Source organism: Atractosteus spatula, chromosome 6, assembly GCF_055471065.1.
Source record: "Atractosteus spatula isolate fAtrSpa1 chromosome 6, fAtrSpa1.hap1, whole genome shotgun sequence".
Lineage (NCBI taxonomy): Eukaryota > Metazoa > Chordata > Actinopteri > Semionotiformes > Lepisosteidae > Atractosteus > Atractosteus spatula.
Genome location: NC_142711.1, coordinates 61,142,849 through 61,270,403, shown reverse-complemented (window position 1 = coordinate 61,270,403; position 127,555 = coordinate 61,142,849). Strand labels below are relative to the sequence as shown.

General features: G+C 39.2%; 2 protein-coding genes across 3 annotated transcripts; one reads left to right on the top strand and one right to left on the bottom strand.

The window, feature by feature from the left end:
- Positions 1 to 7,523: 7,523 nt before the first annotated feature.
- tbc1d7 (TBC1 domain family, member 7) lies at positions 7,524 to 20,229 on the top strand. 2 transcript variants are annotated; one of them, XM_088918341.1, is made up of 8 exons: positions 7,524 to 7,838; positions 9,411 to 9,530; positions 11,326 to 11,406; positions 16,298 to 16,488; positions 16,720 to 16,857; positions 17,574 to 17,719; positions 18,378 to 18,507; positions 19,863 to 20,229. In XM_088918341.1, exons 2-8 carry the CDS (start codon positions 9,419 to 9,421, stop codon positions 19,947 to 19,949), a joined length of 885 nt encoding a protein of 294 aa, XP_088774467.1. In that variant the 5' UTR covers positions 7,524 to 7,838; positions 9,411 to 9,418; the 3' UTR covers positions 19,950 to 20,229. The 2 variants fall into 2 exon arrangements, with proteins under 2 accessions (XP_088774467.1, XP_088774468.1); XM_088918342.1 differs by having other exon boundaries at positions 7,543 to 7,883.
- A 972-nt stretch (positions 20,230 to 21,201) lies between these two features.
- LOC148833141 (phosphatase and actin regulator 1-like) lies at positions 21,202 to 93,600 on the bottom strand. Its single transcript, XM_088918339.1, has 13 exons — positions 93,351 to 93,600; positions 86,957 to 87,121; positions 68,765 to 68,845; positions 59,428 to 59,568; positions 55,538 to 55,741; positions 51,294 to 51,609; positions 43,594 to 43,778; positions 42,091 to 42,247; positions 35,712 to 35,767; positions 31,941 to 32,002; positions 28,794 to 28,934; positions 26,233 to 26,309; positions 21,202 to 25,875 (listed from the first exon to the last, which is right to left on the bottom strand). Exons 1-13 carry the CDS (start codon positions 93,598 to 93,600, stop codon positions 25,860 to 25,862), a joined length of 1,851 nt encoding a protein of 616 aa, XP_088774465.1. The 3' UTR covers positions 21,202 to 25,859.
- Between the last annotated feature and the right edge of the window lie 33,955 nt (positions 93,601 to 127,555).

Below are 127,555 nucleotides of genomic sequence, written 5' to 3'. Positions count from 1 at the left end.
CACAACCGGTTGTTTGAAAGGATCAGGTCGACCTGCTCTTTTGAGTCTGGAATGGGAAACACATTCGGTCTGTGCCCCAGAAGGGTGAGAAACTGGAGACCAGACCCTTTCAGACCTCTTCCCTATGTGAATACCCCTATTATTTTAAACAGTTCTTCAAAATGTAATTGCATCAAAGTGTGACTGCTGACATTGATATTCTTCATAGAAGAGTTGGGACTGCAATATATATGGAAACGATAAAAACTAATGGCATCCTTTATCTTAGTCAGATGATGGAGAAAAATCTTTTCTTTTAATATTTTTAATATTGAGGGGCAGTAAATGCTGTGTGCCTCATAGTTCTTCGGTCCTAGAGTTGATTTCGGCTCAGTGAGCTGCATGGGTCTTCTTCAGGCCTTCCTGTTTCCTCCCACAGTCTACAGACTTACTGACCTGCGTGTGTGTGCCGAGATGGGCTGGTATAGGTTCTGGCTCCCTACACCCTGTAAGAACATAAGAAGAACATGAGAAGAGGCCATGTGGCCCACTTCGCCCATTTGTTAAATGGACTGTATTGGAGTAAACAGGTACTGAAAATCGATGGATTGTAACTCTGAGAAACATCCTGGATGACTCAAAATTTGCTTCCCTTAAACTGCGACAAGACGGAGATCATGTGGGTGGTATCCTGCTCACTGGGGTGTGTACTGTAAATCCACACTGAAGAAACTGCAATATGTTCAGAATTCGGCTGCCAGAGCCCAGATCAGGCAGCTTGGAAGCAATCACACTACTCCTATCCTGGAGTCCCTGCACTGGCTGCCCTCCAGGTTTCAGGTCGACTTAAGGCCTGAGACATGGCTTGGCACCTCAGTATCTGTCTGACTTATCTACTCATTACCTCACAGCTTTCATTCCTCTGGCTCTGGTCTTCTATTGTATATGTGCCTGAACCTCTCTTCCTTTGTATGGGTAACAGGGCCTTCTCTTGCTGCACTCCAAAGCTATTCTATAGCTATTTCATATCCCTGGCTAATCTGGAATTCTATAATTGAGTTTCCAACAGTAAACACTTCTTTTCGGTAAGTTAATTATTTAAATGTTGCCTAGTTTCTAGTTTTTACACTGAATTTTATATATTCGATAACATTTTGTTCATTTTTAGTTTTCGCCTTAGCTTTGGATCGAGACAGGATTCAGACACACGGCATAGTCATTTCCGAGAATTTCTGGGCCATTCTCAACTGTTCATGAACGAATGATGCCTAATGCATTGATTGGCTTATTGAATGAAAAGGGGCTCCTGTGGGCCAGTCTCCTTCTTGCACATGAGGGACGAGGATAACAAAACAGGAATGGGCTTTTTCCCTGCTACTTGTAAGCACAACCTAATTCCTGTGCTGTAATCACCTGTAACTATGCAGCTGGTTGCTAAGCACAGGGCTTACACTAATGCTGAACTCTGACCACTGCCTTGGGAAGCCTATGCTGCATAATTATAATGAGGTGAGAAAGAAGGGCTCTTTCCTAAGTTCACCGCTCACAGATTTCTCTATACTGAGAGACATCAAAAGTGAAGCAAGTGCTATTGGGTCCAATAGGGGAGATCTGGCCTTCAGTATTTTGATGTTATGTTGCCTGCTGCATTTTTAGTGTTTTTATTAACTATGCCAAGCCCCGAGCTAGTGTAAAGTAGGAGTAGGAGAAAGAAAAGAGCTGATACTGGTTACTTTGCATAACCATCAAATCAACGGGCAAATGAACATGATGGCACTATTATCTATTATCTATTACTTTAAGTGTGCAATTCATAAAATGACATTTTATTGCACAACACCAGAGTTTATTTTATGATGACTTTTATAATAACTTAAGACGGCAAATTAGCAGAGTGTTTAACTTTTACTCTGTACATGCTCCTAGAAAAGTAATGTGCCGTTGCACAATAAGATGTTCAGAAATCAGTGCGCTGGCTGTGCTTGTCTTGACACATTATAGGATGATCCTGTCGGGAGCTCGATTGCTTCAAAAGGAAGGCTCCGATAGTACTCTGGCAGAGAACAGGAATAGAATATAGATCGAGCAGTTATGATTGTAGACAAGCAATATTGTTTTGACAAATATGACTTTAAATCATCGTTGGTCACTTTATCATTTTAGAAGTCTTATACCTTTTCATACAAATACTAAGTTACTGTTTTCTTCTTGATTGTATCAATACAATTGTCTTATCTTGGCTTCGTATTGCCTGTATTACCACAACTATACTATTGGTTTTCTTACTATATTAACACTACCTGCCTTCATTAAATGAATTGTTCAAAATACCCCTATTCTTCAAAAAAACTAATTTTCATTATCTTCATTTTCAGATAATTGTCAGATCTTCATTTCCCCTGTAGTAGAACATTTTAAAATGTAACAACGACTGGGCAGTTATAGTTGTTGGCTCATGTATTTGAATTTGTGTTTTCTATCTTTTGAGCGGATGTAAAAATTAGTTTTTCACAGGCACCACATGAAAACTACTTAAAACACGATGAAGGTTTAAACATGGATAATAAAACCACTGAACGTTTCAACGTTCTGTGATAGCGGTGTAAACTCTGAGCCCCCAGCAGTGTCATTTTGAGTTCAAATCATCAGGACACCAATCCAAAGGTCTCACTGATTAACACTGGGTGTTCAAGGGTTATCCCATCCACAGGAAAAGAAATGGTGGGGAAAAAGCTATTGCATTTTATGTGTCAGGTATGTCTCTAGCACAGCAAAACACAATCAGTGAAATATCTTTTCCCCAAAGAGATCTTGGGTTATAAGTAGGCTGTGATTAGTTTTGTTTCTAAACAGATAAATAATTATGCCATCATTCATTTATTTGCCATCCTGAAAAGCTTTGATTCTACTTAGATTTTAGATTTTTACTTTTTGGGATTTTCGATCCAAATTAATCTACAGTAAAAAATCACAGAATAATGTAAGTTACCCATTTTTTTCAATTGTTCATTTCTTAAAAATATCAGTAATACTAGTAGATAAGGCTAACATAAACAGTATCTGTAATAAAAGTATGATTCAAAAGATCCCTATGTATAGAATTAATTATGTTGATGTTAAGAACTGTATCTAATGCCACAAAAATTAAAATAGTAATTTTCTGCTGCTGTTATACTGTTTGGAATATTCAAACAACCCGATTTTGAATTACCTCTGTTAAATTTAATAGAAAAAAATGCAGAGCTTGTATCTGTTTAAGATGTCTTGATAATGCTGCATACTGTATATGAATGTCTAGTGTTTACTTCTTTGTTAACAGCCATTCATTTTCATTCTCTGACAGAATACTGTATACATTTTAATTAAATTAAGAATGTCAGTGAACTTGGCATTTCTTGAATGCTAATTTTTGATTTACTATGAAAATCAAACAAAACTTTCTGCTGTGTCTGATCAGTGTTAACAGTGTTATCTGGTTGATAAACAATCGAGTCAATAACAGAGTAATGACCTTTAACAGGAAACAGCTGATCATAGCCTGACTGCTAACAGCAAATAGGATGTCTATGGCAAAAGCAATCAATCCCAATAGAAATACAGGATCGGGCATCATTAACATAAAGATACGTTTCAGGAGAATCTGCAGAATTGGTAGCCCTCCCGGAGTTCAGCTCCTGGGTGCATCTGCTTCCCATTAAAGCTGTGGGTCTCTGTCTTATAATAATTAATTCCTTACATTTACAGTACATAGTGCTTTTCTCTCCACACAATGAGCTTTACAGGTAATGGTGACCAACGTGCAGCCCCACCTGGATGATGCGCCAGTACACTCCCCACACATCAGCTATCAGTGGGGAGGAGAACGGAGTGATGAAGCCAACTGATAGATGGGGATTATTAGGAGGGCATGATTGGTAAAGGCCATTGGGGAAATTTGGCCAGAATGCTGGGGTAACACCCCTACTGTTTTCAAGAAACACCCTGGGATTTTTAATGACCACAAAGAGTCAGGACCCTGGTTTTACATCTCATCCGAAGGACGGCGCCGTTTTACAGTACAGTGTCCTATCACACTATACTGGGGCATTAGGACCCACACAGACTGCAGGGTGAGCGCCCCCTGCTGGCCCCACTAACACCTCTTCCAACAGCAGCCTCAGTTTTTCCCAGGAGGTCTCCCATCCAGGTACTGACCAGGCTCACACCTGCTGAGCTTCAGGGGACTGTCAGTTCTGACTTGCAGGGTAATGATACTGCTGGCAGAATTATACAATTCCCATTTATAGGAATCCTGCAAAAGTCTTACAGGGAGCCTCTACAGCTTTAATCCAAATCCTTGTAAGAATCTAGGAATGCCCAGGAATTTATATAATTTATGCACACACTAACGTCTTCTCATAGGAATACTTGAAACCCATTTTAATATGTTTTTGTTATTGTTTTGATTAGAGTGATTTGTTGTTTATCTAAACATTCAAAAAACAGTTTTGGCAGCATAATCTTTTAGAAATGATTTGACCTATCCTTATTCCACAGTCTACAGAAATGTTCCGGAAACAATCTATGATACATAAAACTAATTACAACAGGCTGTGTGTAGAGGACTATGGTAAGTAGTTTGCACTCACTAGGCAAACTAGTACTCTCACAGTCATGCTGGGCATAATTCAGGAATCAATTTTAGAGTTAAAATGTTATAAGATAAAAAGAACAGATGTATCAAACATTCATAAACTGAAAACACTTTCAAATCCAGTTTTGCCATTTGTAGTGAACATAAAACTTTCTTGAATGAATAAAGGAAACAAAAAAAGTATTTAAAACGTTCTGGTATTGTACAACTATCCTTGCATCATGATAGGAAATGATTTTAATTCCAAATTAAATCTTCACAGTCAGGCATTGATTGTACTTAAAAAAAGAAACCGCAGTTTTTAAAACGGCATGGTGTATTTACACTCACTAGAGAAAGAGAAAAATCAAGACAAAATAAGAAAACACGGAGAAAGAACAACCTTTCTTGTTTGCTTGTTTGGTTTGTGAAGTCTTTCACCTGCTGAAAACCTATTCATACAAAATAAGCAATAGCTACACCCTGGTCCACTTCGTGCGTGTCGTAAATTCTTTACGCAGCTTTATAGAAAGGATCTACAGGATCCCAGTATTTAAAAAAAAAACTGAGGGAACATCATTAAGGATTTTGTGTATGTTTTCTGGGTGTTTCAGAATACAACCTGAATTGTGATACATTTAAAAGGGATATGTAGTGTTAAAACTCCCCTGCTGCGGTGATGGCGAAGTACTCTGACAGGGGCTCAGATCACCTGAGCTCTCTGAGACAGGGGGTGTGGCTGACAGACCGCAATAGAGCACATGCGCACAGCTGCAGACATGTTATAAGGAGACGTACTGTATAAAGGTTTTAGTGTTGGTGTTACGACGACTTGAAAAGATAATGTTACAGACATTATATTGCTACATTTCAGAAACCCAGGTTTATGTTTTATCGTACGTTTTAAAGAGAGAGAGAGAGAGAGCATGACCATGACCATGACCATGACCATGACCTCTTGCGGGAAACCCAATTCTCTTCCTTTGAAAATGAGGTAGCAGAAGCGTTTAGTTTTGAGGATCGAATAGTAAACTTGGAAGCTACAGGATTATGTAGTGCAACAAGGGCTCTGTTGCTGACCGTAGGTAGCATGCCAGAGATGGCGTTCATAGGAGGCTGAGCTTGGACGTCCTTCCACGGCGACGGCCAGGCTCTGAATCAGTGCGCTCTTTCTGAACGGATCGCCTCCTGCGGGCGCTCGGCTTCTGTCCGCTTTCTTCTTGCACCTGTCTGCTTGTCCTGGGTAGACAGCCTCGACGTGTAACTTCATGAGCATCGAAGCGCATTGCTTGCCTAGAATTATCTTTTAAAAAAATACCATCAGTAAAAATAAACGACTGTATATAATTATTTAAAAATATTAAACACACACACACACACACGCACTTCTTTCCGAGCTGCTTTAGATAGCAAAAAAATGAACAGGTTCAATGCTTAAACCAAATCAAACACTGAGCCTGTGTTACGGTGATATAACAATGCTTGGGTTTATATAATCCAGTCCGATTCTAAAGCCGATTACTTCATTCATGTGATACTCACAGGTTACAGTTTTCGCTCAGTACATGCAGTGTCAGAGAATGTATTCCGTTTTCGATTTTTGTCGTTTGCATAGCCTAGCAAACAGTACTGGTAACCAATTTAACATAATTACAGTTGCAGTCTTTTCTACTAAAATAATCCACTATGAATCACACACATTTATAATTCTATATCTTCCACTGACTCACAATGTCACATTATTTTTTATTTACTATTCCAAACTCCACTGCAAGGGGAATAGACCCTAAGCGAGTGCTTCCGGTAGTTTTAGAAGTAAAAGAAGATGGTAGCTGGTTTCTAACAAACTTAAATTAGATAGTGCCCACGTTGCCATATCATCTGTTTGTCAGGGGGTATTGCATTTTTGAGTCAAATCTCTCACATTTTGTTTCCAAATCAGAAATGTCCAGGCAAACAAAACCTCTATACCAGAACACCATCAATAATCCAGTGAAGTTAATGAATTGAATTAAAGAACTACAACAGTAAGACCTACTACAGAAGTGAGAGTTCAGTAAATATTTTGCCTAATTTATTTATTTTATTTTCTGAAACCCTGTTGTAATCATGCATGTACAGTACACACATACATACTTGTATTTCAGCACCTACTGCCATTTGACTAGCTCTGCATATTCCAAAGCTCAGTTTTGGATGTTTTTTTTAACTCTGTAAAATGTGGCGTTATGAAAGCCTGATAGATCATGAATTGACAATCAACTCCGGTTTGATACGAACAGGATAATACGCGAGAGTGCAATGTCTGCTTTTTGTGTGCAAGTCAAACTGACTCCGGAACCAACACTTATAACTTATAACTTATAACTTTTAACTTATAACTTATATAACTTCCAAGCTGCCGACAATCCTGCAAAAACAACCTATTAACCAACACGCTCCTTAGTCTTAGTAGTCGGGCACAATTATACACACTGGTAGATCAGCTCAATTATTATATCACAAATTGTGACCTTCGGCAGCAGGGACTGAAAGGTTATGCGGACCACTTATCTTTAATTATATAACAACTTCAATTTATCTTCCCATTGGCAGAGTTGGATTTAATAACCTTTAGTACAGTTGCGTGCAGAGTGACAGGCAAACGCTTCCTTTTGATCATGATTTTTATTGTTGTTAATGTTATCAAGAGACTTACAAATTAAACATGCCTTTGTCTTCCAAAAGAAAGAAAACTCAAATCGTGTCGTAGGCATTTAGCAAAGTGCTCTTAACGAATACAGCGTTCGCTGCAAATCCATGCTGACGCATAAAACAAGAAAAATAAGTAAGAAACCAAGGTATTTAACAGGGAGTACAAAAATAGACATTTTTTCCGAGTATTTCTCACCTTAGCAGCCACACGTCAGTATGTTGTCTGTGTTTGTTCGCCACCTTGCGGTGATGATAAGAGCCTCTTGGAAGTTTTGATGCTATTTAACGTGTGAAGCCTAATTTCTGATTTAAGAGAAAGGAAAATACGCTGAATGGATTATTATAATAAACCCCCTTAAAGATTCTTAAAGGGGACAGCAGCGGTCAGCTGCATATTTGTGACTGGATATTGCAACTAGAAAAAAAAAGTATTACGGTAGTTAATGTTTCCGAACACGACGAACAGAGCAACTGGTCGCCCGCCTGCAAAGCTTGTTGGAGGTCAGGAGTTTTCAGGAAAGTGCGGGGATTAAGCGAGGCCTTGTTTTTTAAGGTATATTTTGGGCGCCTGCTATATTTTTATTTTAAAACAAGCAAGGTAAAGTTCGATTGTGTAACATGACATTTATCGATTTACGGTCGTCATGCCTGAGTAAGGGAAATTAAAGGACTTTCTGGGTTAACGAGGCGAAGACGCCCGAAGAAAGGTTGCTCGAATGCTTTTACCGATTGTGGGGTTTAATACTGTAACAGCTCGGCGTTTATTCAGACACTGGTAGATATTTTCAGAAAACGATGCAATAATAATAATGCACTTTAGCCGAGGACTGTCAGTCTATGAAAAAGAACACTATTGATCAAATAAGGCCAAGCACAAAACGAAAGATGTAGTGCATGAGGTACTGTAGATGCTCATGCATGGATAGTTCCCTGCTTGGTGTGGGAGATTGCAGGACCAGATATGTATATACTGTATGTGCTGATTTAGGTATTTACAACAGGAGAGTTTCTAAAATCTGCAAAAATGCTTCATGCAATCTGTTTGTCTCCATATGTAGGCAATTGCAAATGTGACTGGGAAATGACAATAGATATAAACTGCTACAGCCCTGGCATTTAAAAAGGCATTGAGAAGCAAACTGTGTTTTGTGTGGTTGCACAAAGGATGACTTTAATTAAAAAATAATAAATTGTATGCCTAATAAAATGCCTAATGCTGGCAATGAAAGACATTTTATGCCAGCAACTACTGCTGCATGCTGTATTGTTGTGCATTTGATAAATAAACTTCGATTGATACCTGTATAAACTGTTAGCTTTTCCAAACAGCATATATCTGTGATAGAACAGAAGATGTATTTAAAGATTTAGGTGACAGGGAGCGTTAAAATTATGTCCATCATGTTTAGTGTTGCCTTATGCAGTAGGTTTTAAAGATATGAAGGATCATATTATTTATCTGGAAAAACCCGAGAGGAAACCTTCTCAGAAGTTCTCTGGGGTCATGATTTGTTTTTACACAATTATTAATAATGCAGGGTTGTACGTCGAGGCAGAGGTGAGCACAGCGCTGGGGCCCTGGGTTCAGTTCCTGGGGTGCTGTCTGTGTGGGCTTTGTATGTTCTCCTGCAGCTTCAGTTTCCTCCCACAGTCCAAAGACTTGCTGGTAGGTTGATTGTCTTCTGGGAAAATTGCCCCTGGTGTGAGTGTGTGTCCCGCAATAGACTGGTGTCCCATCCAGGGTGTATCCCGCCTTGAGCCTGTTCCTGGCTCCCCACTGACCTGCTTTGGATGTAGTGATTAGAAGATGGATGGAATGATTAATGTTGTATGATTCTAAAGAAATTAACCCCTTCTGCTGTCTGCCTACGTAGCCAGCTGTATTGAGAAAGACCCAGTGGTAAGCCTAAATTGTAGTCTTTAAAAGGATCTGACTGCTTGCGTAGTGAGAACACCTAGCATTTTTATTTTTCATCATATTTAAGAGTTTATTATATTTTGTGGCACAATGGCCCAGTCACCGTGAGGCCATCGTCTATACTGTTTGTGATGGTTTGATATGCTTCAGGTCAGAAAGACAATTGTTACAAAATCTGCTTTGTTCATAAAGACTGTTGTTTTGCAGTGAAAGTCATGTCAGAGGACCCACAGAGAAACTTCCGTTCTGCTTATTATGAAAAGGTGGGATTTCGTGGTGTGGAGGAAAAGAAGTCCCTGGAAATTCTGTTGAAAGATGACCGACTGGGTAATGTGCTGATCACGGATGTTTGTGTTTTTTTCCGCTATGCCTGGTCCACTTCAGAGATTCCCCACTTTTGTTATAGAAAACCAGATGAATTTCTGGGCGAATTTGAAAATGTTCGTATTTAAGAATGTTGTTATACAGTATGCAGACAGCCACCACATAGTACCTTCATTGTAAAGATTCCCATTTAGTTTAATGTACAGACTGTGAATCCGTGATACAGAGAATAAGTTTACTTTTTAGAAAGCTTTCATTCTCAATGTTAAAAATGGTTGAATGATGCATTAAATGAAGATAGGGTTGTTAATCTAGGCTAATCATTGATAGATGGATACACTAAAAAAAAACAAATTTCAGTCAGTTATGTATTTCCATTGAGCCCTATTTGTATCAGGATAAAATAATATAATAAATAAGTTTTGTCTTCTTATAGCATTAGGTAAATCCCTATCGGATTGTGTTTTTCACAAACTTAAAAATTGTAGGGCTGGTATTTCCAAGTTCAATAAAAGATTGTTTATACTGGGCTGTTTTTACTGTAAAAATCTGATTAAATCAAGAAGTTTCACTTATTGTGCAGCTGGTAAAAATACAAAATCACCAAATCAAATCCTTTGCAACATGTAATGTTAATGTAATTTTATTTCCTTATTTGACCATGTGGAAGGGTTTGTGTGAGTGAAACCATGTGCCACATAATGACTACATTAAGTGAACTTAAGTTCTGTTCCTCTACGATATACCTTCACCAGCTGCAAAGCATTTTGCGAGGATCAGGACGTTTGAACTTTTAAATCCATTGCTGTAGAAAAAAATGCGGCACAGTACTGTATGAGGGTGGTGGTTTAAAGAATAAGCTGCTTCAAAGAAAATCATATTGGATAATTTTAAGGCTTTCACCAGATGGGCTAAAGAAGGAATTGTATCTTACCTCTTTCTTTTTGCCATTTTGGTGATGGCAAACACATGCCAGTTGTAGTTTGGTTTGTGTAATTAGGCAAATTGTAGTCAATTTACCAAGTGGCTTGAAAGAGATAAGCTATTTTGACTATCTGTTCCCAATGTGTAGTATGCCTTTTTCTTGGATTTTAATCAACCATTTTACAGGCCTTTTGTAATAATTAATTTTACTCATGGATAAAAACTGTCTTTATGTAAGTATGCTTTTAGATAAGAGATAATTAATAAATTACTTTAATTCAATTTCGATTGATTCACTTAATCAGTTGTAATAATGTTCCTGTGTTAAGCAGGTTTTGCTATTTAAGTTGGGTAATGTCTGGTAATGTCTGATTGTAAATCACACTGACAGAGGCCAAAGGACCAAATCATGTTTCATTGTACTAGAATAACACTGAAAAAGTTATGCCTCTGTAGAAAGTTTACATACTGTAGATTAATCTAGATGGAGGACTTCTCTTGTTTTTGGGGGTCTGTGCACCAACATGCCTGAAGAGACTGAAACTCACCATGACACTGAATACTATAGAATAACAAGATATACAGGATTTTTCATGAAAACAGAATAGATGTGCTCTAGATGGGCGGTCTACTGTAATGGCAGTAATACCACTATATTGCATTTCTCTTTGGTCTGTTTCAGTGCAAATTCTGAAAATTCAGGCACATCTTGTAAATATTCAAATGTTTTTTTTTTTGCTACACTTGTCTCTCGATTTCTAGGGTTGGGGCGAAATTGAAATAGCCATATTATTATACGAGGCCCAAAAGCTTTAGAAATGTAGGATAAATGAGAGTGCGAGATCCTTGTCAATTCCTCGTTTGTTTCCAACAGATGTGGAAAAGCTTTGCACTTTCAGCCAGAGGTTTCCTCTTCCCTCCATGTACCGCATCTTTGTGTGGAAGGTCCTGCTCGGTAAGACAAGCGTTCTGCTCTGGGGGGTCGTGTTTGTGGGCTCTGAGGGGTCGTGTTTTTGTGGGCGCATGGCTCTGAGGGGTCGTTTTTTTGTGGGCGCATGGCTCTGAGGGGTCGTGTTTTTGTGGGCACACGGCTCTGAGGGGTCGTGTTTTTTGTGGGCACTCGGCTCTGAGGGGTCGTGTTTTTTGTGGGCACTCGGCTCTGAGGGGTCGTGTTTTTTGTGGGCACACGGCTCTGAGGGGTCGTGTTTTTTGTGGGCACTCGGCTCTGAGGGGTCGTGTTTTTTGTGGGCACTCGGCTCTGAGGGGTCGTGTTTTTGTGGGCACTCGGCTCTGAGGGGTCGTGTTTTTTGTGGGCACTCGGCTCTGAGGGGTCGTGTTTTTTGTGGGCACTCGGCTCTGAGGGGTCGTGTTTTTTGTGGGCACTCGGCTCTGAGGGGTCGTGTTTTTGTGGGCACACGGCTCTGAGGGGTCGTGTTTTTTGTGGGCACACGGCTCTGAGGGGTCGTGTTTTTTGTGGGCACTCGGCTCTGAGGGGTCGTGTTTTTTGTGGGCACTCGGCTCTGAGGGGTTGTGTTTTTGTGGGCACACGGCTCTGAGGGGTCGTGTTTTTTGTGGGCACTCGGCTCTGAGGGGTCGTGTTTTTTGTGGGCACTCGGCTCTGAGGGGTCGTGTTTTTTGTGGGCACTCGGCTCTGAGGGGTCGTGTTTTTGTGGGCACACGGCTCTGAGGGGTCGTGTTTTTGTGGGCACACGGCTCTGAGGGGTCGTGTTTTTTGTGGGCACTCGGCTCTGAGGGGTCGTGTTTTTTGTGGGCACTCGGCTCTGAGGGGTCGTGTTTTTTGTGGGCACACGGCTCTGAGGGGTCGTGTTTTTTGTGGGCACTCGGCTCTGAGGGGTCGTGTTTTTTGTGGGCACTCGGCTCTGAGGGGTCATGTTTGCATGGTTCCCCTGCTCAGAGAAAAGTCTCAGCCTTTGAGTGCCGAGTTTATTGAGTTTCTCCGAGATGTCTTTGTTCAGTTGAACAGTGTGTCAAGAAGGGCTTTCCTACCCTTTATGAATTTTAGTTTTTTCTGTGGTATGTTTGTCCATTAAATTATGATCTTTTCCCTTTAATTAGTCCTGTTATAAGGAAATGTCTGTGTTTTTAAAAGAGCACAATGTTAAATTTACTTCTTCAATGTTGTTTTATTACATTTAATTTACTAATGACCATTTTCATCACTGTGAAGAGGGCTTTTCTTTCTAGTTATGATGAAACGGAAACACCTTAAACAAATTTTGAATAAAAATTAGCTTTATTTAAGGTTGTTCTAGCTGAGTGAGACTACATAGGAATTGTTCTGATCTGTTATACTGTATATTGTATTAGCGAGTAACCCTGTGTCAGTAATTTCTCTAGACAGGTTTCCAAAGAAGCATGCCAATGTTTATGACTGACCCCACTGTGAAAAAGAGGCAAGAGTTATTAAAAAGCTAAAAAACAAAGGCAGTGTTTATTATTTGTGGACATTTCCAGGAATTTCTTCTGTCTTAAGACTCAAGAGTTACACTAATCCTTTTGTATTCACTCTGAAAAGATGGGCAGCTTTATCATGGTCAGTTATGACTTGTTTGCATCTCTCAGTATGATTATTATTGGTACAAAACAGAACAGCTAGGAAATTGCCCGAGCCTTATGTAAATGTGAGGCATGTGAGTTCTTAATATTCTCAGGCACGTCTCTGGCAATCAAGTAGTAAACGACTGGTAATCAGAGTCACATGTAGAAACACAAATAATTATAAAGAATAAACAAATCTTTACAACACACCACGCTACACTGTAACACATGTACACGTAGTAGTAAAAAGTAGAGTAGTAAAATCAGAGTGAAACTTAGAAACACAGATATTTATTAACAGAAAATAAGTTTATATAAAACTTCACGCTCCACAATAACACGTACAGGTCTTTGCATTTCAGAGGCCCTCATGCCAGTGAACTAGGAGAGAACGTTTTTAGTCTGAGGATTCCACAAGTGAAAATTCAGAATTTCCTAAAATAATTGACTTCAGGGTCTCCAGAATGTTTAGGTTACTTGTCCAGGATCTGGTATCCAAGACTGACAGAACATGCATGGCACAAGCATTGAGCAAAGGGTGATGGTGATGTCCCTTCTTCTCCTCTGTTTCTCTTGCTCCCCATCCTCCTCCTTATGGATTCCTGTCTTCTGTCTCTGTGTTTATGCTTTCCCCTATGACTGTCGAAAGCTCCTATGATTTACTGTACAGTTAATTAACCAGATTAAATACCCCTTTAATAATCTGTTTGCCGGCATCTTAACCCTGGAGTTAGGCAGACACCTCAGACTATACCTTTTATGGTCATACCTAAGGCCTTGAGTAGTGCTATCAAAGTGGGAACTGCAAATTCAGTGTTAGATTGTAACATTAATAATAATAGATTTTATGTATGTTTTCCAAAACTCAAAATACTACAGAATAGTACATGCTTAAAACACATAAATAAAACAAATGGACTATTTACACATAAGTAAAACAAGTATAAAAATAATAGTAAAATGTGCCATGAGGCATAGTTTTAGAGACCCAGTGAGCAATTGTACAAAAATTCCTCTTATTTTTTTCTAAGCATCGGTTTCAAAGATATCTTTTCATTCTGTAAAGATGAATTAACAAGTTTAAGTGGTGTGTAATGACTGCTCATGAAGGAAAAATGAAATATATGCATGACATACTGAGGGAATATCTTGACGGGGGCAAGTTATGCATATAATTGTAACAAAATACTATAATCTAAATTAAAAAGGAAAACAAACTATTGATTTATTTTAAATTGAGAAAAAAATGGCAAAATTAATGCAAAATGTCTGCATTTTTTAAAACTACACTAGGACTGTGAAATTACGATTTGTGCTTGGAAGTTATAACAACGGTTTCTTAGATTTCTTGCAAAATTTGTAGTATTTTTAAAAATGTCAAAGTAATTTTTAATAGTTGGAATATGGTTTCAATTTTAGAAATCTTCAAAGTGTGCGATTTGGGGAAAAAAACATTTAATAAAGGCAGTAATGGAAATATAAGCACAGCAAGTCAGCAGTGAATCTGCAGTGAATTTCACGCTTGTCTTTTCAGGCTAGTGTCAGCAATTATTTGCTTTAATTATTTCTTGCAGATAACTTTATCTTTCATTTTCTTTCTTAAAGCCCTGGTACTGTGCTGATTAACTGCATCCTGTAATCTGTAGTGTGCTCATCCCTTCAGTACTTCCACAGGGGAAGTAAACATTTTTGCAATAAAAATCTGCAGGATTGGATAAATTATAGATTAAGATCCGTTGTTGTATTATCTAAACATATGCATAGCAGTGCAAGTGATGTTCCTAATGATGAAGGAACTGTATGTATTGGGGACATACTGGCTTTTTAAATGTCTCCTGATGTCTTCTTTTTTCATTTTTTGGAGACTTTGAGAAAATGGCTGACCTTGTGATTGTTTGGACCTGATAAGTGTAGTTTTCCTGATCAGTTTATCTCTGTTCCCATGCAGTATTGGGGAAAAAGTTGTGATTTATTCAAAGGAATAAAGGCTTGTCCAAAAACTAGACACTCTAGGAAACTTTAATTTTTAGATACTATTAATTAAATACTAAAGTTTTTCTCATGATGTAAAGTGGCAGAAATCCTTTGACCTACCAAAGCCATAATATGTACAAGAGAGAACGGTTTGATTTTGTATTCTTTCATTAGCCTGATTGCTTCTTGCAGCATTGCTGGTATGAAAGCATGCAAAAGCTGTTTAGATAGATTCCTTTGATAGCCCCATGCATTACTTATATCTCATGCATTTATGGGTATTTCTTAGTATTTTAAACTATAATGTGCATTCTGGCTGAGAAATCTTTGATGGACTGCTCGTGTGCCTGCTATGTACTCATCCACTAGGTGGCGCAGATAAGCTAAGACACCACTGCCCTTTCTTTCCACATAGTCATGATTTTAATTTCTTCTCTAAGGGTCGTGCATTGTGTCTTAAGCTGAAACATAGATTTTCACAATGACCTCTCTTCTAAATTTACCGTGCATTCAATAATTCTGAAGTATTAATTCAAGAAGGATTTTCAGTTTCATGCAAATTGATTTTATATATTAATTTGCAGTATTGGAATACGTATTTTTGCAAATGTGTGCGTGTCTTAGTAAGAGAGGGAGAGATCAGATATTCAGATATTTTCTTGTGGGGTTTCTGCAGGTGCTCTGGTTATCTCCCGTCTTCTCCAGGCATGTTGGCTGGGTTCTTTGCCATCTCTGAATTGCCCCTGTGTGTCCTGTGCTGGGCTCATGTCCCCTCTGGGGTCAAAGCTTCCAGTCCCACCTAGTGCCCTATCCTTCTGGGACAAGCCCCTGATAATGGATGAATGGATCAGCTGTTGAAGAAAGCAAACACTTCCGAGACTCATGAAGATGTAGAGAAATAGGTGTGGTGACAAACACAGTCCACCTTGATGGGTTTCTAGTAGCTTCATGATCCACAAATTCCTTCAAACACCTTTCTTTTTAAAGGATCCCACAGGATGTGCTCCAGCAGTGTTGCTACAGCCGTGGTTGCAGAGTGTGTAATGCAGTTTCCTGCCCTTGTGTCTCTGGGCTCTGTACCTTTAATGATCTTGAGGGCATCCCCTGAATTGACTCCACCACTGCCCCTGATTAACAGAGGATTTATGAATCTCTAGAGGCTAAAAGGCAACCTTAACAAGGCTTTACGTTTCCCGGTAATTAAGGGGGTTTGTGAGGTGAGGAGGACTGGCGTCCTGCCTGGTCTCTGGCAGCGCTGTGCCTGCTGGTGCGGCGCTGCTGGTAACAGCGCCTTTCCCGCCGCCCGCCTGCAGGGATCCTGCCCCCCCACGGAGACTCGCACGCCCTGGTGATGAGTTACCGGAAGCAGCAGTACGAGGACGTGCTGCAGGCCCTGCAGGTCATGCGCTTTGTGCAGAGCTCCACGCCGCAGGTGGAGGTGTATCTCCACATGCGCCAGCTGGAGTCCCTGGCACTGCCACGCCGCACAGAGGTCACGCCACTGGTAAGCCACCCAGGCAAGACACTTCTGTACCGAAAACCAGTTTCTTGATTTCTTGTGCTAGAAACCTCTTCCCCCGTTTGTTGTGTGGAGAACTCTTAATACTGTGATCGTTTCTTTGGTCGATGCAGCTGTCCTAACTTTCAGGTTGAACCGTGGGCTTGGTGCATGGTTTTGAATCGTTCATGTATATGATAGGATGCGCCTCTCTGATGTGCCTGTGTTGGTTCACAGGAGCCAGAAGATGAAGACTTCCTTGCCATAGCCAGAGCCATGGAGAAGATTGTGGAGAGCAGTGTTGATTGTTACTGGCTCATCAAATGCTTTGTTAATCAATACAGCAACAAGTATGGAGATTCCGTACCTCATCTTGTGAGTTCAAAAGTTTTGACCGGATTGGATTTTTAATAGGCTTGACAGGGAGCATGCTACATTTCACTCTTGAGGACGTCACTCATAGTAGATTAACACTAAAATCTTAAGTGATATGTCTTTGCTCTTGTTATTTTTCATTGTAACTTCATCTGCTTATTCTCTTTATGAAGGATGTCTTAGTTGAAAGCTTCTATCTAAACAAAATTGTGATTTTTTTGAGATGTTGGTTGATGGGAGAGTGCTAGAGATTTACTGTGTGTGTGTGTACAGGACATTGGGTTTTGTTTGGTCTCGCTTGTATGTTCGAGCCATTTGTGATGTGAATTCCCGATAACCTAGGTTTGTGGAATTTGCTGTAGAAATATTTGCTGTAGGGAGAAAGTTTGCTTTTGAAAGGTTAGACATTACTGTAGTTAAGCAATCTCACTGCATTATGAAAATGTACAGAGGCTAATAGTTGACATAATCTGCCGATAATGTGATCCCTTTACAAAGAGTTTAGTGTGATTTGACCAATAAAATTTAAACATGAAAGTTTTTTTAGACTTTCTATTGCATTATTTCTGTAAAAGCCTCAGAATAACATTTTTCCTTAATCTCTTTTTATGTTACAACTTTGGATTAAAATAAGGCTATATTGGTTTAATTCAGCAGTTAAAGAACTGATGTAGACATATCTAAAATATCTAAAATAACATTTACATCTCCTCCAGCCAAAGAGCCTTGAGCACTTCTTAAGCCTTGAGGACAGCAGACTCCTGAATCACCTCCGGACCTGTAATGCGATGAGCAAACTTCCCTATAATCTCTGGTTCAGAAGATGTTTTGCAGGATGCCTGCCTGAGTCCAGCTTGCAAAGGTAAAAATAAATCCCCAGATTCTCCAAACCTCTCAAACAAAACTTTCTGATGGACAGTGCAGATATTTTTGTCCTTTAATATTGATTGAAATTTTTGGAGTGTAAAATTAATTCCTGTTGTTAACTTAAATTTAGAGATTTAAATTAAATTTAGAGCTCTGGTTCAGTTCTAGATTTGAAGTCTGAACTGGAGTGAAGACACTTTCTGTAAATCAAAGATATACTCATAATTCAGTCCTCTGTCAAATGTGTTTGTACCAGGCGAGAAATATCAGCATTGCCTGATAAAAGAAATATCATGCATTTTAAACGTCAAAACTCTTACCTCACTTTTGTTGCCAAGATTAGTTACAGTATATGGACCTCAGTGTTCCTTTGTTTGCAGCATTTAATAGGTTTCTCCTAATTGTATGCAACTGACCTGTTCTAATTTTAGTAATGTTTCCCTTAATTATTCTGCTTTCCCAGATAAAGGTGCCATCTGGGTTTTCTCACATCTCCTTTAGCACGATTTGCAGAGAGTTATATTCTCATTTCTTATAGCACACAAACAAAAAAAAAGACAATTTTATTGCATACCGTACACGAGTAATAGTTTGTGTTGTTTAAATAAAACGATACATATCATTATAATCTGATTTTTTAAATTCTCTTCTAGGGTCTGGGACAAAATAATAAGTGGTTCCTGCAAAATTCTTGTTTTTGTTGCTGTGGAGATATTACTGGGCTATAAAATCATGCTTATGGGAATGAATAAGCCTGAAGACATCACCCAGTTTTTGGAAAATGTAAGTCTTTTGCATAACATTCCCTGTAATAGTGCAATAATTTGTTTTTAAAGGTACTGTGAATGTTTTAATTAATACTCTTAATTAATGGTAAATGTGGATGTTAATAACAAGGAAGTCCAAAATCCAATAACGCTTCTTTAAATTAAGTCTTTAAATCACTTAGTCTCCAAAATTAACTCAAAAATTGTAGCTAAGCTAATTAAGTTTAATTTAATTTCAGGGGGCTTATGAATCAAGCTTAATGGCTTGCACCCCTACCATCTTCTGCACAAATCAGCTCAGTTTATTTCTGAGATAATCTCTTTATTCACTCTTCTGCTTCCTGGGATTTATGTTGACTCAATGGTGTCTTTAAAACGGTAGTCCACTTCTGGGTCTCGCAGTGTGCTGCACTGAGGTTCAAAATGACAAACTCAGTAGTCTTTACATTCTATGCCAGAGCTCACTGAGCACATGCAGCTATTTACAATTTGTATACTGAGAAGACATGCTGATGATTGAATAGTATCGCTCCCTGGGATGATAAGCACAGTAATTGAAGTTATATGATTCATAAGAAATCACCCTAGATAGTGAGTGATTGGTATTTGAGTTAGAGTCACCAAATTGAGTTAATGAAAAATCTGTATGAACAGCCATACATACAAAAAAGACATGATTTTAATTAATACAAGATCAACAGTAGACATAACTATGCTTGGCTTGAATAATGCAGAACACCTTTGTGGTCACCTTTCCTAATGAAAATCTTTTGGTTTGTGTTTTTGTTTAGATTTTCTGTGACTTTGCTTGAAGTCGGTTTTTAAATGTATTAAGTCCATCAGACCCAAGTCAGATCTTAAAATATTGTTCAGAATGAGTAACCTGGGTTTACGGCTTATCACTAATGATATTGCTCATCATTTGATCTGAAAGTGTTTTTGTACAATAAACCAAGTGGACAATATAGTCGGAGTGAATGAAGTAGTGAAAGCAAGGAACAATCTTCTGTCCTGTACGAAAAATCACATGAATTGTTCATAATAACGTGCACTTTTGGGGTATTTTTCTGTTGGTGGGGGTGGGGTAACTAAGACCTTGGAAACAATGAACATATTTTTGCGATATTACATTTGTGTAGTCAGGCGAGCTGTTCATGCTTGTCTGATTTGTCTGCTGGTTTCACAGTGTATTCCTAATGGAAACAACAACTGAATCTCGCAGTATCCTGATTCCTATAAAAAACCTCTGTAAATCCTGAACAAAGTAAAGCATGATGTCAATTAAATCTAGGCACTGTGTGATTTTTTTCTGTTTTATAAATAAGAAATTTCTGGATATGTGGCTTCTCACATTCTTATGTTCTCCTGCAGATGCCCCAAGAAAACACAGATGCCATCGTCACCAAGGCCATTGATCTGTGGCACAAACACTGTGGGACTCCTATGCACTCCGTGTAGCCCTCTGCACTGAAGGCAGGAGGATGTGGGACCCCAATGCTGTGTGCACAGACATCAATCGCAGACGGAAGAAGGGTTTGGTCAAGCAGCGCGTGTGGACCTACAGCAGCTATTTATGGTTCAAAACCATACTATCTAGATGCCTTATACCCGTAGGAATGAGCTTTTTCTTGCAGCAGGCCAGGAGCATGATGCTTGAAACGTTATGTATACCGTTTATCTTCGGGCTATGAGAGCAGAGGCTTGGTTTCAGCTGTAAATAAATGTAATGCGTCGTAAATTGTTTCCTCCCCCTTTTTTGGTCTTGCTTTCCCAGGGTTTTACATAAAGCGTCATGGAGGACAGTAACTTTGCAGATACAGTGAAGGGGTCTCTCATTAAATGTTCCTGGAAGCTCAAACAGAGCTTGGATATAACCCTTTCTTAAGAGGAAGACCCTTTCCTCAGTGTTACCTTCTCTCTGTGCGTGTTGGCAGTAAGAGTGTGTTATTGAGTCAGTCTCCGTAAAACCTAAGATATTCCTCCAGTCTCTTTTCGGGTTCTGGGTATTACCACTGTGTTAAAAGTCAGTGTCAGTCATATACTGCTTAATAATGTTTGTCGTTGGGAGTGGGTCACTTCTAGACATCATCTTGTGAAGCTCGGTGATGCTTCAAGCCGCTGTCTCTCTATAACCTGTGCTAGGTTCTCGGGTCATTCTAGCAGGTTTTCCTTTTGGATTTGCCTGTACTTTGCCATTTTTCCTCTGTCCTTACAAAAGAAGGGGACCCATAATGCGGCTCACTCCCTGCCTGAAGTGTGCTCTGTTGTGTTTGCGCCAAGAATAACACTTCGTGTCCAGACCAAAAAGCTCAAGCTCAGAACAATGACTCCAGTCTCAGACATGTACTCTGTACCGGCACTTATACATATACTAACAAACGTTTCAAAGTCACTCTTGGCTTCACAGTGGCAGCCCGAACCAGTTTCCTGCTGCTCAGTTTAGGAGAATAGCCTCATCTAGAAGGTGTCTATGTGGTAAGATGCACATTTCACTTTTTAATGTTTACAAAACTGAAAGGTTCATTTCCCTGTGCTTAAAGGGATAAATGACCTATTTTTGATCTGTGCCTTACTGCCAGTTCATCCTTTGTTTTGAAAGTACCTTGATCTCCATGCTTGATAAGTCAGCCATCTTGGTGACCCATAATGTTAGTCAGATAGGAAAGAATGTCAACGGTGGAAATTTAAAATTAAGAACAGAGAGCAATAGTTTTAAATAAGGTTTCTTTATAAGAAACTGCATACATCATTAAAGACAAACAATAAGTTAAACAATTACATGCAGTTTCAGTCTGTACAAAAAAAGTTATAACATATTTAGAGACCCAGTTAATTTGTTATTTACAGATTTCATACACCCATAGGTTTTCTTTTTTTGTCTTAAATTACAATACTGGAAGAATACAGGGAGACGGTCACAGCATTCACTCCTATACGAAGACAAACTGTACAAACAACATTTCAGAGATTGATTTTTCTCCTGTTGGACAAACAAATGAGAACATAGACTGGGTTTTGTTTTTGTAAACCTTAATCTGTATAAAGCATTCATGTGTGTTACTTCTAGTTTGTTATATTACTACAGAGCCGTTTATTATCGGAGTCTGAAAAGAATTTTGAATGGAGAAATAATGCCTTTTTTTGGCTGATTCCAGGGATTATAAAATAGCCATTTGTTTAAAGAATTGAAAACCATCCTGCAGTGCTCCAAGTTAAATTATGCATGGTAGTAAGAGTTCAAACTAGGGTCTTTGTGAATACCAAATGAAATGTTCTGTAAATTCCATGTCTTGGGTAATTCTTCACATTCTTCGGACGTGTGCAGTACCTGACATTCAGGCTTAGTCTTTTCTAACCCTGGTTAGTTCAATGTAACTAAATATCTTCTCACACTCTGACCTTGTTTTAACAAAAAAAAAAACAACTCATTTTTAAATGAGGTGTTCAAAATGCAGGAGTACACTATAATTGATTGCACAAATGTGGTAATTTTGCAAAACTTGCATGTCTGCAACTTGAGTTGAGTGGGTAGTTGTGCTGTTACACAAACTAAGTTAAATGTAATTATAGTTTCCCTTGCTTTCCCAGTATGCAAGACTCAATAAAAATGATTGCTAGAAGGGGATTATTAATACAGCAGAGAGCCTGATGTACAGTGTACAGTAACAGACAGTAATGAAGTGCTGAATGCCTGTCTACCAGTGTAGATCTGCAAAGGTACAGGGAAGGTTCAACTTTGACTAACCCCTCACTTTATAGGTTACTCAAATTTACTTTATAATAAAGTAAAGTCTTCAGTGTGAGGACGCACTTGGAAAATTTAAAGCTGGATCTGTCACTTGTCCTTAAAGCACTTCAGATTTTTAAATGTAATCTTTTAAAAACAGATTCTTCTGTAGAAAAGACGTACAGGGCCTTGTTTGCATAAAGGGAGGATTTTGAGTTCTAATTTGAATTGGCCACTTCTCTTTAGGAGTCAGTCGTAAACGTTTCTATTTCCCTTTGGGCAAATTGTGTGCTGTTTTATCCATTTTTATTTTGTTTTCTTTATATGAAAAAACAGTTTCCTGTTTGTTATTTTTGATCAGTTGTCAATTATTCCAATATTGACCCACTGTTCTGGCTTTCATGGAAATAACTAACAGACTGTTTAATACTAACCCTTTCTGCAACTGCACGTCATTAAAACTCCCTTTATGAAAACTCATTTCATTTCAGTCTCATTGATTCATACATGCTGGGAGAAAAGATCTTAAAATTAATTTGATCTTAATTCCTAAGTTTGATCCACAAGATCCTAAAATAAAGAACCTTAGATTTTGGTAACACCTTTAAAAAAACAGCTGATCATCTACTGGGTAAACATATAAACTGTTAACATTTGACAACATGGCAGCCTTAACCTTTTTTTTAGAAGGGTGGTACATAAGCGTCACTATGAGCACAGAAAGGAAAGTTGGGTAACAGTGTGGATACCCAAGTTACACCAAGAACAAATTGAAAAGAAGTTTAAAAAAAAGATGCCACAAGTGTGAACACATCATATGAAATATTATTAACGGAAAATTCCCATTCACACTGTTCAAGTCTTCAGTGAGTTTTCGATGTAACTGGGACCATATGAACAAAGCATTAAGGCAGCCAGTAATTCCCTCTAGCCTTGAAAGTGAACATCCGCACATGGGAACAATATTCTCCCTTAATTTAGAAATCCACTCTGAAGAACAAAAAAAAAAGTGATTAAACAAAGTGCCATAGCAAAATGGCCTTTTCTATGATTTCTGTTTTTGTCCTGTAAAAAAATCTCTCAACTTCACTGGCTGTTAGAGCCACGATAATACCTGAAATTAAAAGTGTAGGTTTTAGCACATCGCATTAAAGTGAGACAGTCACTGACTCCATGTACGAGGAAATCGTACAAGTTATTGCTCAATTTGCGTTTCTCAGTCCTGCAACAACATGTCAACACTTCTGGTCTTTCTTTAGAAATGTCACACTTCTACAGACTGTGCTTCTCGATCAAGCAGCAAAAAGCCTCCTCCCCTAAAACTAGTAACTGATTTCACAGATTATAAATGTTACGGCACAGTACAGCAAAAGTCCAAATGTTTAATGCTGAACACTTTGATTATTATTGTGTCTGCATTTCTCTTAGAATTTTAAGAAAGTGGCTACAGCTACTGGTTTCTTTGAACAGAAAGGACAGTTATTATTGGTTAAGCATTATTATTGGTTAATCCCAAAATAGTTACATATTTTAAAAGTCCAGTCGAGTGAAAACTGAATGATATATAAACTGAATGATACCAGGAAATGGGAATGCATGTTTATGAGTGTAAAAAAAAAATCACTCAGCAAGCTGAATGCCAGCTTGATTTGTTATTAGGTTGTATACACTGCAGATTTACCTCACCATATATCATTCATGAAAAGTCTGTACCATTGTTAAACGGTATAGGGACCAGCATGGTTTTGAAGCTGTTAAACCATATTACAGAAAGGAAACCTGCCACCCTTTTTGTATTATCTAATAAATCACTTGCCAATCATATTGTACAAACTTGTTTCGTAATGGAAACTTTTAGGATAATGCACTGTAAAACATTTTAAACATTATAAGTCCATTAGTCTGCTTCTCTCGGTCACAGGACGGAATTATGTTTAAACATTTATGGTGGGACAGGGTAAAGGTGTTTTAAAAAGCTGATGCTTTTTTGCTAGAATGAGATGCCCAAAACATAACTAATGCTACATACAAGGAAGAAAGAGATTCTTGTGGAAGAGAAAATTGCAGTAAAATCTTTTGTTGCAATTACATTTTTTTTCCAACATTAGTGACAGCTCTTGTTGATAGGCTTAACATCTATTGCTAACACTGTACACGTTTAATATTTGATTTTAACCTGTCCATGTTTTATGTATTGATGTTTGCATTTTTATGAAGTAGACTTGAAATATCCAGTGGCACATTTGTCATATTAGGTAAATAAAATGGCTTTTCTGCCATAATGAAGAGCCAAAGAAAGTGATGTATAATCCTGCTGGTAGCCTAACTCATAGTACCTCTCTTTATAGTCTCTTTCTTTCCACCCATTTCTCAATGGTTATTATTAATTTATTTGGCTAATGCTTTTATCCAAAGTGACTTACATTTGTATCTATTAATACAACCAGGAAGTTTACTGAAGCAATATAACTGAGGTGCCTTCATCAGGGGTGCGACCGCTGTGACCCCAAAATCTAAACCCACAGCCTTCCAGTTACAAGTCCAAAGCCCAAAACAGGTATGTGCCATAAAACATCAGGAAAAGGGACTAAACACATGTTTATAATTAGTCACACAACATGTCATGGAAGCTGAACGCTATAAAAAATTCAAATCAAAATGTATATTGTTTAGAAAACCTTACATAAAACTTTGGCTTGTGACCAGTATATTTTCATCAATATCCATGTCACCTTATCCTGTCCTTTCAATCTCTTATAGAATGACTGCGCCAAAGGAACATTTTAGATAGCTAAAATAACATCTCTGTACTGAAGTATAAACATGATATACATTAAAAAAGGCAAACAAATTGTCTGCACGCTTGTTTCACAGTTAGCAGTAAATATCATCAATAATATTATTACTGTTATAATAAGTAGTTCTACTAGTATTATTGAATTGTGTAATTCAAGCTGCTCACCATTCACCTGCAGTTTAAGAAAGAATCGTAAATGGTTGACATACAAGCAGGTGCATGAAAACCCTTCTAGCACAGTATGAGGAAGTTCGCAATATTGCACAGGAATCCAAAAGCCTTGAGCTGCTGCAGGTCGGTCACAAGCACAGTCTCAGGACTTTTAAACTGGAGACCTCAGCTCTCCTCTCCGGGGCGAGAGCAGTCTGTGACTTGGCAAAGCTGGCTTAAGCACATGACGCACGAAGGTCTACAGATGTCCTTAGCGGAGGAGATGGAGCCTGGACCTTACTGTTCATCCAGGACCAGGAAGGAAAGCTCTCCTCCCTGCTGTGGTTGACACTGTGCGGATGAGTCTTGCTGGACAATGGGTGAACACAGGCGCACGCTGGAGTAGCTTGAAATGGTAAGTCTGTGATCCAAAAAATGTCTACAAAGCCATTCAGTGATGGATGTGGTTCGTTATCTTTTGCAACCCCCTGCCAGGGAGCTCTGGGGGTTAGCAAGTCTGTTATTGTGGCAGTAACCATCTTTAAGTTTAGTTCTGAATGTTACTGGTACTATTTAGGGGTAGAAAGGCAATTCAGAAGACAGCTTCACTGTAGACATGGGCACCTGTTATGATCCAGCACTTAAGGTTCATAGTGGGAAAAAGCCCACACGGCAATCTTCGAACAGTAGAGTTCTATGGTCTGTGAAACCTATAATAAAAATAAGGATGCATAGTGTTAAGAGGGATAAAATGGTCTGCTTCATTCCCGATGGTACTACTGACAAACTCCTGCAGAAACAACTACCCATTCACATTAAACGTGTGTTCACTCTGGGAAGTCTTAGTTAGGATATCATATTCACTATGAAAGAACATGGCAATGTCTAGTAATATACTGTAATTATATTCTGGGACAAAATACGTGCTGCATTAAAACCACTGACAGTGTTTCTGATCAGTGCATGCAAATACGACTCAACTGACCAGCTAGTCATGTCATCCCAAGAGGTGAAATGGGGCACAGAGATATTCTCCAGCTTGCTGTAAGAAACATCTCCCTCTTTACCTGGTTAGATGGCGACTCGACTCGTGCACTTCCATTTCAGTGCTCTTGAATTCGTTAAGTTCCTTCCGAATAGCTGCCTGAAAGCAAAACGGATCATACAGTCAACACAGGAGAGGCACACAGATCAGGCTAAGAAAAGCCGTGCTTAGAAAAAAATCGTCTTAGACTCCTAGTTTCTGGATGGCAAATAGTGCTGTTATGCTGTCGGGTCACAATGCGAGACTGGCTTAATTTAACCAGTTAATTTAATTTAATAAATCAATAAATAAAATGTGTACTTTGTCTTGTGTTTCTATGGGTCTTTTCAGGTCTTGCCTTCTACAGTATAGTTAATCATTTCACTGAAGCTTAATTTAAAAGCCAACTAAACATAATGTACCTGTAATTTATATTAATGCAACTTTAATATTTTAATACTGTTTTAACATGCTTAAAATTTCCAACCCTCATTGAGTACGTTTTAGAAAACAATAACATAGAGGCAACTTAAACACATTTAATAACTGCAATAATAATTTAATATTACAACATAAATCAATACTGATCCATCACCATCATTTGTCTGGACACATATTTATTCCATAAACTTAAAATACTAATAATTCCCACTCTGTATGTAGTAGGATTACCTGAATCTTAAAAAAAATACTTGAAAGCTGTTAAAGAGTGCAATCCACCTGTTCATGGCATCTCGTAGAATATAGATTTAACATGTAAAGATATTCTAGAAATGACACAAGTGGAGCTGTGAAAGAACATCACTGTGCTGCAGGAAGTACTCTCGGTATGGACAACTCAGATGGCTGTAACTCTGAAAAGCGCTGTGCATTTCTTTTTCTGTAGCATGATGTAATGTGACATCTTGACCCAGTCCCATATACTGGATGACACAAATTAATTTGGCCCCACTGCCTAAGGCCTTGGAGTCTTGCGGTTTCATCTCTCATTTTATGCAACACAAAATCCGGCAGCAAGGCCCTTTCCATTAATTTTAAATTCCCGAGCACTATTTCTGTTGCTCCAATGATCATGGAAGGTAGGGCTCCTGCAAGCCCCCCATCACATGACTTTTAGATGCATTATTTAACTCACTCGTCGTCTTGGTCATTCCAGAAAGCAGACAAAGCCATGTCAATATCTATATGCTTGTATTTATAATGTGGTTATTGTAAATAGGTATCATTCATTTAAGCTATTGCTTTTTAAGTGGTGGATAGTAGGGTATTTAAACAGGCCCTCATGTTGTAGCAGACTAGTCTTGCCCTGGCCTTTGCGGTGTATCCTTGTCTGTGTGCTGTTGCAGAGCCCTGGCGATTGTAGGCCCACTCTTCAAGTATTTGAGACTGCTGGTGGGGAATTCTTGGGAGAAAACAAGCTTATTATTTCGCCGATTGTATTTTTCTTTTCGTAAATATTTTTCCTGCACCAGAGCACTAGCCAAAGGTCACTTTTTGCGCTGTGCTTTTGTCCGCAGAATGTTTGTGTGACTTCTGTGACCGCTACTGGACTTAATGCCAGGTGGCTTATTCACAATTCCGCTGTACAGTAAGTGATTACAAGTTTCATAAAATGGTTCTTTGTATGTTAGTACAATGGGCCTCATTAAATATTTCTGTGAAACATCCCGAGGCTTAAAAACAAAGAACCCATTTGTAATTGTCCCCATAGCTCTGCATCCAATGAGATACAGAAAATTGAAACATTTAAAATACTGGGTAAAACTTAAGTTTACAGGACTTTAATTACTTCTTTCTTGAGGAGACTGGAGGGATAAGGCAATAGTTCAATGCAGTATTTTGATCTGTGTGTGTAAAAGGTTTATTCTAAATCTGGTTAAATTTTGTGGCATTTGAAAACAAGACAGATATGTGTTGTGAGAAGTATTTACATAAAATGAATGTGACATTTAAGCTGTGTATAAACTTAAGGCATATAAACTGCTTGCAAACATTTCCATATAGACCAGAGATAATTGTATGTCTCTGCTCTCCGTCACTGAACTGCCCTGACGTCTTGCAACCCTACACCAAAATCTGTCCAAAAAAGCAAATATAAGTAAATGTAATATCTGTAATCAAATGTATGTTTGTAAATGTTTACAAAGTTATGATGCATATTTTTCTAATATTTTCTAGGCAGGGAGCAGAAATGTAGAATGTAAAAGTCACATTTCTGTTAAATTTATGACTCAGACAAAACCTCCTCCAAAACAAATTCTGGTTGAATCTTTCCTAAAGTTCACTATCTGACTGAGGTACCTTACAGAGACAGATGTGCCCATGTGAGCCCCTATTATTACTTACAGACAGGGGCCACTGAGATAACTCATTTACGACTGCCACAGGAAAGTGAAAGCAAGCATGACTTTTTCTTTCACATTAATGATCTATTTATGTCTTTCTTATTGGTTTTTGAATGTAACATGTGCACTAGGTTGTATACATAATGCTACTTAAAGTGTCTGGACTGCAAGCTTTAAAGCAATATAATCTGAAAGCTCTGCGAGGACCTACACACTTTTGCAAGGCACTGTGTGCATCGGCCCCAGTGGCCTTACTTACTTTGTCAGCTGCTGTGAGTCGAGTCCAGGGCTTGTCTGCTCTCCGATCGTAGTCCTGGGCATCAGCCACTTCCACGTAATCACTGAAGCGTATCAAGATCTTCTTTTCCCGGAGCTCCTCTACTGTAGGCCTCTGGCTGAGCTGAAGGAAAAAGGGTATACTACAAATGAGTCAATGATACTTTTTGCACATCTTAATTCCTCCATCACTCCAAGATGCTACAGTGTTCATACAATTATTTCAACCTAAATAAAAGCTGAAATGAACAAGAAGCACTAGTGCAAAAAAACAGCATAACCCGCATGTTGCTCAAGACCTGGTGTCAGTGTGAGTAAGACAGTTTAGCAATACTAGTATTAGCAACACTAGAAACCCATGAAGTTAATTTCTTCTTGAAATCGTGTCTCTGTAAACCTGACAATGAAAACTCAAGCTCTCAAGAGTGAACAATAATAAACTGTCCGATGAACACAACCTCGCATTTTGCCTTCAGTATCTGTATTTATCTGAATTGATCAATGCAGAGCTGTATCATTTTAGGCATTTGGGATTTTGGATGTCAAAGCTTTGATTGTTAAGATCCTTAATATTGCTGGAATAATTTGCTGTAGTGGGTTAATGCACCTGCATTTGACACAGGGTTAAAAACAGGACCGAGATGACAGATACGAAAGTGGTCTAGTGCTTTCTATTGAGTCTCTATTGAGATTAATTTAAATGATTCCAAATCGGTCATCTGTCCATTATCAGAAAGCCACTTATTTTTGTGTGGTCACAGCCACTGAACATCTGGGAAGGCGGGACTACATAGTGGACGAAACCCATGTGGACACCCTGAATCTAACCCAGGACCCAAGAGCTATGAGCCAGCAGAGCTAAGCAATGTGCCACCACAACTACAGCATATACAGCACCGTACAAGGAAAAAAAAAGTCTAAAACTAAAATATTTTTGAAGGCGCACAGAAACTATTGCTACTTCTAAAGCACAATGCTCAGAACAATGTGTACAGATTGTATCAGGGGATAGGAGCTTAAACGATAAAATAAGCTCTTCACATCAAAAAATGCCTGCTAATGTGACGCCAATTGAATTGACCCAGCTAAACATTTTTCTTATTCTACGAATAAAGGATTTAACAAAATTTCCAAAACGAATTTTCAGTTCACATGAAAAGCAGGTTCGGCCTTAATTACTTGTTTTCTTTGTCGACCTTTTTTTGCTATGTCCCTGTGGCTCTTTCTCAAGGAGGAGAAAGAAGTTCAATGTTACTAGATGTGAAAGCCATTTCAAGAAATCAGTCAATGTAGATTATACTGACAGCTGCCACGGACCTTTAGATAAATACAATCCTCTTGGCAATTACTTAGATTATTATGTCTTGCTTCCTGCAGGAGTCACAGGGTTGCAACCACAAAATTGTATTTTCTAAATATGACTTCATAACTGTAATCTGATAATAACCTGCTCTCTGGGGCTCTGGGTTTGCCGGGACATAATTCACGTTTTCTTGGTGAGAGTGCTTATTACAATCCAGATAGACACACGTGGATCCTGAACCTGGCAACCCCTTGGTCTGACAGATGAAGGTCTGACTCCATTGCTCTGTGCACAGCCCTATTCAAGGAGCTGAATGACAGAATAAAGGAGAAACAGAACCTGACAAAGTACAGGCCTGGCCTTAGACACGGGGTGACACAGACAGAGCTGCCCAGAGAGGACAGGCTCAGTGACCCCTTAAACACTGGGTTGTGATCCCACTGCCAACAGGGAGAAGCAGAGAGAGAGAGAGCTGTACTTTCTTACTGCAAGAAATACTCTGGGATTAGACAAACATCTGTTCCTAAATAACAAATCTAATCACCTAATTCCCACACCTCTCAGAATCTCCTGACACTGTAATAATAATAATAACAACAGAAAAGCACTGAGCATCCTAGAGGAGTTATTTTGCCCACTGCTTGCAGTTTTGCCACAACACTGTTCAAGACCAAGCGCAGACCAAGTGAAAACAAAGGACACAGGAGTTTGTGAGATATGCAGTATGAAATTGACTTAGTTCCATATAAGAGGTCTTGCTGGGACATGCAATAGCCCCTTCTCTCTTCTTTCCAGCATGTTGATTAGTGAGCAGTTTTGAACTTCTCTGAAGGTCTTTGCTTGACATTCACTTACAGTGAACAAGGAACTCAAAGACCATCAGCTGCTTCTGTAAGCCAGTGGGAAACTGCTGAATGGGATCATAAGCTGCTGTTGTGATTCATTTAGACTCCACTTGGAAATAATTCACCGCAGATGTTTCAAGAAACACGCATCTGTGCATTTATGCTAACTTTGTGATTGCAATAGAACGTCAAATGCGAAGAAGGAAACAGCCTGAATGAGGCACTTTCAGCTGCCCTCGCAATCTGAAAGTCCTGTTACACAAGGCAGGGCCCATTATTTCTCGAGAAAGCTCTGAATCTGTCATATACGAGAGAATAGGGTTCAGCTCTTTTCTCTAGCTTTGTTTTACACAGTAATTGAAGACTTGCTTATGTTAGTGTTAGAAGCTATGCATTTCTAATTTTACCACAGTAAAGTCACAGTCTTTCTGCCAAATAACCAGGCCAAATAATTATGGCCACGGCCAGCATCATGACTTTGTGATTAGCGCTTTTCGCTAAATAAATAGCAGTATGTACAGTAAAACAGACAATTAAAAAAGTACAATAGTTCAATAAACTCTTCAATAGTGTGGGATTTTTATTATTTACTATGTCCAGTAGTTTATTTCCAGAGAGGGATGGATCTGTCATTCACTATGAACCGGTATTTGTCTACTAATGAGTTTGGTGGGCTGTTACAATTGCCTATCAACAGTACTAACCACTACTGGACATTTTATTGTGAAAAGTTGCTATTTTTCTATATGTGACCAGACTTTTTTAGTAGAGTAAATCAGTAGCTGTGCAGTTTTTTAATAACAGCCTGCCATAGATTAGTCTGATAATTACATTAATTGTACATGTTTGATTATCCTGTATATACTGTACATATTACAGCTGTACAAGGTCTATTATAACACCCATCTCTATTATTACTCTAATAAGAACTCTTCCTTTAAAAACGAAATCATGATCTCTTGCACGGGCACCGATATCTTACCTTCCGTGTTAGTCGGCGTTTAATTTCTCGCTTTTCCTCCTGCTCCTCTTGTTCATTCCTTGCTGTGAGGGATAACAGAAAACAAAGGTTAAAACAAACCCGGAATCTCATGGGCCAGTCAACCTCATGCAATTCATAACGGGCTCAATTTGTCTGTTGTGAGCGTCATTAAAATGTGATAGTGAGCTATCTGACCTTTTGACCTCAGCATGAAGGTATCCCTGTTTTCCAAGTCAATTCCTACTTCTCTGACCAGTGCGTCAGGCCCCAGGTGATGGATTGTGAGCTGCCAGGTCAAGAGGCCACTGAGACGAAGGTGCCCTTAAATGCACACCAAGAGTGACCCCAGGTGTATATAAATCCCTTCGTTTTTGCGGTTATTTGGATCCTGCTTTTCACTAATCACACGATGCTTACCTGGCACCCAGCTGATAATAAGGTAATTGAGTAGTAAGGAGTTTTCATCCGTAGTACAGGCACTCCTGATTTACATTATGTTCACCTTATGTAAGCTGAAATCTCTGTGCGTTGGATGCTCTCTTATATGGTACATTCGCACTAACATTGTATGGTTGTCATTATTATTACAGTAGTGTAACAATACATTATGAACTAAACTTTAGACTTTCTAGGCGCAGTCAGATTTACGTAGGTCGGGGAGCACCGGTGTGAGTTGACTGCGCGTGCGCTTGCGCTGTACATTACAGGTGGGTTTAAGTCCACTTCCTGCCTGAATCTTTCTCCTGAAAAAAATGTCTTGCCTGGGAAAATTTGATATGCAAATTCTAGACTGAAAAATAGTCAGTGTGAAAGTTTTAAAGGAAAGAGCAGAGGTTAATTCCGCACTGAAAAAAGCTGTGGAAATATTGGCAGGTGGAGTCGTCTTCTTCCACAGCCACAGTCTTTGCGGAATGGAACTGGTCTCCACCTGTTCCATGTCAAGAGTATTCTGACCGCATAACCTTGCAGATTAAAACTGGGTATCAGCACAGCTTTAGCGTGTGATCTGAGTGGAATTTCTTGTTGATGGCTGTGTGACAAAATGTAGCAGTTACTGTAGGTGTAAACATCATAGGTAAATCCGATTCATCCCAGAGGGGTAATTTATATTGCAGATATTTAAATGGTATACAGCATTTTATACCATGAAAAGGATCCATGAACTTGGATAAGCAAAAATAATCGACACAAGGGAAGAGATAACTAGAACTTGCTATTGAGGACACTAGCACTAAACAGTCTCTCACCCTAGCCCCCGGGTGGACTCTGGACAGGATTCAATTTAATTATGAGAGGACAATGCCGGCAGTTCGAAGGAAAGGAATACTGGCTCAACACGCAGCATGGTCTCAATTAAACGGCTCCCTACCACGTCCATGAAGGAGCTGCGAGTCAGTGTTTAACATCAGGCATTACCTGCGGACTTCTGCTATTGGGCCGATGGCCTAGTACCCCAGTTACACAGAAGGTGCCTGTCCTGAAACACCTCAGAACTCAAAAATACATTTCTATCTCCCTATATCCCTACAGAACAGATTATGCTCTAACACTGGTTATAATTCACAGTGGTACAATTTTAGAATTGTCCGCATTTTGCGCTTATTTAGAGCATCGCATGCAGGAGGGATTATTTTTTATCCATCATGTCTTGTAACACAACACACCTTTTGAATGGCACACACCCCCTTACAGAACACTGGAACCCTCAGTCTTAAGGTGCGCCACAATACACTGGAAGTCCTTTAAGTGCTCTTGTCCAGAGAAAGGCTGTCTGCCCTGCTCTCATCTGAGACCATTCACATGTGGTTCTTCTTATTGGTCGCCCCTGAATACACTCCACATACTCCACTCTGCATAACCTCTTGACTCGCCCTCTTCTTCTCAACCACCTATCAGTTCTTTAAGGCCACACTCTCGTGCGAATTGTCGACATGACCCCTTAAAGTTGGGCTTTATTGATCGCCGATCACTGGTGCGCTTGCACAGGTTTTAACCATGCACTTAAAGTATTCAGCATCGACATGAGGCACAGCGGAGATTATTGACCGTTCTTCCTTTTAGTAAACTCTGGCTTGTCTGGTTTTCATTTGTTAAGACGACGCTGTGGCATACAACGAATTGAGTCAACGAAAATGAGCAGAGCCAGTAAAATGATATGATTAAACTGAACTCAAGAGGAAACTCCATGCTCTTAACGGCTTTTCATTTTCAGATTCTATTCACACGCTGAGTAAACAGATTGTGGCATCTGAATCAGTCTGATTTGGGTAAAAGGGATGATAATCTATTTCCTATCTAGACTGTCATTGTTTGTTATAAAAGCACTAAAAACACTGTTCTATGACTCATCAGTGGTACAAAGGGATTTTGTTTTGACTGAGCAACCTGACAGCATCTGTAGATTAAAACAAGTTAAGTACCACAACTCTCTGCATGTACAGTAATAGTTATCTAAATGCTGTTTATGAATTTACAGTGCTATGTGCAACAATTTTGGATTTTTAATGTATTAGATTGAGTGGAAAAGTATCAGACTATTTGCCACATTTCTTTCACTTGTGTAATGTTTGAATTCCTCACTCCCGAGAATCAACCAATTAGTCATCGTGTTCATAAAAATACCTGAATGCAAAACTACAGTGAATCAAAGTTTCCATATGGGATTGAAACAACCTCTGATTCGGGATGACTACTACTGTAAACATCTTCCTTCACATTACCGGTACAGTAATTTTCTTTGATTCTTGCTTCTTAGAAAAAGCAATGGAAGATACAAATTGTTTTATTTTATCTTAAAATAATAAATGATTTACTGCTGTCATTTTTGAACAGGTAATTTCAGTTAAACATTACTGAATATAAAAAATAAAAAAATCAAAGTCTGAAAACAATGTAAAAGAAAATCTCTTTGTACCAAAAAAAACACCCAAATAGAAATTTGCTTAAATAAATGTTTTCTTATTCAGGGTACACTGAATTGGACACAGCAATTTAATAAACTTTAAAGGAAGTAATCTGGATCAAGGCAGAGCAATCTCAAAACATGTAAATTCCAAGTTTTGATTTAATATATAATGAACATACTTCATGAGACACTAGTTTTCTCTGTGTGAATGCAAGTCATAAAGCGGTTTAAAGAACGCTACTACCCAGCTCATGCAATTTAATGTGATTGGTATTGTTTCTATGTCCTTAATCATTATGAAATTGCTTCATGAAAATAGATGTTGGAGCCATCATCCCACACTGCTTATAAGTATGGTGGCCTAATGTGGAAAAGAAAAAAAACTGGAGTCCCTCCTAGAGTTCAGTCCAACGGTGGAAGACAGCCAGTGACTGCTAATTACGTGCTTTAGGAATGCTGAAGGCAGACGTGCTCATATTCATCATTGCCACATGTAAGGAAGCATCTGGTGTCAATGACCATCTTGACATAGACAGTATACAGAATTTTTCTATTCATAAGAATATGAATGCCAAAGCCTATATGAAGAGTAAGTTACACTTCACAGGCAGCTACTATAAACGGCATCTTCTCCTTCACAATGAGATACATTACTCTAATACGATCAATCATTTCACAAGTAAGGATGCCCTTGTCTTTGCACATATTTTTTTTGTACAAATCCTAAGAGCCACTGACACAAACTTGATTTCTATGTTCTCGGGCGAGATGTTTTTATGACACATTTAGCTGGACACGGACAGTTAGGAAAAAGGGGGAACTGTCGATGTTGTTAGGAAAGCAAAGCGCAACTCGGTGAGACTTACGTTTAAGAATATTCCGCTGCTCTAGTTCCTCTGCCGTAGGACGTTGACTTAATCGCCTGTGAAACAGAACATGGATTAGTTTCTGGACCATCTCTCAGCCTGAAGAGCTCATTCCAGTCCTACAGCCAAAGAGTCTGAAGGGTTGCTGTCGTACTGCAGCCACGCATGACTGCTGCCTTCCTGTTTACTTATGACACCAAACGGAGAGCTGCTGGTCCCCTTCTCGGAAAAAAAAAAAACCCAAAACGAAACCCGCCTGAGAGTGTTGCGCAACTGCATCAGCAAAGGGGACAAAAGCGACACATGTGAGCAGGCGTTCCATACGGTCTCGGTCTCCTCGTCACTTCCTTCCTCCCACACCTACGTCCCAGTCTTCGCTGACAGCCATGTGATGTGCACGCACACACACCAGAAGAGTGAGCCAGTGAGACAGACACGGAGGGACACTGCGGAGCCCACGTCAGGCAGCTCGCACACTCTTTATTTACACTGCTGCCGTTGCTACAACCCCGCGGGAAGTGTTACTACAACCTTTCCACTTTCTTTTTTCTGCCCACCACCAAGGGAAGTACCAGAAATATCCCTTGATAGAGAACTTGGGAAAAAAATTAAGTTTCTCAAAGGACAGCTGAAAATGCCCCCCTTTTTCAGACGTGAAGCATCTGCAGCGAAGATATAACAGAGATATTTTTCTCTAGTGCTTTACGTAAATAGCAAAGCAGGTCATGATAATAGCAGATGTTCCTTTTAACCACCTTAACGTGAATGAACTCAGGATTTCATCACATTTTGGCAAACAAACTCCAAACTAATGTAACCACGTTGTACTGACAGTATTGTTTTTTGGCTGCTTTTCCTTCTAAAATTACATAATGTCATTTTGTTCTAGAAATTATTTTAATAGTATTGTGGAATCAATACTATTACACAATATTTTAATAGGTTTCCTACTATTTTTATTCTTCTTTCCTGATGGCTAAATTAATACACCTTTTTATTCCAACAATATACATTACCGAATAACAAACTCATTATTTTCAAACCATGACTTCTGCTTTACTTATACAGATATGTTTTATTAATATTTATATAGTGTTTTGTTTATTTACATTAAGTGATCAGTGAGTACAAGCAAAGCACATAAGGTCTGTTCGATACATGTGGCCTTTCAGTCCATCTTGCTTATGTAGTCACTAGAATCTGATTGAAAATGTTACTGCATTAATTATATTTATAATTAAAATAGACATGGTTCCTATCTACCTTTAGCTTTCAATGCTTTCAAGAGCATTGTTGCTCTTGAAAGAGAAGTTTATTTTTTCCTAAACTCGGTGTCTAATCATTCGTGTACTGAATATTTTCAATTCTTTCAAGTACAGTAGATCACTTATGAAAACAGGGGCTCAGATAAACCATAAGCAAAATCCTTACTGATGATCTTTTGTTAACAAACTGTGTTTGTGCCAATCAAATCAAGGTTTCAAACACAAGAAGAGTTTAATTAAGTGAATACCATACACACAGATTTATTTTGTAATTGTACATTATACATTATAGTAAAGGGATTTATCATGTGATGTAGAATTTTATGTTCAGTTTTCCTCTTTGATAATAGGAGCTGTTTGCCACAGTGATTCTATGTCCTGGATTTCTGTTACCAGAGTACTCTTGCATATGCCCAACAGAAAGCATTGAGTATCGAGTTGAGAGTTTGTGAACGTAGGATGTTTATTGAAATGCATTCTAGGAAAACAAAGTGGAGATCTAGTAATGACATATTTGTCTGATACGTTTACTCGAAGCAACTTACATTTGAAGCCATTTATACAGCTGGGTATTTTATTTGAACCGACTGAGATAAGCTACCTTGCTCAAGGACACAACAGCAATGTCTCATGCGGGATTTGACCCCACAGCCTTAACATGACCCCCTGAACCAGAAAGTCCAGCACTCGAACCACTGTTCAGTACTGCCATACTGATTCTAGCAGACTGGGTCCTAATTATCCATCCTAGCTTACAGTAAATGTGATGGCTAATGCCAGGATCTCCTTAATTACACAGTGCTTTTTTTTCATTCAGCCCAAGACTGCAGCACGCAAAACCAAGTGTTCATAAAAATGACAACAAAAGCACTAGATTGCCAACTCGAACTACCCTCAGAAGCAGAGCCTGTGAATCTTCAGCTAGCAGAAGCTCTTGAGGAACGTGCTGTGCTTCAAGCAGCCTCTCTAAATAAAATCTCCCCTTCTGCATCTTGACAACGGCACAGTGAGAAGAGGAAGGTAATGCCATTTCTTTTAATCCCAACATGCTGCTGTCCATATGGCTGCTGTCTGCATCTCAGCTGGGACTAAACTAGCATCGCCACTTGAGAGAAAATGCATTGCCCTGGCTGTTCTGAGCTGAGAAGCTGCCATGACGCTCTTGGTCTTAGGTATGTCAGCTCCTTGGTATAGCGAAGGAGCTGGGGAAAAGCCTACCTTTAACTTGGAATGCGTGAAACTACCATACCTTCCAGGAGTATTTAAAACTAGAAGCATATCATTATATATTATTGTTGTTACTATGGGACTTTGTTTTTCCATAATGTGACCGTGTGCAAACTGGATTTAAAGACAGACCGTGTAATCCAGCAAATCAATACTTCCTTTTGCAACAGGATTAAAAACAGCATGTGCCAACCTTGTGAGGTATGGCAAGGCAGATAAGTAAAAGTTTATTAGGTTATGTCCAAGTCATGTCTATTTAAGATGATATTCTGACCCTTTAAAAAGCAGTTCTTTTTTAAAAAAAGAGAATTTAGCTTTTTAGCAGATGATACATTATTCAAATACGCAACTGTGATGGAAAACAGTAATAGCTGTAGATAAGGATAACAGGGCATCATGGGGAAATACTGTGGGTTTACCTGACTGTCATAAAAAGTGTTTAGGTATTTTCGTACTCTACGACTTCAGAGTGAATCATAATGAGCATTTTATTTATTTATTGTTTGCTACAAACCTCGATGGAAAACCATGCTAAAGAGGAAGTGAGAATGAAGTTTAACTTCTGTATTTTAGTATCTATAATACTGTGATGTGGTCTTTGAGGGAAAGAAAGCCGTGGACAGCTGCAGCGTAATGTTTTGTTCTGCCTTTCAATTTGTGTGTGCATTCATGGAGTTTTAACTTGAGAGCTAACTTCCTTAGAGCTTGAATTAACCTGTCATTCCAAGACTGGAGATCACGAGAACCTGATCTGCACACCTTTAGAGAAAATAACCCCAAAGGATTAAAAATAAAACACTACAATTCCTGATTACACACTACCCACATGACAAAACTAGACTTTTCAGAGATGGCATATCAACCCTGCCCTCAGTTTGCCAAAAATATCTGCTGGCAAAGTTTTAGTAGTGGAAACACCCACATCCCCTGTACAGTTAGATCAGGAAAACGATGAAACTGTTTTGTTTTAACATTGTATTTGTAGTACAAAAAGTAGCCTTTTAGGAGGTGTAGGAAAAACAAAAAATGTTCATTATAAGGGACATTATAATGGAGGATCAATGCCAATTATGAACTAGCTACTATAACACTTAATTCTGGCTGTACATGTGCAGTTTACTTTTAAAATTAATATCATGATCATTTTTGAAGAATGTAAATTAAAAAAACTGCTAAAGGAAAAGCTTGGTTTCTTTTAAACCAAACTAAGTGATATTAATAAGTCAAAGTTGTTATAGTAGTAATAGTAGTCTCTAGCAGGCAACAGTATGAGGTGTTGGGTAAATTGTTGATTGTCATAATGCACATTAACTGTAACTCCTGACTAAGGACATAATGTACCTTTACTCTACTGTGTGTAATCCCAAATAATTGTATGTGATTCAATGTTTTCTTCTCAAAAACTTGCATTCTGAAGGGTAATTTTAAACAATTTATTTTGTTTAAAACCAAATTAAGCACTTTGGTCTTTTCAGGAAGCACAAATCATTTAAAATTGCCCTCTTGAATGCAACTGTTTGAACAACAATCAAATCATACTAAATCTTTTGAAGACAAGTAAAAGTACTTAATGTTATACTGATGGGTTATATATGAGCACTTTATGGGGGCACCTTTCATATTTTGCAAGCCCTGTTGCGCAGCTGAGAAATGGAAATGTTTACAATATAGAATAATTAACATTTTCCACCATGTATAATCAATGTTGACTAACGACTAGAGACGAATGTAATTGTACAACCCATAATGGTTTGAGTGGATTAACATCTGCAAACTATTTTAATATGAGCTCTGGTGGGAGGGTTGCTAGCTCATTGTCACTGTATGTGTGTTCATCACATTAAATTACAACAATTTACCACTCTTCTTTTTTATGATGACATTCTGAACAATGCAACAATTTACGAAATGATCAAAAACCTCTTCATTCACATTCTGGTAATTTAGTACACAAGAGAGACAGGGAACAGAGGAGTAAAGAGACAGGCAGAGAAAGCAGAAAATGCCATTTTCCTTTAAGATAACATTCATTATGTTCTTCCCCACTGAAGTCTGCTAGCTGGATGTATATTTCTGGGATATTTTTATGATGTGTCTCTTGAATTACGTCGGATCCATTTTGGATAACGTTCTTAACTAGATGATGAAAGAATTATTCTTGCATGACAAATGAAAATGATTTGTGGGAGGGGGAGAAAAACCCCCATAAATGTTGAAATGGCATCATTTTTATGTCTGAAAACATAAAGCAACTTGAATCTGTTTTGCTGCAATATTTCTCTACTGGCAGAAGTGATTAATTCCTTAAATTCTGTTGAGCTCTGTGCTTTATTAGTGGATGAATTTGGTCCTCTCCTATATATAAAATGGTTTGGGATCCTTTGTAATTAACATCACTATATAAATTCAATGAATTACTATTATCTATCTATCTATTTATTATTATTATTATATAAAAGAGACATGTTCTTTAGCCCCTCTCCCTAAAAACCACTTTGGTTGCATTAATGAATTAAAGAAGCACCATTGTTATAAAATGTCAAAAGCATTGCAACAGCATGCCTCCATCTCAAAAGCAAGAAAAACTACAAACTGGCTCCACGGTTCCAACTTCCAAGCAGGCTAGCTGGGCCCAATGGCCTCCTCTCATTTGTAACTTATGTTTTATGTTACAGGCAAAAAATGTAACGTAGAAGTGGAGGCAGCACTTATAATAGTAACTAGAAGAACATGATTTCTAAAATGAAATTCATCGTTCTTTTTTACATTTAGAAGAGGCAACATTTCCATATGTTTTCTCCGTGATAAATAATGCTTCTGTCAATCTAAAAAGAAGAAAAATATCTGCCACCGGCTGTCCTCAGTATTCATCATTGCCAAGTTCCTGAAAGCATTGAGGAATAGCGAAACGATGAATAGAAGGGAATTTGTGTAACAAACTTTGCAATGGTTGCAGTTTGTTTACTTTTCTTTTCTCGCTTTAACGTGTAATTACACCCATAAAGTTTCATCTGTTTGTTGTCTTTTCACTTAATACTCTTTTCACTTAATACAGTTTATGACAGAAACTTAAATACTCTTTTCACTTAATACAGTTTATGACAGAAACTTTGGAGAAAGGTTAGATTCAAATCTCACTTACTTATGCTCTCATGCATAGTGTATATAAATCTCTCTCCTATTGTACTTCCCTTTGCACATTTCTCCCACACCAATCCCGCTACCTCATCTTCACCTGTGCAGCAGCTCCCCAGCTCATTCCTAATGAAAGTGAGGAGGGGTTCGGTCAGCCTTGTCCTTACAGTCGGGCTGCCCTACTCTCAGACAGGTGAGTTATACGGAATAACATCTAATCCATTTGCCCCTCTACTGCATTTGTTATTTGTTTCAGTTTTCAAAAAGCAAAATTGGCACACAAAAGTTCTCAGCTGACAAGCACATGAACATTGCCGTGCATATCCAACAAATCTGATGATACAGCATAATGATACACTTCCTTTCAACGACCTCTTTACACGTAGTGACGAACAATGCAAAGCTTCCCAAAAAATACTGTTAGGTTTGCCTAGGAATAAGAAGTAATATAATGAGCATCATGAGTAAACTGTCCACCTTACATCCATACAGTACATCATCCTTGCAACAAATGGCAACAAATAATTTGAATTATTACACAAATCTGTCGTCAACAAATAAATTAAACACATATGACGAATAACAAAAAAATGGTTCCCTAATAAACTGACAACGAATAACCCAAACGATGAACACCAGGAGGTCTCCAAGTAGCGGAGATCCCTTTAATATTACTGTTTGTCTCAACTGTTTTAAAAAACGGCAAGACCCTTTTGCAAACAAAACCGTCACAGAGGGACCTCCGCTCTTACCGTGTTAATTTTGTGCCAATCTGTTGCCTCATCTCCAGCCTCTCTTCGTCTGTCTGCATGGGGATGATATTCTTCTCTTCCAGCTCTCGCTTGGAGGGCCGGTTGCTAAGCTTGATCGCTAACGAGTCTTTCCTGCAGACCTTCAAAGCCAAAGAACCTGCAAAGGAAAGAGAGACAAGGGCAACAGCAATTTTAGACAAACCAATAACATACGTTTTTTTTGTTAGTTGAATGGTATTATTGACCATTTTCACTGAATAGGTACTGATGGGCTACTCTGTGAAAACTCTTTGAAAACTGTTTCCACTATGTGTGTTCGTTTTTGGAAAAGTGTCCTGCAGTTCCCTAATAAAGCAATTAACTAATTGCTGTTAAACTTTACAAAACTCCACAAAATAATTTTGAAATCTTTTGTCAACAGAAGACAACAATGGAACTGTACATTCATATAATAGCAAAAGACGACAACAAATCTGAGTTGTTTTAGCTACTTGAGCAAACTGTTAGGAATCACAAAACCTGTTTTCTGTTTTGCCTTTAGTTGCCATTTTCCATAATGAGAAAAATAACACCTCTGATGGCACAGCAAGAGAGCACAACATTGATTTAAACAGAAAAGAAAGATTACACTTCCTTGAGATTCCCCAGACCTGACAAAATCACAGCTATACATGGATATAAACACAGAAAGGGGACAAAAGCCAGATGAAAATGATACAATTTTCACTGGGGAACCTTCATACAGAAAAGTCATTCAAAACCTGCCAATCCCTCTCCTGACCGTACCGAGCAGATTGAAGTATTCTCATGGGTAATGTTACGTGCGAAACAAGACCCACAGTATCACAGGAAGTGTGCATAGTAGATCATTAACACTAGGGTACAGAGCGGTGATTTTGTTTGCAAATGTAACATAAGTACGATATAAAGGAAAATTAGGGTCTCTGTTTAACTCAACGGGGATCACAAATGTCTAAATTATGGCAGTGACAATCCATACATCCATTTCCTAAACATTTCATTCAATGGAGGGTCACAGGGGAGGTAGGGCCTATCCCAGCAAGCATATTACATCCATCCTTGCTTAAATAATTGTATTCCTAATGAGCTTTTAATTTGAAAAGGCAGTCTTTTGAGCTGGTTTGTCTTCTCAGTTTGAGAATGCAGGTGACTACTAGTGTTTGATATGTAGGTAACATCTTTACAAATAAAGTATTCTGAATTAATCTTCCCTCATTCTTTTTGATGCAAATGTATACGTATTTTATTTGCTTTTTTCCTGTGATACTAAGGATTTCTGTTAGTATCTGGCGATGATGGGGGCTTACAGGGAGGAATATGTTGTTTTATTTTTCTTTGGTTTTTGAGGTATGTTCAAATAATAAAAATAATAAATACGGGCTCATGATAATTGACATTTGCTTTTCCGTTAATTCTGAAGTTGACCGATGGAAAAGTGCTTGAAGAGGGTTCGGACTCTCACAGAGTGATAAAGGTCTTTACTTGTAAAGAGCGTGTTGTCGTCGTCTTCGTCGTCGTCGTCGTCGTCGTCCTCATCGTCGTCGTCTTTGTACATGCTGGGGAGATCTTCGTAGTCTGACTCATTAGGCACATTTTCTTTGTCATCATCACACTCTATCACTACTGTTGGCACTTGTCTCCCTTCCAGCCCTGTATGCAAGGCAGAGCTAAAACAAAGGAAGTGTTTGAAACATCAGCGATCATGAAAACTGAACTCTGTCACTAACTGTGACAAGGATCACAAACACACTATACTGACATGAAAAACACTAGACAACACTACACAACTTATACTTGCCTTAATTTCTTGAGTAGTAAGTTATCAATTTAGGCACTCTTCATTTTTTTATTTTATATGGCTCAGCAATATATACTGTACCATTTCTTGATTTAGAATGCTTCTCAATCTTACATTAACACTGAGCGTCTGAGACAATATGCACTATGTCACTAAGTTGCATATAAATTGCATTGTGAAATGCCTATATAAAATAAATCTTAAAATGTATTGTCTTCCTCGTAATAAAAAAGTCTGAAATAAAATACATAAAACCATAAAACAAAGTCAGCTGGTGTGTCAACAAAATCTTAAAAATGAAATACAAAGCAAATCTGTAAATAAAATAAAAAATGATAAAAATAAAATAATACAAATAGCATAAAAGAAAATTAAATAAATAAAAGAGACTACAGTTAATAATATAATGTTGTGTCAGAGGCTTTATAATGGCCTTTAAAAGGCTCGTTGAAAGTATGGGCACAATATTCCTGCTTTTTCAACACCATTCATCACCCACACTGACAGTCTTCCATTCGCATTTTATTATACTGATAAACATCAACAGACATTTGAGTTAAAATAACCTTTAGTGACACATTCCCATGAATAAGTGTGTGTAATTGTGTTTATGTGGGAGCTCCACTCTCAGGCTGGTAGTGAACCTGAAACCATTCACATGTACATTTTTCAGGAATGCTTTCTCAATGGAAATTGAGTTTTTCCTGGATGTGGATTTGAAAAGTTCTGAAAGCCTCTTTCATTTATATAACAATGAATAAATATTACACTGACACACAACGTTCACCCTATCTTAAAACTGATAGCCTGATATTCTACAGAACCCTAACCTAAACACCAGTGCAGCATTAAGCCTCACTCAAAAACCTTACATACATAGAAGGAAACAAAGGTCTAGCCCTGATTACTGTACACCCTAACCCATACCATAAATTTAGTCCAATCCATGTACAATTAATAGATATCAAACATACTAACACCAGCTTAAATACTGTAGAGTCTAAAGTACTTCAGTGGGATTCTTGCATAGTCTCTGCAGAGTTTGCAGTGCGTGTACTGTTCTGTGCTGAGACTTGTGCAACTGGAGCAGTTCATCTGAGTTACACATCCATTATCACACAGCTGCTTATTCTTGGTAAAGATTGCAGCAACCAGAGGTCTATTCTGGACGCATCGTACCCACAACAGGACTGGACTTCAGAAAAACACATATGTTCTTTGTTATGGATAGACTGTGTGCCAGAAGACATTGTTACTGCAGTTAGAGCTTTCTAAACAACTAAAATACATCACAAAATTTAGAAATGGCAAACAGCGTTTGGAGTTGTACTCCTGTTGTACTTTACTTGTTGTAAATCACAAGTGCCATTTGCTGTTTCCATTCTGTTTTAAACTCCTTACTACAGTATATAACACATTTACTCTTGGTCTCAGTAGGCTAAGCAACGTTTACCTCTAAAATGCCTCAGCACCTGGTTAAAAGGATTTTACTTTTGCAGTTCATTTATTAACTAGAACAGTAATAGAACTGTGAGCTTAGATGGAACATATCCAGAAAAGAAAACCCAAGAAGAGAGCCTATTGTTGTGTCTGTGCTTGAACCCATGACAATAAAGCCAGGAGTCAATCCTGGACTTGAACGCTTCAAGGCTGAGGCTCAGTGTGTTTAGTGGAGTCATGGGCTAAGGTTTCCAACAGCCATTAATTAAAAGCACTGATCTTTCACAGTGTAAAGCTAACACTGGTTTGTGAAACCGGCCTTTACAGTATGGTAGGTTGCAATGCATGAGAGGCTGCAATCTATATCCACATGCGTCTGGTTGGTGTGTTTTTAATGTGACCTTCTCTTGCTCTTTGTGAGACCCTGCTGTGGGAGTTGAGATCAAAGAATTCAATTAATAATTAGGGCAGAACCTAACATCATTATCTGTAAAAGGAATGTCATGTTGAAAATGACCCTGCATATGTTTTGTTTTAATAAGGTCTGCAATTGTTAACTAGATTCTAATGAGCCACAAAAAATAACCTTAGGGACATAAAAGACATTTATTCTTGTTTTTTAAAACAAAACGTCAACTGATTTTCTAAATCAATCTCCTTTAAAATGTCCTAATGAGAACTCTTCAGAGATCCTTTAAAGTCTACAAATGTGGAACCGTATAATGATATTCTGTTGAGGAAACAGGATATAACTTGGTGAGATGAGAAGCTTATAAATGCACTGTTATCAGGGCCATGCTCAAAGGACTGTCCCAAATGACAGTAAAAGCATACAGAACACCTTAAAGAAGACCAGCTATTATCTTCTGAGCTTAAGAGGATGAGACTGCAATCCTGTACTTAAGAGGTGACATTGTGCGCAGAGCTGTAGAAGCCAGGTTCCTCTTGAGGATGAGGCAAGCACATGCCGACTGTAGACGGCTCCATTACACAGTGAACCCGTTCCCAATCACAGGGCAGGCAGGACTGCACCCTGGATTTAGTGCCAGTGTCGCACCAGGGTGCACGAGACATCAGTATAGCCAGCCAACATGTCTCAGGAAGGAGAGAGGAAACTAGAGCCTGTGGAGACATCTCACACGCTCATGGGGAAGACCTGTAAACTCCGCACAGACAGCTCCTCAGCTTGAAATCAAACCCAGGAGTCCGCGGAGCTCACTCCTCTGCCGCTCTGCCATGGTAGGAGGGAAAGGATTTATCATGCAGATTCACCGCTGAGCACTTCCAGGAGAAGCCATTGTTTGTTGGGGCCAAAGACAGTGAAAGCTGAGCCTCTTGAAGAAAAACTCACTCTGCTCCCCAGCTGTACTCACAACGTGTCACAGTGTGAAGTAAAGGACAGGCCGTTTTTAATTAAATTGGCTTTGTATTTAAAAAGAAAATCAAAACAAAAGATCTTAAAATAGAATGTTTATTCCTCAGTTCTAATATGTTATGGAGAACATTTCCACTGCGACAAACTGAAGTTTTGTTGTAATGTATGAACATGCCAACTAAATGTGGCAGAGAATTTCTCAAATTATTGGTGCCAGACTCACCAGCTGTTAAACCTTATGGGAGTGATTATATATGGAGACTGCATCTATGCGAACAAGTGAGATAAAAGTAAGAAAAGAAAATGATAGATACTGATTAATGTAGTTAATGAATAGAAATGCTGAAGGAAACGATGCTGAAAATCAAAGAAAAAATCCAGTTAGGTTTATGCTGTATTTACAAATAAAATTCAGATGTAGCTCAAGTACAAAGCAATAACAGAATTAACAGAAGCCACAGGCCTTTCTCCAGTAAGCCATACAAAAAAGTAACAGAAAATTTATTTTATATGTTCTCCCATCAATTGTGAAACCTGATTTTTGACTCATACACAAGTATATAATAACGTTTTCCTCCATCTATGAAACTGTTACTTGCGAGAGAAACACTGTATGTATTTTACATTCTGCCACTTGCTTTCTTTGCTGATATAATAATATAGCAAGAATGGACTCTGACAATATGTTTCTCTGTTCACCTTCTTCTGATGAATCCATACCTCTTGTGGTTACACAACCAACAGTACAGACCACACATTGCAGTACGACTGGTGTCAGGGGAGGGGGGTAGGGGGACTTTTTAACTCTCTGCAGACTCATCCTTTCCAAGGACAAAAGGTAAGGTTAAGGATTCGTTTGGAAATTAGTAATGGAATTATGTCACGTACTGTAACCCAAAGGGTGCACACGGGAAACAGTCTGCACGCCTGCAGAATATCACTTGTGCAAGCGTTTGATGGCTTGAAAAAAATATCAAGCAGTGTGACTGTCAGTTTACAGTAGCATGCATACATGTTTTTTCTTCCATCATTTCTATTAGTCTTTTTTTTTTTGCTGTCCTTATACTAGATATTTGTGCGATTATCCCAGGGTGATTTTTATAAAGTTCGCGCACATTTGCTGTGACATTTTTCCTTTTCTCTCTTCTTCACTGCTGTTTCTTTAGTAGTTATTTGTGAAAGGTTCACAGTTTATTGTTTTTTCGCCAATACAAGGGAACTGAGAAGTACTGTAATTACTGTCATTGTCTCTGCACGCACCACACTGTAAGAGTTAATACAACTAATTAAGCTCTATGGTGCACATTTGCCTAATGTCTTGCAGTTCACTGGTTGGCTCTGATGAGCTATTCTTGTCACCCAAGAGGCTCTGCATGACAGCGTGTTCATGATTTGCCCTTTCATTGCTCCCCTGATCCATTATTGTTAAAATGGGACACTGACTTGGCTGAATGAAAAATAACGCAAGGTTACCCTTTCTGCAAACTGACAACGGCCTGGCCTAATTAGCCCATCTGCCTTCTAACCAAAGGTTACACATTAGCTGCTAATTCTGAAAACTGTGATCTTTACATGACCTTTCCCTTTGCGAAAATGCAGACGTTTGCCCTGGTTCCTGTAAAATGGGCTTGGAAATGTTTTATTGCTGTAAAATGCCCTCATACACTGGTTTCTTTACTGTTTGTAACTCATGAATCCACATGAAGTGAAATCTCATTTAAACATTTCAGCATCTAAAACTGTAAGCTATCCTTGGAATAGATTTCACTATGTCCATGTATAAAAATGTACTTTGGGTGTGATTAACACAGCAGAATCAGATCTTCTCAAATAATGAAAAATAGTTGTAGTTCTTTATTTCATCTGCTCTCCATATTCATATTCAATAATAAAGTTTATAATAATTATTCCCTGCCCTGACTGATCTAAACTGATCAAAATTGCCAAAAAACATTCTTTGTTTTAACAGTCTTTTGGGGTTTTAATTTTATATTCGCAAGGCATTCTTAGGGATTCTATTGAGGAAATCCTGAATCAGGAGTTTTCTAACAACAAAGACGCCATGGTCTTTACACACAGTTTTGGAACGATGAGCCACGCCAGAGGATATTATAATTAGAACAATTTTATCGACCTCCTGCAGATCAGGGAGAGCAAATGAAAATGACATCAGTGCTGCTCATCCGGAATGAAATGTGTTTCTGTTTCAAGAATATTATTAACTTTGGATTACATATGCACAGAAACACAAAATCCAATGCAGTGTCAGATAAAAGTGCACAGTCAAGCAACAGGAAAATCTGCTACTCTTTACTATTGTTAGAGGTTATATAAACAGGGATAAGTAAATAGAACAGGCTGTTCAATGCACAGCAGTCTGTTGACTCACCAATATTAATAGACTTTAGTGCCTTTTGTTATCAGAATACATGGCACCTTCCACATCCCTAGTTTTCAAACTGGCACATTATGCTTAAAAATGAAATAAAAGGACAGAAAGTATTGACTATTTGAGTGGCTGGTATTTGAGAAGGTCCAGGCGATGGCGATGAGACAATTCTGTTTGAGCTAAAAAGCCGTGAGGACGAAGGAAATGTCTTCACAGCTTCTGCATTTCACTGTTGGATGATTTGGAAGGGCCCATAAATTATATCATCAGCACCCCATCAGACAACTATGGCAACAACAGGAACCTATTAGTCTAGAACGAGATTGATTGGCCATGCCGGCAACATCATTTCTCGTGTGTTAAACGATAAGAAGCTTCCAGAAAGCAAGACATGGCTGTCAAGGAGACCTGCGTTCTGGCTTCGCAGGAGGGTCCTTCTGGCACGCCGTCTCCACGCCAGCTGCAGAACGCACTGTCTCTGAACGGGAGAAGTAACTGAAACTCACAGGACCGTTATTACACCCACGCTGCCACATAATTCTTCATTCTTAAAATTTACTGACAGCACAAAACGCATAGATCATAATAAACTGACAAACCAGCGCCGGCGAGCCCCACATTTCCTTATTTAGCTTTCCATAGGCATAGCGTCAGCGGTTTAGAAGAGGCACAATTTTGATTGTATTTTATATTGGCAGATAAAAGCGACGTGCTGCATTTTAAAGAGCATCTTCTAAGATAATGCATGTGCACGTGAGAGGAAAGTTTAAAGCACAAGAAGAGGCCTCCAGTGACATTACAACCCGCGTCGACCCTGGGAGTACAGTGCATACAGCCTTTCTTCTCTGGAACTAAAGTAATTCATAAGGACTAAAATCTTAAAGGTAAAAATAAAAAAAAGTTGATGACCAAAAATGGGACATAAGAATGGTTACAAATGAGAGGAGGCCATTTGGCCTTTTTTGGCTCATTTGCGAGTTATTAGGTACAAAGTGCTCATATAGGTGTTCCTTGAAAGAAGCCAGGGTATCAACATGGCTGGGTAGCTTGTTCCACACTCCCACAACCCTTTGGGTAAAGAAGAGCTTCCTGTTCTCAGTTTTAGATGCATGTCATGTAGCTTCACTTGCGTCCTCTGGCTTTAAAGTCATTTAAGCTTTAAAGCTACATATTAATATTTTATGACCTATTAAAATTGCGAATGCCAAGAAAGAGTTAATTTTGTTCACTCTTTTACATAATCCATGAGAAGCACACACAGACTTGTGTGGGTCATGCTAATAATACCATCTACACAGGCTATATTTGTCAGAAACAGCTCCTTTTTGACACAAATTATTTATGGACTCTTTACGGGTCATCAATTTTTAGTGTCCCCATTAAGTTTTAATTTTCTGATCAGCAAAGTTTAATAATTTAATCATCATTCACTTCCTCTGCAAGTCTCTTTTATCTCACAGTATCAATACACTGTGTAGAATGGCATTTATCTTTACAGTGTTATAAAATTAGATACTAAGACTTCAAATGTTTCAGAAGGCTTGGAGGCTGCACACTCATTCCCTGAGATGTATGCTGATCAGGCTCAAAGGAATAAGAAATCTGCATAGTTTCTTTCATGGTATTTTTTTTTCCATCCAGTTTCCTGTGAATTCTAAACTGCTGAAGCAGAATAAGAAACGTTTGCCCTTTCTTGAGACATGAATTGACAACAGGTAAAAAAAAAAAACAGGATACAAATTGTGCAGAACAGAAGCTGTTTCATTAGACAAAATTCAACAAACACAAAAAAAGAGCATGCACTAAGAGTTCAGATACAACAAAAGCGCTGTATGTGAACAGGGTTTTAAGAAAAAAAAATCTGAACAGGATCGAGTGGGGAGCTGTGTCAGAATGCACTGGTTGCAAAGGAGCAAATAATGGTTAGTTTCCCACCGAAAAAGTAGAAGAAATACACACAGCGTTTCAGCGGTTAAACCTTCTTCAGCTGGGGGGTTTCTCCCTCATACCTGAAGAAGGCTCAGCAGCTCCCCGCGCAGTCCTTTATCTGGGGAATTGACCTACCCTTGTCCGTCATTGTCCGCCTGAACAGGTTGTCACGTCTCTGTTCGCCAGCCTAGTTACCTCATTCTGTAAGGAAAACACCCCCCCCCCCCCCCAGGGCCCTGTCTACCCCTCACCTCTCCAGCCTTTGCATGGTCAAGGCCAGGGTCTTGTTGAGCTCCTCGATGACTCTGCTGGAAGGCACCGGGTGGAGGGAGATCGGCACCGGCGTGGGGGACAGGTGGGCGCCGCCGTACTGCAGCGGGTGCTGCTGGGAGGGCAGCATGGCCGGGTGGTGCTGCGCTAGAGGCTGCGGAGAGCACTTCTGTGAGGAGTAGGAAGTGAGGGCGGGCTCCATGCCACCCGGGGGAACACAGATCATCACCTTCTTTGGAGGTAGTGGAGGAGACAGCTTGCCCGGCATACAGGGCAGTTTGATGGGCTGGCCTGAGTCTGTGGAGAAATAAACCCGAGCCCATCTGAGGAGGCGTAATAACGCTGCACAGCATTTACATGAAGGCACCAGACAAACAACTTTGCAACGGTTACAGCTGAGGGCAGGGATTGCTGATCCCAGTCCTGGAGGACCACATACCTGCTGGTGTCTGGTCCAGCCCAGCTCAATGTGACAACTGGACGCTTAACTGACCTCATCACAAGATTATTCTGATTAATCTTTAAGAGCTTTCAGCTCTTAAACATGTTGGGGGTCGCCCTGTAACTATTGTATACAATTGTATTCATTAATGTGAAATATAAATTTAAATATAAATATAATTAATGGAAATGGAAATGGAAAATCTCCTTACTGTCACTGTTTGAAAAATGAGCAGATCTCATCTAGTCATAATACACAACATAGCTTAAGGTAAAAAAAAAGCCTAAGAGGGTTGGTCTTCAGACATCGATCAGTCCTATTTTTTGATGTACAAGTATACTGTATATAATGCTTGTGCTCAGTCACATTTCAGCAAAAAAGCCATTCAAGCTTTATCAAGCTATAGCAAACTAGTTTCAATAAACTATATTATTGCCACAAGAAAAATTAAAGGGTACATGACACCTTAAAGAAACACACATATTTTCATATCTTCCTTTAATTGTATTACATATCTTCCCCAAGTGTTTTTTTTTAATATTCCAAAGCACAACCTGTCATCAATATGCCTAAGATTTTGTCCTTCCGATGTTCGGCTGCAAAATGCATCAAGGCTCAGAGCTCCTGCCCTCAGAGCAGTCTCCTGCCACTGTGGAAACCAGCGGAGGTGCTGGGCACTTCCCTAGATGGCACCTGGGTGAATGTTTTAAAAGAGCTGTATTTGCATATTTACATACCTTTTGAAACTATGCTTCAGAACATCACGCAACGAGCAAACAACATGCAGGAGAAGAATGTAGCCCACACTGTAATAATTGTTAGTGTCTAATAATGTTATGCAGTCTTCAAATCACAGCCAGCCTACAGAAAAGTATTGCATGTTTCCTTCTCCATATATATGATATTCTTACCCATGGCTAAATGACCTTGTGAGAACAGAACAAAAAAAGCAGGCTTCCTAACTAAAAGCAGGTAAAGCAGCAAGCAGGTACTGTAAGTAGCCCTCGGTCAAAGTACCATCTGTGTCCCCGCGCAGTCCTTTCGCTCATTAAATATCTTTCTGTGACCAATTAAGATCTTGCAGCTTCAGAGCAGATGTCAGTCTGTTTAGGAGATTCAAAAAGTGCCAAAATAACAGCAACATTAAAAACAAGGGGAGTTTGGAGGTCAGCGAAAGGTTATACTGACGAATCTAAAATAACATTGCTCAATGCACAGTGCCAAGAACAAGTTTCTGAACCCCTAATGTAATTATGGTAATAACGATTTCTTATTATGGTACCCTTTATTAATCAAAACAAGCCTTTTCTTAAGTAAACAAAGGGTTTACATGGACCGTTTCAATGCTTTTTGAGATGCACTGGTGTATGAAGTAGGAAAAATATCAATAATAAAGCAGTGTATGTAAAATAATTCACAAACGCCTAATTTATTGAGCACAACTAAAAGGCTGACTATAATCAGATGGTTACATAATTGGATAAAAGGTAAACGGGGACTGAGTTTGGACAGACTTGTCCTATATGATGATCAGACACTTTATGAGTTTGGTCATCACCATACAGCTTAGTGGGAACAAGTCACACCACAATCAAAACAGATTCGGAGGACATCAGAAAAAAGAGTAGCTGATGCTCTTCAGTCTGGGAAGGGTTACTAAACAATTTCTACTCTTCTGGGACTCCACCCTTCTACTGTCAGACAGACAATTTGCAAAATGGGAAATCTTTAAGACCACGGTGACTCTACCCATGACCAGTCATCCTGCTTTGATCTCCCAAGAGCAACCTGGAAAATCATCCAGAAGGTCACAGTGAACCCCCGAGTATCCTCTAAGGCTCTGCAGGTCTCTCTGAACAGCAGCTCCTCCAGCTGAGGTTACAGAGAGGGTAATAGTCTGGGGACTGAGTGCATGTATGCTCTACTGTTCCAGCAGTTTGCGATTCCTTTGCGATTTGAGGATTGTTTTGGCCAGGGAAGGCGATTTAAATCAGGCCCCTACTCTTTACGTCAAACACATCGCCTTCCAGCGAAAGCATCTTTTCACTTGACCAGGAGTTCTTAATATTTAGGTAGTGAGTGTATTAAAGGCTATGGCCTCTATTTACTTGTAAACACCATTGCAGGTACTAAATACAGATGCATAAATGAAATGGGAGAAGCCAGGAGAAATCATATCTTTGCGAATGGCTATTTAGATTTTTTAGTTTAATTTTTTTTAATTTTAGTTTTTTAATTTAACTCAAATATGTCAATTTTCAATTAACATAATATTGATTCATTATAAAAAAATGAGCAACTAACCTTTACAGGCCTATGACTATGTATTCTTTTTTTTCCCACAGTATTGAACAGTTGCTGGTCTCTGGAGTTATTACCAGGCTACAGAGAATCCTGATTCTGTGCCTCTGCAGGCTCAAATGGAAAAGGTATATTGGCTTTCATGCAGATCACACTGATACCACAATATATCTGCAAAGTGCTGTGCTGAATGCACAAAATCTCACTTCTACCTATTACATTAAGATGCCAGCGCAGGCAGATATGAATAGTTCAAAGAATCATTTGACATTTGTCATGTACAAAGCATGCCTGTTTTTGTGTTGTCATGTGGGGTTGTGGATAAAATTTTAAACCCCCCCCCAGGCGAGTAAGGAGAAAATGTATCCACAGGACAATTTTGATCTACACAGAATTGCTGAAAGGCTGATTAACAATTTGTCAATGGTGGTAGGTTTAGTGCTGCATCATAAAAAAGGAATAAAATTAACCAGTCAGTAATTTAATCACATGAGGGCCATGAAGCCGGTTCTTCATCAGTGTTTTAACACCCTGAGAATTGTTTAGAGCAACTTTAAAATGCTTTATGACCGTATCACATCTCATTTACACTTGTGAAAGATGCTGGAAAATAGGTCAGTGAAATATTATGTTTCAAATTTTGTTACGCACAAGCAGGCAACAGTCCAATAAAGTAACAGTTCAATATGCTCAAAAAGAATTATGAGACATCACTTCCTCCCGGGAAAAGTATGATCAAGGATACAACCTGAAACAGTTTAGGGTGGAAAGCAGACCTCTGTGTAATTCTGGTTACTGTGTGTATGCCCCTGAGGAATCAGATGTGACAAAAAGAGCAGAATCCGTTTCACCATAGTGGGAATTAACGAGAAAAAAACTGTATCGAGCCATCCGCATTGCTTCTCAACAGCATTCATCACCTAAGATTCTTAAAAGGATCATTTACGCCCTACACTGAAAAAACTGCAGACCGACATATTTAACAATGGGGAAGGACTCTTGTTTATCCCCACCAGGGTGCTGTTCCTCGATTCAAAATTGCCACCTAAAACACAAAGCCGACAAGTTTTATTGCCTCCCACACCACATCATCGTCTAGCGGCCTCTTTAGCTCTTTCAAAGCTGTTTACTGCAGAGGCAACACCGATGCCTGTACCATGTGCCACCTCTGTGGATAACAATTTAATCAAATAAATAGAAAGGGATTTCTAGGATCTAGATCTTCAGGACGCCGCGATGCTAGCACCTTAAAAGCTTTTAAAGTGTGGGATGTCAGCAGGCAAAACTTGAATACCTTAAGACATGTCACTGAACTTAGAAACACTCCTTTAACCAAGGATTTAACTACGAGGCTTTGGAAAGCAACCAGCTTCATCTCAGACTACCACGCATTCACTGCCACATATTCACTGCTGTCCCGAAGGTTGTTACAGAATCTGGAAAAGTGAAAAAGAGCGGATACGGTGACGAGGAATAACTCACCAGCTATGTGGTTGGGAAACCGTGAGAAAGGCTTAGGAGGAAGAGCTGGGGGTTGCTTTAGGAACATGGGCTGCTTCACTGGGGTGTCCTGATTGTCACCAGGGAAGGCCACAGGTTTTTTAGGAGGCAAAACCAAGGTAGGCTTCATCAGAGGGTCCTGGGAGCAGACTCCAGTTTCAATAGACGTCTGGAATTCTACTGAGCCTGAGGGACAAAAATACAGAAGGTGTGTCACAGCAGGAAGGGTTCTGAACTCGCAGCCCGAGTGCCTCATTTTTTTCCCCTTGATTTACAGGCAGCCCACAAGTAGAAACAGAAAGAGCCTATTTGAAAACACAGAATTGGATGAGACCTGCAGTATGCAAGGGAATCAATCTCACGAAACCGCCCATTTCCATCTTCCAGGGCCTAGACAAAGACTTACAAATTCTTCAACAGTGCGGTAGTGTGTGTGTGTGTGTGTGTGTGTGTGTGTGTGTGTGTGTGAGTGAGTGAGTGAGTGAGTGAGTGACACTCAGCTGAGCTCAGGCAGTGAGGCAGTCCTATGCAATTGTGGTCTAGTGTGCATAATTGACACTGAATGCCACCGAGTCTCGCAGACATACTTTAGATGAACAAATAAAATCATGTGCTTTATGCTTCCCTAAGGACTGTAAAAGAAGGCTTTTTTAGAAACACGCACACACGCTAAATGCGCAAGCCAATCGAAAGACATTGTGAATCTGACTGATCTTGTTTGAAAACAGTCATAAGAAAACATTCATTTTTTAATTTTACCAACAATATCTGTAATTACTGAACACTGAAGTGAAATCAACATCTAAAAACACAGATGATTTGAGTTGCTAGATTTTGTACGAATACATATATGCCGAATATAAGTAAAGTATCTACACACGTACTGTATACATTGCAGTTTATTTTTGTAATTCAACTCAATCCCTTTTAGAACAGAACTATAAACACAGCAAATTAAAGTTTAAGATTTGTTCACACTGTGCTATAAATTGTAATGTGTATATTTATACATTTATTCATTTCACTATTATCTAAATATGTATAAATGCTGAAAAAAAAGACCTCAGTTTCTATTGCTTTTCTTTACTACCATTGGATTAATGCACAGCAGACTTCACCTCAATGAGTACTACTTTCTTTGTCACATTTCTGAATTTCTGGATATGAAGTGAATCCACAGATATCGGAAATAGTACTTGGATTAGCATTATATCAGTAGCATTAATGTCTGTGTTTTTTGGGAGGGAAGTCCACTAGAGGGTCAGGACACTTTCATCAGATATCAAGCGCACACAGTCCTGGGCTGTTAAGGAGACTGCTGCCTAAATGCCTAAATACAGCCGTTAAACATAAATGAATGAAATCATTTTATGTCTCTGTTCCTAGAAAATAAAATAACCCACAGTCCAATCAATCTGCTTAAAGCTGCTATGTCCAATTTTAGAGCAGGTAGCAGCTGACACTTACTACAAAAAATCGCTTCTTAATATCCAGGAGCCGTCTCACTCTCTCAGATTAATCCTAATTTAAAGCAGAACCTTCCCTGGTTTATTTATAGCCTTCTATAAATGCTGAAGAATGCTGTTTCACGCAGGTAGCCAAACCAAATGTGATTCTGTCTATGGATCTGTTTTAAGATAAGATAGATGAAAAAGATTTTTGTTCGCTAATTGTACACAAGGTTTCAATGATTAAAAAATCATTGGTCTCAGACAAAAGTCATTCTTTATGAATTTCTCATTAGAAAGAAATGTAACTACAGTCCAGCAGACTCTTTTAATCATTTAAGCCTGGAGTAGAACAGAAACGTCATTTGCTTCTTATGACATTTTTTTGGTACACTGCAGTTCATCCTTCTCCGAAAGCTTTCAGACAGAAAGTTTAGTAGCACTAAAACAGAACACTTTCACCACAATGGACATACCGGACACAAATGTTTTGATTGTTCAAAAGAGTAAAAATAAGTTAAATATATCAAACTAAAATGCAAAGAAAAAATCAAATTAAAGGGTAAAGCATTTGGCCACTTATAGTAGTGAATATAAAACTACTGGTGTCTTGTCCATCATCTTTTGCGACTTTCTGCTTTTGCTGACAATTTATTGTAAACTTTCAATTTATATCAAAGGGTGTTTGGCCTCCTAATGAATGTGATCAATATCTCAGACGTCTTGCTAATTTTGAAATCAGATGTTTTTGCTCACTTTTCAACATTCAGGAGCTCCTGTTTTAAAGATGTATAAATGTTCCTGTACCAGTTGTTACTTTATCGGTTAAAACAGTGAGCACCACTTTACCATGGGTCACACATGAAGCAATAGCACTGTTTAAAAAAATCACCATCATCCTTTAAGTCTTCTGGAAAAAATGGAGAAATACTGAGCATTAATGTAACAATCATTATTTGAATATGTGTAGTCCTCATCTATTCTTGCACTTTTTTTATATTAGAGCCCTGGAAGAGTTATGCACAGTAATATTGCTGCAGTTTCATCTACAAACACATGAATCCCTCTACTACATGGAAGTGAATATATGGACTTAAGTCCAGATGGGAGGAAATGTCGCAATGATCCGAAAAAAATGTTAAATGCTAACTCATTTAATAACAGTTCGGTTATACACGAAACCATGGCCAACCAAAAGAACACACCCAAGGAAAAAAAATATAACATTACGCACTACTACAAAAAGTTCAATTAGTTGTATGAACTGAATCACTGTATCACAGCTGATGAGGTAAACAGGTGAAAAGACATACACCTAAAATGAGGGGCTACACACTAGTTTCAAGTAGTATAAGCAGCTTTATCACCCTTCAGCTCTCAACTCATACCCACTGAGGCTAAGCAGGGTTGAGCTCAGTCAGTACCTGGATGGGAGACCTCCTGGAAAGCTATTGTTCCTGCTAGAAGAGGTGTTAGTGGGGCCAGTGGGGGGCACTCACCCTGCAGTCTGTGTGGGTCCTAATGCCCCAGTATAGTGGAGGGGACACTATATTGTAGTGGGTACTGTCTTTTGGATGAGACGTTGAACCGAGGTCCTGATTCTCAGTGGTCATTAAAGATCCCCGGTGCATCTCTCGAGAAGACTAGGGAGTTATCCCGGTTTCTGGGCCAAATTTCCCCTCTCGCTCTTTACCGTGGCATCCAAATTGTCCCCATGTATGATTGGTTTACACTTGCCCTGCGATGGCCTGGCACCCCGTCCAGGGTGTACCCTGCCTTGCGCTTGGTGCTTGAATTGATGAAGCTATCATATGTCTTCACTACTTTTATTGATCGTTTACAAATTCAAGTAATGTATCCTTTCAAAGTGAGTTCAGACAGCTACTGTACTTTACACCTTAAAAAACTTATTAAATAACATTGGTGTAATAATGCATCGGGTAAATATTTTAATACAGCTTGAAATATGTTGAACAATGAACATGCTCACTGTAATGCATGTGGCAATCAAAAACTCCTTCTAACTCAAAAAGACAAGAAGTTAAAGATTTTATCAAATTATTTAACAGTACTTTGATATTCAGAACGCAACAACTGTCCTTTCCATCTCAGAATCCCAACATGTAGATAAGGAAAATAATATCTATTTTTATAATCAATGCATGACTTATCAAAGAATTATATTATTAAAAATGCAGGCTAAAGTCTTTGGGGAGGAAATAACAACTAAACACTACTTTGCTAAAGAATGAACCTGAAATGAACTGACGAGGTGCAAATTTGTAGCCAGCCTCATGAGTTCCTGTAAAGACTGCCAACGCAGACGCAAACAGCTTGTCGGGCCAAAGCTCCTCTGTCAGTAGTGTGGAAATGGGGGCCAGGAAGTCGTCCTAACTAAACTGCACATCGGAATGGAAGACTTACCTGTCCCGTCCATGAGTTCTGGGGTGGGAAGCACCTCATACGTATGATCCTCTGCTTCGCTCTCTAATGTGTTAGACATGGACACCGGTGACTGCCCGTTTTCTAACTTCCCGTCTTCTTTTGTTACAGGGATCGTCCCGTCTGATGTAACAGAGAAAGAAGAGATGTCACAAAACTGGTGAACGCTACCCAGGTGTCCACTTCTGAGCCCCCTGCCAGCCCTGGGCTTGAAGAAGCTACAGTAGAATAACATTCGAATGCCAATGCGGTCAAGCAAGCTGTAGCTTTTTAAGCCCAAGGCCAATCCTTCACAAGCCTAAGCTAAAGAACTGGGCTCTACCTTCCTCTCCTCTGTCTTGTTCGTCCATGCTGTTAGCATCCATTAAACCTGAATGAAACATAAAGTTAACTTTCGGACCTAAGATATAATTTTATTGCCAGTTTATATAAATATATAACATGATAAAGTGATGTTATATAAAACGTATGTTGTCAGCTTATAAGTGGGGAAATAGGACTGGGGTCCTGGACCTGCGTCTGGGCGGTTGCAGGTTCAAATCCCACGTGAGACACTGCTGTTTGCTCTTGTACCCTTGAGTAACATGCTTCATGCTTTGGGTGCTTCACCTCAGCTGCTGCAGTAAAATACCCAGCTGTGTAAATCGTTTCAAACATAAGTAGCTTTGGGTATGAGTGTCAGCCAAACAAATAAAACAAAAAGAGTGGCTAGCACTACAACACATAAGCTCTGCACAAGTACTTTTTCTATCTTGGCAGGGGGTGTGATCCCCACTGCTTTAGTTGTCACGATCATAATCCCTCCTCTTTAGGGCGCTCCGGCTCTTTCGTATTTTACCTGATTACTTTCACCGGCCCCCTGTTCTGCTCCTTCTCATTTAAGCCTGGCGCTCCTGCTATTCCTGGCTCAGCATTGGGAGATGGACGCCTAGAAGCCCGCCTACCAGCGGGTCGGGGAGAGACCCGACGGCATCGGCTTCATCACGGCGTCCTGACCATCTGAGTCCGGGACTCGGAGCGCCTGGCCTTGTCATCCTGTTTTTATTCCCTTTCCCTGTACCAGACCCCGTTCTGGTTTTTAACTCTCTTTTGTCCCGTCTTGGATGGATCTCCCGGTTTTGGACTTTTGGACTTCGCCCCCGATTTCCCCCCTGGACTCCTCGGACTTGTTTGCCCTGGCTACGCCCCCTGAGCACCAGATCACCATCATCACACCCCCCCATCTGTCAGCCGCTTCTGATCCTTGTCATCTCCTCCCTGTCGTCCTTCTCCACTCACTTCCGGATTATACCGACTGCATAGGGTCCAGAACTATGCTTCACGGGAGCCTGGACCGGCTCCCGTTACGTCAGTCCCCTGCCCTCAATACCAAAGCTATCTCCTTTCCATTCATGTTGCTGAGAACATCCCCCAGTAACGGCCCTGGATGAGGCCACTGTGTCAGCTATCTGGAACAAAACCCTAGTTAGCCAGCACAGGCACTGCAAAGCTCTTGAAAGACAGGCTCGCAAGAACTCAGTTCTTTAACCCCCTTAGTACACAATATCATTATCTTAATATAAGAAAAATGTATGTCACCTAATCCTGATATTTACTATATTTTTTCTCTGTTATATTCAATTAAAAACTACAGAATGGTCTTACATTTCTACACAGATGTTTCCAGCTGTCTCTGTATTGTCACAGTGTGGGTTTTTTTGTGTGTGTAACCAGGGATGGACCTAAGTTTTGGATTTTAATTTTTGGAATACTACCCTGTGTCCCTTGTTTCCAGGACAGGCTTCTCCTGACCTGGAATGAGTGACTTTCTCATAATGAATGGATGCTTAGTTTTGACCAGTGTCTGGGATTTTGGTCATCTTAGCCTGTGTGAGATATAACTTTTGTATATTTCAAAATATAACTCGATCCACCAGAACATGATATCATTAAGAGCTGAAGATCATTCTTCATAAGGTTTACACACCATTGGATCTGATGCAACGGATCTGACAATGCCTTCTGTTAAAAATACTAAAATATCAGAAGTGAAGCCAGAGTATGGCATTATTCAGGTGGCAGACCTGATCGTTTGTCAGGGGTACACTGCTGGGCACCTGTTCTGCAAAGCCCAGACAAGAGCCAGGCCTGCTGTGCCGAAAAATCAGGCCCTGGCCCCACTGCTACAAATCAGCAGTAGAGAATTAAATCACGGACGAAAAGACTACTCAGACAAGGAAGTATTGCCTACAAAATCACCTGTTTTACGTGCTCACACGACATTTGCATAACTGCAAAACCACATAATCTTAAGTCAGTAGCCTGGAGGTCATAAAAAAATTAAGGAAATCCTAAAATACACTGCAAAGCACCAACACTGTTTCTGCAGACTACCATCTTCCCAAGTAAAGGATCTTCACAGGCTTGTATCACTGCTTTGGATGTGAACATCAGGTTATCGGATCTACCATACGTACTACAAAACTCGTGTTTTCAGATGTATTCTGGACAAAGAGAAGGGACCATCACATGGCCTACTTACTGTGAGTGGTGAGCCTTTCACTGTTCTTAAATCCATTACAAATGGTGATCAAAATACCCTAAAATGTTCCTTAACATGTTTTCACCGAAAACAAGTTCCTACAATGAGATTCACCATGGTGTAATGCCCATAACATCACTACACAGTAAGGGGGGGGGGGGTACTGTATGTTTTTTACCTTGAAGGGAAAGAAATACAGCGGAAAAAAACAACACCACAAATGCTCAAAGACGCAACAATGTAAATCCAGCAGACTTCTTCGGGAATGAACAGCGAAATTCAAACCAGAGGCCACAAGGGGAAAGTACATGGGAGAGCATTTAAGCCTGAGATCAGAAGACACTTCTTTACCCACAGAGTGGGAGTGTGGATCAAGCTGCCCAGCCATGCTGGTCAAGCCGACACCCTGTTGTCTTTCAGGAAGCTACTGAACTAGATCGTTGGATCAATTAGCTGCTAACAACCAAATGGGCTAAATGGACCAAGTGAGTTTGTCTTGCCTGTAACCTTATGTAAAATACGTCCTTCCATTCACTTATTTGGCTGACTTTCTGCCTTCATGCCCATTCATAATTTATTGTAAAAATCACAACATATGTCTCTAACATGGTACCTACTGTATCCCATGATCAACCATGAGCTTTAAATACTGACCCAGCAAATGGGCTAAAAGAAATTTTGCATGAAAATGAGATCTAGTGGGCAGATGCAATAATTCCCTATCGAGACTGCAGAGGACCAGAACTACTGCAGGCATCTATTTGAGACTGGTCTATTACTTGGAATGCAGTGGTAATAATGAGAAACCTGCACTGGTATTTTCTTAAACATGTAATAGGTTTATTCCATGATGAAATAAAGAAGAAAGAGAACACAACGTTTCGGCCGTGGAGCCTTCTTCAGGTTGCTCACACCTGAAGAAGGCTCCACGGCCGAAACGTTGTGTTCTCTTTCTTCTTTTTTTCAGCAGGGAATAAACCTATTACTTGTTCCTTTGCAGCCTACGCATGCTGACGCAGCTCCCCACCTGAACTACTACTTTTCTTAAACATTACAGAAAACTCAAATTAATTTCCATATGTCAAAATACCTCAAACAAAAGATAATCTACAGTAGGAGTTGGTTTAAAAAATGTTTTGTAAAGTAGCCTTTAACAGCACTGAACAGAGAATACGTTACATGAGATTGCTAAGGAAAGCTATCATCAGACTAAAGATCTCTTCTAAAAATACCCAAACAAATCACTATTTCCAAACACTTAATTTTCTACATTTCTTTTAAAATAAATGAAATGTGAAAAAACTGTACCTTTGATAGACTTGTGAAAAAAATGGTCTCTAAAGATGACTTCTCAAGTGTCACACTTGAGTGGCTTAATTTTCATAGCATACATACAGTATCAAGAGTGTGCAGCTCAGAAAAGTTTAGATGTTTGCATACAATATGTAGAAAAATCAACTGTAGAAGTATCAGAAGAAAATATGTTTTATATAACAAATGTAAATCCAAAACATTAAAAAATGTAGAAGTACAATGATTTTTATTTTATTAAAATGGACCAACGAAGAAAAACAATTCTTAAATGAAAAGCCTTTAAGGAAAAGCCACTGTGCTTTTGTAGAACACACACAATGTACTGACTAATTCTGACATCCAGAGCTTATTATTGAAAATAATTCAACAACTATTTTTGTGCTAGTGAAAACCACCGTCTCCAAAAACGAGGCTATCACACTAGTGATGATATAATTAAATAATTCATTAAAAAATTTACTGATGAAGGGAATTAGGCACAGTCAGTAATTATTATTCTCCAACAGGTAGCCTGAAAAATTTGGATCAGATTCCACTACAGCTAACTGCTGTCCCCTGATCCCATCTATTAACATTATGTTTCCCTGAAACACAGGCTGTCTGTTACACATTCTTTGACATAATGAAAAATCATTTGTATGAGGATCCTATATACAACTTTTGAGACTGGAACTCATGATCTTATAACTTAAAAAGAGAGCTTTAAAAAATCTAATTAAAATAACGGTGACAACCAGTTGGAGACATTTTTCTTATTGCACCAGATCAGATGATTGGTATGCACAAATGGCATAATTCTTACCTACCACTGTCTGCTGTTTTGAATAAAAAAATCAATGCAGGGCATTTGTGAAGCTTTTCGATCGCCTCAAAGAAGAGATGTTGCCTGTAACATTTTCTAAAATGTGCAGGAAGTTCACATGGTGTGAAGATGGGGTCAAGGGCATTTTGGCGACAATGAGACTATTCATCACCTACAAACACACAGGACAGAGAAGTATCCTTCTCAAAGGTGGTTTTCATATGCATCCTATATACTGTATGTCATATATACTGATTAAATGTCAAACTATATATACCGAATATATATTGTTTTTGATTATATATAACAAATCTCTGAGCCACAGAGAAAGAAAGAAGAATTCACTCATTCCACTGCTTTTGCTGTTAAGAGTCTTGAAAAAGTTTTCTCCCCTTCCAATGACTAACATTTTTTATTGTGTGGACATTTTAGTTTCTGAAGTTTCTTTGCTGTTTTGCAGACATTTATCTTCTTCTCAAGTGTTCAAATTGAGCAGGTTCAAGTTCTGATTGAAAATATTCACTTTAAAAGATGTGGATGTGTTATGTGCAATTCACTGAAATGGGACATTGTAGGAAGAGAGAGAATCTTTTTTAAGACACTGCACCAGTGCTTGCTATACCACATGCACACAAAAGACGAGTGACTGTCCAGCTTTTGTACCCCTGTGTTTTATTTTGTTAGCTGACCATAACCACCACAGACAATTATGTTTTTTTTATTTTTTTACCATCAGTAAAGTACTTTCTTCAATAATTAATACATTTCCTTGGTGTCGGCAGCGTTATCCAGCAATGGAACCACTGATCCAGCTGCTGGACACACCTTTATCTGGGGATAGGTTTTGGAATGGGAGTAATAAACTCTATCAGTGTTCACTCATGTAATTATTAGGAATCTTGCTCTTCAAGTTGAAAGGTAAAATATTAAAAGCACGACTGCATGCTGGTAGACCTAACACAAACCCTATTAGACAGGGTTCATTATTTAAGCAATACAATACTATCAAAAAATTTAAATTTAAATATAAAGCTATTTGTCTTTGAGTGAAAATGTCTGCTTTTGTTACTGTTGACCCCAGGTTTAGAACTGCTCAATATTTATTTAATTGGATTGGGTTTACTTGAAAGATTTAAAACGAGTGCATTAATGATGCTGTGTATTATCTGGTACTCAAGGTATAGCTTCTGTTCAGTACTATTGTAATTTAAAACCTGTTTTCTTTTCATTAGGACCAATCAATACAACCTGGAAGTGTGGTAAATGCTAACAATTGCTCTTCTCTGTAGCCAAGTGAATCAAATTCTTTCATCTCATCCCACGGAGTGCAGCTCAATCAATACAAAAGACAAAGTTGTTTTCCAAGTTTCAGATTTAATCACCCCAGTGTCGTAGAAACCCTTCCTCAGACATCAAAATCCAAGCAAACAATCGCTCCATGACACTACAAGCTCTCGAACTTTATTGTTTAAGAAATTTTAAAAAGAAAGAGGCATAAAAATCCCATCATGAAATATCCACAGAATGAATTCAAAAGAATTAATCCAATAATCCTTTGTCACTAAAACTTGTTAAACTTAATATTTTAACAGGAAGCAAATGATGGAAATACAGATATAAATGTATTAAATAATTATCTGGAGGTAATGTAAATAATATTTTGTATATAGCAAGTATAAGCATGCATACATTTACAGCTTTGACCTGTATCTGAGACATTACATTATTTTGCAAAGTAATCAGAACTGATGTGGCCACTCTATGATGCATCCACAGATCAACAGTCAAGCAAATCTCTAACAGAGAGTAACTCTATTGGCAATGCATCGTTGTATAATTCAGAGTCACTGCTACTGTGTGAGGCATGGGATCTTGATGTCTATATACTGTACATATGTTCTCTATATATAGATTATCAGTCCACTGACAACTTCAGTTGTAGGGTTGCCATCACAATTTTAAATAAACTGGAGTTCAGCTATGATCCTTAGCTCTCTATAGAAACAAGCTAACCTCTTGTCTTCTACAGGGTATGTGGAGTACTCCAGTTGGTTAGCCAATCAGAATGCAGCATTCCTCACACGCCCATACTTCTGTTTCAGCCAATCAGAATGTAGCATTCCAGTCTTTCACCCAATCAGCCCTACCACAGCAGTCAAATACGATGAATGAGTAAAGCCGGAGGTTTCAGTTCAACTTTTGAGACTGTGGCTTTGCACTAGTGCAGCAGGCTAATGAGTAAAACCAGGCCCATACACCGCAGGCTGAGCAAGCAAAGATGCAGACAATGGCAAAAGTGGGCAAAAAAAGGCAGAAACCAAATTTTGTTGAAGAGATTGATAGAATTGCTCAAGAAGAGCAATAAATTGCATCCATTTTATTTGGGAAACTTTCTCAAACTACCAGAAGCCGACAAGACTAAGACAATAAGATAACGTTTCATAAGGAAAATGTCAGGTATTATAAGAGACACTGCAGAAATATGGTTAAGAGTGTAATATGGTGAAAGACTGCTAAGGACATACGGTATACCACACAGTAACTCCCAGCTTTAAAATTCTGTACATCACCCTTGAACACAGAGCATGGGTATGCTGTAGCCTGTTTTTAAAATCAGTGTCCCTGTGCACCTGACTCATTAAAACAATTGTACTCTTGTACTGTATGTCTTACTGCTTGTTCCCTTTTCTTCAAGCATCCTCCTCCATAAAATTCACAAAGCCAGGGTCTGTCATACTGCTGAGCAGCTCTAGAAGTGTTAGCATCTGCTGGCGCAGGTTGAGTTCTCTTTCTCGGCTATGGAGAGGAGGTATGCGGCCCCACTCCTCCCCCCGGCACTTCACGCCCATTGAGCCTGGCGAACAGACCACCGACAGCACTGCTGTCCGCCACCTGTGATGTCCCTCAGTACAGTCTAAGCAGTGTTTTCTCGAGCATCACTTCCTCAGTGAGTCCCACAGACCCGTAAGCCAGCCCAATACGTTGCTAATGAGAACTCTCACCCTCATACCTCACTCTCACAGTCTCCCTTATTCACCCTCACTCTCACCCTCTCTCTCACTCTCATACACTTACTCTCACTCTCTCACCCCTCACCCCTCACCCCTCACCCCTTCCAGGCAGGGACTGAAACACAGACTAAGACCTTTTTCCTCCTGGCTGTTCTTATAAGCCTCTTAATTGGCCCAGAGGAGTGGCTAATTCCACACAGAGCTCATTCCGACAGCTCCTTCCCCTCATGTGGAATTTCACTCCCTCTGACTGCCAATTACTCATTCAGACCAGCTGTGCATCATTTTCCATTTTTTCCAATTACCAGGCAGCCATGTTGGCTCAAATCCCCACCACAGGGCATGTGTCTTCAGTCAAGATGGTGGTTTTCTCACAGATGTTGCAATGTATTTGAGTATTGATATACTGTTATTCAATTAACCTTATTGTTCATATGTGATGGTTTATATATATATGTAGCTTCATATATGGTTCATATTTCTATATATGGTGTGTACAGTATGTTAAGAGTCTCTTAACAGCATTTAATGAGAAAAATCGTTGAAAATTATTTTGCAGTTCTCTGAGGCCACTTTGTCTCAGAGAACTAAGATAGTGAGATGCAAATAGATGACACTGTATATGTACAAAAATGCAAATGGAAAATTAGTATGTACAGTTAACAGTCTAGAATTTAATTCATAGGATGCTATGTTAAATTGTACAATCCAATGTTAAGACCTCAATCAAATACGAACAAATTTTGGTCACCATGCTCCTGATCAGTCCAAACACATATTCAGAGGAACAGTCACACGAAAGGAACTGAACCTTTTAAGTGTAACAGAAAAGAGAATGAGGGGACCTGACTTAATCCACAAAGACACCGATAGCCCAGCAGACATCTTCTAATGCTTATTTTATTTCTACATGAACAGTAAAACACGAACTAAAGGACACAAGTGGAATCTACAAGAGGAGGAGCCTCTTCAAGCAAAGAGCTGTGGGAGTGCTGTTGAAGCCGACACCCTGGCTTCTTTCAAGAAAGGCCTGGATGAGACAGTCTAATTAATAACCTACCGAGTACCAAAGGGGTTAGATGTGTTGAACGTCCTACTCACATTTGTTACCTTTCTTATATTCTTATGTATATGTATGTGATCATATTATAGATAGTAAGCAGGTAACTATGTGAGATGCCCTCAACTTTGAAACAAAACCTTGCAACCTTATAAGGCAACTGTTTTTCACCATATAACTGATACTGAAAATGGGACACAGCTGTGACTCTCTCTCTCTCTCTCTCTCACACTGGACCTGGACCTGGAAAAATCGCACTCAGCGCTCAGATATTCCTTCAAATTGGGCCCATAAATAATGGCTCATGAAAAACTCCTAACTTTCCATTTTGCCTAATTAGAAATCACTCTTGTTGGCAGGCATCACATCATTTAAATGATGTGAGATAGTTGAAACCTCGGGCCATTTCAACCTTTATTTTGATTTTGACACAATTTGACACAATTTCTCCAGCTTTAGAATTCTGTGGTTAACCTGTCACGGTGGAAAAAAGCTTTATGAATATGATATGAACACATCTGCAGTTCATACACAAGCCCATAAACAGAAGGTGCGTAAGTCATGGAAAGACAGCAAGTGCCTTAAAAGAATATTAAAACCTTCTCACTTACCTTTTTCAAAAATTTCCTTCAGCACACCTCGCTTAATCAGCTCTTCTCTGCTTTGCCTCATTGATATTTTTCTCTCTAGAGCTAGAAAGATAAATTCAGAAAGGTGTAAGGCCCAAACCATCCCCTTGGCTTCCTTTCCTTTTGCAGTAGAGTTCCGTCCATCCGTCTAATTGATCTGAAATGTATTACTCATATGTCCCCACTCTTTAATGACTTTTAGCTTTCATCCGCATATTTAGAATTTGCTTCTCTGATTTTTTTCTTCTGGGATAAAAAAAATCCTTTTGTAAAAGAAGCTTGAACCTCTAATAGACTGACCCTTATTGAGGCCACGTTTTTTTTTAAAAAAATGTACTCATATCTATTCTCCTCTCAAAAAATAAATTTTTGATGGTGAAACATCTTCACTTTTTTAAATATATATTTAACATTGTTAGTATATGGATTCACATCAGCATGTTTCTCGCAACCGGAATACATGAACTCTGCAGAAAATCTTGCAAAGGAGAAATTATAGGTTATATGAAATGAATAAAACATAAAAACTTGAATGAAGATATTCCATTGTATCTTTTTGCAAACGTGTTTTGGTGAGGGGGATTTCTTTTTTCCTTATCACCATTAATTGGAAATGTTGTTTGCCTCATAGGTAACTACCCATCATGAACCTACATCTCTTAAAGATGAATGTTAGAGAGTCTAAATAGTTTTATAATCAACACTTGTTATAAGACGGAAATTATAAGACTTGTTACATGACAGAAGATCACCTACCCTTGGAAGACACTATTTGAACCAATTCAAACAAACAGCGCTTATGATATTTTCCGGTTTGCATTATTTTTTTTTTAAAAGCGAGACCTGTAAATTGTACCGGTTTCAGGGATACTGAAGCAGTGGAAGTGACAAAAGCCTAGCCTAAACATTTACCTTCAAGGTTTCAAGAGAACCTGGTAAATCTGCAGGCTTTGCAGTGGACTAAAAAGAAGTTTGAATTTGACTGAGCCAAGAGTAAGGGGATCTCTGCCTGAGAGATGACCTGTTTTTGACAGAAACTCTATCCAAAAGTCACCCAACAGCCAAAACTCATTTTTGGAGGCACTTTAGTTGTTTGGAATTAATAATTGGTTAATGGGTTAATTACCAGACTGGAACAGTCCAAAGCTATGGTCAGTTAATGCTGTCTTCAGCAGCTTTGAAAAAAAGACATTAAATGCAAAGTTAAGCATTAAACTTAAAGTAAATCTAGCTTTTATTACTAAAAAACTCAATTTTGACGATTAACTACAATGTGTGATCCAACATACCATGTCTCCAGTAAATGAGGAGTCTTCCTATGCAAGCCTTAAAAGATCACCTACTTATGGAAGCTGTGATAAGCATGAATTGTAGAAAAATAAACTGCCTAATATGATTATAGGAGTCTACAACCGTGTACAAAAACTTGTGGAAACAGGAAAGTTCCAAAGAATATTTCAAAGAGAGAGATATGTCCACAACAATGGCCTCTAGTAATGATCTCTAGTATTCTGTCATAATCCTCTACTTATCACAAGCTTCTGAATTAAAAAGAAGGTGTCTGTATAAAAAAAACAAGTTTCTCTGAAACATGGCCCTTCCAGTAACCATTTTTAAGTACAAAAAGAGGTCTCCTGCCTTATTTGTAGATGTGAAATACTGTTTCTTCGAATAGTTTAAAACCAAAACCTCAATTTAATATTTTGCCGTTGATCTTTTTCTGTGTTTATTTCTTAGAGAATTTTCATATGCATCTTGTGAATTTGACTACAAAAAAACAAAATTTAAAGATGATGAATGATTTTGCAGCCAAGCGTCGGGCAGGCAAAGAGTCCTGTAAAGAGAAGTAACATGCTTTTCCAGGATTACCCAGGAGACTCTGAGAGGAGTGGATTAAGAAATGATCACACATGGCTGAGTTACACTGGATCTTCTGTCCTATTAAAAAAATACATCTTGTGCTCCAGATGTATAGATGCGTGGATTTACTGTGGCTTTGCAAAAGCACCACTAACAGGGTAACTTTGATGATATAATAGTAATCTATTGGTATTATAAAAATATATATATATTAAAGATCTCCTCGTGAATGAGCCAGGCCATATGACAAGCTCATCCGTACTTTAAAACCCATGTTTCCTGTTTACAAAAGTATAAACCTGTTACAGAAATAGTCTATAAGTAAAACTCTGCCTTTACTTTGAATAAAGTGGATTGTTCGCCTAGTAGTTTGCTTTTGAAACATCTTCCATTTTGTGTGAATGACTAAGAGATCAGATCACTTTATTGGCCATATACAATTTCTTGCATTAGGAATTTGTCTTTTCGCAAACCCCAGCTTGCTCTCCATAAGACACACAGACAGGGAGAGAAGCTTGGGGTCAGAGCACAGGCTCAGCCATTTATACAGCACCCCTGGAGCAGTTTGGGTTAAGGGCCTTGCTCAGGGGCCCAACGGAGTAGGATTCCTCTGCCGGCCGCGGGACTTGAACCGGCAACCTCCCAGCCACAGGTGCAGATTTAAAGCAGGGCGGTTTATATATTTGATATAGATGTTCTGAAGATCTTGGGTGTAGAAGAACACCAGTTTTATTCCAAACTAAACTCATTTTCTAACTTGGCAAAGATAACTATCCCATTACCCTATACAACAGGTAAGTAATTCAATTTGAGCCACATGCTGTACAATGGCTTATTGTCATGGGAGCCGGTTCTGACTCCCATGAAGCGTAGTTTAGGACCCTGTGCAGACGGTATAATCCAGAAGTGACTGGAAAAGGGCTACGGGGAAAACATAGTTAGGAAAGGAAGGGATGGCGAACAGGGGGCAGTGCCGACAGTGATCAGGTGCAAGAGGGAAGCGCAGTCCAGGGAAGTCCAAAACAGGAAATTCAGTCCAAAATTCAAAAACCGGGTGATGCATCCAAGACAAGACAGGGTTAAAATCCAGAGCGGGATCCGGAACAGGAGCAGGAGGTTAAAAACAGAATGACGAGGCCAGGCGTTCCGAGCCCCAGACTCAGCTGGGTCAGGATGCCGATCGGAAGCCTAAGCCCTCAAGCTGCGGACGTAGGGCGACTCGATGGTAGGCGGGCCTCCAGGCGTCCATCTTCCAATGCAGAGCCAGGAATGGCGAGAGCGCCAGGCTTAAAAATTGGCAGACTAAACAAGGGTCAGGTGAACGTAATGAACTCAAATACGAAAGGGTCGGAGCGCCCTTAAGAGGAGGGACGACGATCGTGACACTTATCAATTCTGGGCTTATCCTGGTTTCGAGGCTTGCAGCAACCAGAGATCCCAACTAAAATACACCTTCAGCTGTTCCTGGAAAATGTGGAGATCATACTTGCCAAAAGCTGTGTAATGACTAAATAACCTGGCACCCTGATACTCCGAGAAGAAAATGTATTTTATTAGGAAATGTATTATGTACGCTCTTGAAAGGAACAGCTGCTGAAATATCAGGTTTATTTTATTACATTATCAGCAGCTGTCAATTAATGAACTTTGAACTTAAATGACTTCAAGGGCAGTGACAGTTACATAGTGTCTTTTCTATTCTAAGAAAAGCTCTATTGATTAGTGGACATTGTTCATTTATTCGGAGGTCTCTTTTATCAGTTCATAGTCTTATTTATTAAATAAAAAATTTTGTATCTGTTTCAGTCATTACATAATGGGATCTAATAACTGTTAGCTAATTCACTGTCAAACCAAGAACTGTTTGTAGGAATTTTTGGATGTTTAACAATCAAAATGATAAAAAATAATTAACATTTGACAGCTCGTTCCTTGGCTGCAGAATATTAAACATAGCTACTTCGTTGTTAACAATGTTTCAAGTATGACAGTTGTTATACAGCAAGCTCAACAGAACACGAGACACTGGTGCTCAGTAAAGGAACTAAGACAAACGCATTAAGCAGTGAACAGCAACGCACAGAAATGAAGTAAAACAGCATGTGGCATAGTTAGTTCAAATCTTTTCTAGTTATGCTTCACAGTTCTTGCTCAAGACAATCATGAAATCATACAATGCTGCTGGTAATAAAAAAAGCAACAACACTAACGTCAAACCATTTAACAAGTATAAGAAAAAAATATGATACTCCTATTAACAGTGAGTCCAATCATTTTCATCAATGGCCTCCACCGAAATTAGAAAGTTATTACAAAGAATTTAACGTCACATAAATATTACATTATCGAGGGACCCTTGACAGAGCCAGTCGAGTAAGTGCAGAAAACAAGTACCGTAAAAGCTCTGAGTTTATCATAGCTGTGCACCCACGGTATTTTGAAATGTAAAATGTGATTTTGTTCTTGCTAACAGCTTCGGGAGGTTTATTGCAAATGATGTTTACAATTGCTGGTTCTTAAGGCTCCTTTTCGGAAACCCACTGAACGCTGTCTGGAAGCCCTGAAGCATCTGATCCTAAGCACATCATTACCCAACAAGGCGCTGTTTACGGGGTAAATCTTCAGAACAGGGCAGGATTACTGTTCACTGCATTTTGTAAACTGAACAAACCCTGGATGTGAGAGAGACGGAGCAGTTTAATGTAGAATTGAGGGGGGAATGATTTCCTGTCCTCCAGCGGCCTGTTACAGCATGCGTTCCTAATGGAACACAGCTCGTGTTGTATAAGTACCTCGCAGAAAACCTGAGGTGCATATTTTCCGTCTCGCTTGTTTGATTGGGGTGGTAAAATTCAGTGTGTTTTATAAGACAGTTTTAGCTGCCACTACTAAGAGAGTAGAGACTAAGAGACTTCTAAAACTAGAAAAAAGGTTGAACAGCACTTCTCCTGTGCTGCTGTTACTGCTGTTTTGGGGAAATCTCTCTAATTTTGCCTGTCGACTTTTTCTGCCTTCTGAAAAATGTGTTGAACAAAAATAAACCTCTCTCCAATCTCAAAAAAGTCAACCGTAAAGCTCCGTGGAGATCCTGTTGAAGAAGGGATGCCAGAATGGGTCACTAATCTTAGCGTGCTCCACAATGACATATAAGTAGGGATTCTCAGCGATGGAGTCATCACAAAACCCACTTTCAAGCAAGTCGTTATTGTTGAGTTATCACTATTTTAGATATTCCTTGCTAGGGATCTACACCTGACCACTGGCAAATGTAAGGTATTTCTAATGCAGAACAAAGACCACCTCGACCTCTGATGCAGTTCTCTAGCAGATCTTCAGGCATGTCATACTGACACATAGAAGATACTGAGACTGATACTCGGAGCACTCTGGTCTGCCATCAGCAGGCAGTCAAGAAGCAGTGCCTAACTCCCTTGATTCAGACTCACAGGGAGACTCTGGAGAAAACTGAGCACTTCCCTTACCTCTGATCACATCTCCAACAATGAGAGGCAGGAAAATGCATCAATCCACCCACTCCTTCAGAGTTGCAAGTACAGGTGTATAACCTTTTACTTTTTCTACATTTATGTCATGCTTTAAATACCCCACCACTTAATTTTTTTAAACTCTAATGTTCATGGCTTTGTTGAACTAGCCAGAATGTTGGCTGATCCTTCTTCCTGGCAAGGATATTTTATTGCATATTAAATTATTTGTAAGCTTGTAAAGTTACTCAGAAGCTACAGTAGGAAACAGCATGAAGAAATTAATGCTTATCATTATGATACAGAAGATTTACAGATTTCTGGAGTTACATTAAAAATTTGTTGCAAGATATAATCCTGCAAACAACAATATAACGTAGAAATAAGATACCTCATGGTACTAAGTACTCTTTGGATTAAAACCAATTTTCCCACTTGTCTTTACAACTGAACCTGTTTTTATTAATTTTAATTTTCCTGCGTTGAACACTTTTGTTACTATTTAACTCATATCTCTCAGAAGTAAAGAAAAAAGTATGAATTGGAAGGAATTTCATTAAGACAAAAATATGGTTCTCTGTTTCACCCACCAGTGTTGAGCAACAGGGACAGGTTATCTGATTTTGAGTGGATGAGGCCTGTGACCAGTGTAACAGATAAAACTCCAGAATCCTACTGAGGCCAGTCAGAGAAAGCCAAGCAGTCTAAATTTAGAAAAAAGCAGCACTCATTACTTTGGTTTACAGGCGTTTTTTATAGTTCAAATGCTGCTATCAGCAAAGACATTTACTGTTACCACTAGGGAAATAACTGACTTTGCATGAGCAAGTAGAAGAAATGCATAATTTTCTCTATAGCCACAGCTATCTCATGTTATTTGTTATTAACATAAAAACTAAACTGCAATGGGAAGAAAGGAAAACTTAATTAGAGAAATTAGTGTCTCTTTAAAGACACTTCACTGAGCTCTGGTGCCTAAAGAGCAAGTAGTAGGGTTAGAGAAAGACAGTCAATCCACACGTCTGGCTACAGCTGTGTAAGAGTGATGGACCTGTGCTTTTACCTACCTTGGTGTGCAAGAGCATTAATGAACAAGCAAAAGTACCTCTTCTTTATTATTATTATTGTTTCTGCATTCCCTTCACTCCTTGAAATGGCAAAACAGCAATAAAGACCTTTAAAATCCCACTGAATGGAAAAGGGACAATGACACAACTGGAGGACTTTGCACATGCATGAATGTTGCACTGTTTGCAGATTTAAATATCCAACAGCACAGTGTGATCATAGGAACTTTAGAACCATTACAAATGAGAAGAGGTCATTCTGCCCATCTGGTCTGCCTGACCCTTCATAGCTAAGTGAAGATGACACTTGAAGATGGGGTAAATGTGAGCTGGCAAGAGAGTGAGTTATAAGAGTTCAGGATGCAAGGCCTATCAAGGCAGCTACATGCAAAATATTTACGGCTGGGCTACTATAACATGAGAACTGAATATATCACCTAATCTGAATGTATTTTCTTTGGGCTCGTTTCACTCCTTCTAAATCATTCTTTCCACCTGAAGGAATAGAAAACGTAAACCTCGCCAACCTCAGGATTTACAGAATAATCCCATTCCTGGCAAAATAATAAAAACAATCAACCTGAAAGGCCTGTGCTCAGTCACACACACACAGTTGTGCATGCTACCACAGAAATTAAACAAAGATTAATTCAGCCAGATTAAACTGAGCTCTTGCTCAGAATCAAGGTTTATGATGTAACATTGTAAGCCAGCTACATAACAAATGGATACCAAGAGGGACATGTGTGGCACAGGTGCAGACACACTCAGTTATGTAATGTCTCACTGTCATTGAGTTTACCACCAGGTTATCTAGTGAGGCCCCTGAGGCTGAAAGAGCTCCATCGTCATTGAGACAAAGAGCAAATTCTTACTAAGATTTGAACAGAAGCTATAGGCATGATTCCTGTAAATAATTCATGCAAGAAATCTATTCTACCAAAGCTTTAAAAAAGGCAAATCTGTGCCTCAACTGGAGAGAAAAAAAACAAATAATTTCAACCCATCTGGTTTTGCAAAGTGTAGCCCTTTGGTGAAATGGTCTGATTATTATTCAACAGGTCCCTCCTTTTTCAAGGGACTTGTGCTTGCCGAAACACGATGTGACAGTGGCCCAACCTCTAGCAAAAACCAGAGCTGAGGTAAACACTGGGAGTTTGGTCTTTGTGTAGCATGCTGGACCTAATACAGAGGATGATACAAAGGCTTGATGCATACAGAAGACCCCAAATTACAGCAAGAAAATCAGTAAACCTGTGGGGTGCTGAATTTAACAGAGCTCTGCACAAATACAAAATGTTTTTAAAATAAATCATTGACTTTGCCAACATATTCTGGCTGGTCAGGTCAACTGCCTGTTATTTTTATAAAACAGTTAATGACCAGGCCCAAGTCTGATCGCTTGCTGATGACAGTTTCCAGGCAGCTGAGAGGCTGCCAGAGGTTAAGAACATTAATCCATCTGACTGCTGTAAGAGCCTGGCTGGTTTCATGGCAACACACCGCTCAGTCTCCAAAGCTCTGAACTGCAGGACCGCCTGCCTCCCTCAGGAGATCGGACACTTTCCGGGAGTGAGTCTGATAATCATAAATATCGGACAATAATCGCCAATATCAGTGAATAATAATCAACTACCATCTGGTGTAGCTATTCATTTCTACCTTAATAGGTCTAAAGCAATAACAGGTTTTTATTTTCCTGATGTCTTAACATTAAATTGCGAACGGAACTGGCAAGCACCTCTTTTTACAGGCTTTGATTTAAACCTTTTAAAGTTAATGTTCTGTTATGGGATAAAAATGACTTGTTAACACCGGTGTCCTGTGCAGCTAGGAAACAGGTTTCTTATTCACCATTCATAATCTTTTTTTTTTCTGAATCTCCGTTATTTAAAGTATGTGGCAAGAAAATTCATATTGATATTGAACCCAATCCAACTCTTGTAAGTAAATCACCACAGAGTGGCACATTCTCATGAAGGAGAAGCCAACCCGACAATTAATTTCAAATGCAATTTAAAGAGGAGACTTTAACTGCTGTATGTAGTATAGATGTCTGCATAGATTTTTCTACAATATTTCCGATGCCCAAATAAAGTATTGTAGCAAATTGGAGGTTTTAATTTGCTGTAACAATCAGAAACTGTAACAGTAATTTGCAAGACAACTTAATAACTTTTATGATCAAAACCCCATAATTTACCGTCTCACACAGATTATAAATGTACTACATATAATTTATTGTTATAACTGAAGCATACATAACAAGCAACAACATAATAGAATAGATATGTGTGTTAATAACTTCAGAGTTTGACATCTGTCTGCTCATTTTTAAACTCCCACAGCTGTATTCATCGATTGCTCCCCTTCAAACGGGTTTAAGGTGCTTCTGGATTGCACAGCTAAGTCATCACAGCAGGTGAACTGCTTTGTGAGCTGTTGAATCTCACAGCTAGATGAATCGTGGAGCACAAATTCAATTTTAAAATGGATCTTACCCTGTCTGTTCATTGGATAGGAAGACCCAGAGATGTACAGATCAAAGAACAAACAGGTAAGCAATAAGTGTAAAGCAATGTAAGAATTCCAATTAATTAATTAATGTAAGAGTTCCAATTAAGAATTCCAATTAATCATTTCCAAAAGCATCTCTTTATCTTTTTTTAAAAAGAATAATTGCAAAAACAGATAATTCACTTGTCAGACTTCATGTACTGTAATACTACTCTAGCCATCAATGCAGGTTTCTGACACAAAGCCCTTGGTGTATTTTCCAGGGTGATGGCTAGTATGACAGTAAACTAGGCCACATCGGTGGTAGAGAGTACACATTGTGTCTCACTCAGATTCTCATGCCTGGTCAGCAGAGATGGACAGCCAGAGAAATGGCCTGGAGCTATAGATAGTCTAAACAGCGCAGCTGTATTCTCCTGCAGATCGAGCCTCTTTACTTTTCTTTCATTAGTCGCTGCTTAGAAAGGACTGTCTTCCATACTGAGATGTCACGGAAACATTAAATCCTGAAGGGGCCTGAATGGGTGTTTGATTTGCAGTATGCATGGTATGTGAGGTTGCTACAGTACTTTATTGTTAACATCCAACATAGGATGTGTATCGGGTCAGCATAAAATTTTAACATTCACCTCCACTATTTTGTTGAGCATGTAGATACTGCAGTTGATAGAATAGACAATGAAAGCCATTTTTTGTAATACAGTGTTTAGAGCAATTTCCCTGGTGTAAGAACGTGCTGTACAGACCTCACATTATTCCCCTGCATTAATACCAAAGGGAAGCCATGCAACCTTCCAAGTCAAAAATGCTTTTGTTCACCACTCCAAAAGCAAACCAGCATTAGGAAACTACTAAATAAAGTAGACAGCCTACTGTATATTCTTTTTGCATTTTAGCAAGTGTAGGAAGGCAGATTTTTGGCATTTGCAATAACAGTTGTCAGCTTGAACAGAAAACAAACTGGGTGCTTTTCACTTCTATTTCTTCTGCAGAGCAGCAGAACAGCAGCTAGTGTCTCCAGTTCCATGCTTTTCTACGTGTAACCCAAGTGTGGATTATCTGATCCCCTGCCTCCCTGGACCCAGTACTGTACCTATGGTAACCCTTTACAAAGTGGCAAAATGATCTGACGGCACTTTCTGAAATCATCATGTTTTTGGGGAGGAACAATGGGGATTTACCGGCTACATGACACATCACACTTTTGTCTCTTTGCTACTGAACCGCAAAGGTACAGTATGATAATAGTGACGCTTGTTACGTGTGATACTGACTCTTATGTTGGTTTTAATTTTTTCTTTAACAATACAGTGTGTCGCGTGCTCCCACAATTTTTGTGCTGTATTCTGAGGTAATTGTCGAATGTTGTTTTTTTTCACCAGCAGACACAGATGATGCGATGTACAGCAGTCCTGATGACAGGCTAAAAAAAACTGATGGACTGCAGCCTCTCTTTATACAAGGCAAACTATTTTTCACTATAAAGGAACAAGTAATAGGTTTATTCCATGCTGAAAAGTGTTCGACACCCGAAGAAGGCTCCATAGCCGAAATGATGTGTTTTCTTTCTTCTCTTTTCAGCAGGGAATAAACCTATTACTTGTTCCTTTGCAGCCTACGCATGCTGACGCAGCTACCCACCTGAACTATTTTTCACTATATACATATTATATATGTATTCTATATCAGTGTATCTATAGATGAATATGAATATGGAGTATTGTCATAGCTGAACGAAATCACCCCCAAAACACTTCTATTCTACTTTAATCATAGCTACACAGATTCTTAAATTAAATGTGAAATAATATTCCAGTGCCTGATAAACAATAAGAGCAATAAGTTTCCAAATTATGACTCATTTCTTCTTCCTCCATCACATATAACATGCTATTATGTTTCATTTTGTGTTACTATTTTGTGTTAGCCATCAAGGCTGTCACTAGCATCAAATGTCAAAATTCTAACTCAATGAAATATAAATGAAATACATTTCGAAATTAAATTGAGGAGCACTAAACTAATGTGTAATTTGTCAGGTAAGTAAACCTTGTCCATTGTTCATTACAAAAGCCATGTAAGACAGCAATTATATTTTTGTTTTTGAAGCACATTTTCAAGATAAATTTAATATATATATTTTTTTAGATTGAATATAAATGGAAATGGACCAACGGAACAAGTCTTTCTTCAAAAATGTTAAAAATCAGTAAACACTTTCAATCTTCTCATACTAATACACATCAAATCCCTCAGCTTGCTTCAGATTGCTTTAGAAATGGTCCCTCATAGCCTGTGAGCCAGGTTTACTCTGATTGTTTCTTACAAACTGGCGTCCTTTTCTGATTTTAATGGAAGCTCTTAACTGAAGCCAGTCTCGCCCAGCTGTTTTCAATCACAGTCACTACCAGCATTCCCTATATATTGATCTCTTGCTCACACCTCTTCTTGCATTTTTGCTGCATTGATTCCATGTGTGGACCAAGCCCCAGACATCAAACAAGGAAAGAGAAAATAAGGCAACAAGAAAGAGAAAAATGTGCTACTTGTCTCACGTTCCCCTCTCACATTACTTGTCTATACATGGTCTTTGCTCCAAACAACAAAGAAGGAAAGAGAAAACAAGACAGGATGGCACAATATATGGCACATACAGTCTCTCATTTTGTGTGATGTATAACACAACACATGGTCCGCGCTCCTTTTGATTGAATAAAACAAAAACGGATAAATTAAACAACAAAAAAGACAAGAAAACAACTTAAGATATAAGGAAAGAATCTCAGCTGTCTCTTTTAAAAACATCTTCTTCTTCACTATGGATTCGCAGAACTGTTCAGACTTTCGGACTCGAAACAAGGATCCCTGGCGCCTGGTCATCAGCCTGCTGTTTTGTGTTCCTCTGGTGCTGCAGCACTCCTGTTCCATTATCCATTACTGCCATCAGAAACTGGACTCAACAGTCACTGCAGTCCCTCCAAAAAAGGAATCCACCATTTTTTCTGCTTTTGAACTCTCTGAGCTCCATAACAAGCAAGCTGTCCTCCAGCATGTTTCCTGATGACATCGCCCATCATGCAGCTAGATGCCAATTGGCAAAGGGAACTCTGGGTTGCCCCTATTGGTATCTCTGTTGTTTCTGTTCCCTCTTGTTTTCCTCATCATCCCAACAAAGGGCTTATAGAATATGACCATGTACACTGTATGTACATACAGTACGATGTATATGTACATACATATTATAGATTATATATATATATGTATATATAAATAATGATGTAGAGTTTGTTGGTTACATACCCAAATATTTTAAATCAATATCAGACAGGAGCTCACTGAGTCAATACTGAATCAATACTGACTCTCAAACCTGATCAGCCTCTGGACAGACTGCTGTGGGGTGTTCTGGCACTCCTCCTGTGCAGCTACGGCAGGCTCGCCGGTGGCAGCCTTGTCTTCTTGATGGCACTGGCATGCTGGTTCCACTGATGATGATCTATCCCAGAACAAAATGGCCATGGAATGACCTTGACACAGTTTTCTTAATACTGTGCCATTGTTTTTCCTGACTACCGTGCAGCCTTGTTGTGTGTTCTTGCTGGACAATTCACAGTTCCTATTAGGCTTGCAAGAGCAGGAAAATTGATGGCTCAAGGACATCACTGATGTCACGCTGAGCAGTTGTTTTGCCCTTAATCTGCACCAATCTTGTGTCATTCTTCAGATCCTTTACCACATCAAACTCCTTTTGTATTGAATGATGCAACAAGCAGCATAACACTTAGCTTTACAATCTCTCTATGTTGTCTGCTTGCAGAAACCTCCAAGCACGTCTGTATTTTTCAATTGGGTTACAATTATTCTGGTACTGAGTGAATTGTTGTTCCTTGGAATGTCTAATGATTCTGCCAGTGCACTCTGACAATGCTCCTGGGCTGTTGTAGTGTCCCTCTACCTTCCAGGATGTGGCCTGTCCTCCACAGACTGGCTTCCTAGTTTTCCTGGATTAGTCTGGTGATTAATGGAGCAAAACATCACCTTCCCCATGCAACTTATCCTCTCAAAAAAGCACGTTCTTATCTTTTTACCCTAATAAAATCATGTATTTTTCAACAGTTATATGTGTAGATTCTAAAGCAGCTTATTTTGGTCATTTTAACACATATCAAGATCCAAACATAGAGCATATGGTGCTTTTGTGAAATCACATGATTGACCTCCATGTTTTGTTATCTCAGGGGACAATATTACTCAAACAATTAATAAATGTATCTTCTAAAATGTAAACAACACTACATATGTGCCCAATAAGCAATTGATGTAAAACCTAGAGTGTTCCATTTTCATTGTAAAACAGTATATAGATAACTCAAAAAATGAGTCTAAAATGTTTTTAATGAATAAAAGGCTATGAAACAGCAACTACAGTAAAAGACAGAAATACTGGATGTGTCATTAACTGAGAAGTTTTTCTTTACTCCTGCAAAACGAGATTAGTTGGCTACAGTTGAAGGAAATTATTTGTTATTCTTTCTGAAATACAGATGTTTTTCATGGACTTCAAAGTAAGAGTGACCTTGTCTGAATCAGGCAAAGTCTGGAAGGACACTGAGCTCTGAGCACTAAATGTGTACTGAAGTATAGAGCAGACATTAAAATCGAAATCAAAACAGACATTTGTTCAGTATCACATATAAATGTAGTGACTTCACTCATCACAATACTGCTCAGAAACTGGTTTATAGACAGCTTTCAAAAGATAGCCTATAGAAAGTCCCAATGCATGGTTTAAAAGATCATGACACTTCCTAGTGAAATTTCTGACTTCCCAGAAAGGTGAAACCAGGTCTTAATATATAGAAATGGTCTACCTAAAACACATTATATAAATACACAGATATATAAATGGACTATACACATGACTGTATGAAACCAAATGATTAGATCATTAAATGTTAAGAAGTCACATCTTATTTCAATTTGATGGCTTATGTACCCTCCACCCAATTAAGCATACAAAACAGACACGGACAATACCTTTGGATTTAAATTGCTTCTGAGTCCATTTACCTTATATTAGATCATTATTTTAAAATCATCTAACACAAATACATACTGTATAGCAAACACACTTTTACATAGATCCACATTAAGTGATTTCAGTGTAATACAAAGGTAATCATAAAGGCCCATGGGGGAAGGGGGGCAAGGGCCACCATTCTTCTCAACCATCCAACACTGAAGGTGATGAGGTCAGCATCACGCTCCGGCCAACCTACAACCCCCCGAAGGATTAACCCCCGGTACTCAATTGGAAAGCAGGCTGAGTGGACCTGGGAGCCATCTGGAAGGAATTAGAGCAAGGTACATCACTCCCCCCTACCTGGGATTGAACCCAGGACCTTCCAGTCAGGAGCTAGACGCCCTTGCCGTCTGAGCTGCCACAGCTCCCGAAGGCCATCATGACAATAGAAATTTTGTGCTTATAAGTATGAAAACATTGATAATCTATTCTTGAGGCACCTACACCAATACTTATACTCCATACACTGTATTGGATACCCTGATACTGTATTGGTTCGTACTGTTTCAGTTGTAACTTATTTTCATCATGTATTGTTATGCCACGTAATTCAGGTTGAAAACTGCTGGAGTAAAAAAAAATGCCGTAACATCCCACAACCTGCTGTTACTTGAAATACCGAATGCATTTCAAAACTTTAAAAGGTGCACTGTCCATTTTAAAGCTGATCATTAAATGCATTAACTGTGTGCTCTGTTTACCAGCACTACTTTTTACATTAAAGACAGACAAAAGAAGGTCAACTTCCCTGCTTTCTTTAAAAGATCTCTGACAAAACATTCTGATAATGATCATTTTATACATGCCTTACAATGTGAGCTTAAAGACCAACAATTCAAATCTCAACTAAACTCAAGTATGAATCATACATTAGAGACATAAGAACTGACTCAACATTCAATTTAATGCAGCATTTATTGTAGACTAACGACCTTTGCTGAGGAACTGGGCAGGAAAAGCACAGTTTACCGGGTCTAAATAGCCTACTCCATATATGCAATCTTTGGGATTTGCATTATATCCTGTAATGATATGACATTCCTTATATTATATATATGCCAGTGGAAATCCTGCAAAATTATTATCCACAAACCCTAAGGCAAGGATTTATATTATTTCAGAAATGCCACAAATAATGTCATATGGAAATGTTTCCGTTTCTGTATTGTTACCGTTTATCAAATGTTCGATGTAAGGAAGAGGAAAATAAAACATCAACAAGCTAGTCCTGAAGCGAGCCCTGTTTTGAAGACATCAGAGGTGATGTTACATTGTTACCTCACGTCCAGGTGACAGAAGGTAGAAAGTGTTGTGGCCTAGTCAGTAAATCTGCAAGGGCTTAAACAGCACCCTCATAGAAAATACCTGAGAGGGTTCACTTCTTGTTTAATGACTCATTACCACTGCTCCTCTTTTCTGAACAGCCATATGGGTTTGCAGAAAACCTAATTAAACCATTACAGTTATGCAGAAAGAAGCCCCGCAAGGAGATTAAGACAGAATTTAGAGAGAATGCATTTGGGAACTAAGGGCATTATCAAGATGTGCTCAAAATAGGAAAGGAAGCCTTTTAATTAGCAAACTGTACTGTATATGAATTAAACAGATTTTAAGCACTGTGGGCATTCTAGTGCACTCTTTTGGTGTATACTGTATATTAATTTGTATGCTGTAATATAAATGATGAATTTTCAAGAGCGTTTTTCAATGGTTTTCATTGTTTCAGACTTTTTAGTTTGAGGAACATTTTCAAATCTGATAACTGGAGAGCTACAGAGACAGATTGCAGGATTGCACTGTTGAAACCCCAGCTAGGGATAGGGTTAACATTCCCACACTTCTTAAGACATTTTTTATGCTCAGTGCTGGATTTGAGGTTCCAAGTGAACTTTAGGATGAGCGATAATGTGCTCCTCTCTGCAACTTTATTTTTCGGAGACTTTTGGCTGCTCCTCTTGTACAGTACATTTACAGTGTCACCTGGATTTCGAAAAAAAAAAACTGTTCTAGATGTCCGTACCTTCTACAGTATATCTGGCATTATTGCAATATAGAAATAATGAGCAAGGGCATTCACTACTGAAAGTAAGATGCTTTTTTTCTAAAGATGAGCAATGGGTGTCTACTGCCAGTAACCCAGCCTTGTAGCTGAAGTTGTTTTCCTGGTTCCTTGAAAATATGACTGGACGAGAACCACGGCAAACAGTCAAATGATTAACACAGAACACTTGGCGTCCTCTTGTTTCATAACTTCTCTCGTGATGATTTTCTGACGTACACCAGTACAGGGACTTGTGCAGATTCTCCCATGCAGCTAGTGCCCCTTGGCTAAAGGCAAGGCCGTGCAGTAGACACACACTTCACGGGCTGAATTCTGCTGCCCTCAGAACATATTCTTCAAGCACTCACACAAGGGAAAGATACTGCACAAAATAAGAATGGAAAAAAAAACTACCTAGCCATGGACACAGATGAAAGAGCTAATACCCCCCAATTTCTATTGCTCTCATCCTCACTGAAAGATCTTCACTCAACAACCCTTTGTATGCTAAGAGCAGTCCATCATACTGACTCCAGCCTGTCTTCACTCACTGTAGTGTACAGTACAGTACATCCCCTCTGGTACATCTACCATCAAGTCCCTAGACTAAAACATATACTGCACATGATGCACTCTGGGTTCTCTTGCATACAGTAAATATGCAGTTCTGTTCAGTATGTTAAACAAAAAGAAATAATGAGCCTCCACCCTACAGCAATTTGCCATCGCCATGACTATTCTGTAGGCATTTTAATATAAATAAAAGTGTTAAAGTGACCTTTCTAAAAGGAACTAAGGCTGCACTAAGGCAGTTAGAGATACTGTACTTTAAACAAGCTGCAATATCACTTCATAATCAATCACTTCCCCCTTGAGTCTAAAAGTAAAGCAGTAAGAACATAAGGTGCATAATTTACAAATGGAAAATCTCTCGCTGTGATATGGCATTCTCTAATGCCTATATAATTAAGATTATCTGCCAGAATGAAACATCATTAAAGTAAATTTTAATCCAGAACTAAAGATTTTTCTTCACTTTAAGAAACTGAGTGTGCAGAACACACTATTTTGGCAGTGAAAAAATACTGTATACTGTACCTGTATAACTGTGGGCATGCTAAGCTTGTTTGTTTTTGTCCCGTGGTGAATTACTGCATCATTTGCATGTGAAAGGCAACCATTTTAACTCACAGGCAACTGTTTTTTTTTTCTCCAACTGGAAAACTTGATCTTCTGCATCTTATTTCAGAACTATGCAAGTATTGGAATCATCTCTCTCTTCCAAACCCATAGTGCTCCTCACTAGGTTTTCATTTCTAATAGTTTAGAACTGCCTTTAAAAAACTGGTAAGTTTTTCTGACTAATAAGGAATGTTGAAAATCAGTCTTTTCCTTAATATTGTGAGCAAGCATTGCAATTAACAGTGCAAGTATTAAATTAATACTGATTCAGTTTAAAGGAAAAAGTCCACTTATAGTTTTTACACCGGATAAATGCCTTCTAATTCTAAGGCCATCCTGAATGTTATAGCGCTGTCCATTGAAGCATAATGGGACCACTATCCTATTTTAAATCCCTCTAATGGCCACACATTTAACATTTTAAGGGTTTCCACAGAAAGTTCTGCTCACCACACAGAACCTGCTGTCAACACCTTTCCTCCTTTAATTTACTCTTTTTTACTTTTAAAGCACAAACTATGCCATGTGTTACTTAGAGCTTGAAAGGAGCTCAAAATAGAAATATAATATCCCGTTAAACTGGCAAATCAATCAAGGACAGACTCCTTATATCCCTTCAATAAGATAGTGTGCAATTAATTAAACATTTTTTTTGCAATTCACCTTTTCACGCTGCTGATACACCACCACATTCTGGCATCGCAGGTTTTTAACTGAATGAGACATTTCAGCAAAAAGAAAAAGCCCTGAACCTTGCGTCTCACTAGCGCAGTGAAAGAGTGACTAACCCACACCTGCTTGCCACTTCCCGAAGGTAAAGTGCACATGCTGGGCGAAACCCCCAAGAGCAGGCATCCCACAGAAGAAGCCTAGAAAGGCTTTAACTCACGGAAGAGGGGAGACGTCGCTGAGCAAGACCAAGTGAACCGTCTGTCTTACCTGCTGACGTCTGCTTGAACTTCTCACTTTTCTTCTTCCTCCACTTCCAGGGCTTGAAAAGCCTGCCCAGCGTGGCAAACTTGCTTCTTCTCCTGATGGGAGGGGTGTGAGTTCCGGGGACGAGGGACTCGGAGCGCATCGCAGCCAGTCTTTCTACTTCCTCAGCTGGGAGAGGGAAGGGAAGACGGGCAGCGTCAACGGAAGCGCAGATTTGTACACAGCCTCACCGTTCTCCACTCCTACCCTTGGAAATCCCACGTGTGCTTAGATCGAAACTGACACTGTACTTGCCGTGCTCTTGTGAACTGTCAATACTATATTCTCCCATAATTACAGTTCCCATAATGGAGCAGCTGTGCTGCACAGGCGTGCTCTTCACAGAATGCGGATCAGCAGTTTATCTTGGCCCCTCTTCTGCCAACACCACAGCCCCGTGCCAGCCCTTTTCTCCTCCCCGCTGGTAATCTTGGCACAGAACTGCATTCGTGGAAATAAAGAAAACCAAGAACCACATTGTGGAAAAAGCGGAGCAACAGTCACCTTAGATGAGTGGCAAAAACTACTTTCAAATACAAAAAATCAGAGCAAGACCAGCTCTCTTAATGTCCAGTAAAAAAATCTTCACTTCGATATACAGTACATACAGTCAATCATGGGTTCCGGATTTGCAGATTTCCCTTTTTATTCTTTTTGTTGTGGTTTGTTAAACTCGGATATACCGAAAACCCCAAAAACAGGCCCATCTGAAGGGCCAGATGTGCAGATCTATGGCCGAGCTGTAAAAACAGCTCTTTCCAGTGGGTAACTACAGTACATGGCCAGAAGATGCTAAATATAGAAAATCACAATCACACACAGACAAGACTCCCGTGTCTTCCTGTTACATTTTGTCATAGGAAAGATGATGCACGTTCTCATGAACTTATCCCCTTACTTCTCCTTTTATCTATTTATTGCCCGGGAGTGATTAAGAACAATATTTCAATAAAAAGCAGTTTTTTAACAGGCTCACCGTCCAGACTGTGCAGTCTTCGGACCTGCTCTGGCCTCCTCGATAGATAAACATTCCAGTCCATTTTTAAGTATTTTAAGAACTGCTTCCAAAATAAAGTGGGAGACGGGGAGCAGACGTTTATTGTCTGAAAGTTTAGTTCTCTGTATACAGTGCGTATCCTACCCTGCCATGGAATAACAGTTTCAAAGCTGCCACGTTCAGGACACTGGAAAGGCTACCTTGAGTTGTCCAGGAGAGCTACAGCAGGGACCTGAGAGTGTTCCTAGGATGCTCATTACTCAGCTCCACGAGGGACACACTGGCCAGCGCGCCTGTCAATCACACCACAGGACGGCCAACAGCTTGGACAAGCCCACAGGCCCTCTATCTCCCTGTGCAGAGCGGACGTACGCTAGGAAACAGCCCACCGTTCCAATAGGGTGGGCACAACTCACACAGAAACGGGTGTTTCCAGATTTAAAGACAAACACAAAATAACACCACCCCACCCCGAACTTCTAGTTAGGAAAACCAGGCTGCAACAATTTCGAATAAATCACGGACAAAGAAAAATCCATCTGGCCAAAGACAGACAAAGAAGGAAGGCTGTACAAAAAAAAAGTTATTATGTTAATAAAACAAAGCGAGCTACAAAACTTAACAATGAGAGCTTGTCATTTTCTCCACAACAGATTTAAAAAAAAAATGTACTGTAACTGTACTGACTGCCTTTTATGAAGTGTTTTTAACCATGTAAATCAATACCTACTTTCATAGTGTTCATTAGGAAAGTATGTTATATGAGTCATTTACCATGTATCATTTAAATATGTAAATAAAAATGTGCAGACATGAGATGGGAGAAGTGATTGATTGATTGATTGATTGATTGATTGATTGATTGATTGATTGATTGATTGATTGATAGGTTTTAGCTACTGGCTGGATCCAGCATCGTCAAGCAGCAAATGAGAAACCAATGAGTGATAGGATTTACCATTTTCCCTAAAAGATTAATGATAAAAACACGAGACTGAACAACATGGAAGGTTATGGACATGTTAAAAGTGTTCTTTGACATAAAGATCGCAACTTTTCTATTCTACAATCCAAACATTACTCCATAATACATTCTTCTAACAATTAAAAATATGTAATCATCCATAGACACAAATACCATCTTAATTACATAATTGTGGATTTAAACCATAAGTATTTTAAAATGTAAATACTGACACAAAGCACCACAACAGTTAATCGATTAATTGAAATATAAATTGCAACTTTGCTCAAACCCATGAATTTAATAAGCCAAAATGTACACAGAGATGGACAGCTTTTCGATCAGACGCTGTGTTGTGGTGAGTTAAAAGTTTCCTTAGTAGGCACAAGAGTATCTACAGAAAACTACAAGAAAAGTCAGCATGCCTATTGCTAAAGACTGCCACAAAATTCACCCACCTGAACACTCTCAGACTTGCATTAAAGAGAAAGAGAGTCTATCACAGCACCAGCTTTGACTTGGGAAGTTTTCACACTATGTTCATTGAGCATAGTTTTGTAAAACAATATATATATATATTGTTCGGTTTGGAATTTAATTGCATTTACACATATCTAAATGTGTATCTAAACTATAAGATAAAAAACTGTTGTCTATTAACATACTGTATAATTTGTGAAATGATATTAAATGCACAATTAGGCTAAGTATTTAGGCCATGTGGAAGAAAAAAGACATGTCCTACATTTTTCACTACAAGCTTTCTGATAGAAGAAAGCTGTCTCAATGTTGCCGGCCTGCTGCAATGTCTCTAACCCCAACCAATAAACAAGTGCTTAAAACCAAGCAGCAGGGAAAAGAGTGGCCAGACAGTTCCAGACCACGTGACTTTGCAAGTCTCCCTGCCAGAGGCAGCGTACACTGCGACCCCCCCCTCTGGTGTCTCTCCACGAGAATGAGAACTAATACAACAGCTTTCGTGACAAGCAGCAGACTCACAGCAACGCTGCACAAAATCCCGATTCTGCAAGAGAAAAAAAGCCTCCCGACAGCCCAGGATTAGAGTTGTAGAGGGATCAGATGCTCAGCTGTGCAATTTTCGGTCATGGATGCAGTCTGAGATATGAGCAGGACAGCCAGGCTGTCAGCATGCCAAGTGAAATGGGAATGTTTTGATTGCGTGTATAGTGACACAGAACATGTACCACGCACCACAGTGTAAGGTCCTTCCAAGCACACTGACTTAACTACAGGTTTTTTAGATTGTTTCAAACATCTTCTGCCCATAATATTGACCTTTATTTTTTAGAGCTCTAGGGCGCCGTCAAGGCACGGCTACAGTAGAATACATCTTTCAGAACCTGCCGCATATTGGTTTAAATAGAAACGTTTAATTCTTAAGGGGCCATGCGAAAATAATGTCACAGTGCTCTCAGGGAGAGGGAGACCACAAATGCATAAGTTCAGAAGGCCTAAAAACAACAGAAAATCAATCAAATTTTGCCATAAAAGGTCTGTCTGCTCCAAAGCTACATTTAGGGTCATGCTTGTATTGACTTAATCACATTTACAGTGTAGACTTTATACACATGAACTGGTTTTCATTACACCTATGCATGTGGTTCAATTGAATCATCTGGTAATTCACATCCAGCAAGAACGGGTTTGCTATTCAGACAGTTTTCTATACGTAGCCTTTGAATTCATTTTGCAGCCAAAGAGAAAGAATCTGCATTTGGTATTATCTGACTTCCTGCCAGTTTGTCAGTGGGATCATTAGGAACATAAAATTATGTTTACCAGGTTAGGAGAAAGACAGAATGTAGCACGAACAGATATTAGCATCAAAATCATAAAATAATTGTGTTTCACATATTTTATACAGGAACTGTTTGTTTCTTCAAAGCGTTTTTTCCATTTCTCATATATACAACAAAAAAGAGGCCAAGTATCTCAAGCAGAACAATTTTGGCATTTACAAATGTTGAGCTTTCTGAAGCTTATCTAGCCCAGCTTTTTTCTGATTGCACTTTACGAAAACAATATGCTACTCTGCACTTCAGAAATCACCTCTTTCTATCGCTATAATCTCATCTTCACCTTTCTGACTAACTGGCCCTGATCAATACCACTTCAGGCAAGCTCTGGATTTTCACCTGCATTGTGTTTTTGAGAAAAGACAAAATAAGGCATTTGTTCAGAATCACTGGGCTATTAAACTAACAAACAGTAGAGTATTTATTGAACTGCTAATATTTAATCAGGTGTTTGCTCAAATAGCTATAAGAATGTAATACAATTACATTCCGGGGATCTAAAAGCAAAACCTTGCACGTCAAGAGAAGATCTTAAAAGATGAAGAATATAAGACAAATAAATCACAAACAACTCTGGAATGTACGCCTGGGGCCCTGTAACAATATCTCAGGAGGGGATTGGGGGAAAAAAAAACTTCAGAGGAGAATTCCTTGAGGTATTAATGCAGTCAGGCAGTATTGAATGGGAGACCGTCACACTAAACAAACACAAGGTCTCTAGTTGCTACAGTTAGGATCCTTGCTTTCCTTTTCAAAATTGTTTAGTGGTGTTGGTATAACCTTATAGAGTCATTTATTATATTCTAGTGATTATCAAGATATACAGTCACAATTGTTAGGATAGAACTGATGCTGATCTTCCTAAATTGCTTTTATTCACACACACACATATATATATATACAGCAGTGTTGTCGGTTCAGTTTCTGTTTGTTAAAAATGGGACAAAAAAGCAGTTTTACTAATCGAATTGAATGCTGTCTTTCATTTGTGCAAGACGCTATTGTAGTTAACTTTGTAAAACATTGGAAGCAGACTGCGTTAATCTGAAGGCACAGAGTGATAACTGCCGATACTTCACATTATAATATGAATTGTGCTTATCTTAACAACAGTAAATGATCACACTTCACTTGAGCTCTAGGTGCATAGTATTCAACTCATGTGCAAACAAAATGTCTTTATCACCTTAACAAATAAGGTCGTCAGGAACGCTCCATATACAGACATGCAAGCAGACAGCTTAATAGATAAAATAAAAGCCAATCTTATCACTTTGCAGATCACCCTGAATTATCATAAATGTAGGTTATAGCCTACTGTTATTGTTCGGAAATATTTTCTGTTTCATGCAGTTATTTCTAATCAGAATTCTGCGCTGCTTAATATTAAGGTCATGTAATTTCAGAAAAAGAAAATTCTACATCGAAATTGGAATATCAGTGTAAAACTAAAGATGTTTTATTTTAGATTTTACTACCGAAAGACAGCAGAAAATATAGTCGTTTCTACTTATAACAACTTAAAAAAAAATCTTACAAACCGGATTAAAATACACTGATGCAAATTTTATTCACACTTATATTGTATTTATTATCTTGAATAACAGATAAGATGCAGTAGCGCAATTCTACAGAAAGGGTCACCAACACCAAAACATTGATCTTCTGATGATCCAGTTCTATAGCACACATTTCCAAAGCACTTTTTATTAAAATAGGAAAACAGCAGTACAGTATTCAACTCCCCAACTGCACAACCACATCGCCACTATCTTCAACTAGACCACCAACCTTATTAGGCTTTCGAAAATATATCAAATTTCCGTCCTCAGTTAAAGCCCTTTCGAGAAACATTGCGGAGTTAGTCCTGGAATAAACTTTAAAAATCCAATGGATTTTATCTCCATCCATTAAAATGTGATAAATGAATTATTTCACACATTTTCATTACCCATAGAGTGTGAATGTGTCTGATTTTTGTGTCCATTGCCTCTTTGTTTTTACTTTCTTGACGTGAGTATGCCTGAACAGCCATAAAAACAATATATGTAAAAAAATATAATAAAACGACATTGTATCGGATGCTAACGTACTATCATCTCTGAATTGACAAAGATCATCCTCTCTTCGTATATTCTTTACAGCATTTTTTTTTACAGTTCCCTACATCTGAACCAGCAAACAACGAAGAGAACTGAATAACATTTTGCAACAGAGCGGGGAGACCGGAGCATATCGATTAGCTACACGCTCTATATATTAATAATAAGCACACGTATGTGAGCTACAGACCGAGGAGGGGGTGTTTTACAGCCGAATTGCGGCTTGTTTGTCTGCTGCACGTTTTATTGTCAGGATTTCCACGCACACTTTGCTGTGAAAACAGCCCTGGCCATCTCGGGGGCTGCTTACAGTAGCGGGCTGCTCCGCCGCCGCCAGCCTAGCGGGTCCGGCGGATGCTCCCGCACTCACATGCCGCACTGGCCGGGCTGAGCGACACAAACAAATTCCCCAAAACAAAGACGACAGCAACAACAACAACAAAAAAAAAACACCCCGGCGCCCTGCTCACCCACTCACCGTCCTGCGCCTCGTTCCCGCGGCTGCAGTTGCTGCAGATGTGCTTGATTTCCTTGCCTATGTGGCAGTGGATCATGAAGGACATGTTATTGTGGTTCGCGGGCTCCTTGTGGTTGGCGAGGGGTTTCATCCTGACCAGGTAGAAAGCTCTCTTTTTCGGCTTCTCCTCGGCCATCCCCGCCGGCGTGCCCTCCCTGTATCCAGCGGTCACCCAGGTCCCGGGCAGCCTGGTGCCGGCAGAGTCCGCCATCAGTTCAGAGAAGGACTAGTACTCACTCGAAGTGATTTACGTCTGGATGCTCGCCACACAAGGAGGGGATAATGAACAGAAAGGTCCGCGGTTGACTCCTATCGACCCTTCTGCCTCAACAACTCCAACCAATAGTCTCGCTGCCTGACGCTTTACTATATTATTATTTCCTCTTCTCCTTCGGTTCAGGACGACTCCCAGCACGTAATAAAACCTCCTCAGCTGTTCGAGAGCTTAATCATTTTTGTAGCTCTGCGTATCCCTGCAGCTTACGGTTCAACAGCCACCCCCCATTCTTTAAAATGCAACAAATGATACAATTAACCGTGGTGTGCCTCTGACGCTCCTAACGCGGCGTTGTCGGATCTAAGACATTTACAAAGCACGCCCCAGTCATTATCCTGGAAGGTTGCCAGTTCACGAAAACACAGTTACAATACCAACTATCGCCCAAGTCCGGTTAAAAACGGGGACTAAATGACTTGGCTTTGTGAAGGGTCGGTTTTTAACGCGTTCCAGTGCGGAGCAAAAGTTGCAAAACGTGCTGACAACAAAATTGCATTCTAGGTCTGTATACCTCTCAATAAAATGAGAGTACTAAGGGGGAACGCATTGGATGGGGCAGTTAATACATCAGTATGATGTATAAGTGCAGCATTTTCGATGGAGTATTTTGAAACGCCTTAAGTCCTGTGTAACACGCCTGTCCGGGTGTTGAATGTGTACAAAGAGGAGCCATTGTTCATTGTGTTTGTCTACCCTTGGATGGTGGGTTTAACGACACGATGTGTGTTTGTGCGCCTCAGGTCACCCTCGACGCTTCACGTACTGTTGCTCTGTCTGTGCTGTGGTCAGACCGCTCTCCGAGCGATTAGGGACCAAGCGAGAAACGCTTCTCACAAACTCTATGCAGTCTATAACGCTTGCTGATGAGACTTAAAAGTTATATTTTGGATTGGGTACCCGATAAATTTATTTAAAAGGAAATCTGAGAATTTCGTTTGGAATAAAAAATGTTCTTACCAACACTGAAGACATGGTGAGAAAACTGGCAGACAAGCCTGTTTTCAGCTTGGACCTCTTCAGCATTGGCAAGAGCTTGCTTTCTTTAAAAAGTGATTTCCAGCTCGATTAAAAAAAACTGTCAACGTCTGGAAAAAATCCAGAAATGTTATCATCCTCATGTTTTATTTGAGTTTTCCTGTCTAGGATCACAGTTAAGATAACATTTCCTACAGTACATAGTCCCATGACCACTGAGGCACTGAGAACTCTGGTACACAGGGAGGAGAGCCACCTACTGGTCAACCAACACCACTTCCAATCCAGCAGCAACCTGGTACTGCAGATACCAATACAGGCCACACTCGGGCTTGCTTAGCTTCTGGTAGGTGAGGACACTGCTGTCTGCAGCTCAGATTATTCCTTTAGAAGGAAGGTTTTGTTACAAAGTTACGGGATAGAAGATTTTAAGAAAGTGAGAGTTCAGATTAGGAAACTGGGGCAAACACCTTTCTCACAAATTGCTAGCCATTGAAGGAAATAGGCCAGATACGGGAGAATTTAAAGAGAATTTGTCTTTTCAGAAAAACACTGCAGCTTTAGGAACAAAATGCTTCACGAGTAGTACAGTATAGATTTAGTTATATGGCTTTGGTTATGTTGAGTGTAATTTGAACATGTCTTGATGACATTTTGCTCTTTACTTCATAAATTCCAAGCATTTTAAAACTGGCAAATTAAAAAAAAGAGCTTGATTTAAAATTGTCCCAGGCAAATTGAAGGACATTCACTTTGATATTAATATCTCCGAAAGTGTCTTAAATTGTGACATAGTGAAGCCCTTGTTAAACTTACAAAAGCAGTTTAAAACTTATTAGTAATAAAAAGAACAATAAAGAGAAGACATTTAAAGTATGTTTTTTCTCACTCCCCTTGGTGTTGAATAACATGTTTGGAATCAGATTTATCATGATTATGAATAAAAACAAGATTTGCATGCAGACTGTTTTTGTTTTTGTATTATTTGTGGCAGTATGGTTTATGAAAGTGATTGCATTTCTAAAAAAAATAAAATAGGATTTTGGAATGGACCACTCCTTGCTTCAGATAAGCAGCAACCTGTGAGCTGCTGTTCAGAGCAGTTTTCTCTCGCTAGTGGTCGATCAATAATTAACAATCCCGATTCAATACCTTCATTCACAAATTCGTCTGTGAAGGTCAGTGCTGGTGTGATTCACACTGTGCACTTTCTTGATCTTCAATAGCACTAAGCAGATTCATTTCCATGGGGTGCTTCATAGACTGTTAGAGCTCTTCTTCTTAGCTCAGGTAAGATTATGAGATTCTCCTTGGTTAGTGTTGCTGAGGACTTGTGAAAGGTATAGTACATTGACACATACAGTATGAGGTGTGACTGTTAAATAATGATGCCTAATACACAATTAATACCTGAACATATACACCCTATTGAGTGTTGTCTAAGAAAAAACGGTCACCCTGGGAGGCTATACCTTATTCCAATAATGCCTTTGCTCAAAACATTTTGGGATTTCTTCTTTTGGAATTGACTGCAAGACCTGCATTCTCTTGAACATCAGTGGTGACAAATGTTCTCCCTTGGAAGGTATAACTGATTCCTGGAAACAGCCCAAAGTCAATCTGATGAATGAGGTGGGTGGTCAGGCTTTAAGCCTTCACTGTTTCTGTCACTGATTCTGTTCAGGATTTCTTTCAGAATGAGTTTGGCTTGTTTCTTCATCTACAGTTAACTGTTCTGATGTCATTCTCACAAATAACAGTTGATTCAGAGGAACCAAAACTCAGACCTTTACATTGGCCTTGAGGGTGATTGGACAACTGCTTTGTGACTTTAATTCATCCCCAAAAGCTTCCTACAGCAAGCACCTCACTTGGAGATTTAACTTCACATGAAATTAAATTTTAAATTTAATTTAATTCCATTCCCTAAATAACTGCGGCTCCTTTTCATGTCAAAACAGGAAGTCCTATTCACCACAGCTGCCAGAACAAGACCAAATCTCCGATCTTCATACTTTATACTGCTGTTGCTGTAAGTTTAGATATAAACCACAAAGCCCTGGCTTTATCACTCCTCCCCACACATAAAAGACCCTTGTAACCCTACAGTCACACCTTGGGCCAGAGCATCATTCACAATCTTGATTAGTGCTTTAGAAACATGCCTTTCTATATACTTGGGGATTAATGTCTGTCATAGATACCTTTCCATTTCAATGTCAAGAAGCGAATCCATTATCATAAGAATCAATATAAAACCCTTATGTTACCAAACAGCCTTCATCACTATTCTTAGGAAGCTCACATGGAGAGTCTTGTTATGAGAAAACACAGTAGAGAACACACCCATTTGGCTGCACACTCACGCAGCATCAGTCATGCAGCATCACACGCTATTTCAAATTTCTTTTAGCATTTTATGAAATGACATCTTAATTTCTGAATAATATATATATAATCTGAGTTTAATTCCCTCTCATGTGTTTGCCAGTTTAATAATACACACTAGGTTTGTTTCCATTTTGAAATATCATGTATTAGTGCTACTGCTCATTATTAACATACAGGGTATGCACACTTTTTAAAATTAGAAATGAGAACTTGCTTGGAATGGGTATATAATAACCTACAAGCCCTGCATACTCTCACATGAAATGAGGGCAACATGAACGTGGCACAGGATTCTACACGCATGGAAAGTGTTTATGTCTGAAACCAAGGTCTTCCCTTTTCCTCATTACGCTGAAGAACTCTAGTCCAGAAGTTCCCAGTCTCAATCCTTGGGATCCAGACATCTGCTCATTTTTTGTTCCAATTCGGTTGAATTTGAATTATTTTCAGTTCCTAAAACGAAGGAGGGTGTTTTTACTGTCGCAACTCTTATGTTACATAAAAACTCCAACCTGTCACGATGCGCACCGAAGAACCCTATGCAGGTGATGAATGAAAACAGTTGGGCTAGGCAAGGTCGGCGTCAGTGAGGCAGGCTGAGTCGAGATCCCCACGGCTGAGATGAGAAGAATTCCTTAGAAAGGTTTAGAAACAGTGGAGGAGCTAGGAGAACAGCAGGCTGTTTAATTCCAAGCGATGAAGTGCGGGTTGAGGAAGGTATAAAGAACAGGTGTGGTGAAAGGCAAGAGCCATGACAGGATGATTACTTAGGGCGCTGTCGTGTCCGAGAATTGGATCGGGCTGGTGTCTGATTATCTGAGATTGTGGGAATGTGCCGGCGTTTAGGACGGTTAAGTGACTGATGATGAGGGATCATGACACAACCTTTACTAGAGAATAAAAAACTTGGAAGGGTTCTAGCCAAGCAACGTGTCCATGCCCTTAAAGATTAACATGAGTTAAGATGAGCATCAGCTGGCGTGTGGGACTCCAGGACCGGTACTGACGATTCCTGATGTGGGGCGATCAAGGAATCACGGCGTATTTTGAAAATTGAAGCAATATTGGGCGGAGTGGTGGCTCTGTGGCTCAGGATCTGCGCCTGTGGCATGAAGGTTGCCGTTTCAAATCCCGCGGCTGGCAGAGGAATCCTACTCTGTTGGGCCCCTGAGCAAGGCCCTTAACCCCAGCTGCTCCAGGGGCGCTGTATAAATGGCTGACCCTGCGCTGTGACCCCAAGCTTTTCCCCCTGTCTGTGTGTCTCATGGAGAGCAAGCTGGGGTATGCGAAAAGACAAATTCCTAATGCAAGAAACTGTATATGGATAATAAAGTGATCTTATCTTATCTAATATTGCAAGAATATTACTAGAAACCTTTGAGTGATGAATACCTAGACTGCTGATCAGTTCACAATTAATTCAATGAATTTCACATCCTGAGATTAATCACAATCCTAGACAGAAACTCAAAAACTATGCATTGGCTTCCTAATTTTTTAACTGCAGAATACAGTACAACCCTTAATAGGCCCAATGGGTGCTACAATGTTATGCTATACCATTTTTAAAAAGACACATGTTATTTTTTCTAGAACACCTTTCAAGAGGTGTAGGTACTCCTAAATGGCAAAAATCAGATGAGTCATTTGAGTAATTAATCATTTTAGTGTTTGTATATATACAGTATATACTGCATATCGGATTCACATCAGTGTAATGTAATCTGTGCTGAAATGTGGAGAAAGGAAAGGTGGGAGGGGGTTAATTTTAAAGAGTAATGAATGACGATTGCATTTATATAGTGCTTTTTATCCCACAGGATCCCGAAGCACTTCACACATAGATAAGACCGACTTCATCCTCTACTGTGGATATACTCACAGCAGCAATGCTTTTTTTATTTTTGAGTCACATTTCCAGAGCACAAGGTACAGTACATGTGGAAAATAAGACCAAATGAAAAGGGCTGGGGGAGGGGATAGTAAAGTTATTTTGTTGCAGCACATGGTGTTCATGGTGTTTGCAATGGAATTACAAGTATTATTATAATACACCTCATGATGGTTTGTTTGGACATCAGTCTACATTAAAACTGTACATTTCTATATATTTTTGCCTATAAATGACTTTCTTAGGAACTTGTATTGCCTGTACCAGTATGAATTTTGAGATTATATTAATATGAAGAATAAGCAGAGGAGCAAAGGATTTTAGAGGATATTTATAATCCATCAGATGACACCATAGCTCTTAAAGATAATGTTAGGATGGAGCCTAATCTTTTTTCTTGCTCCTGAGAGCTATAAACCTACAGTTCTTCTATGTCACCTGCTCTAATGAATGTTTATTAAAATCAAATTAAAATGTGCTAACACGTTATTCCGTGCATACTGTTCATAAGAGCTTACTATGTATTTGATAATATTGCACTGGTAGTACAGGTTCTCTTTACAGCTGTCGTGTTCTCTGACTCAATACTGTTCCAAAGGAAAGACAAACAAAAATGGGAACTACTGTATAATTTTAGACATTCTGACACTGCAAAGGTGCATTGAATGAAAGAAACAGATTATTCAAAAGATAACTCATCGCCAGAAATGAATGTGAAAGAAAAGTAAATACAGTGAATGTTATGGTGTGTTTCTAGTGTCTCTCTATAAGGTATTGGAGTTCTTCAAGATATGGAATGTTTAAGCAAATGTTAGATGTTCCTTTACATTACTGCTTCTCAACACTGAATGATCAACATAGCTAAACCCTTTTATTATATCTAACAGAGAGTTACACTAATGTTAAAGAAATGAACACATTTTGGTTTTGCCTTTTGCAAGTGACTTTTTCCCTTGGAGACTTCAAAGTCAATCCTTTGCCCTGCTTTGACTGAGCAGCCCTGAACTGTGGTGAAATGAAGCAGAAACCTTTGACATAAAAACAAATGCCCTTCAGATAGCATCCGTTCCTCTCAGACGAAGTATACTTGGGTGTTTACGAGCAGCTTGAAAGCCCATGCCAAATGCTGAGATGTGATCACCTGCAGTGTGCTTCGCCTCAAACCCCCAAGACTTATTTTTATGTATTTTTTTATCAGATCTGCTCCTTTTCACTGTTTAAGCAGGACAAAAGAACACAAACTCTTGTGATTTTCACCAAGATAATCTCTAACAAACTGGTTTATTTATTAAATCACTGAGGGAGCTGGACAAGAATTCTCGGAGAGCATCGTTGATTATTGTCTTTATGTCAGTTCCTCCTACACTGAGCAACACTCCTTTTACCATCTTTCTGTAGCATCTGGACCTTTATGAATAACAGAAACAGCACTGTGAATACAATACACAACAAAACAGCCACACACGCCGGCTGGTGTTGGCTGAAATTGAAGATAAAACAATAAATACTATGTGGCATGAACATCTGGATAGTTCAAGTGTTTGTATATTGCACACATTCCATTTGATCTTTAATGTGGATAAGATTTGTACACTTCCCTGACACTGCATGGTATAGCTTGCTGTAATATAATTCAGATGACACTGGAATGGGGCATCATGAAATATGAAACATTTGAACCGTTGCTGGGCAGCGCTGAGAGAATACTGGATACTAATATTAAAAAAAATGATTTACTCAATTTTGAATCTAGAGTAGATACACTCTCAAGGGTTTTTAGCAAAGCGATTTTCTAGTTGCAATTATAAATGGTCACCATCTCAGTTTTAACTGCATGGAATTATGCTAAGGACAGAGAGAGTAAAAAAGCATGCCCAGACAGAGGATTGTGATAAGACAGCATTTTCCAACCAAAAGAACAGTGGTGGCACAAAGTGATACCAAGGAAAAACACTGTGTGTTATTTTGTTATTTCATTAACCTGTCATAGGTGCAGAATGAAGCTTCCTTAAATGCTTATTAGTTGCCAGAACAGAGGTCTTGCCTTTTGACATAAAACTACATCTGACTTTTGCTTAAGTGTTGTCTACTGATTCAGAAATACAGTGGACTCTAAAAAAAACACTTAAGGAAAATCTTATGACACTACATAATATTACAAATATTAGTAGTAGTAGTATCATATTATTAGTAATAATATGCTTATATTATTAGATCTAATAATAATATTATTAGAAATAATATGATTATTTAAAAACATGTTAAACTGCTCACATCTGCTTTGATAATGGGTTGTCTTATTTTTCTTAATTATTACCAGAACTAATTTAACCTATTATAACGCTTTGAGATCTCTGTAGGTGTACTTGTCACGCACAAAGCAATAGTTGCCCAACAATTAAAGATCTTCTCAGCAAAGCTTTGACATTGGGAAGCACTGCTAAATGAATGTAGGTATAGCTCATAAATGATATACTGTTTGTAAAATTGTAAGGATTTATTTATTACTCTACATACAAAAATAAAAATCAATATTAATGTGGATTCTATTTAATCACTATAATGTTCTATATTATTGATTATTCAATAATCAATGGAAACTCCCTGGCATATCATACTACAGTACTAACATCATGTTCAATGTGTTTAATGCGCTGTGGTATCCCCCGGGAGACAGCATAAGCATTATTTACAGTGTGTTTACATTTTATATACTGACACTGTAAATAGTCCCTTTAATAGCTCTAATGCGTATTCATCCATCCTTCCATTATTAGAAAGGTGAATTTCCCTGGTGAGGGTCAAGGCAATCCAGAGCCCAGGATACAAACCAGGATTACCCCTTGGATGGGACACCAGTCTACCACAGGGACGGAGATGCATTATTTAGATGTAACAACAGACCTAGTCAGCAAGTCTTAACAAGACAGGAGAAATCTGGAGCGCCCGACAAGAAGCCGTGTGAACGCAGAGGGACCCTGAAGACTCCACACGAAAGGCACGCTGGCCCAGAATTGAACTCTGGGCCCTAGAGCCGTGGGCCAGCTGCACTAATCCCCAGGCCACTGTTCACCTCATGTGTATTGATATTCAGATCACACATATCTTGATGTCTTGATAAAAAAGCTATAGTAATAAATTAACAGTGTTAAAAAAGAAATACAGTAGCATTGCTATATAGAAGGGGACACGGGAAATGTAAGTAAAGGATGAGGACATAACCTTTGTCCTCTGCGTAGCTTTACGGAGACGAATGATTTAATTTGTGAGAGGGTTATAGGGGAAAAGCACAAGCTTTTAAAATGGGATGGTAGACTCACAGCTCGGTCCCATTGGAGCTGGGGCTGGACGCCTATCAGCTCTTGGTCCCATTGGAGCAGGGGCTGGACACCTATCAGCTCTCAGTCCCATTGGAGCTGGGGCTGGACGCCTATCAGCTCTCGGTCCCATTGGAGCTGGGGCTGGACGCCTATCAGCTCTCGGTCCCATAGGAGCTGGGGCTGGACGCCTATCAGCTCTCGGTCCCATTGGAGCTGGGGCTGGACACCCCCTGAAAGCACTGAAGCCAGTGTTGCAGGAGCACAGTGAAGAGCAGTAGTGAGTGAGGATCCGTCTGCGCTTACACTTGTGATGCCTGTGCAGCCTGGTACGACATTTACAAAGCTGTCCTTTCACATGTGACATGCGAACGCAAACTGAGGAGAACCAAAGTACTGTATTGGATTTCTACAGAAAACAACAGTGGACACAGTATGACTGTCTTCATATTTCTCCAAGGAGGCCTGTATTATTTTCTGAGAAAAAGTAGTCTTCTTGGTATACTACCAGTACTCCCAGACCCACCAAATAATCAAGGAAGAGTATTACTGTATATCATTTTCATAGAAGACAATTTTATTTTCCTTTTTTTTTTTTGCAATACTACAGAATGAAACTGTTTGCTGTCCTGACTACCAGTTCTGCTGTATCAGGCAGAATCAAATATACTGCAATGCTGAGACAAGTTCTTCTTAATGCACAGTGAATCAATAAACAGAAGGCAAACAGTTCAACCCAAAGATGAACACAGCACTCACTGAAAACACCGAATGCCAGGGGTCCTACTGCATGGGAAGCTGAGGATCCTTGAGCCACTTAGGGAGTCTTCCTGTCATAGCTGACAAATGAGCAGCCCTGGATTTAATCCTGCTATCTCCAGTCTATGGGACACCTCTCCTGTGTGCTAGACAGGGGTCGCTACAGGAAGAGTCACCTATAAGCCCATCCATTTAGATATTTTGCAACATATCAAACATGCTGACTGATTCCACCTTCTTTTTCAAGTAATATTTACACAGTTTAAAAAAACAAAACAAAACACAGAGGTCTTTATGGGCTGGTAAAGTCTGCAAAAAGACACTCATCTTTTTTCGCAATGTAGTATTTTGCATTTCAGCAACAGCGAAGGAAGGAAGGAAAAAAAAACTGTTGAGCAAAAATCCATTAAACCTCTACTGTATATTTCATAGCCAGATTGTCTTCCTTAATTACATCAGGTTCAAAAACTACAGTAGCTGCAATGAAATGGGGCTTTTTTTTTGCTGGCTTCCAGTTCAGTTTCAAGCTGTTTCTCTGGGAAACTGCATTTTAGGTCAGGTCAGGCAGGATGGGTAGAGGGGACTGAGGGACAGTACTGCCCGCTCACATGCACAGCAGCCCCTGTTGCTGGCAGGGCATCGGTGAAGCTGGGTCTCACTGCGGGAAAATGGGTACTGGAAGTCCGCAGTCTGACACCCAAGCCCTGATATTTGGATGTCTGTAGACCCCGGTGCAGCGCCGCGTGAATTTGCTTGAGTATTTCTTGCAGAGTGCTTGGAATGGGTTTTAAATGACAGGAATTCGGAGACGATTAGGAGAAAGCATGGAAGCGAGCTCGCCCGGACGCATGGAGCTGTACATGACCAGACATCTCCCTAGCCCTGCCAGAGTGCGCAGGCCCTGTGTCAGTCGCGTCTGGCCCCTTTGGGTTCATGTCAGACCATCAGCCCTGAGCGCAAGGGACAGCCAGTGAACCAGCAAAATAAATGGCTTAACAGAGAGAAAGGATTCCAGTACAAGCCATAGGAGAGAACAAATCAATTTAAAACAAAAACTTGAGTGTACTAATTGTACCGGCTATAATGTGGAAACATGCTAAATAGATCATTTTAATAGACTGAAATAAAAAAACACTGCTGTCTCAAACTCTCACGCTTTTTGTGTTTGTGGTTGTTGATCATCATTTCTTTGATGTGCTGGATCTAAAAGAACCAACCCCCTTAACTGTGCTTTACAAATTTACTGAGCTCAGCTGGTCTCATCTATTATCACATGTAAGGCTGAATAATCGCAGATGTTTAAAAATGCATTAAAAGCTCTCAGAGGGTTTAAATTCCAGTCAGTTAGTTCTACCTAGGTGTGAAAACTAGAATTGGCAGAATATCAACTTTTTTCTCTGAAGTAGAGAGTTGAAGTATCACTGTTGCAACAGGACTAACTGGTTCATTCAAAATACCTTTATACTGTACACCGTTTTACTCAACAATGTCAATGTGGTAAACTAATGATGCACATTTGGTATTCCTTCTGAGTTTGTGACTTCCTCTGTTGTGTGGACGTGTTTACTCTGAAATCCACAAGGGTATAACCTAGTGAAGAGCTACACATGCACCCTTGTCTCTTCTGTGTGTACAGTACATATTAGTTTAACTCTAGAAACACAACACTCTTGATAAGGTAAACTAAGCAAAAACCAATAAATGTTTCACGCTTACAAAACCAGATCATTTAATTACCCAACTGCTGAGAGATGTGTAGTTAAATGTGAGCCAGATTTTTGTACAAATAGAACAGATGTTTCAACAATGAATTGGATAAATTTAAATACACCCTTCTTGTATTTTGCAATTTACTCTGAACCTTTAGTGATACAAAGTAGTAGTGAATGTAAGAAATCTTAGTAAAAATCTCATTTTTAACTCATTTTTTAAAACAAGCAAGCATGGTTTACAAGTGCCGGAATAATTCAGAAAGTGGTGTATTTTGTCACTTCAAGTTTTCAAAGCTGATTTTTGAAAGAGCTCCTGCCGATTGCTCATACGATTTCCAACGCAGAACAATCTAACATTAAAAAAGTGATCATTAAATCACCACCTTTCACTCACCAAATACCACCAAGCATAGAATAGGGACTCCTGAAGGGCCACGATCCGCCAGGTTTCCTAGATGATCACTAAGTTAACTTGAAAGACCTGGAAACAGTGGTGATTCACATCAAGCCATTAAGAGTCCCGAGTGGAAGGAAAACAAGAAGACAGGGTGGACTCCAGGACAGGAAGTGAATATCAGTGCTTAAAGGTCTGCATCCTACCGTTACCAACCAAGTAAGTGGTAGATTGAAGAACCTATTTATGCAGGACAGGGAATTAAGATAAAGAAAATGTAAAACCTTTTAAAAATTCAGTCACTTTGGCCAATTTGCAGCTTCTTTAGCTACAAACTGTGGCAGTGAGAGTTTGAAGATATAAAAAGAGCAGGCCTATAAGATAAATGGCATGGGAATGACCCCTCCACCAACATCAAGACAGGGGAAACCCCGTGTTTCTAGCGGAAGCAGAAAATAAACAAACAGAGCTTGTAATAATCGCACTTTGGCTTTATCAGTGACAAGGGGTTCTCAAGCTACAAGGTACAGCCTGAGCCTTGCTTTTTACCACACCACAGATGAACTGTGTTTAAACCCTGTCCCAGTGGGAAAAGACCAAACAGATTCTACATGATGTGTGCAGCAGAGTGATGCATTACCCTCACTTAAGCATCAACAGGAAGATACAATATTACACACCATGGCCAGACTCTCATATGGAGCCTCATAGCCAAAGCTCCATAAATACAGCACATCAGTGATTTCTGAAGCATTGGAAATGTCTACATGTATAACTACAGTGTCTACTGCCTTAGACCTTCACATAAGGTTGGGAATCAGTTGGGAATTATAAGATTGGGCCTCCTGCTGGTATTCGATTCTTTGTCTTCGAGTCGCCTCCCAGCATCTGAGTTGCACAGACCACACCCACGGAGGAGATGTCAGTCACACCAAAAGGCTTGACTCTCTGGGGTGGGGTGGGGGTGAACTCACTGTAGTATTGTCATCTTTCACACAGTTAGACCTATTAAACTTGTACTCATACAAAGAAGAGAGGTTAATGTCAGTGTACCCTTATGCTATGCCATGCACAGTGTGAAAATATAGTTAGTTTGAATTTTAACAAGAAGGGGAATTAAATTTACATTTACAATGTATTGGTAGCTCATTATAGGTCAGGGTTCTGGGAATGGCATCACAAACAAAACATGAATTGCTTGTTCAAACTGATTAAATATCTGTCAGGATTTTATTTTTGTTTATCTCTTTTTTGGAACGTCTACTCAAAGTGAAACCTCTACTGTAACTCAAGGAAATCTGAAATAATTTTTAAATGGATTTATAGATAAAGTAGCCTCAAGGCCTTGTTTCACTGGCATCCCTTTATCAAAAGGTGCTGCCTTTTCCCATTTAACAGGATCAAAAGAAAATCTCACCTCTTGTCTCTTGAAATAATTTTGAGATTTTCTTGTTGATCAGCATCCATACACTTTGAATGGAGGAAAACCATTAATCAGCACATTGCTGCCTGAATAATCTTCTTGTACAGCAAGGCAATGTGGGCTGAGCTTGCCTTACAATAACACGAAGGAGGTATCATAGGAAATCTGCCTTTATTGTGAACATTACTCTTAATCAATTAGTGCTATTCAACGATGTGCAAACTGATTGTGGTCCGGTCTAGCTAAACATAGCAGTAAAACAGATACATAATGTAAAATACAACATAGCTGGAGAGCAGTTCATGGAAAGCTTTTTTTGACGCTAGTAACTCTAAACGCCAGCTAGCTAGAAGCTGGCTAAAACTAGTTAATGCAGGTAGCGAATTTTCTGCTGACTGGGATTAAGAAAATGAAGCACATATCAAGCCTGTGAAAATCTGCCGTTGTCACAGTGGGGGGGGAGGGAAGGAGAGAAATGACAGAATGCTTTTAGGAGATAATGTTCCCATGGAAACAAACCATTATTGTAAGTGTTTGTCTCAAAATTTTAATTAAATTATTTTATTATTTGTGTTGCTTTTGAATAGGTATCTTTCAAAAGCCAGTCAAACCAGATACTGGTCTCAGAATGCTGCTGTTTCCTACAGCCAACACAAAATCCTTATGGCTTCCATCGCAACGCCATTTACGTAAAAACCACTAGGAAGTTATGATGAAGCAGTTTAGCCTCCAACACCAACTTAAGAAAAACCCAACTTGTAAGATAAATACATGTTTCTTCGGCTGACAGCTGTCCTTGGAGTCCTGCTTTTTTTTTTGAGGCCTCTATAAAAATGCTGTCATATTACATTCATTTTCAGTAAACACATTTTTAAAATTCAAAATACACAAACAAAACATTCCATATCTGCAGAAGAGCAGATCACAGTTATGCACTGCACACTGCAGCACATGAAATGGCATGGCAACAGCCCATGTTAATTAGTTTGAAAGCATCGTTAGTGACATAACAGCTTTACTCCATAAATGGAAACAGCCATGAAACCTTTCTTTAGAGGTAGGTTTCTGGAAAAAAAAGGTTTGCCATTCATTAAACGGCTTCGCTCAGTAACTAGAAAGGATGTTTCTGATGGCACAGGAAAAAAAGGAATAGAAAAGAAATAAAGGAAAAAAAACAGAAGACCACATGTGAGAGGAAGGGTAGCTGCATACGCATCTCAAGTCTAAATGTGTTCTCATGTCTGTTGCCATCTGCTTAAAGGTAAGAAATCTTATCCTGTTAAACTGTATATATTAGATGACTAAAATACACTTCAGATGTGCAGCTCATAACATTTCATCAATTCATAATAGCAAAAAGCTTGTCAAGAACAAAAATAAAGCCCTCTGCATGTAGAAACCATGCCAGATTCTTCGATCCTGCATGCACCATGGAGCTCAGCTTTGCAGTTACCGATTTTGCAGCCTTCATGTTCAGCCTTCTAAGCTAAGCCTGATTCAATAACGAACGCCTGGAGTTCGCAGGACGAGTGTGAGCCACCTACAAGTGCACAAGCACAGCCCTTACAGCTCTGTAATAAAAAGCAACACAGATAAAGCATCTCCTGAAGAGAGCCAGAGCCTACAGTATGTGCATCAGTGACTCGCCCAAGAAGACTTCATTCCAGCACAGCACGCAGAAAGGGGCTATGCCTCTCTTGCATCCTGAAGAGTGTCTTTCAGACAACAAGAAGACTAGTAATGCGAGGGAAACCAAAGGCTATATCTTACAGACAATAATATTTTGCTGCAGCCTACCTCCACAGTGAATACGGTGCCTATCTCCTTCTCCAAGTAGTCTCGAAGGACTTGCTCATTGCGAGGAGACTCGGAATGCAGATTGCTATGTGTGTGTCGGAGGGCAGGCTGGGAGCACCTCTGGAGAACGATGTGCCTCCCCTCCCTGGATGTCAGGCAATGCTGTCTGAAAGGCACAAGAGCTTCACAGAAACAGCAGCGCTGACTACAGCAGGAAGAGCAAGACCACTGTAGCATTATGTGCGAACTGGAGTGTGTGCGCGCATTGTGAGTTTTTCTCTCTCTTTTTTGCCACATGCAGAAAAACGGTGTGGTGCTTGTTGACGCGCAGTTTGTCTTCTTCTACAGCTGCTGAAACCACATGAGGCATGGAAGCATGATTGTGTTATTCCAGAACAACACAGGGGGCCATTTCTTTCCTGTGCACATTACGATAATTATTTTAAAAGTAAAGGCAGCAGTGTTCTATCTGACTTAAAAGATTTCCTTGAAAACACCCTTGAAGATCACCCTTTTCTGACTGTACAGTGACATACTGCATTCATACAAAAAAGACATTCAGAGGGACAAAAACATTTGCTTTCTATATCCAATCCTTTAGCAAATTAGATATTTACCCTCTTCAGATTTTAAAATTCAGAGAGTTTGAAGGCCTCTGGTTAATTTACTTAATAAGAAAAAAAAACATTTTAAGAAATGCAGTGTTACATTTCTGGACCCATTAGCAATGATTTTTTTCCAAATAAAAAATCTGTTTGTACTCCATCTTATTTTCTCTAAATGGCAGAGAATTTTAGTTTCAAAAAGCGGATTATAATTTATTGTTTTCATTTGTGCAGGAAATGGAATGTTCTACAACTGAGAAAAAATAAATTGGGCATGAACTGGACTTTCTGGCTCAAGACAACCACAGATGCTAATTACAAATTGTGATAATGCAATGGGTGGCTGAGCAGAGGTCGAGACGTGCAGGAAAAGTTGTTAGATTTAGTGTGGTACGATATTATTAACAAAACAAAAAAGCAATGCTAGATTGAATAAAGGGTCAAGTCAATTAAGACCTCAGATTTAAAAAAAAAGAAACTGCAAAAGGTTTTTCCTCTTGCTTTGCTTGATATGTCTGAAGTGTGTAATACTGTAAAATTATGTCATTACAATATTCTCAATGGTCTCTAGCCCTCCAGTGGCTATGATTTTTGTTTAGGCACAGTAAGACTGTTCCGTTTGAGCTGTCAAATTAATCTTGCCTCCACGAGGATCAAGTAGTATTGCAATATTCCTGGGTGGTTATTAAGTTTTCATTGTCAAGCTTGTACCACACAGAGACAAGTTTTACATCTACAGAGATGGCCCTGTCTGCTAACAGTTCACAAATATTTTTCCCCATTTTTAAATTTAAATGAGGGAGGAATATTATGAAAACCAGCATACCAACGCAGAAATTGCCAATATGCTGTAACAGCACGTGTCTTTTGTTTTTTGGATTGGGAAGTCATATTAAGTTTATGATCCAATATTCCAATTTTTACGATGGTACATTGGTTCCTTACAGAAGCCATATTTTCTAGGGATCAAACAGGATGTTATTATTTATGTACAGTAACATCAGGCTTTCAATGACTTCTAAGGTCTTGATCATGTAATTGGTCCTCTGCCCTTGTGTTGCTGCTTTCAAAGAAGGTCTGGGCAATTTTGTCTGCAGTTGCTCTATGTCTCTTTAAAAAAGATGACATACTGTAGGTACTTATATAATATAGGTGTGTATTGTATATGAAGGAATGAAATCCTGTAGACACACTGACCCCCCTGGAGCAGAATTGCCTAGCTCTGTCTTGAAAGCTTCCCACTGCCAGACAATGAACTCTCCTGACCACACAACTAGTCAGAAGGAGCAGAAACAGACAAGAGCAGCGAGCTTCATTTTGGAAAGTTCCGTGAACTGCTGGCACACAAATGCAATAGTTTGTAAAGGAATCATTGCTACACCAGAAGAAGAATGCCGAGGGGAATAAAACTAGCAATTTCATCTCATAGAAATGATCTTACTTCCACTACTCTATACCATTAATACTCGGCAATGACTCCCATTTGATCAATAGGTACTGTACCTACAGTACTCGTGCTTCGAACAAGTCACATAAGTAGAGATTTTTATGCAAGTGTTACAGGTTGGCAGCTGCACCTCTTCTGCTAGAAGTGAAATAAATTCAAAGGATCAAACTCCAACACAGTGCCTCGTAAGAGTATTCACCCCTTCTGTATACACAAGTTCTAAAGTTACTGTTTTTAATCAAATCTTAGACGCTTAAACTAAACATGTGTCACGATTATAGTCCCCCCCCTCCTTAAGGGTGCTCCAGCCCTTTCACTCAAGACTTTATTCTCTGCACCTGTTCCCTATTCCCAGCCCACCTTAAAAGCCAGGCGCTGACGCTCATCCGGGCTCCGCATCTGATTTCCATATCGTGCGAGTCCGGGACCAGGAAGCGCCTGGTCCCGTTAAGGTTTTAACCTCGGTTCCCGTTCCTGTTCCCCGTCCGCCGGTTCCGACCCGGCCTTCGTGGTTTTTAATCCTTCTTCTGATGGATCTCCTGGTTTTGGACTTACTCGTGTGTTTTGGATTTTCCCTACGGACTACTCTCTCGGATTGTTCGCCTCGGCCACGCCTCCCCCGTGCACCAGCGCACCTTGGACACGCCCCCCTGTCTTCAGCCCCGTTTTCCTGCATGACGTTTCCCTAGAGTTCCCCCACTCCGTCGGACTGTGTCGTCCGCATAGGGTCCGGAAAGAACTGTTCGTTACAACATGTTTATGGGCTACAGAAGCGAAAACTGAAACTGCACATAGTTGTGTATTGTGATCAAATGGCTTTCAGTCATTTCCAGTGGCTGGCTCTCCACGTCATGCTGGGATTTTGCAGATCCTTGTGGTTATAGTTCTAGCTAAATCACCTCAGTCTGGGTATTTACACCTCACTTGTACACTGTTTTCTATGCATTAACCTGTTCTCAAAGGAAGTACATACTCTGAATCTCCATAACATTCCAATAATTAATCTTTTAAGTACAGTAGAGTTTCACCAAAAACCTTCACAAAATCTAAACACATCAAACTGTATGTACTGTACTGTACTGTACGTATACATTTGCATCTATTCCCGCCGTTGCGAGACTGCCCCCATTTCAATGAGCGTGGAGTAAATCTTGCAATTGCAGATCATGCTGGCATGCTGCTGGGTGCACACACGCTTCGCAATGAAGGAGCTGGCGAAGAGTTATGACACCAGCCCTGGACTGTTCCCGCAGAGTGACACATCTGCACGATTGATTCCACAGTGCTCAGTGAACCACAGCATCGCATTCAGGCTCGATCACTTCACAGCTCACAGAGGCCTTAGGACAAGAATGCTATTAGAGATGTAAACAGCTGGGAGGATCGGACTCAGATGAGGGGGACAAAGCTATAGGAAGCAACCCGATTAGTAATAATTCTTAGTTCTTATTCTTCCCAGCACCTTTAGCTCAAAGCGATGCACGCTTGCTGCTCTGCAGACAAGAGTTGAGTGAGACAGTAATTGAATCAAGAGGGAGAGTCAGTATAGGTGGGCAAAGCTGTACAAGCTCACAGTGGACTGTAGCCAGTGTAGCCATATGCACCCATACACATCCGGACAGTATAGGATCGTTAATGATCACGCAGTCAGGGTCTCAGTATAAAGAAGCATTTGAAAGATGGTAGCTTCTAAAACACAGAACACAGAAGAGTACTGGTTCACCAACACCACTTGCAATTAAGCTATACTCTTTTAGGATCAGGTGGGCAACGCGCACTCCATATTGGGTGGTATGATGAAAAAATGAAATATTTGCATGGTATCTTGTAACTGACTTATGTGTTTTTATACTCCACTTAATAAGCGTAGACTCCTAAAAGCCTTGAAGCATAAGAGTCAGAAAAGCCTGTGGAGCCTTGCGCCTTACTGCGTGCTGTAACAGGAGTGTCACACACATGTAAAATGAGGCCAGTGTGGATTCGCTTATAGAGATCTCCCAGCTCACCTGCTGACCAGGCCCAGACTCGCCCAACTCTTCAGCCATGCTAACATAATCGCTTCTCCAGGCCTGAGTGCAGCTCACCTCACTAAACCTCATCTTAGACCACGAGTGGTCTGAGTGGTCTAAGGTGCCAGACTCAAGGACTCATATTTCCAATTTGCTGGGGTGTTCCGGTCTCAGAATAGAGGCGTGGGTTCAAACCCCACTCCTGACAGGTTTGCTTTTTCTTACATTGCCTCCCTGGGGATGTATTAAGTATTTTGAATTGATTTTTTAAATCAAATTTTTAAAAATTCAGCTCTGAAGTTACCACTTTTTACCAGTATCTCCACATTCCGCAAAGCCCACTGCGTATGCAAGTATGCAAAACGGACAAAAGCTAAACGAGAAGGAATTAGCTATCTCAAATGTTTCTCAGTGTATTCTGTAATCAGAATTCTATGGGGCAGAAAATGGGCATCTGGGCCAGAAAACGATTAAATTACGTTAGTTTAGTACAAACACTGTTTTCATCACTGCGGTCTGTAAACGCCTGTGGCACCAGTGGGGGAGTCTAAGTCAGTTTCAGTTCAGACGGTTCCCCACTGCACATCGGCTTGTGAGGAGAGGACGTTACTGCACATCTGCAGTCATTTTATACGTCTGCATTGTTTACGTCCGAACTCTTCACTTGTTTACTTCTACATTGTCTGCTGTGTGTTTGTATATTGTCTTGATGCACTGTCTGCACTTTTTAACAATCGAGAGACTTTCTGTAAGTGAGAATTCCATTGTTACCAGTACATGTACCGGTTACAGATGGCAATAAAGTTCAAGTTCAAGTTCTGATTTAAAGAACACGAAAGATCATCCAAAGCTGCAGAAGACGGAGAGACTGTTTGCTGAACGAAGATTTGATGCAGTAAAGGCCTCTGTACACTCCAGGACAGTCCCCAGTTTATTGCCTTTTTTGATTTATTCCTGACCGCAACTGCTTCTCATAGAATTAAATCTTGTGTGCTTCTTGAACATCTCCAAAAATATGACCTCAATTACTTCCAGCGAGAGCTGGTGGACTCGAGGGGGAGAAATCTTTAAACACTTCACCCATTGTGCACTTCTGTTGGGCAGATCAAAATACGCCCAGCAGGAGTTCATACAAGGAAACACTGCTGGGGACTGGTTTCTTCTGGCTTCCCCCCCCCCAAAAAGTGCTCAGAAGAACACTGAATGGATCTAATTATAACCTCCTCCCGTTAGGTCCTGTTCTGAAGTGTCAAACCCAGGTGGCTACCTCCAGCACAGAGCGAGAATTCAATTTGCACACAATTGGGGTGTGAAATTAAACTAGCATTCTGTGCTTGGAACTCTGCAGAAATGAAGGTCTTGGAAAGGTTACATCGTGAGGAAATAAACAAAAAAGGCTTTCACAGAAAAATAGGGCAATATAAAAATACGTCAATTACATGTAAATGAATCCCAAACATATAATAAAAATACAGTAAGAGAGTTGCCTTTTGAAAGAAATAAAATAATGGAGTAATTCTAGCTTTGAATAAGAATGGTGATATCATGCCACCTATGTGTGTTTTTTGTTCATGAAGTGATACCAGTAGATCAGTCTGGAAATGCATTACTACTTTAGCGCCACCTAGTGCACAAGCCACCAAAGTCACAAGCACAGAGCTGTCTCATCAACATCAACATCAAACACTAAATGACCTATCTATCCACTAAAGCGTTTATTTAGTTTTTCTCTTGTTTTTACTGGAACATTTTGCTTTTGTTTTTATGTGTCTTCTCTTTCACATTCCTTGTGTGTTTGGTATTGTACAGCAGTTTGAATTTGTGTTGAGTTTTTTTTTATCTTCATGAGCAAAAATCTATAAAAACAATTGCTTACTCAATACATGATTTTTAAAAGATTTTAAACTAGAACCGATAGGAATAAACATATAACAACAAACAATTAAGAAAAACCTTTTATGAAAAAGTAAACACTTTTCAACTAACAGGTAGAATATGGGATGATTATGTATTTTTCATTTCTATTTTATGTAAAAATAAAATAAAAATGTTTCATATTGACTTATCGTTAATGTCATTCATTAATTTTTCCTGATACTATTCTTGAGATTGGAACCAAGGAGACCTTAATGGTATCAGATCTCAGATCAATTTCATTGGACTCACTTCCTCATACTTGTCAGCATTAAGTTGAGGTGGAATAAGCTTGCATACGTGCCATGAATCAAGCTGTGACAATTAATTTGAATACCTAGCTTTGTAAACATATTGACCCACCATCACAAATGTCTGTTTAAAATTACAGAATTCAAAGCACACTAAACTTTCTTGGATTGCTGAGCTGATCTTAAGGTTATGCACAGCAGGCATTACTGCAAACCGTCCAGCAGAGGGCGACAATATTCTGCAGTTGAAGTGGTTTAACTCTAGGCAAAATAGGATAATGGAGATCTTCGGCACTCGGTAATACCGCCTTTACATGGTAATTAGATATGCAAAGAAGTCTAAATCCCAGTATTGAAGAAGCTGTGTGAAAACATGGGCCTACATAAACCTTAAATGAAAGTATATAAAAAGGAGCCACTCTATAACAATTACATCTTGTGATATTTTATAGCAAATGAATGTGTTGCAAAAAAATGAATTGCATGTTCAGGAAGGAGAAAAATATTACTCCTACGACATTCTTCAATTTTATTTTAAACAAATGTCATGAAAAGTTTCTGGTTGTTTTTGCACCCTTGTGCTTGCCAATACTGCACGAATTGGATTCTACACTAAATATGGAGCTTAGGAAGGGACATTCAAATTAATTTATAGAAAATGTCTTCCTTGTAATTCAATAACTGCAATAAACAGCAAAGTTTCAAATCTTACATTTGAAAAAGCCAAACACTCATTGGGCGAGCTAAAAGAAGAACAAAATCTGCAACTTAGAAAACAGCATCAAACAAACTGCACAAGGGAAATGCAAAACAAAATAGCACCTGCTATTGTATTTGCTTCTGTTCATCAAGAATGTCGTTATGGAGAAAAAAGTATAGATGTCCTTTATGTAGCTCGTTCAGTAGACACTGTATGAATAGTCTCGGCTGGCATGCCAAAGAGCTGGAATGTCTACATTGTGTTTGGCATTATTATTTCAGAAACAAAACAAGTCATTAAAATTCATATGCTCATTAGCTCGGGGGAACTGAAAATTAAATTTCTAGCTTTGTTCATTTCTTACAAGGTTTTTATTAGTATTGCAACGGTCCATCATTTGTATGCTACCTGAACAGCCTGTCACGCTGTCACAAGAAAGCTGCAATACCCTCAAACCTTGCGCATTCCAGCACTAGTCTCTTCATCCGACTGTCTCATCACAGGCTCATTGACTTTAATAAGATAAAAGTCCAGTCCAGTCTAGGCTAATGGATATTAAGTAACACCCTAAACAAAAGTAATCAGAAGAGCCTATCACCATCATCTGATCTGACATTTCAGGCCCAGCTGAATGACAGTAATTGTTTACATGCAGCATATATATATATATGAAACAAATTCTTGAGGTTTCTGATTTTCATTAAGATGACATTTATCTGCAGAAGCAATTAGTTTTCTTTCTTCTTCCTTGTGACCTCAGAGGTTCAGGAAACAGGCTTTGCTTTTTAACTAGCAGGCTCCTGTCATCTTGTGTTTGCATTCTACATACAGCACACAGATGGCATTATAACGAAGTTATAATAGAAATTCAGCAGGAAGGTTAGATCCTAATCTCGCACTTCTGTTCGCCTGCGTATATAAATCTTGCAGCCGTGACTTCCTGTAGCACATCTCTCTCGTACCCCTGCCGCCACCCCATCTACACCCCTGCAGCAGCTCCCTGGCTCATTCCTCACAAACGGGGGAATGGCCAGCCTCGTAACTCAGCGAGACTACTACAAATTTTAGTAAAATTCCCTTCAGCAAGGAGAGCTACTCCAAATGTACTCTACATGTACAAATATCCAATTTCTAGCCAGCCTACTGAAATAGATTTTTAACATGCACAACTAATTTTCAGATGGCTCCCTCAGTAAAGGAATCAGCAAAGGCTGGACCCTTTAACTTAAGGTCAACAGTTCATTTATTTATAATTATTTATAATTATATAGGTCTATATAATTCTTCAAGGATGTCTAAGTGCTGCCTGGATTAGTTACTGTATGTTTGATGTCAACGACTGCATCTGACTGCATCTTCAGAGCAATACCTATAACTCCCTGAGTGCCTATGGGTTTGCTGTGCTGTCACAGCTAGAGGTGAGGTTCTAAGCATCCTTGTTTCAATGCTTAAATGCTATTTTGATAATGTTGTAACGTTTTACATACATATATATATATAGTTATACTGTATATCTAGTTGTAACATGGTAACAGTGCCTTGCAAAATCATTTACTCCCTTCTGAATCTGGGGGAGTGAATATCACTGTCCAGCAGGACAGCCACCAGGGAGCTCCTATAGTCCAGTGGAAGAGCACTGGGACCTGGGCTACAGGTCCTGTGAGTGAGGAACACTTTAATACATATGACGACATCACAGGGAATTTGGAGAGTCTTCCACTGCTGTATTTTCTTCCAGTCTTTCCCTGTTTTAGGGATCCTGGAAATTGGTTGTCCTGCTAGTGTTTTCGACTGAGAAAAAGTTACAGTTTTGTCGTGTCATTATGTCCACAAACTCACATATTAAACATACAGTAAGTCCTTGCGAATCTTAATTGGAACAACTGGATTACGCATCAGCCCAGAACTTCCAATATGTGGATCAAACGCATTCCAGGAGTAATTAAATACCCTTGTGTAAATATGCTGTGGTAGTCTTGTGATAATTGCATGGCAACCATTGCAGTTTTAACTTTACTTTTAGCTAGACTCTGGTAAATACACAACTGATTAAAATTAAAGTCAATAATGCCTTTGTCATGTTATATTTTCTGCATGATCATAGCAGCTATACTGTCAGCATATCAAGATCATTCTGTTGAATGACAAGGATGATTACAGCTACAAATTTAATTGTCTGTTCTACACTCACTGTTCACTCTTTAGTATAATTGTAATTGTAATTACAACATCTTAACTGTTTCCTTAATTGCAAATCAATCAACATCTCACTACAATTCTAACTAATTTCCATTACCTATACTGCTGGAATTGTATTATTTGCAACTAGCTACAAGTCACAGAACACGATAAAAAGCTGTGAGTACATTATAGTCCCTGCTGTCTCCGTTTGGGGCTTTTTAAAATCTGTGTTTATGTCATCATCCACATCTGTTCCATTTTTAAAGCATGCAAAAACCCGTTTGAAGGAAAATGAAAAGTGACAAATGCTGTTGCTTTCACTTTCTAATATTCCACCAGTTTAGAATCACAGTTTAGTCTTAAAAGACAAATCTTTTCCCATATTTTAGCAACTAGTTTACAGTTAATTTTAACTACTCCCTTAGTGCAGTGCACAGCGGCCTAGATAGGATAAGCATTATATAGTTCTGTGCATTTTCAAAATATGTATAAAAGTACAAAAATGTCAATTAATACATTAGGAAAGGGAATAAAAGCCATTTAAATAAATTAGTGTTTTTTTCTATGCTGTAATAATATCAAACCAATGCATTTTCTTTGGAATGAAAAAGTTTTATAATGTTGGTAAATCACGATAGTCTACACAAAGTATTTCACAAATGCTTAATGCAAACAATGCCTGCTCTGCTAATAAATATTACTCTTTAATGTAGGATTCTTATTTCTGTTAAATAAAGGATATCTCTTTAATGAAGCTTCCAGCCCTACCTGGACTTTTATTCTCTTGCAAATCAGCAGGAATGAGTGGTCTTTAGGATCTAACAGCAAACAGGCCTTTACTTAATCTGGTGTGAAGCACTAAAACCACAGCAAGCTTTATTTTCAAAGAATTTAAGAAAATGTTCCATCAGATATTTTCAGTTCCAGGCTAATAGCCAAATTTGCACCATTTTGTTTGCTGTTGTTGATAGACAAATATACTTCAAGATCCATAATGATATTTTTGTTTTCTTTTTGTCAGGACATGATCAGGTTGTAGCTGAAATGGTTTTTAATTACAGTCTGTGTCTATAAACAGCATGTATCTCATCTTTTTGTCCTTACAATAAGGATACTCTTAGTAGGACTGTTCCTGGTATATCACTACGTCTGAAAATATCCTTTAGTTTAGTTTAATTTTATCTGGAAGGAGTAGACATTTACTTTGGTTAAAAAACATGTTTTTACTGGATAAGAAATGCATGGAACCACTCTTTCATTTATACCAGAGTCTTCTATCCCTGTATCTGCTAGAAATATGGCTACTATATCCCAGCTAATGTATATACAGAAACCATTTTGACCATATTAATGGGCCAACTTGCCATCTGAGCTCAGAATCTAAGCAAGGCTAGACCTGGTCAGTGGTGAATACTGAGACAGAAACCATTCAAAGAAAAAAAGGCTGTTCCTGTAAGTGTTCTTGGTGGAAGAGCAGGTGGCGTCCTTGGCTCTGGACCATAATTACAGAAAAAACAGTGAGAGACTGTGCGGCTGGTGGTGCCACCTTTCAGATCACCACATTCTGGCCAACCTAAAGTTCCCTCCTCCTTCAACTGCTGAAGTAAGTCCTCCACCTGATCCTCTGTGAAGTGGGGCTGCTGGTGCACAATGGTCTGTGTCCTGAGACATTACTGTGTGCTTTTAAAGGGTGTAGCTGCTGCATGTCATCCTGGTGTAAACTATTATGATGAGTGACCTTCACCTTAAACTGCCTGCTTTCTTAAAGAACCACTGAGAATGTCGTTCCAAAAATGTAAGTGTTAAATTAACCACTCCTGTACTAAATGATATGAAATAGTACTAATTACCTGGCGATTATGGGGGTATTGTGGTGCCCAATTGTAAATTAAATAAGATATAAAGTATAGCAGTGGCTGCAGCGTAGAGTGTGATCTGCCTCTGCGTCTTTCAGTCAAGGCTACAGAGAAATAAGTTGCTTTGCAGAGTGAGACTTGGGGCTTAAAAATGCTGTTCCCAGCAATTCCACTCCAGCAGCTTTGAAGTGCCGACAAACGCAGATCTTGATTTGGGCAACCTGAACAGGTGTTTTTCTAGGCTTTTCATACTGTGCGTCTTGAGTGGGGAGCTGTGTCGAGAGTGCGTTGGCTGCAGAGAACAAGTAAACACGAATTCCATGCTAAAAGTACTAAACAAAAGCAATTCAGCTGTTGAGCCTTTGACTAACAGTTCAATTAAGGTTTACTTGTTCCTCTTCACATGTGTTCTCATTGAAAGGGGTATGTTCAAGGAATATCACAAACAAGAAGTGGCTTCATGTTTTGTGAAACATACACACAGTTACACTTTCATTAAAAGTGTATAGACCTTTAAAATGTTGGTATCTTGTTTCTTACAGTGTTATAACGAAGCTACATACTATGTTGCATTGGTGTAAAGAAGATACAGCCCAGATCATTTTCTCTAAACAACTTGCATTTATTTTGCTCAGCAACCTACATTATGTCTTACATTTTGAAGTGGTCTTCAGCTGACCTGGAGATTTGTTTGATATATGTTAAGGATTTAATTAGTAATAAATCATTTCAAATTTGTATATGTAATGGTACTTGGCACATGGCACATGGCACATGGCACATGATTAGCTTACTGACTAATTCTTATTTTAAAAGGGTCCATGATTCAAAGCTAGAAAAAGTGTCTGCTGAGCAAAAAAGACGAAGAACTGCTAAAAGGAAAACAGAATTATTGCGTTACAGGGAAAAAGCTTCAAATGCAATATTGTCCCAGTATTACAATGTTTTACTGTAAATTGTGATTAGATTGTTTATGAGACAACAGAGGATTAATAATATCCCATATTGATACTGATAATAAAGATGATATACTAACCAAGTGTGAGAGCGCAATAGATCGGAAAAGCCAGAGATCTTTTTCCCAGAAAGCTATAGAGGAATTAACTGCTGCCCTCAGTCACCTGATCACTTCTGAGAAAATGATTGGGCAGGTAAAAAACAAACACTTTTTTCTACTTTGTGGCTCTGCTAGTGTGTCAGTTTTCCTGAGTCCAGGCTATTTTATAGATCCTGTTCCGATTAAAGACATTAACAACATGTTATAGAACAAGCTCCACTATCATTAAATTATTAAGACAGATTCCTGGTCTCAGGGGACTGTTACCGTATATACAAACAAGATAAAGGAAACCTAATCTGACCACTCTAAAACAAATGAGATTGAGGTTAGATTTTCATTCCGGTACAGTGTATAGGATCCTGAAGTTTACAGATAGAGTTAATACACGCGACTATTTCACTTTCGCTAGAAAAATGTGGACACAGGAACACAATTGGAGACTGAAAGGAAATTAATTTAGGATAGAGAACAGGAAACATTTTGCATTTGTGCTTCACATCCAACTGTTGGGGACCAAAATGAGCAAGATGAGCCGATCAGTCTCTTTTTCCATGTGCAGCAGCATTCAAAAAATAACTTGCCTAAAAAGCAGCAATGGTATTACTGTCACAGACTGGAAAGTCTGGGCGTTGGACCCCAGGTGTCAAAGGCTGAATGGATATGCATTGCCCGGATTGGTGTTGATTCAGCTTGATGCCCTATTCTTTGAGTTCCTGCCCTGATCAAAGGCCCTCTTGACACAGAAACCAGACACTTACCACACTTTACAGCAGGCATCGTGTGGGGCTGCCAAGCTGGTTTGACTGGCCTGTGATTGAGAGAGAGTGAGGCCTGAGGACAGGAGCCGATCGAACGATGCATTGGCAGCCACTTCCTGGAGGAAATGCCAAAGCATTGTCCCTCCGGGAGGAGGAGTGAGGGAAAAAAGCCCCAGTCAGGACAGAAAGGGGGACCTTTTGGAAGAAGAGTTTGGACAGATCATGGCAGCTGGACCCAGGAGAAGACATGGACACCATGGACTCTACAGGGAGCAGCTGAGGAAGGCTCTGTCATCATCTTCCTCACCCTCCACCTGACATCGGGCTGGGGAGAAGGGAACCGTGTTGTTCTGGAAGGCCAGGACTGGAGAAGTTGCCCTGAAGAGCCACTGAAGGACCACACAGAGTTTCAGGCCTTTCCTTGGCGTGATGGAAGGAGCCCCAGCAGGTCAGCGACCCAAGCTTGTCTCAGAGAAAATTGTTGCTGGACTTCTCACGGGGCACATGTGCTGGTAACTGAGCCCCGTGGCTCAGTACTGCCAGTAAGTGACTCTGGTGAACGAATTGTATGATGTGTGATGGGTAGAATGATGGACTGGAATGAATGGGATATGAAAATATAATAATTGTCTGGTCTGTGGATGCACTGGTGATTCTGGGAGATGAAAAGAACCAGTGAAAAGTTAGTGAGAGGCCTAGCACCCTTTATGATTGCTAGGTGGTGTAGTCGTACATCAGATTAACATCAGAGGATGCCCCTTCTTAGTGCGGTTCTGGTGTTCTCTCTACACATTAAAACTACAGTGTAGCTTATATGCTTTTACACCTGCATTGCAGTATTTGCCTAGAATATTAAACTCATTTCAATTCACAAAGTTTGTCATTTGTGCTTGGGAGTGGGTGTGCATTTTCTGTCACATAATGAGGATGGGGGCTGTTTAAAAATAGGGCTGTTTTATTGCTGATCGCCTTACAAGCTGAAATAAAATGTGCAGGAAGTTTTAAAATGGAAATGATTCATGTTAAACATGCAGCAGTTAATGGGTTTCTAAAGGAATTGCATCATAAATTAGTTTGATCAATTGTGTGTTCTATACAGCATCGTTCTGTTTCAAGAGTAAAATATCGGTTAAATGAAGGGTCCTGATATTGCACAGAGAAAATTACCTGCTATCTAACTAGTGTATAATACAGTATAGTATAGAAAAGAGAAAAATGGTTCAAAGAGATTTTAAGATATTTTAAAGACATACTGCAAGTGTAGAACAGGTGTGTGTTGATCTCTTCTCTGTTTCCTGTAGTAGGTCATTTCCATAACCAGGCCACATTCGCTTATTGACCCACATTTATCCTGTTCCAATGCTAAGCAGGCAAAAGAGAGTGTGGCTGACCCCCTCCTGGGCGCAGGGGCTGTGACTCTTTGGACCGCTGCAGACACTGCTCTTGCCCCTTGACAGAGGTACTTTATCCCAGCCGCTCCAGTCCATCCATTCGGCAGACCAGCACTGATGGGGTGGGGGGGTAATGTCTGTGGCGGGCCAGCCTCCTATCCAGTTAGGGGGCTCTCATAGTCTCTCGATGTGGCTCCGAAATGGAACTGACCTACCCTGCCACTAACCTTATATACCCTCTACATGAAATTAAAGTTTTACACAGAAACTTTCACACACCTTTCCAAAAACATTCATTTTAGCAGTCGTAATAATAATGCGTTTTATTTCTAGGTGCTTTAGAAAGGAACTTGAAGCACTCTGCAACTGCACACACCCAAAACACATAAGAGAAAATCACAAAGTAAACTGAGCCAAAAAAGAAATCCCCAAACAGGAACCACATATATTGTATGCCATCACCCCTACATTAAAAGCAACAGTAAAATGATGGATCTAACCAAGGCACACTGCTCAATTCTGTTCACTTTAAAAAAACGACAGATGTTTGCCCCGTTCCTTATCTGCATGAGGAAAATATTAACTTTTCCCCTGAATGTATGGTAGATTCATGTTGAATCAGACAGTTCATGGACATGTTATAATAGCTGTAGCTATTATACACCACTGTAAATGTCAAACATGATCAATAATTCTATCACTATGCAGCTTGCAAAGGCTCTGCAGTATTTATATTGAAGAAACTGTTATGTTCTGTGTCATTATGTTTCCTGGCATTAGGTAATAAAAACAGTGTATATTTTTCAACGTATATCTAAAGAAGTGCACTGTGAGGTGGACTGAGGTCATAGCAGGTATAAATCACAAAAAAAAACTCCCAGGGGAAAAAACAAAACCGGAATAATCATGCTGCTATATTAGTCCGGGAGCTATGTTACACAAAATCTATAGAGCAGAAAATTGTCTTTCGCTTGTAATGTAAATCAGATGCTGTCCATAGACACACAAAAGCAAGAATGTACCACCCACACAAAAATCAAATATAAAAGAACAAAATGAGGTCTCTATAAAAATAATACTAAGGCACAATGCCAGGAGGACAGCCACCCCCTTCAGCAGCAATCAGAGAACTGACTGCACAACAGAGCTATTCCCTTTGTCTGAGAAAGACAATGACACTCGGCTCTATTTCAAACCACTCTTGACTGATTCCTTATGAGTGCAATGAAATAAGTGATCTACTTAGATTTTAGTCCTGCTAATCTAAACTCACGTTATGCTACTGAGAGTTTTCATGAATGTTCCTAATGATCTAAACTGTTTCCTTTATGTGTGACATTAGCTCACATGCATTCTTTTCGATTTGTCTGAATAAATCTGAGTGTTAGTGTTTAATACCTCCCCATACTAAACACCGGCTACTGACCAAGCTGTTCTGCATTATTCTCTTAGAAATAGGCGTTCTTTCTTGTCTTAAGAGCAATTGTGCGACGTCTCTGTGTGCTTATAGAATTTAATTAGATATCCTGCTGTAGCTGTAGAATAGGCCAAAAATCACCTGAAACAAGACATGTGTGTGTTAAAATCAGAAAACAATAACAGCCATGTGTTTTTTTAAATGAGGGCAAAGGGAATGAGAACAGGCCAAAGCTGGAATTAAGGGTTTGAATGATAAACTATAAAACACAGAGGGCACGGTGTTTAAAATCAATATTCTACTATTTGTAGGGTCAAGGTATCATCCAAGTGCTGCTCTCTGGGGTCTTAATTACTGTTTGTAACAAATCAAGGCAACAGGGCCTTAGGGAACTTCAAAAGTCGAGTAACAGCAGAATCTCACAGAATGTATCATGTGAGACCACAACAGGCAGGTAACACAAAACAGTATTTATAGATTTCAAGGGGCATGCATAAGGGTACAAGTAAATAGTGTTGAATCATGAAAGGCAGATTTCTTCAGTGCTAAAAACTAGCAAACAATACTCTTGGGCCAGGGAGAATGCAGCCCACATACAGTACAAGAAAAAGCAATGTACAGGAATACACCCTTTAAGAACTTAATCCCCTCAAACACCTTCCACCCCCCAGAAACAGACACACTCGCACATTTTTATCAGTCTGTTAACTCTTTTCAGTGTTTTTAAACCGTACTGCTCAACAGAAAAAACACAGGGACATTCTTGCAGTAATAAAGTTTTCCTGGCTTCAGTGTATCTTGACCGACTTCAGGAATATGTCAGGTCAGAAATGCTTGCTTGGATCTCTATTTTTTGAAAAGGTAAGATTTGACAACAATGCTAAGCTGAATGGACACCACTACAGTGAAAAATGCAGAACAATCTCAAAAGCAGGAAAATAGTGTATTTGATGCAGATGATCTAAAAGGCTTTATTAAGATATTGGTAACTTGGTACCTTTCTTAGATTTATGATGGCATCATCAACACCATCATGACACATAAAATAACGGAAAGTCCAAAGTCAATATTATAATTGTTTTCTTATGTAGAACTGGTAAACATGTCAAAATCTGTTAACTATAGGGGTACATACACAGATTCTGAACCTGCTCATTGAAACCCCAACTAGGGTTAGGGTTAGCATTCCCATACTACTTATACCATTTTTACCCTCAGCGCTGGATTTTGGGACCCAAGTCGGCTTTAGGATGGATGATAATGTCCTCCCATCTCCAACTTTTATTTTGGCGAGTTTTGGCTGCTTCTATTGTATATTGCACCGTGCAGTAATTGAATCCCAAAACTGAGTCCGACCAAAAGTTGTGAGGAAACCAGTTCTAATGCGTAAACACTTTTAATTGTGACACTTAAAGACCAACAAGTAGTAAAACTACAGTCAACACTTAATGGTTCTTTTAAAACTAACCCTACAGTAGCCTTAATTAGACTGTAATTGAAATACCATTTTACCAGGATTTTTCACCTGATTGACAATGTATCTAAGGAAGAAAATACATTTCCCAGAGCATTTATGATTGATTTTCATTGTTTCAGACTCATATTTTTTTTATTTGGGGAACATTTATTTCAAAATCTGTTGACTACAGAGCTACACGCACAGATTCTGGACCTGCCCATTGAAACCCCAACTAGGGTAAGGGTTAGCATTCCCATACTACCAGTTCTAATGTGTAAACACTTTTTATTGTGTCATATAAAGTCCACCTAGAATTATAACAGCAATCAACATTAAATAGCAACTTAAATGGATAGTAAAATAGTAACCTTAACAGTAACCTACTGTAAAACGGATCTTCTTTTAAATACCCTTTTACCAGCATTTTTCACTTGTTTAAAAATGCATCTAAGGATGATAGATTATTGAAGACCTCATCCTACAGTAGCCTAGACCGATCCTCACTTTCTGTACTATGTTTGTCAGCTCACAAAGCATCTACTACTGAAGTTTAATATCAGCAAGTTTCAGAGCTTAAGAAGCTGCACCTTGGTTCTGGAATCAGCAGATGAGTCACGGGAATGCAGTGGCTGTGGTCTTAGTATCATAAACAGGAAAGCAGAGCAAAATGTGCCAGGACAGTCTAAGGCAAAGAGAAAAGGGATCAAAAGCACAGTGTTTTGCAGGGTTTTTTAAAATTCTGATGCCATTAAGGTAGAAAGCAACTTCCACTCACAGAAGCAGGTGTTTCAATGGTATACAGAGCAAAAACAAGTAGATTCAATGTTTGTTTGTTTATATGTAAGGCCATTAAGATAGGTTACAAATGAGAGAAGGCCATTAGGCCTACTGTATCTATCTACTGACGTAGTTAATAGCTAGTTGATCCAAGGATCTCATCTTGAAAGAAGCCAGGGGATCAGATCCCAACAGCCTGTATGGGTACTTCCTCAACCCTTTGTGTAAAGAAGTGCCTCCTGTTCAAAATGAACTTAATCCAGATAAATACGGGCACTGGACAAAATGTTAAGAAGGCCAGGTCAAATTCAGCAAGACTCTCTCAATGGCAGGTAATGAAAGGTTGGCCTTCCCCTTCACTGACCGGAACAGGTGCTCCTGCTCGGTGGTACCAGCTGGACATGCAGTTCATATCCCACAAAACTTTACCAAGCATATGAGGGGATAGACATGAGTGACTGGCAGTGCTGGAGAGTGAAACGAAAGAGTGAGTCCAGCCAGAGGATTCATTAAGAATTAACTGGGGCTCGCACAAATCATCATTGAGTGAGATACAGTAAGCAGAAAATCAATAAAATGGTTAATGCAGCTGGAACTTGTAAGGAGCATGCACACATCTGCCAATTTTGTAAGAGTAAGTGAAGTACTATGATGCAGTTAAGACTGATTCACACTGCTGTGTTCCCAGGAGAGATGTGCAGTTAGGTTTGGTGTTGATGGAGTAAAAACAGACAGCATGGTTGAATGTGTTTCTTATTTAAAAATTGATCACCTCCCTTTTAAATAATTTCTGTAATGTGTGCATTTTTTGTTTGTTTTTTGCAAATGTTATTGTTATTTTTTAATTACCCAAAAACAGGAGAAAGAAGATAATTTTCTGGAATAATCTCAAGGAAGTCCAAAAAATCAACATCTTTCTGACTAGGAGAAAAACATAATCTTTCCAGTATTTTTCATTCCCTTTTTTATCTTTGTGTAGCCCTTTTGCAAAGATAGTAGTGTCCCAAATGTGTTTGAATAAAAAAAACTGTGTGGATGTGTACAATGCAAGCACAATGTTCTTTTCTAAAATGTGCTTTTGAAATTAAGAGTGAAAGCATTGCTGTGTAATATACTTTGCAAACTTACTGTAAGTCACTTGCATAATGCCAAGGTATCCTTGGTAGAACAATTACTAGACCAATACTTTATTTAAGATGTCATTTTTGCTAACCTATCAGCGCATGATTCAAATTTATGTTGTCTCATCATTTCTCTGTGGACTGTAAGCTGTGTTTGGATAAAGTCCAGTAAATCTATTTGCAAAGCACAGTACCTGCGGCACAATCAAGAGAAACAGGAATTGACTTGGCCCGATTAATGACCCTGAGGGTCCCGAGTTCTGTGACCTTGCCTTGTTATTTGT

Bases quoted from the DNA above. Each gene is read 5' to 3' on its own strand.
- LOC148833141 (XM_088918339.1), bottom strand. From the start codon at position 93,600: ATGGCGGACTCTGCCGGCACCAGGCTGCCCGGGACCTGGGTGACCGCT. The intron at 42,248-43,593 runs GTAAAGACCTTT...TTTCCTTTGCAG, and splicing joins CGACAACACGCTCTTTACAA to GTTCTTTGGCTTTGAAGGTC. The intron at 35,768-42,090 runs GTAAGAGCGGAG...TCTGTTTCACAG, and splicing joins ATTGGCACAAAATTAACACG to GCGATTAAGTCAACGTCCTA.
- tbc1d7 (XM_088918341.1), top strand. From the start codon at position 9,419: ATGTCAGAGGACCCACAGAGAAACTTCCGTTCTGCTTATTATGAAAAG. The intron at 17,720-18,377 runs GTAAAAATAAAT...ATTCTCTTCTAG, and splicing joins CCTGAGTCCAGCTTGCAAAG to GGTCTGGGACAAAATAATAA. The intron at 18,508-19,862 runs GTAAGTCTTTTG...GTTCTCCTGCAG, and splicing joins TCACCCAGTTTTTGGAAAAT to ATGCCCCAAGAAAACACAGA.